This window comes from Melospiza melodia, chromosome 9 (genome assembly GCF_035770615.1).
Source record: "Melospiza melodia melodia isolate bMelMel2 chromosome 9, bMelMel2.pri, whole genome shotgun sequence".
NCBI lineage: Eukaryota > Metazoa > Chordata > Aves > Passeriformes > Passerellidae > Melospiza > Melospiza melodia.
The window spans coordinates 29,084,236-29,228,414 of NC_086202.1; the positions used below are offsets into that span (position 1 = coordinate 29,084,236).

Below are 144,179 nucleotides of genomic sequence, written 5' to 3' on the forward strand. Positions count from 1 at the left end.
AGAATGTTGTAAACCAGTGCAGTGAAGTAATTACAAAAGGCAGTAACATCAGCAGTGCCTGTGTCTCACCCCTGCAGGTTTCTGTAGGTTTCCACAGGAGCTGTTGGTCCAGGACTGCCAGTGCTGATGATCAATTGGTGCTAGAGTGGGTCAGCAGCACCACAGATCCACCGCGGAGCTGTCCTGCAGGGGAAGGACTTGTAAAACTAGAAACACATGACTTGGTTAATTTATTTAGCATTTCAGTTTCTCAGTAACAAAATTTGTTTGGAGTAGTATTTTCCCAGTATTTTTTTGTTAACTGGTGTACTGTAGCACCACTTTCCTGGGTACCGGTGGAGGATGGCTGCAGCTGGCAGAGTGCTTGCTGAGCAGGGCCCACAGGTGCCTCTCTAATTTCATCCCCAACCTTTCTTTCAGAAGCTGGGATAGCACAGCAACTAATCTTTCTTAATCTGGGAGGAGGCATGCAGAACTTTAATTTCCTTCAGACACACATCCCAGCTTCTGGGGAATTAAGTTACCCAATGACCTCTCATTAAGGCATATGCCTTAAAAACAGCTCCCAAGGCCATAGCAGCTCTGCCCAGATCAGTGCCCATGCAGCCAGAAATAATGAATTTATGCTCTGCCTGGCCATGGCATCCAAATCTAACAGACTTGATTAAAAGCAGAAGCTGCAGCATCCAAATCTTAGGGACTAGATTAAAAGAAGACGCTGCAGCCAACGCCCAGCCTGGTCCAAACACGATTATACTCTCCAGACCATGCCAGCAGCCCAAAGGGTTATCCCAGTGGTACCCAAGGTCCCATGAAGAGATACAAAGTTGATCAAGCACTGGAGCATCTCTCTGTGGAGGAAAGGCTGAAGGAGCTAGGACTGTTCAGCCTGGAGACAGCTGAGAGGGAACACCGTCCCTGTGGGTCCCTCAGAGGGAACATCGTCCCTGCGTGTGTCCCTCAGAGGGAACACCGTCCCTGTGTGTGTCCCTTAGAGGGAACACCGTCCCTGTGCGTGTCCCTTAGAGGGAACATCGTCCCTGTGGGTCTCTCAGAGGGGACACCGTCCCTGTGTGGGTCCCTCAGAGGGAACACGGTCCCTGTGTGTGTCCCTCAGAGGGGACACCGTCCCTGTGGGTGTCCCTTAGAGGGAACACCGTCCCTGTGGGTCTCTCAGAGGGAACACCGTCCCTCTGTGGGTCCCTCAGAGGGAACACCGTCCCCGCGTGGGTCCCTCAGAGGGGACACCGTCCCTGTGGGTCCCTCAGAGGGGACACCGTCCCCGTGTGTGTCCCTCAGAGGGGACACCGTCCCTGTGGGTGTCCCTTAGAGGGAACATCGTCCCTGTGGGTCCCTCAGAGGGGACACCGTCCCTGACTGCAGGGAGGGCTCAGAGCAGGGACCAAGCGCTGCTCCCTGGGACCAGCAATGGCACCAGAGGAATTGGCAGGAACGAATGCCCAGGAGTTCTACGAGGCAGAACTCTACCTGTGAGGTGAGCGAGCTCTGGGATAGACTGCCCACAGAGGACGTGGATTCTTACTCGCTGGAGATATCCCAGAACCGTCTGGACATGATCCTGTGCCATGTGCGCTGGAACGGCTCTGCATGAGCAGAGAGGTGGGACCAGGTGACCCACAGGTGTCCCTTGCAGCCTGACCCGTTCCGTGCCTCTGGGATCGTGCCCAGTCCGCCCAGCGGCGCGTCCCAGCGCCCCCGTGTCACCGGCTGAGGGCTACGCGGAACGACCCACCCGCCCTGCCAGACTGCCTCCGCTCGCGGTGACGGCAAACCAAGGAGACGTCCGGTGCACCCTTAAGCTTGCCGCGCCCGCCCGCGCAGCATTTCTCTATTTCCCCCTGGCGGAGCCGAAAGCCGCCCTTTGGGCCTCGCTTTGGCGCGGAGCGCGCTGATTGGCCACTTTGAACGGGCCCGGCGCGGCGCCATTGGCGGAGCGCGGCAGGCGGCCGGTTCGAATGCGCGGCGGCCCCGCCCCCGGTCCGCGCGGTGCTGCGGACGTGCCTGAGCGGCGGCGGCTCGTGCGGCGCGCGCGCGCGGCGGCTCCGCAGGTGAGGGGCGCGCGGCGGGGCCGTTGGCGCGCGCGGCCGGGGGCGGCCGGGGCGGAGGGATGCGCGCTCCCGAGCCCGCGCGGGGTCCCGCTCCCCAGCCCGGGGCACAGCGCGGCCGCCCGGACCGACCCGGCCCGGTGCGCGGCGGGGAACGCCCCGCAGAGACGGCCAGGGAGCGGGGGAGCGCCTCGGGGCGGCGGGAGCGCGACGGGGGCTGGGCTGCACCGAGCGCGGCCTGCCCGGAGCCAGCAGCCGCACGGAGCCGGAGGTAACCGGGCTCTGCCCGGTGTCCGTGACCCCCTCCTCCCCCCCCGGAGCCGGAGGTGACTCGGTGTCCGTGCACCCCCGGAGCCGGAGGTGACTCGGTGTCCGTGACCCCCGGAGCCGGAGGTGACTCGGTGTCCGTGACCCCCCGGAGCCGGAGGTGACTCGGTGTCCGTGACCCCCGGAGCCGGAGGTGACTCGGTGTCCGTGGCCCCCCGGAGCCGGAGGTGACTCGGTGTCCGTGCACCCCCGGAGCCGGAGGTGACTCGGTGTCCGTGACCCCCGGAGCCGGAGGTGACTCGGTGTCCGTGCACCGCCGGAGCTGGTGCCGGTCCGGAGCAGCGGGGGAGGTGCGGAGTGCCGGTCCCGGCTGTCGCCTCCCGCCGTGCGGTGACACCCTGGGCCCGTCTCCCCTGGCGTGGCTCACACCCGGTTCCGCAGTTTTGCATAGGAGCATTCCTGTCCGTTTCTAGCTAATTTTTTATCCGTTTCTAGCTCGTTCCTCTTAAGCGAGTAGTTAGGTAAAAATTATGAGTAGGGTGCACGTTTTTCAGTCCCCTGGAAAAGTTTTCTCCGAAGATTTTTAAAAATTTTTTTTTCTGCTTGGAGTTATTGCCTTTTCGTACCTTGGGGTGTAGTTTTTCTAGCTGGAATTTGCAATAACTATATTCAGTGTTCCTGTAGATGAGAACAGTAAGTGTTTCACATTACATCTTAATTTCGTGGGGCACTACTCGCTTCTAAAGACTTGGCACAGGTTCAATGACTTGTCTGTGTTCAGGACAGCAACTGTTCACCCTCATTTTCTGTTTCTTTTTTTCCGTCCATTTCAGAGATAACCGCAGCAATGGACGATTACACGAAAATAGAGAAGATTGGGGAAGGTAAGTATGGGGAGCAGTGAGCTTTGAAATGCTCCACGGTTTGAGCTATGAAGTGTCCCAGAAGATCTGTGCACTCTGCCTGTTACAGGAAACGCTGAGATTCACCAAGTGGCTAAATAAGCCTGTGGCTTAATTACTGTGGTAGCTATGTATATCTGTAAAAACTTTCAGCCTGCCCCTTTTTTTGAAAGTGACATGGTCTTTTTAAAAACAACTGGCCAGTGTTGAAAAGTGTCTGCCTTCATTTTGATGGCTAATGCTGTAACATTTCTCCAAATGGAAGAAAAAATATGTTCTGAGTCCTGAAAGCAGCTTACAGCTTAGGAAGCTCCCCCATTTCTCTGACTATAAACTTACCAGTTGCCCCTGAAGTTGTATAATGTTATTTTGCTTGGAGCTCTGGTAGGGAGTAGTGTTTTCTGGATTGTTCTGCTCTGATTATATACAGGCAGGGCAGGTGTCAGAGGAAAGCAAGATAGCAAAGCTCCGTGGAGAAGTGAGTTTTTAACAATTGCCTCACATTGAGGCACTAAGAAGATGGCTTCAATGCAGGTGCTGGTCACAACCTTCCTGTTATTGGAAATCCAGTCTGTGATCACTGTAGAATTCAGTTTTTTATAAATTGAGAGTTTTAAAGTACATTGCTCTGAGATTGCCCACTCTGAGGCAATAGCAAAAGGTGTGCTTGGATCTTGTAACAAAGCTTTGTAACCAAAGCCTTGTGCCTGAATCTTTCTGAAATAAACTAGTTTGGGCTTCATGTGAGGGATTAACGCTTCAAGAAAGGTAAAAAGAGAAGGCTTATGATGTCTTGGTTTGAGGGTTCTACTTCTGTGAGCACTGATAATTAAGATGGATTGATTTGAGATTTACTCTTGGTTCCAGTTTCAGCTTCTGCTGAGACCCACAGCACTAGGCTCTCTCCTGCACTGAGTGTTGAGCCAGAGGTATTTCTACAGCTCACACCCGTGGATGGCTGGATCTCAGACTGCAGAAGGAGCACTACTTCCCTGTACAGCTAAACCTTTAGCATTTTAGTATGATGTATCAATGGCAAAATCATAATCCTTTCTAATGATCTTGCCTGAAAGTTAATCAACTTGAAACTGGAATAGTACCTGATTGTATAACTACATCTTCCAAATATTCACCTTTCACACTTAGGCTTCTAAGTACCTGTCCTACACACTACATGCTACACTTCATGGGTGGCCTTCTTTAAACAAAGAAAAATATTGCTCAGTTTAACTCTACAGCTAAGTAGTACTTTGTAATCTAAATAAATACTCCATTTTTAAGGATTTTACCTATGTTAGCACCTCCAGTTTGCAATAACTTATTTGTACCTGAAGCTGGTACTTCTATATTTGTTTCACTGTCTTTTTGTTCAGGTACCTATGGTGTTGTGTATAAAGGTCGTCACAAAACCACAGGCCAGGTGGTTGCAATGAAGAAAATACGCCTAGAAAGTGAGGAGGAAGGTGTTCCAAGCACTGCTATCCGAGAAATTTCTTTATTAAAAGAGCTGAATCATCCCAATATAGTCTGGTATGCATATACTGCTATTTAGCTAAACTCTTGGAGGGGCACTAGCTCCCATCAGATCATAAATTATTTTTCCACTCCTCTAGTGAGATGAGAACCTCTCTGCTTAATACAGTATCTGCTTTGCAGCAAATATTTTAAACTACATATTTATGCCAGCTTTCTAATTAAGCCTTCCTCATGCTGCCTCTTTCTGTTCTAGGACTCTAACTACTTTTTGTTAATTTACAAATTTATGTAAATTCTTTTCAGAGAGGTTATTGTGAGAATGGAGGCAGCATACCTCATGAAAACTGGCTGTAGCTCTTACTTAAGGCAGACTCACACATTTTTTTACCACCTTGGAATACTGTTTGACTTAAGTGTTCTGATGTTCTCCCTGCTGTTCTGTAGCAGAAATTTAGATGTGTTTTGATGCTGTCATAGCTGGCACACCTGAGCTATGGGTGAAACTTCCATCAGTGACTGTCTGACATGTAAAAATGATTGCAGCCTTTGTCTTCCCACAGCATATTTGCTTGCTCTTTGATGCAGCAAAATACTTGATTTTTAATGTGCTTTAAAACTGGCCAGGTTCCAGCCAGGTAGTGTCTCAATGTGTGCATGTTTGGGTTTAGGAACCCTTCCACTCCAATAAGGATGATGGGGATACTTAAAAATGTGTGCAAATCCTGTTGTGTCTGTTGGATTCCTATTAAATATTCCCTTAAGTTCCCAATAATTCAGGCTCTGCTGTGACAGGCCAGCCTCTAAGAGAAGCTAGGCACCAACACCCACAGGTGGGGTTTTTTAATGGCAAAAGTATTTTTTCTTCAGACTTCTGTGTCTGATTTGAGAGAACATAAGTTAAAGAGGAAGCTTATAGGCTTTTATCTTAGTTTGATGCTATTTCAGCTATACTTGATTATCCAGGTGACAGTATAACTCAGTTGTTTGAAGACTTTTAAGACTTCCACAATAGAAACCTGGAAATAGCTTGTATCCCTGTTGAGAAAGGAAATGGGAGTTCATGTATTTTGCAGTGGAAGTAATTGTATACTCAATTTTTAGTCTTCAGGATGTTCTCATGCAGGATTCGAGACTGTACCTTGTCTTTGAATTCCTTTCCATGGATCTCAAGAAATATTTGGATAGTATTCCATCTGGCCAGTATCTGGAGCGTTCACGTGTCAAGGTAATGCGGGCAATTTCTTAACCCAAGAGGGAATTTAATGATGACCTACTGAGCCATAAGCAGCTCTTACTTTCAGTATAATTAACTCCTTGAGCGGAAATGAAAGGTTAAATAAGTAACAGTAGATAATAAGAGGAATGTGAGTTTTGCTTTCCAATGCCACTTTAAAATCTTTTAATTACTGAGATTAAACTGCCTTAAACTAATCTTAATTTGTGTAGCTTTTTGATTGATATTAACTTAGTATCTGCAATGCTTTGGATCTCCATTTCCTGCTGCTGTGGGGAGAGCTAATGAAGGGAACACCTTTGTGTTGCAGGACACTGACATGTACTAAAGGTAACTCCTTTCTTTCTTTCCTGCCACCTCATCCTTTCTAGAGTTATCTGTACCAAATTTTGCAAGGCATTGTCTTCTGCCACTCAAGAAGAGTTCTGCACAGAGACTTGAAACCTCAGAACCTCCTGATAGATGACAAGGGAGTGATTAAACTGGCAGACTTTGGATTGGCCCGAGCCTTTGGAATCCCAGTGCGGGTCTACACCCATGAAGTGAGTTGGGACCTACCTCTGGTGGTTTGGATAGTGTGCATGTGCTCTCTGCTAAGAACTCATTCTGGAACAGCTAAAAAGAAACAGTTTTTTCAAGCCATAAGCTAACAAAACTATAAAAAAGTTAGGTTTTGTTTTCCAAAACAATTTTCCAGTTCTTTGACTGTGGTTTCATGCTAAGGTTCCAAAACATTTTATAAATCCCACTCAGAGTGAGTCAGATGGACTCAAACTTGTTGCTTGCTGTGTAATAAAGGCATTTTTGCTTTGCACAGCACTTGGGTTTGAGGGGTTTTGTGACTGGGTGCCAAAGGATTCCTGCTCTTAGGGAAGTTGTGCAGGCAGCTGCTTTTCTTGAAGTAGAAGCTACTGCAGTGGAGTTGGTTTGTCTACAAATGAAGTTTGAAACTATTGTTACACTTCCACTAAAACTTATAGTACTGGCTATTTTTGGCAAAAAACTGCATGCTGCTTAATAACAAATGAACCATTGATCTTGCAGTCAATTAAAGGAGCTGATTCCACAAACTTAACCTTCCCTTGTTCCACAGGTAGTGACACTGTGGTACAGATCTCCAGAAGTGCTGCTGGGATCTGCTCGTTACTCTACTCCTGTAGATATCTGGAGCATAGGAACCATATTTGCTGAGCTGGCAACTAAAAAGCCACTTTTCCATGGGGATTCAGAGATTGACCAGATCTTCAGAATCTTCAGGTATGTAAGGCTGACCCTTTGCTTGCTGCCTGTGTGGCACCACACAACAGTTGTGTGTAATTAAAAGTGTAATAGCACATAGATTTCAGACTAAATTGCTTAATGTTTTGCTTATGCTTGCACAGAGCTTTAGGGACCCCCAACAACGAGGTATGGCCTGAGGTGGAATCCCTGCAAGACTATAAAAACACATTCCCAAAATGGAAACCTGTCAGTCTTGAAACACATGTCAAAAACTTGGATAAAGATGGACTTGATCTGCTGGCTGTAAGTAGTCTGTCCTAAAGTGCTGATTAAAACCTGAGTGGGCTGTTTGAAATACTCCAGAATACACAAAGCTGTACTTATCAGTCATAGCTGGGAGGAAAATATGGACATCTTCAAGCTATCAGCAGTGGTATCAGCCTTCCTTCTTGTACAACTCACACCTTGTGTGACATTAATTCCTTTCACAAGTGATACCAGACTGTTTATCACTTGAAGCAATTATGCCTCAGCTTTTTTATAATAATAAGCCACGTATAACTTGAAAGTGAGGATGAGTCTTTACAAAGAGGTTTAAGTGAAGGCTTCTGCCCATAAAGTGGCTGTCACCTTTCTTCCAGCACCAGTTGTGATGTGGCTGTGTGACTGCTGAACCAGTTGGAATTGTTTGTTTTGTGGTAGCGTGTGAATTAAGCTTGGTGGGCTCATCTTGGTTAAACTTTCATGATGGTTTTAACTGAATACAAGGATAGAAATAGCTGAATGTATTGATTAGCTGAGACAAGAAACTTAGGTGAAGTCTGTCTGTAGTGTCTGTCTCAATTGCCCTTAAATTTGGAGCTAAATATTTTTGCCTGTGGTGTATTAACTTTTAATTGGTATCTTTTGTGTCTGTGTGGGTTTCCTTTAGTTCTGTGGCCAGGCAGTTAAACCACCACACCATGCTTTTAATTGGCAAGCTCTTCATCAGTCTTTTCCATTTAGTGCTCTCCAGCTCATGTGCTGCCACTGAGGGCTAATTTAGGTCACATCTTAGGTGTACTTACATGTCCTGAGGTATAATAATGTACCTTAGCTGTTCTAAAGCTACATTTGTACAGTGCAGACCTACAGATGGGGCTGTGGGTTGGGTGCTCTGTGTGTCTCAAGGCAAGCTGACACTTCAGAACCCCCTTGCACAGCAGTAGCTGTGTACCTGGCTCATGGCTGTGAGCAGTCACAGAGCAGTTCATCACCCATTTTGGTAATATGGCAGAATGCTCTGAATGAAGCAGTGTTACCCAAAAAGCTCAAATGATCACAATTTCTCAGTTTTTCTTGGGGGACAGCCCAAGACAGTTCACGCTGACAGCCTGAGCATTTGTTGAACATGCAGTGGTCCTGGATAGCTCTGAACCTTGTAGCACAGCTGTCTTAAAGAGATACAACCCCTGACAGCATCTTTATTAAATCAGTTTGAAATAGAATTATTTCTGACTGTATTTACAAACTAAAATAAAAGGAACAGGCAGGAGAATCTTGTTGAAATAACTGCATGAAAAGGACCTGCCAAGGGCTCATCTGAGCTTAGGTGGGGCTTCACTCTGAAACCAATGGCTGGGCTGCTACTAATAAAGGCAAAAAAAAAAAGAGGACTAGTTCTTCATGGTGTTAACATAATTCTACTCTCAAAGCATATTACATTCTCTAAGTCTTGTACAGTTCTGCCTTAATCAATGTTCACATTTTAGTTTCCTATTAGTGTGTGGTGACAGTGGTATTCCTGACTGGAATACCTTTAAGTTTCATATGGCGCTTTAAAGTCTTTTAAACCCATAATATAACTTTAAAGGCAACAAAACCAAATAGTTTGTTCTAGAGCACAAGCTCAGATTTATCAATGAAAATGTTTCAATGTTTAATTTTTTTTCAATAGACTATTGCAGATGTATGTAAAGGAGCTGTCTTTGACAATGTCTTAACACAAACATGTGTAATTCAGATTGCATGAGTGAGGTTGTGAGTTTAAGACCTTCATAAGCTAAATGACTTCTATGGCCAGCATTTCAAAGCACTTGATGGCTGTCCTCAAAAACTTTGAATTATCAGGACAGTAGGTACCAGGGAAAACTAATGTTCCAGACTGCTCAGAGAGGTTTCCTTCACTTGCTCTATCAGTTGTGGTGCTGTAGTCTCAGTGTCACAGCATCTCTTCAGAGAAATTCCCCTCTTTGAGTCAATTTTGAGAGAAACTTTGATATCAGAATTAACTACAGGACACTGTTCTAGCTATAGGTAATGGTAACCTGCCACAAAGTAAAATTGGGCATGCAAGGTTAAATCTAGAGGCAGCATTGTATTTGGCAGAAGTTCAGAGAATATAAATGCAAATTCAGTGGTTTAAATCAACCTGGAAGACTCCCTGTAGAATGAAGTGTAAAGATAATTAAATGTCAAGACTGAATACTGGGCAGAGTAAGACCGGTTAAGTTTTGTTCTGGAAAACAAATTTGTTGTGCAGACAGGGGAGAGGCAGCTGGTGGAATTCTGATTACTTGAATTTGAAATGGTCTGTCTGTCCTTTAGTAAGGAGAAATAAAAAGGCTTTGCTCATGTTGGGTCTAGTAAAAAACTGCTTCATTCCTGTTTTGACCCCTTATATAAGCTACAGATACTTGTTTTTAATGGCTAGGAAAACAAATTTCCTCCTGTTTTAGAAACTTCTGAGGGTTATTTTAATGGCTGTGACACCCCCTCTTTTTGCTCTCATCACCTTTGAGGTATTCAACTGAAATATTTTATTGCAAAGAGACTCAAGTGTTAACTGTTTTCTTCAGTTCTACCTGTTAGTCATTTACTTTCCAATTTGGATTTTGAAACTGAGTGAGCATTCTCTTATTTTAAATTGTAAAGTCACCAACCTGAGCAGAAGCCATTTGACATCACTTTGCTCAATGTCAGCAACAAACAAGTGTCTGACCACTTGTCCTTGTAAACGTTTAGGGCTTTACCAGCCTAAAGCTTATTAATTTCCCTCAGTAAGAAGCTGAGACAATTATTGCTGCTTGGTTGCCTGGTTCTGGATTTAGTTCTGTGGATGTGGTACTTGGTTATTGAACAGGGGATTCTTCATCTTCTGAGGTACTACACACTGCTACTGACTTGTAGGGGAAATAACCTCTCCAACTAGGAGAGCACAGAACAAAGGGGGAACTGTCTTTGTAGTAGTTGTTGTTGTTGTTATTATTATTATATGTATTTAACATGATTTTAGCTCATATTTCATGAGGAAGTAAATGTGATTTTTTTTTTTTCTTCCAGAAAATGTTAATTTATGATCCTGCAAAAAGGATTTCTGGCAAAATGGCCTTGAACCATCCATATTTTGATGATTTGGACAAATCCACTCTTCCTGCTAATCTGATTAAGAAATAGGCCTTCAGACTAAATCATCCAGAGTGAAATAACTGTGATTACTTTTACTCTTCAGTCTGTCATTTGTATGTCTGTCTTTCTGCTCTTAAGATTGGCTGTATTCTGTTTGTTTTGGTTTAAGTGTTACCTAAATGTAAATATTAACCTGTTAGTGCTGAGTTCAAATCCAATGCAAATATCGCTGCAATTAATGCAGTCACCTTTCTATAAATAAAGCTTTAACCCCAGTGAAGGACTGAACTTATTTCCAGGCCACAGCTGCTCTGCAGAAGGACACTTGTTTTCTTTGGAATGCACTGGAAAGATACCACTTGGCTAAAAAAGGTGCTAACCCAAACTTGTAAATGGTTGTTCCTGACATGATAGGAAATTTTCGAGTTTGAGTTGTTTCAGTGTTGTGTCGGTTACAGTTTTACTTGAGCATGGCAACTGATGTGCCAAAGGACACTGAGATATGCTGAAGAACAGCAACTTAAAAAGTGTGGATGGCCAAACTGATTGAGTTTTTCAAGGCAGCTGCAAATCATTATTTGAGATAATTCCCTTGCTCTATGTTTTTGTTATTGTCTTGGAGGCCCAAGAATTTACCAAGATGTTGGCTGTTGTGAACTCCTAGTAATTGTAATCATAAACTGAGATGCCACATGGCTCCAGACTTTTTCATAATTAAAGCAGAAGCTTTTTTAAGCTCCCTGGCATTTAATTGAACAGGTGAGAATATTGTTAAAAGTTCAAATAAAGTTTAAAGGTGTGTACTAATACTGGATTGTGTGTTAGTTTCCAATTCCTACCTTCATTGTTGGCCTTCAGACACATCAGGAGGGATGGGGTTTACATCTTAGGCACTGTTGTGCTCCTTTCTTTGCTGGCTGGGGCCAAGGCTTGCAGCACAGTGGGCAATAGTATTGAAAGTATTTACATTTCTAAATCAGGTGTCTGAAAGCTCTGATATGAACTCTATAAGCAATGAGGTTTGTAGGAGCTCTCCTACAGCTGCAGGACACTAAAAGCAGTGGAGGTGATGACATCCATCCAGTTCATCACGTTTGTTGTGTCCATGAGTAGCTGAAAGTGTTAACCTAACTTTTGTAAACAAGCAGCATGGTGAGAGATAAATACACTTGGGCTGTTAGCACTGTTCTCTGCAAAGTGCTTCTTAATCTCCAGAAATACTGGAAACTTGGCTTAATGGGATCATTTGATAGCAGAGCACTGAGGAGGAGGGGAGTTTTGAAGTCATACAGGTAAGTTACTTAATTGAAGGCAGTGGGGGAGAAGATTGTGATGGCTGGTTCCTTTCTATTAACACCAGTGAAAGGATGCAATTTCAAGACAAAGTGGGACCTAATTTGTCTCCATTTGCATGCAGTAACTTGACACAGGCTTTAGAGGCCAAGAGGTTTGTAATTGTTGCTGCTAATTGGTTACCTTGGTGTAGAAAAAGGGGAACCTGCCAGTAACTGCATTAAAAATCAGAAGCTAGGGGATAGACCCGACTCTGTGTGGAAAAAAACTTCAGCAGGGCAAACTAAATATTTTGTGGCAGTACTGGTAAAGCCTTATTTTTTTGTAAGTAACTGGTGTCTGTCTCAGCTTAATGTGATACAGGGAATGCTTTAGCCTATCTTAACTAACAACTTAAGTACTGAAATTTCCAAAGTGAGCTTTTCAAACAATAACTTCAAGTCTGCAATCTTTCTTGTTTATCCAGGCACTGTAACAGCTGCTGTAAAATGAAGTTCTATAATGTGATGTACCAATATTGCCTCTGGTACTATGGCTGCTCAGTATCTTGTTTTCTACTAGAGCACAAGTAAACCCCAGCTGAAAGTGATAAACTTAACTTGGTGTTTGACTTCACTTGCTTGTCCTTCATACCATTAAAAAGTAATGTAGGTGAAAAACTTTTGTGTATACAATAATAGGATTTTACACAGGATCAAATGGGTTTTGGCAGTGGGTTGGGTTTTTTTAAGTTGCTGAGTGCTAGCAGGCTGAAGTGTGGGGTAGGTGTAAATTTTATATTGGTCCAGAGGGCATGGGTAATACACCTGCTGACTCAGAAAAAAGACACCTACTCAGTCCAATTGCATTTGGTACACTTAAAATTACCTTAAAGCAGCAAATGTCTGGGAACTTCCCAGCGTTCCCATGTTGGTATCTGGGTTACTTCTGAACAGCCAGGTTTGACCAGCATTATTTCCTTCTTGGTGCCCACAGGCCTGCATAAAGGCACAGCACTACCACTGCCTCTGTTTGATTTTATTTTATATTGGGTTTCTAAAGACTGAGTGGGAATAAGGAAACACTGATCTACAGGCCCTACTTTCATTAAGCCTGACTATTTCTTCTCCACCAAGCTCCTTGCCTTATTTCTGACAAGCTGCATCAATTTATGGAGCAATCTCAGAATTTCCCATTGCTTTGACCACCAGCTGCTCTGCTTTACATCTGCTGCATCAATGGCTCATTCCAAGTAATGGCTTTTGATTTTGTTCCACTATATTCCTCTATAAAGCATTGTCTCCTCATGTGTAAATGTCAGCAGGGTACTGGGTGTTCTCCTCTGTTGTTGGGCATATTTTACTTCTGCCTGGCTATTTCAATAAATTCTTGTTGTGTTTGAATCAATAGCAGGCTATTGATGCTGCTGCTAACAGATTAATTGAGTGATCTCAAACATGTATCTCCAGTACAGGTGGCTGGCTGCCTTTAATGGAAGAATTGGCGGTGAGAGCTGGTCTCTCCAAATTGCTGAAGTGACAGGCATTATGCCCTGGGGAATAATTAGTGGCTTTATAGCAATAGTAATATTCAGTTCCTTGAATTTAATGAAAACTTTTCTACTGACCTCTGAAGGGTTTAGATTAGACTGTTGGGAGGGGACTTTTAAAAAAAATATTTTCCCCAACTATTTTAAGTGACAACCAATTGAATTATTAAAAAAGCCTGCATGCAACTTACAAAATACCTGGCCAAATGCAAGGCCAAGTGTTTGACTGAGAGCCAAACCCAGGGATCTGGGTAATTTCCAGCATGGACCCTTGGGCCCGAGGAATGTGATTTTTCCATGACAGCTTGGACTTGCTGAGCAAGGCCCATGGGCCCTGCTAACCCAGTAGTGCTAAAACACCTTCCCTCCTTTTCATTTGCTCTCCATCTTCTGCTTTTCTTTGCACAAGACACATTACCCATCACTTTTCCTGCCAATTGCTGGTCTTTCAGAAGCAGGTGGGGTTTTTTGTGTAAAAAAGGAGAGATTTTGTGCCTTTATCCTCAACAGTCCTCATGGCCATTTCCATTTACCCTTTAGTGCTATTTTTCTCCTCTCTCATCTCATCTATTACCATAAGAGGCATCACAGATGAACTTTTTTAAGGCCATTCCCCTTGCCAGTGGTTAGAGGAAGAACATCACAGCCCAGCCAAGGGCTGGCTCTGCATGTCTTGCATTCCAGGAGGATGATCTAACACCTGAGGGGGTCCCATCCTGACTCCTTCACACAAGAGCAGGGCTCTGAGATGCTCCCAGTCGCAGGCATGCTGGGATGGCAGGAGAGCTCAGCCCTTTCCCCCTCAGTGGATGTGCTGTGAGCAGCTCCCTGCTGGGCCTGGCACTCCTCAGACCCCTGAGGGGATCAGGCAGGATTTAACTGGTTAAACTAGGCAGGGAAAGGACTGGGACTCTTGGTGTCCCTCCTGGTGGGACATCTTTGGTAGCTCCCCACAGGATCTCAGCCTTTCCTGTGTGATCTCAGAACTCACTCAGAGCAAGCCAGTCCTTGACTTTCTGTGCTTCACTTCAGCCCTCTGCCATGTAAACTGTGGACAGGAGTGTAAATATTTCACAGCTGTTTGCTGGACTGTGTTTGATTTGAGCAAACTGTGTTTGATATGCTCTGAGCATATATAACATTTTGTATTACAAATGTGCCTGAGACATATCAATTTTTCTCCCCCCAATCCAGATATGTTTCTGAAATATCCATTAACTCACTGGCTCCAAGAAAGAGGGGGCTCTCTTCTCTTAGATTTTTCTTGATCTTTTTTTTTTTTATTTTAAAACTATCATCTGAGGATGAGGAATTACAACTGCTATTAATTACCTCACCCAGCTCAGAATCTTCCTGAGGTGTACTGGGACTACTGAATTCCTGGAAAACTACTCAGCATCCTTTGGTGACAGGCAAAAGGATAAAAAGATGAACCCAAAGAGTGTAGAACACATAAAATTGGCAGATGGATAAAAAAGCTTAAATTATTTTGTGTTTCTATAAGGAAAAAAGTATTTCTTAAAAGTTGTCAGAGAAACTATCATGAATACTATAATAATATGTAAAAGACTTTAGAAAAGCGTATTTTTTTTTAAATTTAAAATCTCATGGTATAAATCTGGTACTTTCCCCTAAATCAGTAATTAAACAAATTTTATTTTCTTTCTTAGTATTTGGGGCTTAACATATAGATGTAGGAAAATAAAAACAATGGAACTGTAGCAAAGATTATTTCTGAAGAGCTGCAACAAGATATGTAAAGTCCTGATGTGTGTTTGGGGTAAAAGTTACATTTTCTTGTTATCCCTGAAGTTTGTGTCGCCTCTCCCTTGGCCACGCGGTGTCACTCTGGCACCTCGGTACCGGCAGCCAGGCAGGGGGCAGGGAAGAGCAGGAAAACTGCCTCAGACTCTCCTGGCTCCATGAAAAATTGAAGGGTATTTATTTTCTGGTAGGCAGCCAGGCTGAAAATAATATCTGAATTGAAAGCCTTTCATGAAACATCTGGGCAGTTAAATTTTGCAAACTTCAAAGATGTCCAGTACCGTACTGACATACTGATTTCTCTCTTTAGTGAAGAATCACTTAGGCTAATGCACAAAAGCCTCTGTAAAAACCATTTCATGCTGAAATTAATGATCAAAATGACAATGCTTAATAAAGCAACTACCACAGGAGTGCCAGTCAATATAGTTAAACTACAACAGGCTCATAATCAGTCTCTCAAATCGCTATCAATTGTCCACAGTGGCCAGTTTTGCAGTGATTTTTTTGAGGTCTGCATGCTTAATCTCCAGATTTTCCATTTTGGATTTGATACGTGTGTGCAAAATTGCGCCTGTGGTTTTCTTCTGCAGGCTGTCAATTTTAAGTACCTTTCATAAGCTTGAGTAGATTCTCTGCTGGTAAATAATAGTAATAATAATAATAAAATCACATTTATAGCAGTTGAGAAGCTGGTCCTCAACACTGATTTCAAATATAAGGTCTTATTTTTACTTGTTGATATGTGTTCCCCTAAATGCAAAAGCTAAAAGCAGAACTATGTCAAATACTTCCTAGATGACTTGATCTGCTCTTAGAGCCATGGGATTATACAGTCACATGCCTGGTAAAATTCACCCCAGTGCTGGTACATGAAGCATTAGGATTTTCTTCTCTCCTCTCAATGCACAGAGTGATGTACAGCTAAATAACCACCATAAGTTTATACTAATAATTCTGTTCACTGAGCTGCTTGAGGCAGAAATGCAAGTGCTAATGTGTAGGAGCTGTACTTTGATAGTTATTTTTGGGAATGAAAAAACACACTAATAATTTCCCAGTTCTCATTCAAGCGCTTATGATATGGTCTAGGTAAAATGGCATTTTTACACATAGTAAAAGATGATAAATAAATGTAAATACACAGCAGGTGCCCCTCTGCTATGCCATGTGGACCTGTCAGAGTACTTGTTCTGGTAAGTAGGGAAAAAATACTAAAGCAGCTGTTTTATACTACAGCATTTTCAAAGAGAAGTAAAAATCACACATAGCATACCCATTTCCATAAGTAACATTAATTTTGTAGACAGAGATTGAGCACAAAGTAAAAGAAAGTCTTTAGAAGAATCTGTCATTGACTTAACTCTGAGAGTCCCCATACATCATTGTTCCACTCCTGCAAAGCCCAGCCAGGGACTGACTGTGGTTTAACTCTTCCTGCACACCTCCAGCACCCCAGACTGTGCCCCTGTGCACCAGGAATGCCAAAGCTCATGGTCAGGAGGTTCAGCATGCCTTGCAGTGCAGCACACACACTGGGGGCTGCAGGAGAGGCACCAGCAAGCACTGCAGTGCTTCAATCACCTGTGCTGGGGGAGCTTGACACAGCACTCAGCTTCCTCCTGAAAAGCTACAGGAAAGAAATCCATGGAAGATGCTATTTTTTTCCCTTAAAAATAATTAATTTTTAATTATTAATGTATTAGTAATTTTTCCTTAAAAATTATTAAATGTATCCTAACTAGAGTCATAAGATGGCTATTGCCATGTGCAATTAAAACTAAACCCGTCCCCTTGAAGAAAAAGACTAGAGAAATAAGGTAGAGTTTAATTTGCTCTCATGTCAGTAAAAATAAGAAAAAAATAGCTCTAACATTACAGTTTGCTGCAATGAAAGAATTATACATAACATTTTATTCATCTATGTAAAATAATTTTTTCATGTAATGTTTTCTTAGTCAAGAATAACCCTGACTTAGGAAAAGACAAGTTTATGGATAACAAAAAGCGGTGCTTGTCCAGGTTTTCCCTTCTTCAAGCTTTGAACAAGTATCAACTGTTTTAATTAGCTCTCAACACCTTTATATTGTCACATGAACTGGGAGTACTCTGCACACATGGAACAGTTACTTTAAACAGGGACCATTTGCAAAGCAAATGATTGTGCTTGACAATCTCTCTGCAGCCAAGCAGCATTAAAAATGGTTTTGCTTTGGTTCCATTACTTGTTTGATTTGATTTCTTTAATTTCTTAGGATAGGAGTAAATGGCCTTAAAATCCATTTGGTATTTTGCAATATGGAGAGTATCTCCCAGCTGATGAAGCCAAAAGGCTCAGCAGATTGCCTTTGTGTCTAGGGAGGATGGACATGGCTGGGAATTTGAACTTTGGTGTTTCCAGCCCCATTTCTGCAATGAGTTTTGTGGGAATGTGGCTGTTTGCCTGGGAGAAGCTAAAGCAAAGTTGCAGGTTCTGGGCCTTCCATTTGTAGATCTCAGATACCAATTTTCCTCCTGAATGCGATTATTACATTTGCAACACAACACTCGGCTGAAACTTCAAGAAAACTGGAAACAAGTGTTGTCTCCAGCAGAGAGCAAAATAAACACATTCCTGCAGTGTGTTTTTCCATGGCCAGACTCAAATTTCACATCAAACAAATCTAGCAAGTGACAGGTCACAACACATGCCTTTAAAATACCAGAGGAAGGAAAGCTTCTTCAGCAGCAACCAGATAAACAAAACCAAACCCCCAGAAATTTGAACAGCCTCAGAGCATGTTAAAGGCATACCCCAGGCAGTTTTCACTTCAGTAGCCAGCCCACAACCAGCACTAGTTATTCTGCAGTCATTCCTTGTGTTAGGACAGGGATTGTCCTGCTGTCTGGATCTTAAGCCCTGCACTGAAAGTATTCTGTTACTTCAGGCCTCCTGGGGGAAAAAACAACCAAACAAAGCAGAACTAACATGCCACTGCATTACAATTGTGGCTTGCTAAGACTGAGGAGGAGCACACACAAGGAATAGGCTCACAGGCTTCCTTGATTTACCAAAGGCATGGCCAAAATGGAAAGGTTATTCTGGGACATGACATTACCTCAAGCAGCTGGCCTATACCAGGTGATATGTGCTGTTAGCCTATGACAAATGAGGGGTAATCCAAATTTAGGTCTTACAGAAAACATACTTAAAAAAACACCCCAAAACCAGTCATGTCTAAGTAACTGAGCATTCAGAAAGTTCTCTGACCAGCAGAAAAAATTCTCACCATCTGGCCCTACAATTTCAAAGTGACAGGCTTGATTTTGACAGTGCTTGACTTTGCCATTTTAATAAACTGGCTTCCAAAGGAAAGATTTTTCTGTTCAGTGAATTCTCTTATAAGGGCCCAGAAAGACTTTCACCTATTAAGGAGTTCAAGTATCTATTCAGATTTTACCCTTGGGACTGTGGAACAAGAGCATGGGACTCACACAGAAGAGTTTCAGGCCATGGGAGTTATCTGCAAGCTGGAGGAATTGGCAGTCATAAAGATTTGTCATTAAAGTAAGTGAAGGTTTATTATTATTACCTTATTGTTATTATTTTAATAATTTCTGGCTATAAAATAATGAGCTATGTGATCTCAATTGGCCCCATAAGACTTTCTGACCAGATAAATGAGTCAAAGTGAGACATCAATACTGGAGGTTTAATGTCCTGTGGCTATGTGGGATTATCAGTGTCTGCTCTCATTTAAAAGGCTTCTTGTTTCAGAGAAGTGGCTGCTGCACCAAGCCTGACAGAGCTCAAGAAGCATTTGGATAATATTCTTGGGCACTTTGTGTGGTTCTTTGGGGATGGTGCTGTGCAGGGCCAGCACCTGGGCTTGATGACCCTTGTGCATCCCTTCCAACTCTGCATATTCTGTGATCTGTGATTATAAAGTCTCTAAGCCTCACAGAGGGACTGCAAGATAAATAGCCCCACTGTTATAGGGACTAGCTGTACTTGACTGTGGCTTGTCAGCCTGCATCTGCTGGAAGAACACAACCACTGCCTTGTGCAAAGCACCCCAAAAAATTCCACATCCCCACACCAGCCTCCTGCAAGGCCCCAGAGGGGAGGGTGTGAGGCTTGGCTCAGCTGTCCCCCCCTGTGTGCAGGGACTGGTGCCCCAGAGCTCTCTGTTGATGGGAGCAGGTCCATCCCAGGGCCCACCTGGGCCTGTCCCATGTCCAACAACCACACTGGGCTCAGGAGGTCACTGCCCCAAGCAGCAGTAGCAGGGCTGGCAGGAGCAGGTGAAGGGAACACACCCACATCTCTTCTATAAAGCACCCGTCACTTTCCTGGCAGGAGGAATCTCCCCTACAGCAGGCAAAATTGCAGCACTAGGAGTGTTTACCTGAAGAGATTGGCAGAGCATCCCCAAGAGCTTCATCATGCTGAAGAACACACACTAATACACTGAGAAAAACATACTAAAAACATCTGAGAGATCCAGAGACTCTCTGGTGGACACATCCAAAGCATGTGAGTATCCCCGGTAATTTCTTCATACATTTAGTCACATGCACCTGTTCCCTGCAAACCCCCAGGCTGTCACCAAATGCAGGGTGTGTGACATGGGCAGGTACAGCATCAAAGAAAGGCTGCTCCAAGGGAGGGGTGAACCTCTCACTCCTGTGGGGGGTCAGGGAGCAGACACAGAGGAGTGTTTGCCTTCTGCTGTGCAAAGGACAACAACACTGAAACACTGAAATCCTTCCTCAGGCCTTGCTGCCTGATGGAGCCGAGGAAGAAAGGTTACATGTGAATCATTTCAGGAAAATTTCAGCTGCAGACTGAAAGTGAAGCAACAGCACACACAAAAGCATTAAACACCACTATCTTTCTCTCTGCATCAGCAGAATTCTCTAACCTTTCTTCCTCAAGATCCTCTGAGGAGATGCCCTCTTTGAGATCCAAGCTCCAGATTTCAGGCAGGGCTGTGGCAGATGACTCCACAACAGAAGAACACGTCAAAGTGCATGAGTAGGTTTACACTATGATGTAAAAATATTTCTCATTAAAAATCTTGTCCTTCCAAAACAAAAGCAAGAAGGCATTATTGCACTTCATAGAACACATTTTCAGCAGGAAAAGATGGATATAACAATTAAAACCTGTGCTGAACTTTGTAGGTTAAAGCCCAGGGGAGGAGGAAGAGGAGAGGAGGGGCTGCAAAGGCTTCTGGGGAACAGGAGGGCTATAAAAACTGAAGGTGCTCATTCAGAGTTTGTTGCTGGTGGGCAAGAGAAGAGTGCTTAGAGCTAAAGGAAGGAGAAGGTAAATGTTTCACACTTCTTGGGCTTAAATGGATCTTTTTATTCTATTATATATGAAGTGTAAACTGGAAAAGGAGATTTTTATATTCCAAAACCTATAGAAACCCTTTGCATGAAACCTCTCATCCCATGGCACTTCAATGGTTGCCTGCTCTCTGCAGTATAGGTCTGTTTGTTTAACCTGTATGTTTGCTTCTAGACTGAAGTAAGGGCTCCTTACAGCTTCCTCTGTCTAGTTCTGGCATCCAGGACCTCAGCTGGCTATGAGCCTTCTTCTGCTGGTTTCACTGGAGTTGGCTTGTGCTAGTTCATGACACTGCTGGATGCCTCTGGTAAGAAAACAGTTGTAAATTCCCATCATCTTTGGACTTCAGTCACTGCTCCCTGCTGCTACACTACACTACTGTGCTAAAGAAAGAGGTGTTTAATTAAGGAATAAGTAGTAAAACATCTAATAACTGTAGGGATGAGCTGCCATGTGGGAGATCTTGACCACAAATCCCAGCTGGTCACTAATAGCAGGGCAAATGCTTTGCTCCAAACTAAGAGGGAATTGTTGTTGTAGCTTTATACAAGTATAAAGCTACAAGTAGGTGTGGGGCTCTGTGCAGCTGATGTACTTCCAATTAACTTCCAGAGTACTTTTTCTATTACTCTCTCCCTATTCAGGGAGGTAATCCACCTACTTAAAAGAGGTGTTGTGGTGCTAAATTAAGTCATCTTAGTAATATGCTTTTATAGCACTGCCTGCTCTACCAAGGAAAAGTTAATGATCAGCTACTGCTATTGCTTGAGTTAAGCTCCCAGCAGCCCATTCAGATTTTAACTTACCTTCTTCGGATGATGTAATGCATTTTGTGTTTGATGTGATTTCCTCTTCTCCTGGCAATCCTCAAAACCCTTACAACAAGCAGGTAAGGGAGCCTCCTGTTTCTGAGGGAATATGATGCTCTTCACAACCAGCCACACAGCTCTGCTCTAGCTAGCAATGCAAAGGCAAAGTTGATGTGAGGCAGGCTCCAGCACCTACAATTCAGCAGAAAGCAGGGCCAAGAGGAAGCCATCTGTGCAGGTGGCACTCATCCAAAGGGAAGGGTGGGAAGGTTGTCCTGAGGACTCACCTGTGGCCCTGCCTGATGAGTTGCTCCAGTGCTTCCCTGCAGCTGGAGGTCAGAGGGTGATAGACAAGGGGGAGCACCTGGAGCTGAGTATGTGCATGAGGCTTGCAAAGATGATTCTGCATCTACTAGCAAGGCCTCGTTTCTTCTCCTGTTCCCTACTGTGGACACTTCAGCCTCCTCTAAATATTCTTTTCCCTTTTCTTCCTACCAGTCCAAAATGCCAATAAGTGTCACAGTACTGCCCAGCAGGATGCCAGTGAAGCAGGGCAAGGTCAGAAGGTGCTATCCTCCCTGAACTTTAAATCCTTTGAATTTGTCTTTAGGAAAAGCTGTGGGTTTTGTTAACCAGATTAGTTTAATGACAATAGGCTCCATATATACTCCATTGACAAATATAGGTGTTCTCTCTAAGGTTTGGGTCTCTGTTTAAAAATCCTGGTCCTAAGCCCCAACATGGCTCTAAGCTGAACCTGGGCACTTCCCAAAAGGCATTTATGGCAGATCAAGTCATGTGCTGTGACTGAAATGTGTTTATCAGCATATCTGGGAGCAGTGTGTTGCCTCTTCATCCTTTCACAAAAAATAGTGAGGATGGGCAGTGTCTGATGGCTCTCACTGTGCCTTGTTCTGTCCTACCTGAGGTGCTGCACAAGCTCTCAGCCACTGATGGCATTTGCACAAAAACAAGTGTAACTTTAGCTCTGTTGTGAGCACACCCACAGCTTGTTGCCCACACCTTACAGTTTACAAAAACCTTGAGTTCCAAGAGGGAGAAGAATGTCTACTTTTGCCTTTAAAACTGAAGTGGTTCTTTCCTATCCATACAGAGCCTAAACTTTTGAATCTCTATGTAAGAAATACATGGAATAACATATGTAACTTAAACTAAGGGCACAAGGCCAGAAAACCCAAGGACAGCACCTCAGAGGGACAGCTGCAATTTGCTGTTTAAAGGATCCCCAGCCACTCTGGACAATAGTGAGAAGCTCCCACTACAGGGAAGGTGCCAGGCTCTACTGTGTCTGCTGGAGTTGAGAATTGAACTGGTGTGAAGTGGCAGAAGTCAGCAGGTCTGGAGTCTCATTTTTAGGTGAAAAATTGCACTGTGAAAGCAGAAAGCTACAGTAAAAAAAAACCCCACAGCACTGATCCACTAGCCAGGAAAGAACTCATCAGAGACACATAAATACAACTTCACACACTTCAATGTGTAAACCACTCAACAAAATAAATTATGCTATGCTGGCAAAGTAGTAAAAGGCCTTAAGAAAATTGAAAAAGCTTATAGCAATGAAGGATTATTCCCAGTGCAATAGAAGGAATGTGTATCACACTAAGTGATGGTGCTTTGTCTGTGAAAATCAGCCAAGTGAGGGAGCAGCAAGGCTGAGGGCAGGCTGGACACATATTTACCTTGGCTCTCTGCAGTCAGCAACAGGCTCAGGGCCATACTTAAGGCAAGACGTATCTCCCTCTTTCCCTACTATCACTGCTCACAGCAGGGATTTCTTTTGTTAATATGCTACTGTGCAACTCTAGAGTTGGAAACTGATTAATTCCCAACAGGCAGAAGGGATTCCTAGAGAGCAGGGCAGTGTAGGTGAGCCCAGGGATCACAAGAGCTGAATCTATAGCATCACTTAGGGTGCTTGGTTAGGGCAAAATGATTCCAGATTATTTAAAATCCCTGGCAGACACTATTTGTGCTGTGGATCCTCATATGATTTAGCATCAAAAACCAGCATTCACTGAAGGTGAGAGCAGATTTCATTATTAGGAATATTGGGCAGGACCAGAACATGTCACTCCCAGGAGGTGGTGTAGCTCCTGTGCCCAGAGGGGTGTCTGCTTTGCAGTCCTTCACCCCACAGTCACTTCATGGATCTGACCTCCTCTTTGGCACAAAACATTGCAGGAACACTACAACATTCCAGGAATGGATAGAAGGATAAATCCCTTTGCTTTCCCTCCTCCCCTTTCATGGACTGAACCTGTACTTGCCATGTGACAAGTGATGAGCTCCTGAACTGACACCCAGTAGAAGCCCAACCTGTACAAGCACAAGGGACTCTGCTGCAGCACAGGGAGGGGAACAGCAGGTTTGGCTCTTTGTAGTGAGGCAGGGGAGTCCTTAATCCCAATCTCAGCAACAGCCACAAGCAGATGACCAAAGGTCTGCTCTGCCCTGGTTCCTGCTTCTGACAGTGGCCAACAGCAGATGCTCCAGGAAATATAAAAAAAAGCTAGGCACAAAATTACATTTGGTAGTATATTCCAAACTTGCAATGCCTTGGCCTCAAGTTCTGAAGTAGAGGTGGTGATCTGTATTTGATAGGTTTCTTCCCTAAAGGTTTCTTTTGGGAGCTGTGTAAGCTTCCAGCCTGTGATCTCTGACAAGAAATTTTGCAGCTCAGCTAACACTGGTGTGAAGAAGAGCTCTTGGTTGTGAATCTGCCTCATGCTAGTTTCATTTGATGCCATCCAACTTTCATGTTAATGGAATGCTTAGTTACTCCCTGAGAGCCTTTCCACCTTCCATAGGTTTGGGGTTCTCTGGTTTCCAGCTCAGGCTGCAGACAGCCCTCCATGCACTACAGATGCCTGGTTTCTTGGCTGGCTGGAAGGGCTAACTCTTCCCTGGGAGACTGCTGGCTTCCTACAGCGTGCCAGTGCACAGAGACCTCAGAACTAATACAGACATGGTGCCAGTCTGCCCTCCCTGTGCCCACCTAAAGCCTTGTCAAGGAATGAGGATGCTCAGGAAATGCCAAGGGCCCGTGTCAAATGGTTTTGACTTGGTTAGTGCTTCACTCAGCTGATGCTAAACCAGAGGATGATGGTGTAGCTGAGTGCTGAAGGGACAAGGGGAAAATGTGGTGGCTGGGTTTTATTCACTAGCTATTGCAATTGAGGCAAAAAGGGAATCTAAAGAGATCTGTCTTATGCTTATGTGTCCTTGAAAGAAAACAGCTGATGCAGCAGTTACAGAGAGAGCATTGAGCCTGTAGCTTACACCTGACAGTCCACTGAGCATTGATTATGATCAGTTGTGCACCTAAAGGAGAGGAGAGACTCCCCTCTCCTCGCCAAGACCAGGGGCAGGTCTGGATCATTTGCATGACCCTGGCCAAACCATTTCTGTTTCAATTGTGCTGAACAATAGAGATACAAACCCTGAGAGCAGCCTGGTACAAATTTTGGATAAACCTCCAGGTGGTGCAAAGTTTGTGGGTGCTTGTGGATTCTGGCCAGCCTGCCAAGGTGTGGCTTAGTGGATGGGCAGTAATTCCATTCAGTGCAGGTGGTGCAGTGAAAGCACACTGCAGTGCTGTGTGTTAACCTGCTGCCATCAGTGTCACCTGGATTTACTATTAGCAGTTACAACAATAGCATTAGAGGATCATGAGAACTTTCAATAGTGGAAGGTGATCAGCCAAAGGGCATGGAAAGAACCCTGCTGGATAGGGTTCTTAGGTAGGCTCCTTGCAAAGCAGCACATGGTTAGGTGGGAAGAGCCTCCTTCTTGCATTGAATTCTTCATCCCAGCACTTCTGGAGCAAAGAGATGAGCACTACTGGGTCACACCAAGGATTTGTCTGTCCCTTACACTGAGTCTGACAGTGGCCAAAACCTGATGTCCAGAGAAACAAAGAACAGCATGACCAGGTAGCAACAGCTCTTCTGCAGACCCCCAGCTATTTGTTCAGCTTTGGAAATTGCTCAGTCAGGCATGCTTTTCTATACATTTATTAACTCCCAGTAAAGTTCTCATCCATGAACCTTTCCAGGTTACCTGGGAACTCAAAGCTCTTCACATCCCCAGTGTCATGAGGCAAGTTCTGCAGCTTGACTGCTCTGCATGGGAAGTCTGACAGGGACTGAAAAACAGCTTAGAAGGGCTGAAAGCACAGTAGGTAAGATTTCTGGATTTCTGTTCAGTGTCTGGGTACCAGATTTAAGGAAACAACTTTTTGAAGCCCAAGGGTAGAACGTGGTTCTAGGATGACGTTCTCTGGCCCAAGTCTCTGAGTTAATGGGCTGGGCAGGTGTGCAATGTCAAAACAAAGCCATGGATCCAGAAGAGCACAGCAAGGCCACTAAATCCTACCCCTACAGCTGCAGCAAGTGTCTGCCTTTTACAGATGTGTGGCACATGTGCTCCCTGTACCCCCACTCCGTGCAGGGCACAGAACACTTCCTGGAGCCCTACAGCACCTACTGTAGTGCCTTGCCAATTAGGTAGCAGAAAAAATTAAAGGTGAATAATTTCTTGGATTCTAACAAACTCCCAGGCACCAGCCTCCTTGCCCCTCTGTTCAGCTAGAGGAGCAATCTCTTCTATTAACAGGAAAATTCTGCCCAGCAATGCCTGCTCTGACCTTCAGTCACCTCCTCACCTTCAGACATACTGGAGGCCTAAGCAGAAAGGAAAGCAAGTCTTTAACCTAATTACCCAATTATCTTGAGGTAATCACCCAATAATCTTTGGATACAGTAATTTTTTATTTCTTATTCCTCCTATCTTCCTAACAAACAGCTTCCAGAAACCAAACCAAACAAAGAAACAGACCCACACAGCAGATAAAACACCCATTAAGGGCAGACATCAGTCTACAGCTCGTTACCTTTCCTACCCCAGGGAGCTGGGCAGGGCTGTGCAGCTGTGGGAGCTGCCAGAGCTGCACTGTGCTCAGCAGGCCAAAAATCACCTCTGCATGCTCAGACCTTGCTGTCCTTGGCAGCCAAAAGGAAGGGGGAGCAAAGCTGGGGAGGACGTGCCTCAAGAGAACAGCCTGAGGGAGTCCTTGTGGGATGAGCAGCAAATGTGTGAGTGCTCGCACCTGGCTGAGGCTGTTCCAGAGTGCTGTGGGATGGCTTACAGACTGCAGGACTGCTGACACTTGATCACATCCCCTGCAAGATGATGCAGCTCTTCCTGTGGCAGGGAGAGCTGTCCTGTTCCTGCAAGAGCAGGAGGGACTCACAGAGATTTCCCACCCCAGAGAGTCCCCAGGGACTCCTCAGAAACCCCCTGTCTTTAGACTGCTTGTGGGAAAAGGCACCATCATCTGATTTTCAACACATGATGAGATCTGCCAATTATTTAGAAACTCACCCTACACACTCCATAACTGAAAAATGTAAATGTGATACAAAGAGCACAGGGATCCACAAAATTTTACAAGTAGCTGTAATTAAGGACCCAAGAGAAATATGTAAGGAACTTTCTTTGTAATACATAGTGCATAACTAATATTTAAAATACTGAGTGGTGGAGGCAATCACATCTGATCATGAAGTCAGAATGACCAGCTTATATTTAATAACTAAGATGGAAATTTAATCATATACTCATAAACTGCTAATTATAGGGGGTTTTTTATAGCCTGTGAGGATAATTTGAATACTCAGTACTAATACCTGGAATGCAATGTAATCCTTATTATAGAGCCATAAATTAAAAAAATATTAATCCCAGTGGGGACTAAAGAATCTCTTCTTTTTTAATGTCAAAGGTAAGAAAATTTCTTATGAAAATCTTTACATGAAGTGTCATCGCTTGGCTGCTTATCTAAAACTTCAGATGAGGGTGGAGGGTGAGGGAGCCCTCCATGGCCTCAGACCTGTGCAATACAGAGGGATGGCACCCAGCTTGCTAATTCTGTCTAAAGGTGAAGCTGCTTTTCTTTAAAGCTGAAAATCAGAGCTGCTATCTCCAGGGCATATCCCCCTCCCAGTTTAGCATCTTCTGATGGTACCTGAAATACTCCATGCAGGCACACAGCTCATGCCTCTGTTCAGTCACTCAGTCTCTGACTTTGGGTGTTTTGCAAATTTGTTAATTTATATTACTCTTATCTTGAAATCCCTAGACAGGCCAATGCCTGGCTGCCACAGAGCTTGATTGCAGTATCTGCTGCCACTTGGGAGGAAACTGGCTGGAGATCCTTCCTGTGTTGGGGTAAGGTCCTTGTTGCTCTGGAATAACCTTCAAGATGTTACAAAAACATACACAGACACAACATATACAAAACAGATCTATGATGTCCAGGACATCTCTGCAGGCCAAAGGACACACTGTGAGGTACCCGAGTACAGGAAAGGACTTGATATGAGTTAGCAATGTACTGTAATGTTTTCACTGTAACCTGGGCCCCCCTGTGGGGGTGGGATGCAGGACCTGCCTCTTGGGAATGTTTGCTGCTGCAGAACATCCCAGTGATAGATGCTGTAGATATGGCCTGCTTACAAACCAGCTGGTGAGGCTGAACAATTATAAAGGAGCCATCACACAAGTCTGTTGTCCCATGCCAGGCTCGCCCTGAATCACAGCTATAGCTTTTCAGTTTGATCTTCTCTAGAGCTGGGATACATTAGCATAACCATTCTTGCATCTTCTAATGTTCAAATTTCCATCTTAGCCTCCTGCAGCCTTGATTCAAAAGCTTTTCATACTTATACCAGAAATGAAGGTTTTTATGTAAGCAGCAGTGAGGGATTTGGTTTGCATATATAAATATACAACAGTCTCACTACTCTGGCTGCTAGTGCAAAGTGAATCCATGACATGGGTTGTGTTCTCTTAGCTAAAGGCAAAGGCATAAGTTAACTGACAATGAATTATCCTATTGTAGAGCCTTCAGGATGGGGATTATCACTGCTAACACACTGTCTTATCCTGCATGCAGTACACAGAGCTGACTTCTTTGGGAGATTTGGAACACAGGCAAATGATAATGTGGAAATTCATTAGGCAGCACCTCAAAGCCCCAAGTGTGTGTGTAGTATCTCATCCATTTCAATGGGAATCTTGCCTGCAGGAGAAGTAAACTCATGCAAATGCTGTTAGATCATTTTAATAGACCAAAAATCTAAGGGGATTCAGGAGTGGCAAGCATCCCCCTTAAAGACATCTCACTGCATAGTACGTACTTTGGAATCCAACCCAGAGTAAATTAATGTTGGCCTATCCAGTGACAAGAGTAGCAAGACTGTGATTTAAAAAAAGGGGACAGAATAGGGACAAAACTGTAGTTTCATCTGACAAAGCAAATCTCTTCACCAGACTTTAGGATTAAAGTCTGTTAAGAATTGAAATATGTCACCATCCCGGAGTTTGCGTACCAAAATTAATCCTATTTAGTACATTAGATCTTTATCTAAACCTCTTTGTCCAGAGGATGAGAGACCTGACCCTGAGAGAAGGATTTCCAAATGCCTTCAGTTGCTCTATCAGTGCTTGTTATTTGAACATGGAAGAAAGAAATCCCCCAGTTTTACAAATCAAACACTTCTAGGCATAAGCTGTTCTTGAGGGCTATCTGTAGGCAAGCTGCTGAAGAATTAGGGCAATAAATCACTGTGCTGCTTTTCCTTACTCCCTCTGTTAGAACCACGCTTTCAGTGCTCAGAAGGGATTTCCAGACTACTCTTTTCTACTAGGCAACCCTTCTTAACATAACAAATGTTATGTTAGCACATTTTTAGTGTCGTCTAGCTTACCTTTGCTTTGTTAACACATTTTTAGTGTTGTCTAGCTTACCTCTGCTCACTTTGAGGCCTGATCTGACTAAAGGACTGTGAAGATCTTCAGTGAATGAAATCAGGGGTTGTGGCTGAAGTCTGGCCACTCCCACACTCCCATCTTACACAACACCTGGCTATTTCTGGCTTTGGTGGGCTACTTGCAGGTAGGAAGCCACAGAAACTTTTCTGTTGTGGTGCAGAAAAACTTGCTGGCAGAAATTCTGTCTTAAAGAACAAATAGGAAAACATTGTTTCTAAGAGGTAAGATGAATGAGACTCCCCAGAAGCAAAGACTTCTTAATATTGGTCTTAATATTTCAAACAGAATACCCTGGAGAGCAATGCTTCTGATTTGCTCCTTCCTCCTATGCTACTGCTTTTATCATAAACAAGAGAAACATTTTTACACCTGACATCACCACTCTCTCTTTTGAGCCCATTACCTTTTTTTACTAATGGTAAGTTCAAAGAAATAAAATTTTGCTTCCAAAAGTAAATGAAATATGTAACATTTTCATAAATTAGCACTTGAAAAGCAAACACTGTACTGAATGTACTTACTTTCAATGTCATTGCCATTGCTTTGTGATTTTTTTCAAAGCTCTTAACATGGCATTCTTTGCATGATATCTTGCAAAAATTGTCTAGAAAAGTACCAGCTTTACACATCTATCAATTAAATAAGCTGTATTCAGGAAGCTGAGGGTTTGCTAATAGGTAATGAGGAATTCTGTAAGATGGTTGACAACTAAGGCAGTGAGAAAGTGGGGAAAACAGTGTTTATACATATTTTAGAGCACACTGAAAACCTTACAGACATCCTGCTGTTTACCTACATTTTTCCTCCCTGTGTCTGTCATGACCAATTAGTTTCATGTCCCTTGGGTAATATCATGCTAATTAAATATTAGAAACCATGGGGAAAAGTGGCAAGAGGTTTGTTTTTCTTTTGCTGTGCAGTTTAACAGTAACTGACAAGCACCAACCTTCCAATATCATATGCAAACTGTAGGATTTCCTTGTGACATTCCCAACCATAAATCCTAATGTGCTATGCAAATATGCAAAATTTCAGTAAAATTCAATGAATGGCAGCACAACTGAATGCTTACAAGCAGCATTAAAAAGGGAAGGATGCAAGGCAAAATTAAGGAAGTTTCTTCAAAGAGCTAGGAGACAATTTGTAACTAAACAGTTTTATTTACTTTTTTTTCCAAAATAAAAAACACAAAATAACCACCAAGATTAAAGGCCATAGACAGCATTAACCAAATGAACCAGCCACTTGGTTATAGTAGCTGATAACTAGAATAACTGGATATTATTGCATATACCTCAGGTTCATTTATATATCCATTACAGTTTGGCAAGATTACAATCATACAGTAGCTTTGGTTGTGTAAAACCTAGTAGCAATACTTACTTAAAATGTGACTGCTTAACATTTTATGACAACAGCTATTATTCTGTCTTGACATACCTTCTCTCACTCCACGTTCTTGTCCACTTTGCCACTGACCCAGAATTGAGGAGACATATTTGCAACCATCGTTTATAGCCCTTCTTTATCACCACGTGGTGATGGATCTCAGAGGGGCAGGAATCTCTCCCTTGCTCTCCTCATGCAGGTTTGTAGAGCAGCCTCTCCTCCATGCTGGTGGCTCCCACCACCCAGCTGTGGCAGCCTCAGCCTGGCCATGAGTCCGTGCAGAATGCAAATATGTTGAGGTGTTTATGGCTTTCAGGCCAAAGCCTTCCTGACCTACAGTGCTGGGGGGTGGCTGTACTGCCTTGCCTTTGGATACAGAGAAAAAACCACAAACAAACAGACAGCTTTTCACATTGGTGTGCTGAGCTGCCAGCACTGAACAGTATTAAGAAACCTAATACACGTTACTACCTTGGTTACACAGTTGTGCCTGAGACACTGCACAGGATTGCATGTGTATGTTCTACAGTCTATGTATTTTAGTTTTGGTCTTTTAAAAAAATGCTCTCATCCTTATGTAATCTAGTGTAACACTGCAGCTTTAGAGTAATGGTTGATAAAAAGTCATAAACACACAGGCTATTTGGAAACACTGGAAGCTTTTGCTTGTCCTGCACCACTTGTGCAGAATTCCTGCCTTTCTGTCATCAGTCTGCCCCCAGCATTCTGGGAACATTTGCTTCCACAGGAAATACATCACCTACTTAAAAATAACCTAAAATTCTCAGTTCTACCTGGGAAAGCTATAAAATAATTTGGATCAAACTGAAGTAATCTTGTTTGTGAAGACGCTTCTTCACTTACAAAATGCTGGAACACCAGATAACTAGATCTACTTGTTTGTGCAGCCCTTTCATTTGCTTGCACTGAAGCAAAAAGGAATTCAGCATGAGGAACGGCTGCATGGTGAAGATCCTGCAGAACAAGGTAACTGCCACGCAGTAATTCAAATGCAAGCAGTGTGACTGCTTTTTGCATTCAGATCCATACTTGTATAAGGATATAAATTAATAAGCCCTTCTAAATGATTTTAGAAATATCCTCTTTGATCTAGACATATAAAACCTCTGAATACTTAGAATCACTAGATTTCACATGGCCCACATATTCATAATTATTTGCACTTACATGGCAAATATTAGAAATACATTTGCCTGCAGTTGAACAGGTAATTATACTGTCTATTATTCAGCTGAGCAAAGATCAAGCACTCTATATCTTGCAGTTATTGGATCTTATTCTAACCCTTTGCTTTAGAAAGAGGAAATAACCATCTAATTATATTACCAGTGCACAGTACTTAGTTTGAAAAAGACAACCTATAGTAGACAGCTAGATTTTTTTCCTAAGATGACTTTTTATGAGATACTCTAAAAGCAGTCTCTTATGACTGAAGATTGTCTATTTCACTGTACTCGCATAGTAAAAATAGTTAAAATCTAATTACAAAGCTGCTACATGGTTATTTTGTGGTCTGTAAAACAAAACAGTATCCAGAATTTTATCTGAACAAAATACACCAGACAGTATAAAAATATTTCCCAACTGGAGATTGACATATTAATGCTGGATTTGGTTTTTTTGTATAAAAAGTAATGTAATAATGGTTGACATTTATCTGCTTACCAGTCAAAAATATACATATGACTTCAAGGAGCTGTTCCAGGCTCATTTTCAGTGAGCTTGTGCTTTTGACCCTAGAAGTAATAAATGCACAAGTGGAACACAGTTTCCTGAAAACCTGAACTTTATCTTATTTCTAACAATAAGAGTAACTTCTGGCTATGGATTTCCACTTATTTGCTTTGTTCAGGCAACTACAGCAGAGGAATTCCAGAAGCACCACTTCCGCTTTGAATGATGTTTGTTCAGTGCAACATCTTCCTTTTCCCTCTCCTTTTTAACTCGCTGGTAGTGATCTTCTTCCTTCAAATACCACACGGGCGGCCACCGATGCCTCTCAAAATATTCTTGATTATCTGATGGAAAAAAACCAATTAAAAATCCCCAAAGATGTCAGTAAGATACACAAATGCCAGAAATGTCTTGCAAAAAGCTATGCAGGTAATCATTGATACATTTTCTACGCTGGCTTGCTTATCAAGGATTCACCCAGTTTCCTCAAATGCCTTATGTGTGAAAAGACTTTGAAAGCGGTTACACACAAGAGGCATTGGTTCACCAAAGCTATAAAAAAGCAAGGCCTTTATAGAGTGTATTTTTCATTGCAGAGCCTGAAAAGAGCTCTGTTCCTTTTAGCATCACTGAATTAGGTAAAGAACATGATGCTTGCCCAGCAATCAGGCTAATGATTATGACCTTTCTTTGCAGATAAGAATTTATGAATGCTGTTCAAGATAGCACAGAGGTTCAGTCTCATGGCTTAGCTACGTGAGTTCATTTTGTCTTTATGTTTAATCAACTGGGTGGGGAGAAAGAAGGGGAAACCTGATGAAAACTGGCAGGGAAGTTGCCCATACCTGAAGATTTAGCTTTGATTTCCTTGCGGAACTTGGAGCAAACGCTGTTGTAATTGGTGCAGATGTAGTGCAAGCACCAAGCTGCCAGCTGGTTAGCATTGTGAAACTGTGAAGAAAAACAAAGAGCTTATTCCATTTCCTGGGGTTATCATTCATTTTGCAGCCCCTATTAACAACTAAAGCTAGAATGGTCCCAGCAGATGGTACCTGGCTGTACTGTCCCAGGTGATCATTCTGACTGCCAGCTCTGATCTCAGAGTATAAACATGAGCGAGGTGCTGGCCACAGAGGATATTCTAACAGCATAAGATATATTGCTTCTGTCTCCAACCAGGAGAAGGAAATACAAGAAAGATTTCTCTTCTTAAGATAAAAATGAAATGAAGTGAGCTGCTTTCTCTTGGGAGGGGCTCAGTTCTGGTTTTGCAACAAGATTACAGGTATTGTACAGAGGGTCTCAAAAACAGCTGCAGGGTATCTTGCATGGTGGCCAGTGTTTTAGTGCTACTTTTGTGCAGTGTTTTAGTGGTACTTCAAGCTAAGCTGCAGCTGACTCATTGTTAGTGTGAAATCAGGAATAATAAAATTTAAACAATATTTCAGCTTGTTCCACTGTAGCTGAGAGTCTGCTGCATTTTGGGAAACAGTTGTGCAGTTTAGCTGTAAGAGCTCTCTCTTTTAATTATTTATAGGACTCAAGAAATACTGAAATGCACTTGAACATAAAGAAGATTTGCACATACACTGAACTATCAGGTGATTGACTTTAAGTAGCCAGTTTAAGGATTCAAGAAATGTTTTCTTTGCAGTACAGGTCTAAATATATCTCCAAGAACTGAATTGAAAGGAATGCAAGAATCAATCCCCATTACAAAGCTGACCAGCTTAATTACATTGCTTTTCATGTTAGTTAGTGCACCATGGTCATGAGAACACGGAGCTTGGAAGTTCCACAATCAACACAAAGTAAAATATATATTTGGATGACAACTCCTCTGAGGTTACTTAAAGGGATATTTTTCCTTTGAGCTAATGAAAAAAAAAACCTCCTTTAAAATAGACTACAGAGCTAAGTTTTATTGTCAGTCAGTCTCAGAAGTGCAGGCTTTGAGCCACTTGGAAGCAATGCTCAGAACCAGTAGGGAGCTAAAAGCAAGTCCAGCAGCTGACCAGAATCTCTCCAGAAGGCTGTGAACACTGACCTGTGCCAGTTCCAAATAGGAGAGGACTTCTCCATCTATTGCAACGCCACTCATGGAGGCCTTTGTCAGCTCTTGCACGGCATGCTGCTCTGTTAGGGGAGAAAGCTCATCACTCACAGGGCAAGCAGCCACACTGCAAGGTCACACCATGGCCACAAGGAACCCAGGCAGCATGTGCTCCCTCCTCCTGGTGGCAACCAGCATTATGCAGGGGCCATGTTCACACAGGTATCCTTAGCAAGCTGAGGTCTGGGCAAGCCAAATCCTGACCTTTAGAGCTGTGGCTGAAATGTGGCTCATAACCACTTATGGAAGCACAAAGTTCAGCAGCCACTGGTCTTTCTCTGGCATGGGTGCAATATTCAATTTAAATTAGAAATATGGATCAGCTGTCTCCTTTCAGTCATACAAAGTTTTTAATCAACAGTGCCACTGAATTATTTATTAATGAGTATTCACACAGCACAGATAGAGAAAAGGTCACTTCAAGCCCTCTTTAAGTTTTCAGATTGGCTGTTCCTAAGGATTCAGATGAAGGCTGACCAGCCCCCCTCAACAATCACCTCAGTTCAAGATTCTCCTTAACCCCTTCCTAGAATCTTAAAAGTGTGAGTGTTTTTTGGGAAACATTGGCAGTTGGTTTGATTCTGCTGGGTTTAGTTGTTGGCAGTAGCCTTTGGACTCAAAATTATTTCACCAAGAATTACATGGAATGAAATATTCGTAATAATGAATGTATGTTTATACTGCAGTTACCTTAAAAACTACCCAAAACTTAAGCCAAAGTGTGCAAATAAAATCTGGCAATAAAGATTTGGTCTATCAGAAGCAGTAAAGAAAACAGACACAGTCCTGATGCACAGCTGAAGGACAGCCAGGGTTTGGTATGTGATTAAATTTTGCCTAAATGTAGTCCTGTAGGTAGGTGTAGCTTTGTTTCAGCTTTCTCTGAGTTTTGGTCTTGGTCATGTCTCCAGAACAATGCCAAATTACTGACACAAAGAGAGACAAATTAAACACAACACTACCCAAACAATCCCAGAGGATGGGGTTGTGTATGGATTTATTTTTAAAACTTAAGTGGTATTCTAACCTGTATTTTTTCTTTAAATATGGGATTGAAAAGGTTTTCTTCCTGAAATGAGGGTTGAATCCCCATGGATATACCAAAATAGCCAATCCTCATCTAGTGAAAAGGGACCTAGACAGCATTTCTAAAAACATGATCATCTAGGTAAGTTTTGAATTGGCTCAGTTACTCTCCTTGAACACAAATATGAAGTGGAGCACTTCATTCATTACTTAATGGAAAACCCAACATCCTTCCTGGTTTTAGGTAAATTATCAACAACAGAATGGATATTACAATCCACAGACATTATCCTCAATGCTAAAGAGAAGGTTTACTCTTTCTGTTTTTAAAGCACAGAAAACTTCAGTGTTCTGAGCTGGATTATCACGAAACTAAAAAAGGCAAGAGAGAGGCAAATACATTTCTCTGTGTGAAAATATCAATTTGCATTACAATACCCCGCTCAGAAAAAAAAAATTCTCTGACATTTGAGAAAATGTGATGTGTTCCAAAAACCATTACAGCAAATTTCAGCTGTTGCAGAAGATACTGGCCAAAAAATTGTTACCTGCTAGAGCAATCAGGTGAGGAAGGCAAAACCTATTTGCCAATGCAATTAACTCAAGGGTGTCCAGTTCCTGACTGGAGGACAGTTGCTTGGTATACAAGTAATCTAAAACTGCTTGCATGGAGGTCTTGTTTATGTTGGGCAGAGCTACCTGGAAAAGATATTTAAGAAGAGAATTAGTAATTATTAAGGGATTTTCAGATAGCAGCTACATTTCACTTCTCTCACTTTGCCTGTCTCCTTTTTCTCTTCAAGGCATTTCAGAAATGCAGAGAAAACATTTTTCAAAGCAGAAATTTCCCATTCAAGTTCAAGACTGCCAACAGGTAAGCACTGCTCCAGAGTCAGATCCTTTGCCAGGTTATATCCAAGCTGGAATTGGATCCACATCAAACAGTGACTCTGTTCAATGCTCTCCAGCCTGCAAATTGACAGCTACACATAACAGCCACTGAGCACTTCCCATGCCAAACCTCCCTTGGTGGACTCCTTGAGGAATGCAATCTATCTGCTCCTGGCAAGGGATTGCCTGTGGATTTTGAGAATAACAGAAAACAAAGGATAACAGTAAAACCACCCCTCTGTCTTTTGGTAAATAACCAAATTGTCCAGGTAAACAAGGTTGAGAAGGAACTGAGAACTGAAGAAATGAGGAAAAAAAAAGTAAGCCCTTTCTGCCCCACACATGTAGTGAGTGTAACCAGCATGGAATGAAGCTGCCAGGACTAGGATAAAAACTGTCTAATTTCTCATGCTAAAGCATAAACCTTTCATGCACATCAGCCACTCTGGGAAACAGCTCAGTTCTCCAAGTGAGAGCAGCTAGCTGTGAAACTCATCCATTATTGATATATTTTTGTTAATGCAGAGAACTGTAAATTTAATGAATGAGTTTATAAAATTTGCCCCAAATACATAAAAGGTAGTATGTAAAAATAGATGGGTTTTATTATTTCTAAACCATTCAATTCATATCTACCTATATTTTAAAACTTCCAAAAGGATTACTGAATGCTTTAAACGCTACAAAATGGAAGCTAAATATTTTAAATTGGAATGATGAGCTAAGACTGTGAAGCTAATAATTAAAAATAGGCTGGTAGAAAATAAATGCATATTCTTCATTGCCAAATGCTGCATACTAGAATCAAATGATTTATTTTTATTGAACCACTTGTTGAGTGTGCCTCTGGGAAAGGAATTATGTTTACAGCTGTATTAGAAGAAGCCAGAAAAATCTAAGTAGAAAAATATCTATCAGGATATTAAAAACAAAAAACTTTAACACTTCATATGAGCATAACTGGAAAGTAACAAGAAAAACAAACAAAAACAACTGGGTATGGCACAAGAAAAAATATTAGCAACGTGTCTGGAATTTGAAAAACAGACCATGAAGGCATGAAATGACCATGAAAATACAGGGCTTCTTCTGCAAAATCTTATTCAAAGCATTGAGATCTTTTGAACTGTATTGCATACCTGCTTTAGTCCAGAGGACATGATGATGCATTATGGAATCTAGGCTGAGTTTCTACTAAAGTTAGTAGAATTTCTCCTAAAGTTAGCTCAGTTTCTACTGTGAAAACAGCTTCCTTTTCTAGTTTAACACTCATATGTCTTTAACCCTTTTTATCTTTAATTTCTTTATCAATGTCCCTACCCCAAGTATTCTTTGTAGTGATTTTGATTTTATAAATATATATTCACAAAATCTAAAAAATTATTTTAAAGAAATTCACAAATTCCTACTTAATTTCCTTCCCCACATTTAATATTTGATAGGACTTTGTGTTTAAACACAGTCCAGTGCTGGAGGAAGACTTGTGCATTGGAGAAAGTATGTTGTGTCCTGGGCAGCCTTACTTAATGCCTTAAGAAGAAAAGAACCCCAGGTTTGCAAAGAAGCATAAATCCCTGATTTTAAGGATTGTTGCAACCTTTCAAATAAATGATGCTTCCATCATCCTAAATCCATCAGGCATTGTAAACAAAAGAGACAAAAATAGACAAATACCTCACTGTTGGAGCTTTCAATGAATGATCCTCCAAACATAGCAGACATCCACTCACAGCTGCAGATCAGCAGTGGCTTGTGGGCCTTGATGCTTCCATCGTCCAATTTAAATGTCACATCTGCCATGGGAACAAAGGCACAGCAGTGCTGCAAGTCTGTGCTTAGGGTGCAACCTGTTCTCAAGAATGTGTTTCACCTTCATGCTGTTAACCAAGGACTTCCTTCATGTCCCATGACCTCCACCTCAAAAATAACTCTTACATTTTAAATAGTTAATAAAAAGCTTTAATTGTAAAGGGGGATATTGAATGTTCAACATTTCTGGTAATTGGGTGTCTTATTTAAAAGCTGTGAGTAGATTTTGAGAAATGAGACTACAGAATCCCAGGCTGGAACAGTTGGCCTGGGTAACACCACAATTTTGGGGTCATCCCTCCTCTCAGAACAATGTAAGCTGTCACACTGTTTGAAGTCTATGAAGTGACAGTAACATGGATGAGAAAAAAAAATAGTTCTCTTCCTGCTTAAGCATGTATTTACTTACCAGAAAATGTGCCTTTGCAAAGGCACTCTTTTATCCGATTAGCTTTCCTGACATGAAATGCTTTAGTAATCTCTTGATTCATGAAGGCTTCTTTATTCATAATATTCTCCACCATCATTCTCAAGTCAAAGACTTCCAAGATTTCAGCAATCTGAGCCAGTCTGGTGAGGTCTTTTTCATTTTCATCCAGTTGGCCTGTGTATAAAAACTGCAAAACAGTTTTAAAAGGTGCAGCCTGCACAGAGGAATCCATTTTTACCACAGTTACAGGACACGTCCTCTTTGAGACAGGATTCACTTGCATTTCCTTGTGCACACTAACAAACCCCTTACCCCAGCAGGACAGAGATCTTGCTGCAGAGTTTGTTTCACCACATTCAGATTCAAGCACGTTTAAAGACTCGCTACTTTCTGGTGGGGGGATTTTAACATCAAGAGATTTCAGGGATGCCTCGTCACTGTCACTGTTTGTCTCAAGGTGACTTGTCAGAACATCCTTACTTGTATTTTCTTTATTACACTGTGTTTCATCCAAGTATGGACTTTCCTCACATTCCATTAAGAAAAGGTCATAAAACTTTGAAGAGGAGGTAGCTAGGTAAATCTTGTGAGCAAAAATGCAGTCCTGCTCCTGAAGAACAAACATGACATCTGCACACAGCGGGCTGTCCAATAAATATCCAGCTTCATTCATGCTCAGCGTGGGACACTCAGGAATTTTGATAACTGGAGGAGGGGCTTTTGGAGGTAGGAATGGAGCCTGAAGCAAAGGTTTTTGGACCTTCTTCAAATGAGATTTCCAGAATTGCAGGTGTCTTCTGGAGATCAGGGCAGCTCTAATTGCATTGTCAAACACATCTTTAATTCCAAACTGGTCAAATACACTGGTTTCATAGTAGGGTATCCCGAGTTCCTTGGCAACCTCTCTCCCTCTCTCTGGTGGCAAAATGTCTCCCCTTTTTATTGGCCTAGGGTAAACAAAAAATGAACCTTGTCACACAAAGTTACGCTAGAAAGCGTGGAATTTTACCAAATATTTTTTTAAAATTCAGCACTAAATCTGACATAACTATCATTCAAATGAAACAAAATATAAAACTAAGTGTACAAAGCCCTTCAAAAATCTACAATCATGACTCCACAAGGTTTTACAATAGCACATACTTCTATTTTCATTTCAGTTTGGTGGTGTCTTTGCAATGTTACTAAACATATGCAGAAATCATTTAGGCAAAATGGAGCTGCCTCTTACTTAAAGTGAAATTTAAAATAAAAAAATTTGATAGGATACTCGAGAGCTTTCATTATTTAAAATCCTTCTACCACCCCTTACTACTCAGATATTCTGTCACAACCATCATTTAAACAGAAATGGAAATTCTCATGACATAAAAAATGCCAGAAATACAGCTAAATATGAAATGGAAATATTCCTTAAGCTCATGCTTTTTAAAGAAAATCATAGTATCCTACAACAAAAGAGTAACAACACCCACTGCAAGAGATAGGCTTGTTTTGGCTGCAGGAGTATTATGTGGGAACTCATGAATTTCCAGAGCAGCTCTAGTACATGATACAGGGTAAACAAACCAGTAAAAAGTCTGGGCTAGGATCCATTTTCCCAGCAAAAAAAAAAAAAAAACATCTCCCCAGAAGACACGACCCAAGAGTGTGTTCTGTGAGCCCACCATATTGGGCAGACAGGAGCTGGCACAGATGGAACACGCCCCAGACAACAGCTTGCTGAGTGCCAGCTAACAAATAACCAGTTCAGGAGGCAGGAGCCTGTGCCAGACACACAGAGCTCTGACTCAAACTTACTAATGGTGAAATCAGGGAGCAGGATTAGGGCAGAAGAGGAGTTTTGGAAAAACACAATTTCCTTTTAAAGAGTCAATCAAAAAGCTCACCCCACCCTCACAACAAAGAAATGTTTAATGAACAAACAGACCTATAAAAATCATATTGCTAAGTCAAGAGTTTGACTGCAATGCAATGCAAAGTTTTCTAAGGGCCCACAAAATATTAATTCAATCTCTTTACGGAAATTTGTTACAATACAGTCATTAATTACACAATCATGGATATTATTTCCGTGAATCTGGTCTCATTCAAATTCCCATAAAAGGAATAAATTAGAAGCAAGCCAGTTATTGTGGGACTGTTGTTGCCAAATATGTGAATGGTTGTATTTTGTATCTGGGAGAGACAAAGCTTCTCTAGAACAACCACCAAACTCTCTTTTAATCTCAGAACTTTTAGAAGTTTAATTTGCAACCATTTCATTTTCTGCTATGATCTAGGATTACATTTAGCAAAAAAAAAAACCCTGAGAATCAAGAAAATTTGAGTAGAATCTGCCAGTTTAAAATAGTACCTGACAATAGTGAGAGGGTAGGACAGGATACATATGTTCATGAGAAAAATACCTAAGAAAACATTCAATAATCATTACCATCTCTACCTTACCGTAGTGTTCTGCCGCCCAAACATGTTTAGACAGCCAATGTGCAAAACTTTTTTGGGAAACTTAATAACTGTGTGTGTTAAAGAAATAACCAACTCAGACAACAGAATTTAAAAAAGAAGAAAGCACGTATATTCTCATTGCCAAAAAAAAGGAAACTAGGCTCTCCAGTTTCTCTTGTGCAAGTGTTGTACCTGACTACCAAGGTGATTTTTTTTTAAATTCTCATTTTTGTTTAAACTTTACCTTGCCAGAGGCCGTCTGGCTCTGTTAACAGCCTCGAGGTCGGCGTAGCGGAGATCCAGCTGGCAGCCCACCAGGATGACAGGCGTGCGAGGACAGAAGTGCTTGATTTCTTGATACCACATTGTTTTCACATGATTCAGGGAATTAGGATTAGCAATTGAAAAGCACAGAACAACAACATCAGACCTAGAAGGGAACAAGAAAATACCTGATTAAAAACCCACAAATGATTTTTGCTGCAGTTTCACCTATTTCCATTACTCTGCTCTGCTCTTTGACAAACGTGTTGACACCCAGATGTCAGAGTAGATGTTGTTGGTGCAAAGGTGTGAGAGAAGCTACACATTTCACCACAAAAGCATGGGAGCACAAAGCCACATACCCAGGAAGCACTGCCCCTCCATGCTGAGATGATCCCAGCACGTGGGAGCGGAGCACTAAGAAGAGAGGTAGGGCTTTCCATTCTCTACTTTTACACAGCAGTTACTCACAGGCTGCCACTGCTCCAGAAACAATTCTGCTGACTGGACACCTAAATTGCAGTTCAAAGATCATTGGTGCTTAGGAATTAGAGAGGAGCTGTGCAAAACTTCAGAAGAGCCACGCAGGCAGACAGATCACTTGTGAACTTGGCATGGAGAAATACCTTTACTGCACTGTTTGAAGTACTGAGGTGGTTGCTTTTGCAATGTGCTTTGCACAGCAATTCCGCAATGTCTTTAATAAATAACCTGTTAGAAGGGCAAACTACTGCAGAACGACCACTTCTACAATATCAGCAAAAATAAACATTACAGTGAAAATAAGGTCAGTAAACTGTAGAATAGGACAGTGGCTTAAATTAGACTAAGCATGGCAATATTTGCAGGCTTTTAAAGGTTTCTGAAAACAGAAACTACTTCACTAAATGAACTTGCTATATAAATTATAAGGATTAAGGTTGACAGTTCATCCACTGAACCACAGCCTAACTCTTGTCAGAGCTGGCACCCAAAGGCAGAGAAATGATTGAATGCTTGTCTCAGGGCATATCTAACTAGGGGCAATTTCATTATTTATAAACAAGCAGTTCTCAAGCTCTTGGGTCTTATGGGGAAAAAAACAGAAAGAAACGAAAGAAAAAAAAAAGTTGAATTTAAACTCATAAGAAGAATTGGGGAGAAGGGACATTTTGAGGAAGCAACTTATTGCTACAGAATTGTCAGCAGGATAAGCTCAGCAATGCCATCTCTATCTCAGTTCTGTTATTCTTTAATTTAGCACCAATATGTTGTATCTGCAGTTTGTGTCATGTACAGAGCATCAGCAGCAGTGAATTTTAACATTCACCTTTTAAATAATGAAATACCTCCTCAGTAGTGCTGCTTTCTACATTTCACTGAGGGCATAGATATATCCAGCTATTTCTAAAGATAGCTGCACACAATATGGAGGCTGCTGTGAGCATCAATTTAATGCAAGAGAAATGCTCCTGCTCCAAATTTCTGTCTTATATAAACTGCAACACATCTGTCATATCCAGGAACAAGGCCTTTTCAAACTGGAAAGTTCTCTAGTAAATAGGGAAGGGCTAAGCAGCCAACACAATGGTCTGCTGCACAGCTGAGGCAAACATACTTTAAACTCAAACTTGCTCTATTCAAGGTCAGGTAGGAGTAAAACCTAAACTCCAGCAGACATTTGCTCAGATCCCAGACAGAGAAATCAATGTACAGCTAAAGTACAAAAAACTCTGTGTTACATGTACTCTAATAGGGTCAATTGTTGTTTAATTCAAGGCCATCATAACTGCTGGAGTGGCAAGCATTGGCTGCCTGGCTGCTCCTAACTACAGCTAAGCATCTTACAGAGACAGCCTGTCAGCATCCTGCAGAAATTAATACCTAAGCCCAGTAATTGCAGTCACGAGGACCCAGCCCTCCTGACCTTACAAGCCACAAGACACACACACATCACATCTCCCAGCAAACCGAAAGGAAACAACTCCAGCAGGTGTTCACAGGCAGGACACACCAGTCCCCAGGTGCACAGGGCTGGGCACAGCCTGTGCTCAGGAGGGAGCCAGGAGTGAGCTGTGTCCCTGGGCAGAGCAGGCTGCCCCAGCACAGCCCTGCATGTCTTACAGCCCTTGCCAAGGCAGTATCATGTTTTTGCCACCGTGGTCCTTGAGCAGCTCTTGCCTCTGACCTTTGCTGGGAAACTGTAAAACAGAGAGGAGCAAAGCTGGGTTCTTCCAAAACTCACTGCACTGCACTAACAGGACACTGTCACCTTACTGCTTTCCACATGGAAAGAATAACAGAGTAAAGAGGTAAAAAAAAGTGACTTGCAAATTATTTAACTTGTATTTATCCTATTATTTATCCAGTATTTATCCTATTATTTATCCTTGCCCCATAAAACAAAGATTCCTGAGAGTTCTGCTCTGGACAGAGAGAAATTAATGGTTCTGTGCCAGGAACAGGACGGATGGGAAAGCACTGGGTAGTGGCAGAGTTCACACGCTGAACCAGCACCACAGCTGCCTCTGCTAGCTCACAAAATACAGCCACTCCATCATCATAAATTAAGTTTTCATTCAAGTCATAAGCACAATTTGCACTCAGTACCAACTGGAGACAGAAATGGATGAGGAAGATTAACCAGCTACATAGAACTGTGAGCATTTCAGGAAAGGTGTCCTTTGGAAACTTTAATTAAAGTACCTACAATTCCTATTAATGTCAAAGGCACATTTACAACTTGCTAACACTGCAGTATAAAGTTTGGTTCGACATTTGTTCATAAAAAAGCAGACCCTGTCAGGTTAAAATATGCATGAATATTTCCTAAACATTAAAAATTTACCAATGTTATTTTAATATTCTCAGGGAATGTAAAAGAGTATGATTTTTTAAAATGCCTATTCTACTGCTGGTTTTGTGCAGTTACTTTTTGTGTTGGTTACCCAGAGAATGAGAAAGAAGAAAAAAGAAGTAAACCTGATTTGTCCTTTCTCTCTGCGGCAACATATTCACAAATACAAGCTGCACTTATTCTAAAAACAAATTTCATAGCCATTTCCCAGTAAAATTCAGGAATAATTCAAGAAACATTTTTAGAAACCTGAACACCAAGAAGTGCTTTATAGAATCATTGAACAGTTTGGGTTGGAACAGACCTTAAAGACCAACATTTTCCATCCCCCTGCCATGGAAAACCAGGAAACCCAGACTGAGATCCTGAGACCCTGGGAGTGGAAAACAGCACAAGAAATCCACCTAATACCTATTCACAAAGAAATAATTCACTAAGATCAAGATTTTGACAAAAAGTAGCTTCCCACACTTATCATTTCCAAAAGATTTTGATGTTGCCTTGCAGCCTTTCAGTGTAGAGCCCAAATGCCACCTTTCCACCCAGTCTCTGACTTAGGAAGGCAAGGCAAAATATGAAATTATGCAATACCACAAATAACAACTGCCACTTACTTTTTTACTCCTTAAGGAAGGATTAAAGCATTGGAAGTGTCCTTCTATTATAGATAAATTATGTATACATCAAGTTGAGCCTCAGGCTCACTAACAGCCCCATTTGGCACACACCTTTCTAAAGAAGGAAGGATTCCTAACAGAAATTCCATAGCAACCTCTTTCTACTCACAGTATGGAACCATGGTGGGATGCAGAGGAGAGAAGCAGGTCTGCATTAATTTCAGTGGCCCAAGTATATAAAGCCTTTACTTCCCTATCAGCTGAATGAAAGAACCTCAAATGTTCACACAGGTAACAGAAGAAGAAAAAAAACAGTGCATACACATAGCCTATCAAAATAAAGTTATTGCAGAAAGCTGTCTATGTGACCCTCTCTCATTATCACAGTCTTTCTTGGGCCTAAGTCAAACTCAAAAGAGAAAAAAATCATGACAAATACATGTATATGTTGTAAAAATGGTTTTTCACAGTTCTTCATGATCATATGATGAACCTAAATGGTTATAAACCACTGTAAAGTAGAAGGTGTGGGCTCACAAATTTGGGTAGCTGAAGATGATTTGAAGATACTGCCTATTGCTTTTTTGTGGCAGAAAATGTGACAAGAGGAAGCAGCAGAGCTGAAGACACCTGAAACAACTGGATTCCCCATCAGCTGAGCCTCTGCTAGTGAGCAAGAGACTGCCCTGTGTCTGTTCAGTACCTCTGCTCTAGAGAGACATCTCTGAGGACCACTTCCATCCCAGGCCAGCAATGGCTTGAGAGGCACAAGGAATGTGTGAGCTTTCATTCACAAGGCACTTCTGAAACCCCAGACCTTCTCTGGAGAAAGGAGGGGAGCTGCTGGCCCAGCCTCAGTTCAGGCACCAGCTGCTCCATGACAGAGGGCACTGATCTAACTAAAGGCAGACCAACTCTGTGAAGCCACAAACCTCACCCTAATCTCACTGAATTTGATGAATGCAAGTACCATTTTACATCAAAGCTACCTTGGTTTTGTTCTTACAGAAACAGGATCATCGTTGTCCCTTGAGGAAAAAAAAATTAGACAGAGGTTGGTGGAAGTCTTCAGATATCAGTGTTAAAGCTCTGTTCTCATGGACTCCTTTCAGCAGCATTCCAAAGCTATATTTTTAGGGATTCAATTACATTGGAGTAACTGGTAAAGGGAATTGTAATCACACAGAAAGCTGAATGCATGTGTTCCTCTGCATGCATACAATACCCACAAGGCTAACAAAATCCATTCACAACAGAGGAAATATTCTAAACCTATTTTAAGAGACTCTCTCAGCAGTCTAACAGCAAGACTCATTCACATTTGTAAGTCATGAGGAAAAAGCTGTTTTCTGTCCATGCTGCATGAACAGATTTTGTTTGGTCTACAGCTCATATTTAAGTTGCAAGTAAATAAGTCATCCTGGCTGAATTAGCTAACAACCCCCATTCACGGTATTGAGAATAAATATTTGATTGAATTAACTCTTTGCAGGTTTGTACTTATGTTTACACATACTAGAGCTGCATGTTAAAAACCCCCAGGATACAGAGGCTATTTATCAAATTAGCCAAACATGTTCACCTGAGGGAGGAAAACAAAAACAAAAAAAAAAAAAAAAAGAAAGGATGCAAAAAGGGAGAAAAATAACTACAAGCCAGCTTCTAGGATTAGCTTGAACATGATGATATGTTGACAGTCTCATTCAAAACCAGATTGGACAAGAGAATGGGAGATAGTGAATCCTGACAAGTTGAAATGTAAATTAAGATGTTTTGTCTTTACACTTGCCTCCCAGAGAAACTGCTACAGAATAACAACTCGGGCTTTAAATGAAGTTCACACCTCATCTGCAGACTTAGAGAATACAATAGCACCCAGGGTAGGTTGTTATTAAACACAGAGGTGGCTGGGAGCTGGAAATCAATACACTAAATCATAACCAAGGCATTATCATTTTACAGCATTTTGGGATGATTGTGCACCAGATGAAACCCTACAGGAGATTATTAATAATTGGCTGTTTGGCATCACATACTCCTTAAGCTGAACTGAACAGGATATTTCCAAAACTAAAGCACACACTTTAGTCTAAGGGGGTGAAAAATGTCATTCTGCAAACTGCAGCAAATATTTCCACAAGTCTCTGCAGCCACATCCCCCTCACTCCCTTAAGCTGTCAGGAACTGTTTCCCAAAGCTCCCAGAGGAGTGTGATTATTAAACTAAACACCACAGAGCAGAATGCAAGCTGATCTCACTCTCCATACTCCCATTAAGGGATGGCAGAGAAACATTAACTATTCCATCCCCAGTGGCATTCAAATGTTTCTCTAGTCCTGTCACACAAAAATAGTGGAAAATAGATTCCTTTTCCCCTCCTTTCATGTTTCTATCTGTGAAAAATAAAGTTAAGAAGGATTTATCTGTGCTACAAGCCTGATTAACTGTTCACCCAGTCATCTATAGCATAATCTATTTATGTAACATTTTCTAGAACTGTATGGAGCAAACTTTTCCAAGGAGCAGCAGGCGAGTTAATGACTTGCTGGTTCTTGTTACACAGGTTTAGGACAATTAGAGGTCTTGGCTGAATGTTTGCTGGAGTAAGCCTTCCCCTGCATGAGGTGCAGATGCACAGAATTTTTTTAAGAGAACCAAAGGATTATATTATTATATGATTCTTCAGACAATCAAAACACAGGGCACTTGCAGGTGTAACCTTGAACAGTTTTCCATGAAATTGGCCTTTCACTGAATTGCAAGACTTGACACAGCTGACTAGACTACAGCTCAATGTACAGACATGATTTAAAATAAATTCCTAGAAATATGAACATTCAGCATTGAAAAACTAGTTTTAAAATGCCAGCCCAGATGAAATACTAAACAGCCTGCTTTGACTGCAGCATTAACATTCTTAAAACAAGCAAGTACCTAAGTGCTTACAATCACAACATTTTAAAACTGAAATTCTATTTATAAAGTATTTCTGTAGAGCTTCCAGTTACTTTCTTCATTAATAGACTTGCAGAAAAACCACTAACAGGAGAGCAGGCTTCCAGAACAGCCTTTTAAAGCTAATTAGGATACAGCAAACCTCATTCTACACAAGTTCAGTTCTGCAAACCTCACAAATGAATCACTGTGTTCATATGCTTAATCCTCGAGATCTCAAGTTATTCACGTCCTCCTTGGCGTTTGCAGGATTAGAATCTAAGTATGTTGTTTCCTCCCTCTCCCATCCTGTCAGTAAATGTGGGATCAGGGTTCAGAACATGCCTGATTCTGCTCTCCTAATCTCCAGTAATCTTCTCAGTGACACAGTATCTGTTGCAGAATATCGGGAGGCCACATCAAAGCAGAGCAGTGAGTGGAAACATGAAGTTACATCCAAATTTATCAATGTAGGCTCCACGTGCTGCCAAAAGGTAAAACAGTATCCATGGACATCTTCCAGTAGCACTAAATATGAAGGTAAATATTACCTTAAAGTCTGTAACTTCTCTCACAGAGATTATTTACAAATGGTACAGGTTGTGCAGCCCAGATGTGTTGTTGTTTCCCGACAGAAAATTCCAGGTAATTCATGACTGTGAAAACTCAACTAACAGTGCTGTACACAAAGGAGTGTTGTACAAACATACAGAGTTCTGAAACCTGAAAATTTAATGGGTGGATTCAACCAGCAGAACCCTCTCCAGTATTTCTAAGAGGTAGAGAATAGAAAAGACCATCCTCCTTCAAAGTCACTTGTGTCATCAGGCAGCACAGAGAGAAGAAAAACAGCAAGACAGTAAGTACAGTTTGGCCACATGCAATAGAAAGCTGGGGCTGACACTCTACAAAGGGCATTCATTCCCAGCTGGAAAAAAAAATGTGTCTGTCTGTGAAGGTCTGATCAACTGCAGTGACTGAAGCAGATATGAAAAGGTTATGAAAAAGTTCAACAAGGTGAAAAAAATGTGTGAGGACTGAGACCTCTCAAAAGTGAGTTATGAAAATACATGTCCAAAACCCACCTTCAGCTCAGTATTTGCCTAATACAGCTGTTCTGCTGTCTGTACTGCCACAAGGTCAGATCTAATTAAACAAACCAGAAAGACTATCACTGGCTTCAGTCCTTGCTGAAACTATGCTGAACTTTTACAAACATATGTTTATACACACACATATATAATACACACTGGAAAAATCTAGATCACATTCATATAAATATATATTTATTATACATGTATTTTTGGAATTTCCAGGGTTAACTGATTCACTAAGAGACATTTTATATTCATAGAAGGAAAACCTCAGCTTTAATTAAGGATATACAGAAGAGCCTCATCTTTCATGAATCTAGCTCTGCTCTCAAGAGGTTAGCTGCCCATTCAACATCACAGGTTTTAATAAAATAAATATTTCATTGAGTGAGAGTGATATTTCCCAACATCTCTCCTTGTTTGTTGCTTGTTAGGCAATTATATCAAACACTGCTTATACAGGCAGAGAATGCTCATGTTCAATTTTCTGAAGCTACGATCTTATTTTGGAGAACGTACTTTAAAATTCAAAATAGGACAACAGTTGTTGACAGAGCTTAGCAGGCTGTTCAAGGAAATGTAGCATAGTAAAACTATGCTGCTTTTTAAATATTTATATCTTTTTAATCCTTCCAGCAGATAATCCTCTTTGCAGTGGGCAGGAGCATGAATACCCGTGATTGCTAAGTCCTTGCTTTCAAAAATTTAGATTTGCAATTTATTTCCACCAAGTTTGAATGCAAGTATTTCTTAAAATTTTACTTGGATCAATTTACCTTCCATAAGCAAAGCGCCTGTCTTTGTGGTGGTCCCCAAAAGTATCCCACAGCCTGAGAGAAACACTCACTTCATCCACAACATCTCTTGAGCGTTCAAGGACCTAGAAGAGAACACACAAAACATTCTCTTTCCCTCCATCAGACAGTTACTTTGTAATTCACCCCATCAAAAGGCCCAAAACATACTAGGTCAAGGGTCTATCTCATGCAGTTTTTACCAAAAGATGTATCTTATAAATCAGGCAGAATATTTATATCCCTAAAAACAGGTTTGATAAAGAAATTACTTTAGAACGAGAGGTGTATCAGAGCATGGCTGCAGTAGAGGTCACTCATAAAATACTTGTGAGCTCATTGCTGCATCCTGGCAGGGTGGGGCTTGCCAAGAAACAGCAGCAGCACCTCGCAGCATGTGCTGCACACCTTGCACACCTGCAGCCCTTACCTCCTGGCAGACACGGTACTGATCGATGGCCCAGACGGTCGGGACGTGCGTGGCCAGCAGCTGATACTGAGTCAAGGTTGTGTTGCAGGCTCTGGCACAGATCAGACGAGTCTTTCCCACTGCGTTATCTCCAACCACCACACACTTGATAGTTTCAACGTTGGGTCTTTCGTAGTCCATGTCAATGTCCATTTACCAAAAACTGGAACAAGAGAGTTAAAGTCGTTTTCTACTTCTGTGTGAAAACAGTGCTGTTTAGAATCAGAGCCTTTTACTTCCTCTTCTTGAGAGATGCCTGGAGACAACAAACTCTTAAGGAAAAGTGTGTGGTGAACTGTCCCAAAGTAGGCCAGCCAGTCCTTTAAATACTGCTCAGTTATGCAAATACACAACTATTTGGACCGCAGTGCCTTTATGCTGCTCACATGCTATTTTCACTTTGGTTTCTGTAAACACAAGCCTGTTTGCAGAAGATAGATCTTGGTGAAACAAGGACAGCTAGCATAAACTTACCTCTTGCTAATACTTTTTATGCCAGGAGGAAAAAAAGCCTGGGCATCAGTGGGTTTAACCTGAAGGATACCAGTACAAACCTGCCTTCTGCAGTCCTGCCCATTCAGGATTTGATTTAGGGCTGCCCAGACAATATTGCTAACAGCAACTCACACAGATGGCTTTAGCACACAATAAAACTTGTATGACAACTCCAGAGACTGTTCACTACAAAACCACAATTCCCATTACACCCTGCATGTATCACACATTCTTCATTGTCCAAGGAAAAGTTTTTACAGATCATGGACTAACATGAAACCAAAGAGCCAAGCAGGAACTTGCAAATATACTTCTCTATACCTAGAAATTCTTTTTGATGTAAAATGGAAAGTGAAGAGAAGAAGTTTTTTGAAGATACTGTCCTCATGGAAAGATATTATTGAAAGTATTTCCTTAAATATTCTATGGCAATGTATTGAACAAATGCCTGGATACAAAGGCAAGCTGGAAAAAATGGATATTTGAAAGACTAAAACCAACTCAAGCATGTTTGCTACAGTCTGTCATTTTCATATGTGGGATCATAGTTTGATATATCTGAATTTGATTTTCTAATGTCTAGCAGTCTGCTGAGCAATCTGGACTCTGCCAGGGAATTGTAATTAAGGAGGGAGTACAGGGAAAATGCAAGTCACAAACCTTTTCAGGAAGGCTTGCCTAATAATTATTTCAGCAAGGAACCTACAGCAATTTAATTGACAAAACACAGGTCATCATCTGGAGTGGTGGTGTCCTCTTTTCTGAGAAGAAAGCACTACAGATAAAGAAATCCAATGACTTGTTTTAATGCCTTTTTTAATATTCACATCTCATTCACACTTAGATATAGACTATATATTAGCTGTCAGGCTGTTTAAAATAACAGATTCAAGCTATTTTGGTGCCCATTTTTCACTGTCAGAGGCACTATGTTCTTATTTAAGTAAAAATCATGTTTAGTAACTACTAGTCAAACACTGATTTTAACCGTATTCTTTTTCATTATTTAAACTGATGTACACCAAGAAAGAAAAGTCTTTGTAAGAACTCAAGGTTACCCATTTAGATAAAATTTTGACTATGGGCTATGTGCTAATAACTATAACGGCTAAGGCACATTTGTAATCTTCATTTATGTGTGGAGGGAGGAGTTAGGGACGACACAGATAAGGTGCAAGAGTGATTTTTGCCACTACTGTGTCACACCGATGTTTCTACAGACACTGAATGCTTCTGGAAATGCTGCAGCACAGACCCTCAAAATAAGAATACATTTTGAAGTTATCCTACCCGGGACTGAAACAGCCCAGACACTTGGCACCCTGGCCCAAGTGCATGGTTGCACAAGCAGAGCTCTGCAATGTGCCAGACGCAGAGCAGAGAACACTCTTTGGACACACACAAACACACAAAGAGCGTTGGGCACACGTGAGCCCTCAGCACCTCATGACTCCAGCACCGAGGTTTGGGCTGGTGAGGACACAAACATGTTAGAGACAGCCTCCATCCATTCACCTGGCCTGTAACCTGCATCCTGAGAGGTTCCTGCCCTGGAGGTAGAGCACTCCAGAGGCTCCCAGTTCCCTCCTGTGATCCAGCCCCAGCTGCCTGCTGGATGGAAGCTCCCATGGGGCTGGTACCTGGGATGGCCACGGGCTCTGTCCCCTCTCTGTGATTCCAAACACAGCAGGAGAACCCAGAGCTAACTCCTTGTTCCTCCTCAGTCACAATATGAGTAAAAGTACAAAAAACCCCTCTTTTTTGTCTCCACACTACAGAGAACATGGCACGTTCATACACCACAGCCTCACAGGCAGGGCCCCAAATGAGTAGCAAAACCCCGAGAGCTTTCAGCACGTGATCTTAAAAAGTTTCAAGTCTGAGAATAAACAGCAACCCCCTTGACATATTATGTGGGGGTATTAAATTACTTCATATTTTATTCATGCATGGACTAGACATCACAGATGGAATGTGGAAATGTTTACAAGGCTAGAAAGCAAAATGAAGGAGCATGGCTAGCCAGTGTGTCTGGTTGGTTTTAAACTACCAAGCAGAGATGCCAAATCAATTTTTCTTCCAACCCAATATTCCATTAAAAAGCTGTTACACAGATTAGCTGTCGTATTATATAACAATTTGATTTTAAAATTCTTCCAAAGTTCTTAAATGGTAGTTCTGTATAAAATGTTCTGCTTCAGTCAGTCACAAAATATGTATTAAGTACAAAGTCTGGAATCTTAAAAAATTTCCAAGAGGATAACAAAGGCAGCTTAAAATTAACAGGCAAATCTAAAGAAAAGTAACTAGATAAATCAATGCAAGTATCTGAGAATCCTAGAAAAGGAACATATGAAAAAAAAAATAAAATTACTAGAGTTTTAATTTTCCAATATACTTAATAACTTAATTAAAGCAAAGTTATCACAGGACTCAGTCACAGCATGCCTGAATGCCCTGCCATAGATCAATGGCAATCTAATGAAGATATTTTTAGCATGACTCAATACTGCACAGGACAGAGATTAAAATAAACTGGCAATAAAAACAAAAGTAGAGCTCTGTGGCTATGTTAAGGAAAGTTCTTAAATATCCTCCTAAATATCCTTAACTATGTGTTAAAAATCCAGACCATTTTAATATTCTTCACTAGTTTCCAGGAAGGGATTAAAGCAGAAATAGCTCCTGAAGAGACTGACAGACAGAAGCCCGGACAGATATTTAGACACCTTAGACACCTCAAGTAAAACCAGATGCTAACAACAAATTCCAGTATAAACAATTAGCAAAACAAGTTGATTAAATGCTTACAAATGTAGCCAGATGCCTTCTGGCTACTGGAATGATTAAAGCCAGGAATACATGCAAGATCTAAAGAACACAGCCACAGTTAGTTTTTTTAAGGTAGCCTCTAGGTTAAGCTGGTGCTAAACCTATTATATAATCACACTGATTAAAAATGCTGAACATGTATTTACAAAACTAGAATTAAAAAAAAAAAAAAGACAACTAGATTTGAGCTCTGAAAGTCTGGTAATATCCAGGAAGACCAACGAGAACTGAAACTGAACTGGTTAGACAAGAACAAAGCAGCATATATGAAGATTTAGATAAAGGCATAACATTCTAAGATCAACGAAAAACTTGCTAAAACCAACCTACAACCAGAAACAGCTCAGTTTACTAGAAAAACATAGCAGGGTAAAACTATGAGGAAAGTTACTGGAAGTGTGACCAGTCTCAGAAAGGGCACTGGCAAAAAAGCTAGAAAATGACAGAAAGGCCAGCAAAGAACCTACCAGAGAAGTCTGATCAGAAATCACCGTTTCCAAAAGAAAGGAGCACAAAATTCAGCTGCTTAAACCAGTTCTAAAGAAAGATGAGCAGATGGATGGAAATGGAAAAAAGATACCCGTAAGAATAACACAGGATCTCAAAAATCTCTTAGGATGTTCTATTTTTACATTGTCACCTGTGATTGTTTGCAGATGAAGAGAAGACAGAGGCAGCCAAAAAAGCAGGAGATGTGAGCAGACTCAAGATCTAACATAAAGCCATTTAATTCATTCACTTGATTAGCAGTTAAATATTCCAAATAAAGCTGATTTATTTCCAAAGAAATATAAGGCTACTGTTCTGAACCACAGCTTTCAGATGGTTATAGTTGCCAATTTCTTTTTTTCTTGCCTCACCTCCAATTGCCATGGGGTGCTTGGTTTTTCATTTAGTTTTTCCTCATGGCTAAATGAGTTGTTACTATAATCACCATAAAACAGTTGTGGTTGCCATAGCATGTGAGTTGGTCAGCCTCAATAATGAAACACTCCCTTTCTGGAGAAATTTTCCAAAAGATCTGCAGAAGCACATCACCTGATTATCAAGTCCACTGGTACACAAATTAAACACAACAGACACACACAATCCCTCTAACTCTCTGTATCAGTGTAGATGTATCAATATACAATAGATAACCAGATCATAACCATGAACTTGTTTTAAGAATGCAGCTTATATATAAAGTTATGATTACATTTTTCTCTGCTAGAAACAAGGTGGATGAAGATCCAAACCCAATAGCGAGTTGCCTGTGGAGAATCAGGAATCCACCCCTGTGGATCTCTAAATGTCCACTTGAAATGTCCAGATGTCTAAAATCCTCACTTGGCATATACAAAACATAACCAAGATTTTTTTTTCAAAGAACAGTAGCTAATTATCCAACCCTTTTCTCTTCAGCACAAACAAATCACAAAGAGTGTCTACATTAATCAGTGATTATGGGGTGATCCTGGAGCCATTCACTTCTTAGCTGTGTACTTACAGGACCTCTCAAAGCAAGCATTTTACTTAGCTCTTGTGCTAAGAGCAAACTCTTCAGATGACAGCTCAGAATGACAGCATATAAGAACCTTGCCTGCTCAGTGGAGTTTTACTTCAAGCTATTCCATGAAAAAAAAAAAATTAATAATTTCAACCTGTGTCAAGTAATCTGACCAAACATGCAAACCAGGAACTCCTTCAAACAAAGGGGGTGCCAACCACAATTAAAATGTCACCATTTTACTAAAGAAATATAATGGAAAGAGACACCAAAGTCTAACATGACTTAATATGAATGGTGGGCATTGGAATTATCTGAAAAACTAAGGCTACCAGTAAGGCAATAAGATAATCAACAATTATCCCCAAAAAACACACTTCCCTGAAACTATATGAAGTGCATTTGTAGCTCCTCCATATTTCAATCTATTCTGGAGATGTATTTTTTAGTATAGCTTTGCAGTGACTCTTTCAGAGAGCTATTAGGCAATAACATGTCAAAAAGAATATAAAAAAATTTACAAGACCGTGCAACACTTTTGCCTCCATCCCCAAGTTGCAAAATTACTGCTTGCAACCATGGAAACTGGAAAAGGAGATACAAAATGCCAAGTCCTTCAGGCACTGCAATCACTACCTTGCAGTGCAGAATCCCAAGGCACCAGCACGCTGGCAGGGACCAATGTGCACATGAGCCAGAAGAAGTGTGTGAAATGTTCCTTCTCAATATAAAACCCACCATGTGGTGTTTCAGAATCTTCGGTGGATTAACACAGATATGCCAGGGGACAAAGCAGGGGGAACTCAGTGTTCACCTGTGCAAGAGTGTAGAATTCACAGACAGCTCTGATTTGGGGAAAGGTTAAGGGCCAGAAGGCTGTTTTGTGGTTTGCCTCAATTTAATCAATGCATTTAGGGCCCCACCAAGTATATTTGGGAAATTAATCACAACATGGGATCAAGCAACAGATAAACTACCAGCAGTTGAAAGAGCATCACAACACATTTTTTACAAGGTGTACATTAATATTAGTATTTTACTAAATCATAGGAGGCCTGTCGGGGACACTAGTTTCAAAAGGAAAACTATTCCTGGTCAGCATCAAAGAACTAGCTGGGCACAAAGGGTAGTAAGACTCAAGGTGGGATCAGATCACTAGGCCACCAGGGGACAAAGGTGGGCATGATGCATATCAGGCTGGATTCCTGTCCAGGATGAAGCAGCATTACCCTTTTGCCATTATTTAAAGTTCTGGCAGTTTACATGGAAAGACTGAAGAGACAACCTCAGAAGGAAGAAATTCAGGATTAACTCTGGAATTTATCACCTAGTTGCCCTACCTGGCCCATCAGCAGAAGAAAACAGATATACCAATGACTGGGGAAGGAGAAAAACCCTTACATTGTAAAGCTGACCTGATTGCAAATGTGAGACCCTGGGTGGGAAGAGAAGGGCAGCTGATGGAAACGTTTCACTGCACAAGGTGATAAATGAGACAACCCTGGCTGTTGCTGCCACAAGAGTGCAGCTCAACAGAACCACCTCTATCTTCCACATTGGCAGAACCTGGTTCTACCCTCTTTCTTCTGTCCTGGGATAGCTTAGGGCCAGTGTCAACAAAGAAATAAATCCCTCAAAATGCTGCTAAAATTTGATACAGCTGGAGAAGTTAAACACTGACGCTGTCATCAAGAGAGACTCTATGTGGCTTGCCTGAACCAACTTCTTTCATGTCAGCTTTTGATCAATAAGCATCAGATTCATTTCTGGATGCTGCCTCTTACTTTGTAAAGACAGAAGTTTTCAGAAGCTTCCATTCAGCTGTCATAATCCCCAAGTTCTATCCCTCAAGTTTTGAAGGGAGGAAAAATTGACCATGGCTTCACACAGAAATAAAAGGAGCAGCCCCTAATGTCGATGTAAAGTTGAAGACAGAACAGATGTCTCTAAGTTTGCTAGGGAACTTCTCAATAAAATGATCACCACAACCCTCACAGAAATTGCAGAGACAGGGAATAATAATTCCTGGTTTGCTGCGTCAGATGCCTGTCATTCTGCTCTTTCTCTGCCTGCATGACTCCAGATTTGTTTACATCTGTTAATTATTAGGATCCTCTGTCAAGTCCAACTTACCACTGTGATGAGACAAAAACTTCTGATCAGTAAGAATGAGCATTTCCTCAGATGCCCAAAAATCAGAGATACTAGTAAAACACAAATTCTTCCCCCATAACAATGTGTAAAACAGACTGCCCTCTGCTGAGGGCAGACAGCTCAATAGCTGAGAATGAAAACATTCAATTTTAGGTACAATAACAGATTCTTCTGAGCATCCTCAAAAAAAAAAAAAAAATTGCACCTCACAAGGACCAATTTTTGTGTTATACACACTCAGTCTATCAGACCAAACAGAGACCCAAATGAGAGTTCAGCATTAGACTTGAGCTACGTCAAGTATCTGATAAGTTCTTCAGGAAGACCTGAAGGGCAGAAATCAACAAGCTGATTACACTGAGCAGCTTACATATTATTTTGACCTGTGACATACCTTGGGATATCCTCTGAGATGAGATCAGTGCCCTAGAAATTAACCCACATGACAGGTGAAGGACATTTAACCATTTCAGAAACCTCATGTGTGGGAATCTGGGATGAGATTTTTACACGGTGGCAGAGCCTGCAGCACTGCCACTCCTCCCTTCACCAATTTTCCAGAGACTACTACACAAGGCAGTCCCTTGTGCCTCCTTTTGCTTCTCCTTTCTTGGTGTGCACAGAGATGTGGAAAACAGTGCCCATAGAGGACCTACTCCTGGAAAGGGGGAACATCCCTACAGCTGGCACATCACCAGTTTAAGGCTGGCACTTCAGCTTTGCCTGTGCATCTTGTGAGGATTCCAGATATACCTGGCTACAATTGACTGTTCATTCCACTCACCAGAGATAATCCCAGCAGACACAAGGGACTAGGCAGTGACCAAGATCTGGCATTGCTGTGGGTCATAATCTGTCACATCATCACAAACTGAAATTAACTGTGGTTGATATGAATAAAAGTGGCTGAGAACCAAGTACCTGAAGAATGGACAATACCCATTGATGGTGATAACCATCACCAAACAGCTAGCACTTTTTAAAGCAGCCATCCATAAAACGCAAAATCCTCAGATCAGTCCTCCTTCTGCAACAGAAAATTATGCCGTAAGAGCTGAAAAAGGGTACACTGCTAACAGCATGTTAATTCAGCTCAAGAATACATTTTGGAAGCAAATATTCCATGGTTTGGTTCACATCAGGTGCAGCCAGAGTGCATAAACTGAATTTTGACAGGGAATGTGTGCCACCCACCAGTGACAAGCATTCGGTCCATGGGACCAGATTAAAGGCAGTCTGAAGTACTGCCCTCCGTCCCTGAGCAGTGTGCAGTGTGGACACTGGGTCCTCAGCACCAATATTTTCATTCACAAATCCCCTGCTACTGCACCACATGATGCATCAGTGTAGCTAGAGCATCAGGTGCTCTGATTCCTTCTTTGGTACTTGGATTAACATAACTGGGTAAAGCTGCAGCTGAATCCTTAATGACTGTCGTGCCCAAGAGTACCTGGGATAACATATAAAACTCAAAGCTTAAAGGGAGATGGGTCCCTGGAAAAGTCTCACTCCGTACCAGGTTTCATCATAATAAACTCCATGAAATGCCTGATTTTGCTCTTATGTAATGAAGATGCTTGTGCAGTATTAAACTACTGCTACTTTAGCAGAAGTTGTTAGTGACTGAACACACACATGAAAGAGGTGCTGACACTGTAGCTGTTCCCAAGCAGAGCTCCCAACAGTACTGAAAGAATAACAACAATCACCACCAAATAAGGCATTCTCACAACTTTTGTTCATTTCTGTAGGGAAAATGTTTATCAGGCTTCACTAGAGCTACAAACACAGAATATTCCAGAGACACTGGTGACCTTCTAGCACAGAGAGCTGTTGAATTCACTTTCTGTACTTGTTCTCGTTCCAAAAGATAGAATCAGGCTCTTGCTTTTTGAACTTTATGTAACATTTCTCATGCATTCTCTTCTTTGTTAATCAGTGATCTTAGAAAGACATTATATGTGCTTTTATTCATTCCCAGACAATATTACCACTAGGAAACTACCAAAGGAGAGTGAGACCTCACAATGACAGCAGGAAAAACCCACCCAAGGACCTAAACACTCATTGGAACACCAAACATTTCAGGATGGCAGACTTCAGGTAAATGCTATTTTCAGATCATGGGTCAAGTTCTGCACTTATGTCTCAAATGCAAATCCAGCAACATTAATGGAGTAGTGCAGGAGACACAGAGATGGAGGGTTTACTTGTGATGTCTAGTGCCACACAGAGCAAAGACAAAAATAATTTAAAAAGACAAAAGAAATTGCTGTCTTGTGTTTCAAGTGAGACAGAAAGGAGAGGAAAACAGAAAAGTAGAATAGTGTTGGATGGGAGGCAGAGGGAATCCATATTTTTATTTCATGACCTGTCTGTAATGCCAAAGAGCCCCAGCTATGACCACACACACTGCAGGTGACAAATTATAGCTCATGCACCACCCACTCCTTCAGCACAAAGTTTTGAGCTCTTTTATGGAAACCCAATCAGTGATCCAAGGATACAATCACCCAGTCTCTTAGCTGCTCTGCAAGTCAGCTGCATGCAGCAAGGACACCTGAGCATTTCCTTTTCCCCTCCCCAAGCACATACTTTGCTCTACAATGTTTGTACACTTTTCTGGCAGGAAGGAAGGGAGCAAGGGAGGAACATGTCAAACACCTGTTGCTCCTTTGCTTCTCCTCTTCTGTCCTTTCATCCCCTTCAGCACAGGGTAACATATGGATAAAGGACTTAGGTATTTTTCCAGCAAATAAAATGTATTAACAAAGAATCAAACATCAGGATTTACTGGTCAAGTGATCAGTTCTTCCTCTCAGCCTAATGCTTTACAGTATTTATGAAGCTTGGAGTTTTAAAAGGGCAGGAGTTTTAGAAAGCTTCCCAGAGCTAAAACTGATGTTTATTTCTTCTTGGATAAAAATACTTCTGTGTATCTGAGCCTGTCCCAGATCTTATGCTCATTAAGTATTATGTCACTTAGATAAAGAATCCTAGTAGAAATACTGAAATCACTTTTTTTTTCTTTAATAGTGTGTAGATGCACTGTATATCTGAGACATAGAATCAGGTGTGCAAATGCAACATACACAGAAAGAAAAGCATAACCTAATGGAAGAGGACCTCAGAAAAATACTGAAAAGAAATGAAGCCATTCTGTTTCCATGAGGTGTGACTCCTGTTTCTGAAATACAGCCTGTACTGAAATATTACTACTTACACTGAGCAGTCATGACAACTCTTCAGCATGATCCTATTGATGGTGGGTTTCTCCCCACATGCACTATTTTTGCCTAGAAAGACCAGCAGCTGAAGGACTCCCCTTAAGCACACTGGAAAAGCTAATTTCCACCTCAGCTTCCAGTAGAGCTCAAGCTATTACAGCTCAAGCTGAACATTTGGCTTCAAGTCAGCTGTGTGTCCTGAAATAGTACACAAACTGAGGATGAACAAAGTCATTGAGACTATTCTGGCATCACTTCCTTGCTCTTGCTGTGACCATATGCAGAACCTCAAGGGCTTTCTTTTATTATTATAATTTTTTAAACAAGTATATTGTTGCCTTCAGAGTAGTGTCTTGACCAATGGACGGCAACTCCTCCACCTAGTCTGCCTCGGTACATCCAGTGACTGATTTCTCTTTGCTCTAGATGTCAGATGCCACAATACCTACTAAAGGTAGACTACACAGACTAAAAGTCTACTACTGTTTGTCTCTACAGCCCCTTTCTATGGCCCACAGAAAGGTCCCGACATAAACACCTGATAATCTGTGCCACAAGAGCCCTCAACAGCCTCCTGCTGTTGTCACAGCAACTCACAGTAGCCTCCACAGACAAAGCAGGGGAAAGAATGGGGAGGGGAAAAAGATATCCCTCGGGTTTTCACTAAGTGACACTCAGAGGTACCAAGCGCCAGGAGGTTTGTGCTTCCCGTGCACATCACACCCGTCTATTTTTGCCTTGCACCTCGTGGCCTCGCTGCAAAAGGAAGCCAGGCAGATTTGCTTCACCAAGGACTCAGCCCTCTCTGTCCTCGGAGGAGGGGAGGATGCCACCACCTCCTGCTCTCTCCCGACGAGCCGGGAGAGCACCTGCGGGCAAACGGGACGCGCGGGCGCCGCCCCCCGCCCCCTGCGGACCCGCCGGCGGCCCCTGCCCGCACACCGGCACTCGGAGCACGATCGCGCCCGGGCGACGCGGCACCTACCCGGGAGGGCGGGCTGGCTACGGCGGGGCTGCCCGGCCCCGCGGGGGTGGCGCCGCCGCCGCGCCCCCTTCCCGCTGCTCCTCACGGCGGCGGGGCCGCGCCCGGAGCCGCCGCGCCTCGGCGGGGAGGCGGCATCGCCCCCGGTGCTGCTCCGCCCGACCCGCCCGGCCCGGCCCGCGGCGCTGCCTGGGGCGGCGGAGCCGTGACGTGCCAGCCCCCGGTCTATCTTTAGCGCGGCGATTGGATTTCATTCATGAAACCGCGGCCGCGCGTAAAGGGGCGGAGGATGGAGCCGCCCCCGCATCCCGCCCGACGGAGCGACCCACGGCCCGCAGCGGGGATGGCGGGGAGCATCCTGCCCCACGGCCCGCAGCGGGGATGGCGGGGAGCATCCCACCCCTGCCCCACCGGCCGCAGCCGGGATCACCGGGAGCATCCCACCCCTGCCCCATGGCCCGCAGCCGGGATCACCGGGAGCATCCCACCCCTGCCCCACGGCCCGCAGCCGGGATCACCGGGAGCATCCCACCCCTGCCCCACGGCCCGCAGCCGGGATCACCGGGAACATCCCGCTCCTGCCCCACGGCCCGCAGCGGGGATCACCGGGAGCATCCCGCCCCTGCCCCACGGCCCGCAGCCGGGATCACCGGGAGGATCCCGCTCCTGCCCCACGGCCCGCAGCCGGGATCACCGGGCGCATCCCGTCCCTGCCCCACGGGCCGCAGCCGGGATCACCGGGAGCATCCTGCCCCACGGCCCGCAACCGGGAGCATCCCGCCCCTGCCCCACGGCCCGCAGCCGGGATCACCGAGCGCATCCCGCTCCTGCCCCACGGCCCGCAGCCGGGATCACCGGGAGGATCCCGCTCCTGCCCCACGGCCCGCAGCCGGGATCACCGAGCGCATCCCGCTCCTTCCCCACGGCCCGCAGCCGGGATCACCGGGAGCATCCAGTCCCTGTCCCACGGGCCGTAGCCGGGATCACCGGGAGCATCCCGGTCCTGCCCCACGGCCCGCAGCCGGGATCACCGGGAGCATCCCGTCCCTGCCCCACGGGCCGTAGCCGGGATCACCGGGCGCATCCTGCCCCACGGCCCGCAGCCGGGGATCACCGGGCGCATCCCGCTCCTGCCCCACGGCCCGCAGCGGGGATCACCGAGCGCATCCCACCCCTGCCCCACGGCCCGCAGCCGGGATCACCGAGCGCATCCCACCCCTGCCCCAAGGCCCGCAGCCGGGATCACCGGGAGCATCCCGCCCCTGCCCCACGGCCCGCAGCGGGGATCACCGAGCGCATCCCACCCCTGCCCCACGGGCCGCAGCCGGGATCACCGGGAGCATCCCGTCCCTGCCCCACCGGCCGCAGCCGGGATCACCGGGAGCATCCCGCCCCTGCCCCACGGCCCGCAGCGGGGATCACCGGGAGCATCCCGCTCCTGCCCTGCCCGCAGCCGGGATCACCGGGAGCATCCCGTCCCTGCCCCACGGCCCGCAGCCGGGATCACCGGGAGCATCCCGCCCCTGCCCCACGGCCCGCAGCGGGGATCACCGGGAGCATCCCACCCCTGCCCCACGGGCCGCAGCCGGGATCACCGGGAGCATCCCGGTCCTGCCCCACGGCCCGCAGCCGGGATCACCGGGAGCATCCCACCCCTGCCACACGGGCCGCAGCCGGGATCACCGGGAGCATCCCGCTCCTGCCCCACGGCCCGCAGCCGGGATCACCGGGCGCATCCCGCCCCTGCCCGCAGCTCAGGCTTTCTGCCATGGCCTCGTACGGTAAAGCTCGGACACGAAACAACTTGAAATCAAAGCAACACCCCGCACAAGCAGACGTCTTTATACGTATACACTGTAAATACTGTTAATACAGTCACAGTGCAAAGGTCCTGAAAGCCTCCCTGGATGATGCCCAAAGTTGGGTATGTGATTTCTTACTGCAGGTGCTGCTGATAGCTTTTGAAATCACTTCTCTCTAGTCTCACTAGTTTTTGAAGCCTTCATGTAAAATACATACATCACAACTAAACCACAACCTCCCTTTGTCTTACAGTGACAATCTAGACTTGAAAGCAGCAGTGAAAGCAGCTCCAAGGCCCTGTGTGTTACAACCCACACCTGGCCCCCTGCTAAAATTGCAGTCTCTGGCTCTGTGTTTACCACTTGACATCAACAAATCTGTCACTAACCAGTAAGAGGCATGGGCACAATTGCACAGATAAGGACAGTTTTTGACATAGCTGTGACTATTCAAAAAGTAGTCACTATTCAAAAAATACTCTCTTACAGCAACCTAGTCTCACACATTGCACAGTCTCGTAGCATTAAAACCATAATTTGTTAGAAAACATTATAAAGTTGTTTAAAACCCCACTTACAAGAATACTTATCTGTACCAGTAACAGGTTAACAGTATCCAAATGCATTTGGTTATACTCAATTACTTACATTTTTCAAATACCCAGAAGCCAAACTTACATTAACCAGGTCAGACTGCAACAATTTTCAGTTGAGTACATCTATGTCAGGACAAATTACAGTTTGCAACTTCCTATAAAAGGAGGCTATTAGGGGCAGGAGAACAACAGGAATCACGGCAAATATTATTTTCCTAGCTTTGCACAGTTTGGATGGATGAAAACAAATGCACCAGAAAGTAAAAGAACTCTCACTCAGACATCTACTTACAAGCAAAGAAATATCAAGTTGATAATGCAGGCAACAAAAAGTAAAAATAAAAGTAAACAGATTTAAAATGTGTGGTTTGATTACCTTCTGGTTTTTAAGTTTCAAGTTCTATGGGATTTTTTTCTTCTCCACAAATGAGAGTTAAATTTTTCATTCTGTGCAAGAACAACAACCCCATGTATTCACTTGTCTCTCAGATACACAGTTTTTAGGAAAACACAAAAACTTCATGTTCATCCCACTCAATTCAGGAGGTTGGGCAAAGCATTGTTATACAAAAGGCATTCCTTTTACTAAACTGTTTCAGTATGTCAATTTTTAATACCTTATTGGTACCTTTTTCCTACAGTCTAAATGATCACTTCCTGGAGAAAAATCAGAGCTAGAACCCATGTCTCTATAAAAAATACCTAGACTATTACTGCTGCAAACAGTGATGCTAATGTGAGAACAGGTAAGTTAGCATCATGTCAGAGAAAACTGACACAAAGCAACCAGACTTGCCATGATACTGACTCAAGAAGTGTTGGACTGCAATTCAAAAAAAATTCCAAACCAAGCCAATAAAAAACCCACAAACCTTTAGATCTGATTCCCAGCTCTTTACAGAGCTTTTCTACAGAAAAAAAAAAAAAAAGGGGGGGGGGGAAGAGGACAGGAAGAAAGTGTTATTTTTAGTGCACAATAGTAAATTTAGCAAAATACAGCAATGACAAAGATTAGTCAGGTGGTTAAAATGGGAGAAAGAGAAAGAGGGCATTGCTTTTGATGGGGATAAAGAAACAGTCTCAAGTTTCTCTCTTTTTCCCTGTTTCATCAAAGGGTGATAAGGGCTTCTACTGCTGTGGAAATAGGTACATGCTACTATATAATTTCTATTTTAATGACCATCTACAGCAATTTTTACCACTCAGTGCTTTCCTACCACAAATGTAAAACTTCTTACATAATTCAGATTGCAGCTTTTCTAGTATAAAATAAACTATAAAATAAAACCCCAGGACAACCAGAAATTCTCTGTTCTCTGAGACATAATCCTGTAGGGAAGCATATTTACATTCTCCCCAACTTTTAAAACAAACAGTTTAGTTTTGACCATAAACTTGACTGACACATTGAGAAGTGGTTGGAATGCATCTCTAATAGGGTGTGGAGCAACTGACAGTTTCTAGGCTTTGGTACAAGAAAGCACAGTAATAAACCACAAATATTCCCACTGACTTTGCATAAGCATTAAAAATACATGAATGGTAAAGTTTTACTCATTTGGATGTTCAAGTATTCCAGGTAGCCAGCTTGGATTTTTCATTTTCATTTGTTTGTTTTCAGGGAGGAATAACAGCTAGAGGGAAAGGGAGAAGGGAATAAGCTCTGTCTTTGCAAGCAATCCTAAAGGACATGGCATTGGACCACGGCAGCATTTAACTAGAGTCTGCTTTTGCCAAGTCAATACAGCTTTCCAAAACATGTTTATGGGCTGCCAAGCGAGCTCCGTCACTGCAGCTCAGTTATGTGCCTTAAACACTATCTCACAACTGAGAGAACAACTGGATTAAAAAAAACCTAAAATAATAATTTAAAAATGTATTCACTCCCATGGAGAATTCTACTTAGAATTATCTTAGTTTTGCTAAATTATAAAATGCATTTGAAAGCACAAATGTAAATCCACATCCCCATATGCTCCAATGTATTATTTTTTACTCTGGGGCTAAACTAACCTTTTGGTTTTGAGACTATATTTCTCAGATGATTTAAAAACATCAGGAGAGAGCATCAGTTGTGCAGAGACTGTAACTGAGTTTACAAATAACCTTTCTACTCCTGCATCTTGAGAGTCAGTTTAATTCCAGACGCTGCTCCAACCTGCAGTGTTAGCAGAACTCCTTAAGGAACTTTCTACCAGCTCAGAAACACTGAAGCTCAGTGCCCACAGGCCCTTCCATCCTCTGCACTTCTGAGAAACGAGAGAAAGGCTCAGGAGGAGACAGGTTGAAAAAACACCACTCGAGGATAACAGGAAGTGCAGGAAGAAGGGACTACAAGCACTTGGTTTGGCTTCTTTGACAAACTCTTCTGGAAGGGGAACCTAGGCTTCTCACCATCCCATCATAATCTAAGTCTGCTGCATCTGCAGAGGATTGATAGTCTAAGCATGGTAACTCTGGGGTTTAGATTTTACATTTCTGTTTATCAGCATGCTGAGAAAGTCTACATCCCAGACCCAAGGGTCATGTGGAAGCAAGAGGCTCTTCCCTGTATTATACATCTAGGTACAGTCTGCTTAAAAGAAATGTAAAAATGTGGTGACGTGGCTCTTTGCTCCCTCTGAGGACCCACTCAAGCTTTTCATTCAGGACAACTGAGATTATTTCCCTTCTGCTTTAGGTTGCAACATCCAAGCACAAATGCAGTTTCCTATGACAAGCTACACCAACAACACTCAGTAGGGACAGTTACAGACCTGAGCTCGTTCACTGAAAGAGGGCAGGTATGACATTGCAGAGACTGCCTGGGACTGTCCAAACCCAAAACCAAATAGTATATATCAAATACTCCTAGAGTTTCTCTCTCTCCCTTACCCTTGAATGCAGGGCCTTTCATATTAGAAGACTTTAGGAGCATGTTTGGATTAAAAAAATGTTAGTGGAAATAATTTAAATGCACAAGGAATTAAGTAAAACAAAGTAAGTCAAATTGTCCTGTATGGGTTCCACATAGCATATGGCAATCCCACAGGGACAGAAGTGCTCTCTTCAGTCCATGAAATTTGCTTTCAACAATACAAAGAGAACACGAGTAAATGTTGTACAACCAAAATAAGGAAATGTGGTACTTCAGTTATGGACTTCTCCATCCACCCATTGCATGTGGTATGTGTAGTCTCAGCCAGCTGGCAGCATGTGAATTAAAACATCAGAATTACCCAGCTCCTGTCATTGTAGTCTACTTTTCTCCCACAATTAGGCTTAGAGACTTCAATGACGTGGGTAGATCAAAATAATTTCTAACTACTTTTGTAATGGTTTAGAATATATTTCATTAGATTTTATCCATAAAAAGTTCATAAAGAGAACAAATGGCTTGAATAAAACTATGTAAGAATATACTCTGTAAACATTAAAATAAAATTCAACTCATTTCCTGTCAATACAATTTTTGTATTAAAAGGTTTGCATTCAGGGCTGCAATGTACCCTTGCCAAATGCTCATGCATTCCTAATTAGCTTTCTTTTCAAAACTATTGCACATTGTACCCAGTCTGTTCTTCTCTTTGCTTTGCATTTGACGTAAGGTGTCTCTATTTAGTGACATCAACATCTGCTCTCAGCCAGCTATGCAAATTGATTAGGCCAGTTGCATCCCTTTTTCTACAATCCCACATTTGTCTAAATTCTCAGAGATGGAAACATGTAACACACACAATGATACCTTCCTTCACTGTTTTCATCAGACACCAACATAGAGCACTATACATTTATTTGTTAGGGTTTTTTTCAGTTCTTCATTGACTGCTAAATATAGTGCAAGACCATCGTTGCTTAAGAAGCCCGCAGTGCACCAGATTTTGTTAGAGCATTCTGTGAATGATATATAGCACCAGTGGTTTGCCTTATGAATTATATTTCCCCATTCTTTTTCACTAGAAAAGGGATATAGAAGGCTTAATATCAGCATGCATTTTGAACAGCCAAGTAAACAGGAAAGAAACCATCTACAGAAGGAAAATGCCAATACTTATAATTTGGAATAAAAATTAAATATCTACCTTTTTCTCAGAGGGTTATATTTCGACAATGCTTTAGTTTTCAATCTAATTATGTGTAGGATATTGGCTTTTGCATTTCCCTGCTTCCATATTTAATCTTGTTAATTACAAGACCCTAATTTTCTCCACCTCACTCCAAAACAGAATAGCAATTTAGGTGGGAAGAGTCCTCCAGAGGTCATCTAGTCCAACCTCCTCCTCAATGCACAGCTAACTTCAAAGTTTGATCTGGTTAAGGACAATCACTCCACAACCTCCAATCCATGTGTTTCATTGCTTAGCCACTCGCTATGCAAATGCCTTTTTTTACAACAGTGAGAAAATTTTTTCTTTACACCCTCCCTGCTGCTACTTGTGACTGCTGCCTTTTGTCCTTTTGTTGCACAGAGAAGACCTGGTTTCCCCATAACCCCTTGTGACTACCTGAGGTAGTAATGAGATTCCCTCTTAACCTTCTCTTCGCCAGGTTAGATAAGCAGCTCGCTCAGTGTGTCTGTGCGTATCTCATGTTTCATATTGCCCTTGGTTCAGGGCACTATTATCATTAGCAGCACTGTCTTCAGTTGGTCAATCTCTCTTTGGAAGGGTGAAGCCCAAAACTGAGCAGAGTTTCTCAGCAGCCACCCCACAAGTGCCCAGCAGAGGGGAAGGAGCCCTGCCCTCGCCCTCCTCGCTGCTCTCAGCCTCAGGCATCTCCAGATGTGGCTGTCCCGCTGATGGAAAGGCACTCAGCTGAGCCAGGTATGTCCCAGCCTGTTCACCTGTGCTGTTACAGTCTCTCTGATGGTCCCTTAAACTCTGATAAACTGCCTTTGCTGCCATCCTTCTCTTTCTACAGACTGTGGGGTCTGGTCTTAAAAGGGAGTGGATCCACTTTGAACAGTTCCAGTCTGCAAAGTTAGGTGTACCAGGACACAATTAAGCAAAACAAAATTTTGGCTTAATAAGAAGAACAGCAAGAGAAACAGCTGAGCAGTTATATAAGAGTCTCCCAAGGGAAGAAGTGGCAGGGTTATGGCTCACTGCACTCCCAGCCCAGAGAGGATGAGGCTGTTTTAAGAATTGGTTCTATGGCAGAGTTTTGTATCACATGTGTAATGTCTTCTAATGGGAGCAATTTTGCAACAGCTTGTATTTGTTATATTCCACACTTCTCACTCCTCAGGACTACAACATGGATACAAAAGATTTAATCAACTTATAAAAACACATTAAAAAAAACCCACCTTAAATAGAAAAAACTGACTAGTAGGAGGATTTCTTCTTGACTGTGTCATTTTGCTGTTTGGCAAGGGAATCAATCTGGAAGTAATAGTGCTGGCATCTGCATAACTGTTCAGAGCTTCTTAAAATGTTTCTGCCATCTAATCAGATGTTAATGGAATGGAAAGAACTCCTTTGTGGAATGAAATAAGAGTCATAGCAAACAGTCAGCTGGGGAAGATTTTCTGTCTGTCTGTCTGACCTTGTGGCTAGCTGTCAGTCTCCATCTCTCCTCTATATAGATCAGTCAAAATTCACTTGTCTCTGAGAACTGAGTTTCCAAGAGACTTGAAACGTCTTTATACTACAACTACAGGAGGTTTTCAATGACATACACAGTCTTTGCTTCTTACTCTTGATCTAAGCTATTGAGCTTTAAAAACCATATATAAATGGATCAGCCCTTTTTCTTCCAAGCATTATAAATGCTCTCCCTGCCTTTAGAGGATTGCATAAATCACCTACTAAATGCCTAGTAGATTTATACACAGGAGGATACAAAATGCAGACCAAATTTTAGAAGCTAAAATAGTCATCAAAGATTTCAGAAATTCTACAGGAGCAATAAAAAAGTAGACATCTCTGCAACAATGTGCCACCCCTGCTTGGAATTCCTTCTGTTGGTGGTACAAAGAGATGATGAGGACAAGTCTTGAACACAGATCTCTAGTTACAGGAACTGTAAAACATGGGGTAGGGTGAGGGGAAGAGAAACAAAATGGATTTTGTTGCCTTTTTCACAGTTGCCAAAGCCTAATGTTCCTGGTCTCTGAATCACTGCTTATATACAAGAACAGCAGCCACCAGCCATACTCTGATCTTTATAGGCTGTCAAACCAACAGAGCAGGATTAAGTAGAAGAATCAAAGGCAGCTTAATCTCATCACCACTGATCTTAGAGAAACAGCCTTATTAGCTACAATTTACTCCTCTCTACCTCTGTCCCGTAGTGAGCTAGACATGAAAGTAAGACTCAGTTATGGTTTTAAGAGCCTGATATAAATCCTTCTGAAAGAGTAGAGGAAAACTTCCAGGGACTCCTCTGGGCTTCAGTTCGGGGAGTAATTCAAGAAGAAAAAGTTCACAGAATCAGTTGCTACATGCCTGTCTTAGAAAGATGATAAAGCAGCTGAAAAAAACCAGAAATGAATGATGCACCTGTAACTTCAGTATTTTTTCACTAGGTTGTTCAAAGAGTGTGCTTATGTGGATTACAATCCCTCCCAAGATTACAGTACAATTCTACATTTATTTTGAACAGTGTGATTCCACACAGTAGCAACACTGTGGGATTTTATGAATTCAAGACCAAAATTCAAACTTTGTTATATTCTGTGTGTTTTATACCTTGGAACCACTCATTTTTTTGAAAGAGGAAGCTTTGCCAGGAAGGTAAGACCTTGTGCCTCTTACCACCACCTTACACCAGTTAACTGACATTATTTAGTCACACTAGCAAAGACTGCCTTGCAAAGCCTGCATTTTTGCAACACAACAAATTCAGTAGGTGAAACTGGATTATATCAACACAAGGTTCCTACTTGTGCATTTCTTCCAAATACCACTCATGTATTTTAGAGGTTTACTTCAATATGCCTGAACAAATTTAATTCCTTTTTTTTTTGTTTCCCCAATGAGTTAAGACCATAAACCATATGCAAAAAGAATATTACCAGGGTTGGTTCTGATGGATATCTTTCACTCCCTGAAACACTTTCTATAAATTCTAGCAAAATGGTGTAGCTGAAGGATAATGGTAATTGCAGAAATTGCAGAAGAATGCACACAAGTGATCCATAGAAGAAATCACACACGAGTGATTCCAAGTCTAAGCAGCAGGCAATAAAGACAGTTTGCATGTTTCACCACAGGCTGCTTGATGAAACTTCCGTAATTATGTTTATTAGGAATAGCTTCCAAGAAGGATTTTGTTCTTTTAAATGCTACCACTCAAAAGCTATCAACCATGAAATCACATACTTCTTGCATATATTTGCAGTTTTCACAGAGGGTGTAGGACTACTTCCAGGATCTGCCTGAAAAGTATCACTGTTACGCGTTTGAACTACAGATTAGGCACAAATCAGAGAACTTAAAGGAGTGTGTGTATACTGTGTAATTTGCAAAGTACTGAGTAAAAGACATCACCTTCCAATTACACTTACAACTGCAGCATTTAAATGTGTCAGGAACAGAATACACCTTTGTAAAATTAAAAACAAGCTAGAACCAGCAATAGCAGTGGTTTTGAAGCTAATCAGGCATTCAGGGAGCTTTAACAAAATCAAAGATATTCTACTGCCTTGAAATTTCTCATCCACTCATTGCCTGAAAGTCATTGCCAAAGAAACATGAATTCTACTAGAAGGGGCTTTTTCTCTTTCAACCAAGCAGCAAGACATGTAGCTTTCTATTTTTAAACTTTTTAAAAGTCTTTTGTGAGTCAGGCAATAGATCTTTTCGTGGGTAATGGTAGAAGAGAAGAACTAAAAAGGTATTAATCTTATTTACCCCCATATATACATCCATCTCAAGTGTAAACTGTACCTGTTGCTCAGGACAATTACTGGGACACCTGCCCATGCTGAGCACATCTAGGAGCCCATGCAGAAGCAAATATTACCACTGAGAAAGCAGCTGAAAACAAAAAGCAGCTAAAGCTCAGGTACTGGTACCATACCATGTTTTTGTTACTGCAAATCCTCATTTTGAGGGTGCTAGGCCCTTGCTTCCAGAGGTGTGAGAGACAGGTAATTCCAGCTGGCAAGAGAATGTTCTGATGGAACAGCACTGATTTTATATCCCAGCTTTGATCTCTTATGTTGGGTACCTTGATGCTTAATCTCCCTGAATTAATGGACATTTCAGAACCGCATCATTTCTTTCTTCCTTTCCCACCTAACTGTAACAAATTGTTCCTGATTCTACATAGGTGTTGTGAAAAACAGTCATTCTTCTTAATGTAAAGCACAGCAAATCCCATGAAAAAGTCAGAAACATGGATTTCAACAGTATGATAAATAGTGCTAGAGAACATAAATTTAATTACAAAGATCAAAAGCAACAAACAGCAACACTGCCCTTCCTCTCACACCTGAACCACCCACACAAGGCAGTCCTTGTTTTCTAATCTAGTCATAAGCAGCCATAAGTCTGAGAAGAACTAGTTCAAGCAGCTTTAAAATTTAAAATTTCCTCCGACAAATTTAATTCTGCTGAAGGTTACTGTTGCACACACACCCCTCTGCTGGCTTTGCACAGTCCAGAACTTTGTATTTACCATTCTGAATTGTCAGATACATTCAAGTGCCAGATTGCACTGTAGAGGCAGTAGCTATTTTATTCCACTGACTGTGAAGACACTAATCTCTGAGAGAGCAGTAGCTTCTTTACCCAGACAGCTAAATTTACTACTACTTGTCTCATAATACCTCAAGTGACACAGAAGCCCAAAAGCAAATAAGCTTTGACTGGGATATTAAGGAGTAAATAACACCTCTACAAATACACACCTTTCAGAGAGGCAGCATTTTCTGATTCAAGCAAATACCCATCTACAAGTTAGCTTTTTTTCAGACCTGCAGATATATTCACTTTGAGAAGTGAGACCAAATAAGAGAAATAACAGGAACTGGTGTGGAAACAGCAAGTTTCTGAGAATATTGTTCTGTAATTTACCTACGTGAGCTATACATCTTACTCAGAAATTCATTTTAAAACAGACTGGGAAGCAAGGCTTGACACTGGGAGCAGAGGAGAAAAGAGAAATTTGGATTCTTGGGTGTGTCATTTCCCTCAATAGGTACTTTTTGATGGTGAGATCAATCAATGCATATTAAATAATTCATAGCATCACTGTCCTGGATTCAGCTGGACTAGAGTTAATTTTCCTCCTGGTTGCTGGTCAGAGCTGTGTTTCGGACTCACTGTGAGAGCGCTGATGACACACGGGTGCTGTGGGTGTTGCTTGGTGGTGCTCACTCCAAACTGAGACATTTCAGTGAGCAGGTACACCAGAAGCTGAGGGGGAGCAGGGCAGGACAGGTGACCCAAACTGCCCAAAGGGACATTCCATACCCTAAAAGGTCATGCCCAGTGTAGAAATTGGGTGAATCAACTGGGAGCTACCAATTGCTGCTCAGGGTTGGGCTGGGCCTCAGCCAGCACATGTGCACCACTTGTTTTTCTGGGGTTTTATTTCTCTCCCTTTCTTTTCTCTCCCTTCCAATTCAAATGATTATTCTATTTAATTTCAATTATTAAACAGTCCTTAGCCCACAGGTTTTACCTTTTTGTTCACAAGCAAGCAGCTGCATGGTACTTAGCTTCTGTCTGGGGTTAAACCATGACAATCACAACTTGCATATGTGTAATACTGTATATTGGCTTTCAGGAACTGCATTACCTGTAAAATGACTTCTATTTTTATTCACAAAGTATATGTCTGTCTTTGATGATGTCCTGAAAGGGGCTCATTAAATTACTAATGTAACTATTAAAGCTATTAAATTACCAATTTTGAGGGATCAATTCAAAGCACATAGAGATAAGCATAAATCCAAAGTAAACCAAGTGTCTCTTCACTTCATTGACCCTCCAATGAGGCTCTGAATGCTAAAATGTCTTTCTCCTGACAAGATTAACCCCTTCATTGTATAATCCTCCCTGGCCAAAACAGTGGAAGTAGCTACTCCTAGGGCTCACAGAATGTTCTGCTTGGTAGTACACAATGATGGAGGGAGGAGAGATGCTTGGTTTGTGTTTACTTTTAGAGCCCAGGGGGGAGATTGCTCCTTAAGCTTCCTGACAAGATGTTTATTTTTATTCACATTGTCACTATGTTTTCCCATGAAAAAATATTTATACTTCAGAGGAAATGTTTCAGTAACATGTTTCAGACAGGATAAGCAGTGTTCACTTCCCTTCCTTTTATTATGAGAAAGCAATTTTGCTTACAGGAGGAAGTAAATAAATCAATTCCCCAGAGATGCCTGGGAAGGGGTAATTCCTGCAGGGAACCCATCTTGAAAATACTGGCAGCATGACATTAGGTCAGTGTTAGTGGAGGTTTCATTTGCAATTGCAAGAAAACAACACATCAGAGATTTATTGTTTCCTTTGTTTAGAGAAATAGACCATTCCTGTGCAATCCTGTCTTAATTAAAACATTATCCCTTCTGGCAAATTTTAGTAGGATCTTATGTCCCTATCTGCACTATTATAATGTACATTTAATACATATGGAAAGCTATAAATCCATCTTTTGTTAATACTTCTGACTTACAACAGACTGAGAAGGCCAGTGGATGAAAATGACCTACTTTCATTGACTACTCCAAACTGTGAGCAGAGGGTTTGACTCTATGATCTCCAGAGGTTCCTTAAAACCTGAATTTTCCCATGATCCAACATCAAGAACATGTATTTGGTTTAACTAACTTACATACTTACTGCAGGAACTGTGAAGATCTGGCTGTGATACTTGACAAAAGCAATATAAATATACATCTGTAACTCAGGCTGGCAAAAGCCCCACTTTTCCCTAGGCTGCCTAGAGCAGGAACTGAGAAAGCTGCCTGGATGCATGGAAAAGTACCTACATGTTTGTGGTGCAAACTCTTCCTTCATCCCAGGATCTCACTCATTTCCTGCACCTGCAGTTAGTCTGTGTGAGAATTCACTCTTGAAAATCAGACTTTGCAGCTTCTGTTTCTTTGATGCTTGGAAAAAAGGCTGACATTGGGTCAAAAGCTACTCTGTGAAGAAGCTGCTCATTAGCAACCCTGCAACACCAACATTTGTTTTTATCTGCTGGAATATCAGAACAAAGCTGACTAATCCTGTAAATGAAACTGTTATTTGTAGGATTTTTCAGTTAAGACTTTTGGTAAAAAGTTTGCCAAGACACAGATGTTATAACTCTAAAATACTTGACCAAAAGCTGCTGGTCAGAAGAGCAGTGGTGACAGGCAACACTAAGTGAAACAACTCAGGGTTTTTTTTATTTCTCCCTGTCAATACTTACCTCACAGGAGAAAATGTTCACATCCATTTTTAGCAGCTTGATCAAAAGCAGAATTTCATTAAAAATACTTCATGTCTTTCTCTTAACGTGGCACTCCTAAGGAGGAAAGAAGGGAAAAAAAGAGAATAAACTTTACTATTTTCAACCTAAAATTACAATGCATGCAATAGCAACAACATCTTTTATGATGCATTTTATATTATAAAACAGGCCTGCTTGGTCAATAAAAGAGTCTTCTGAAGTTACAAACAGGTAAACTGTGTATCTTCACTAAAACACTCTTTGCTCCAATGCAGTGAAGAAATCATGGGTAGCTTGATGAGCTTTTGGGTATAATTGGAGATTGACACAACTCTGTCAAATGAAGCTTTTTCATGAATAATTTGCTTATGGATTTAAATTTAAAAAAACTCAAACCACCTTAGGTGTCAGAAGCTAACACTGCTGTATCCCAGTTAACCAGCTCCTCTCTCTTAGGCAACAGACTCTGAGGAGGGATTTTTTTGGCTACCTTCAAGGTGACAAGACTCTAAAATACGAGCTGACAGCCTGATGACACATGAACTGGGAATTCTGTGTTGCTTCCCCCCTTTGGTAACAAATGAAATTAACTATAAAAGTCCTTAATTGGGTTTGGTAAATGCCTACTTTATTGTGGCTTGGTTCCCATCCAGGAGCAAGGTGGAGGTTTTCCAAGAACCAGAGGTGGGAATAACATTGATTTCACCTCAGATGCTGCCCTAAAAGCAAAGCTTGGGGGCACAAGTAGGTTTCAGAGGTTCAGGCCAACTTAAATAGCAGCAGTGAAATGCAGAGTCTTCAAATGAACAGAGCAGTGGCCCACCGGGCACTTCTCCCTTCTTATCAGGATCATTTCAGAACTGAATTTAGGACTGAAGTTAATTTCTCACAGAAGTTACAACCTTCTGTAGATACCCAGCACCAACACAAGGGAGAGAGAGAGCAAACAGAAAATGAAGTAACACTTTATTCCACCTTTGTGGAATAGACAAGCCACAAGAATTGACACTAGAGCTAGAGGGATGATGTTTATGTCCTCTAGGAGTCCTGTCCTTCCTTTTGCTACTTATCAAAGAGCATTTTAGTGGCAAAGACATATCAGTCTTCCTGAACTGCCATGTTTCATGCAGCTATTACTGTGGAGAATCTTCTCACCATCTTTTCTGCTGTGCTCACCCTTATTTCCTCCAAGGCAGGCCCACACAGCTCCCTTTGTAAGCCCTACAATAACAGCCTTAACCCACAATTAAACAGCTCCCCAAATTATTAATTATTAATTAATACTCAGGGCTCTAAAACTGTTTAAAAAGATACTTTATGTGATACTGTACCACTTGTAACTGTTTACTTGTTTCTTGAGTATTAATGGCAGATTTGAAGTTACTTGCAGCTTCTTTCAGAAAATTTCTTTTAAAAAACATCAAACTAAAAAAAGGGCATCTGGTTTATCTGATCATAAACCCAGAGCTTTCTATGTTTTTACATTACTGAGATCTCATTTGCTTTTAACAGCCTTTCTCTGCTTCACCCTCATTAAAATCTACAGACATGACCTCCAAGGATATATCAAGATCCTTCTTAATCTCAAACAGACATGCAAAGCCCTTCCACAAGCTCATTCACAATTCTTCTTCATCAGTCATTAATCATTTACATTATTCTCCTATTAAAGGCCACATTAAGACTCTCTTGCTTGCTGGGATATTTTTTAAATTGTTATGCTGTAAAATGAGACCAGTTGTTTGAAGAATGTAAGCAGACAGAAATGTAGCTAAACCTGATTTTCATCATTACTAAAGCATAAGCCTAAAAGTTCCACTTCACAGATAAAAGTTTATGGCCTTTATCCCCCTGCCCTTCAGTCTTCCACTTTCTGGTTTTGAAGACAGCTGAGTTCTTAATTAGCACTGCTCTACCCTATTACAACTCAAAATACAAACAGCTCTCATACCATGGTAGTGGAGGCAGATGTCTCTCTGTGATGATGAGCTGCGCTCAGAGGAACAGAGCAGCTGAACCTCACATGCACCTTCCTTCCCAGAGTCTGGAGGAGCCCACAGCTCAGGAGGGAGCTGCCTTGCTGCGACCCTCACCCTGTGTGCCTGCAGAGAAAGCATCAGCTCTGGCAGTGGCAGTGCCCTTCCCTCTCTCTCCCATCTCTCTGCACCCAGGCAGTACCCAGGCTAATGCTCACCCACAGCTACGAGCACGCCGTGTGTGCAGGACACAGCAAGGTCACCGTGGGCTGAGGGAAAATAAAACCTGCTGGAACACACAGTAATTCACTGAGGGATGTACTTGCATGGTGTAATTCTCCAAAGTGGGGGATTTCTTTTAAATAGGCAGGTGAGGAACAGGAACACCTGCTGCAGGTTGGCAAGTGGAGCATTTCCAGTGCAAACCAGACCCAGAAGGATCACAAGGGAGGCCAGGTGGAACACTGGGCTCCCTGGATGACTCCTTGTGGCCAAGTCACGTCTAATCTGGTTTAGAAGCCTCTTATGTGATGGACAAGACACTCCTCTTACACACTGACACTACAGAAAACTCAAGAAAACAGCCCAGTTTTTCCCTCAAATCCACCTCAGCTTCACCTTTGTGTTGTTCAGAAGCCTTAGCTGATCCAGTGTTCGCCCCACTCCTGTTTTGTTTGGTTTGTTGGGGATTTCTATTATTATTATTATTATGAAACTAACAATATTGCAGAACTTTATCCTCTCAAGTTTTTTTACAAGCTTCCTTTAACTGGCCCATCACCTCTGTGCATTGGTTTCAGTTTCTGTAACACCACAAATTCACAGTACATCTGCCCCAAGCCTCTTCAACAAACTGTAAGGGATTACATGGAAGAAAAGTGCTTTTAAGCCTTATGTTTCTGACTTGCTTAACGTGGTCTCACTTCAAACTTTTGCCTTTAAAAGTTCAAATACTGGGAGAAATTTAAGTAGAAGAAAGAGCAGAACCTTAGTTCACTGTTGTAATCTTTACTATGACACACCTCACTTGCTCTACATTACATGGTTGAACAGACAGTAGAAATGTTACTTCCCATTGATACCTAAACCAACATTTCCTTTCAACATACATTCAAACCCTAAATGTTGGACACACAGCAAATGCAAGTGTTTTGCCTTTTCTATTTCAGTTTTGGTAACTATGTTTTTTTTTTCTGGGATCTCTAAGAGAAACAGGAACTTTTTCCTGCATTGATTACACAGACAACAACATGATGAATGTGATACAAATATTTCTATTTGACTAAGTACAAATGACAACATTGGGTGTGAAGTTGACAATCAGGTTCTAAAAGAGGATGGGATATTATGACTGCCACTAGCCTTATCTTAAGAGCACCCCCAACAACTCAGTCAAACAGCTGCTAAATGAAAGTGCAAGTAACTAAAGCTCAGCTTTCCTATGCTCCCCAAATAGGGAAAAGGTTTTCCCTTTTGTCATTTCTTTTCCCCAAGAGCTACAGAAGAGTTGGGATAGTATGGCCTTCTGCTTCTCCTCAGAGGTGCTCAACAACTGTAAGCAAGGAAGGGAAAGAGCTCTTGAATGTCATTCTCATGCAAGGCTTTTTAGGGAGGCACATCCTTTTTTATAACCAGCTCCTCTTGTATCCAGCTCTCTACATGCATTTGCACTCTGTACCAATTACAAATTTCATTCTTCCTATGCACAGAACCATTAATAATTTAAGATTAAAAAGGAACCTAAGGGCAGGAATATTCCATTTTTGCTCACGAGATAGATGGTACGCTGCTAGTATGTCAACTCAAGTTATCTTTGTGCATGCTACGTTAATTCAGCAAATTGCTTTTCAAACAAAGTGCATGCAGAAAGTGCCTGGAGATTCTACACGAGAAGAAAGTTTCATTTCTATGGCAAAGGTGCCAAACCCATACCCAGAAAGTGAAATACAAACAGAATTTAGTTTTGTCCATCTAGTTTTCACAAACAGGAGTTAGCCAAGATGAACGTTGTAAAGAAGCCCTCTGCAAGAGCACGTAAAAGTCAAGCCAGGTGTAGTGATAAATACCCAGCGCCCTGCGTGCACCGTGGGAAACCAGGGAATGAGCGCACACGTCTAACGGTATGGAACGGCTCGGGAGCGATGCAGCAGGACCGCCTGACACCCGAGCGAGCCGTCAGCATTTCTGACCTTACCGCGGAAGGGAACGGGACATCGGGGCGAGGGAACGGGACATCACGGCGAGGCGGGCAGGTGCGGAGTCCGTCCTGGAGCGGGAGCTGGGGGCTGCTCCTGTCAGGAGCCGGCCCGGAACGGGGAGCGCCCGCGGCCCGCCGGTCCCAGCCCCGCGGTGCCCAGCCGCCCGCCGCTCCTTCCTCCGCCGCAGCTCCCACGGCCCCGGCCCCGCTGGGTCACCGACAGCGACCGGCGGCAGCGACCGGCGGCAGCGGCGTCTGCCCGTCCCGCGCCTGCCCCGGGGCCGCAGCGTCTCACTCACCTGAGGGCGGAGCGGGACTGCCTGGGGACAGGACACAAGTGACGCTCGGCGGGGTGCGGAGGGCGGTGCGGTGTCTCGGGTGCGGTGCCGTCCCGCCCTGCTGTGCCGTACCGTACCGTGCCGTTCTGTTCTGCGCTGCTCTCTGCCGTGCCGTGCTGTTTTGTGCCGTGCCGTTCCGTGCCGTGCCCAGCGCGGAGCGGGCGCGCGCGTCCCAGCCAACCAGCGCCGTCACGTGAGCGCGCCCCGGCACGCGGCGCTGCTGCCGCGGCCGTTGCAGCGGCGCGCGCGCGGCGGCGGCGGGAAGGGCGCGCGCCGCTCCGCTCCGCTCCGCTCTGAGGGGCCGGGGATCGCCGCGCCCCTCACGGGGCTCTGGGGCTGCCGGCGGCGGCGGCGCGCTCGCCCTTCCTGCTCTCGGGAGAGAGCGCTTCCAGGAATTGAGGGGCTGCGGAGGCAGGAAATCCTGCGGGGCCCCGTGCGGGGAGCGGCCGCAATGGCATCACCTCCGTGCGCGAGAGGGTGGGGTCCCCAGCCGCCTCCTCCCTGCTCCGTGTGAGCATCCGCACCATGAGATGTGGATCAAGGTGTGTGCGCCTCCCTGAACTGTGAATACTCCTGTGTTTAACATTGCTGACGAGTAAATCCCACCGCACTGCTCGCCTCAGATTCCCCTCACAGAACTTTCGTGCTGAATCGTAGATTAAAAAAAACGTTAAGCCTGTTTTCCGCTCAGGATGCTTTCCCTTACACTGCCCTCAGGGTGTCTGACCTCTCTATCAATAATACGCTAAGAGAAGTCTTTAAAAAGAACAATAGCGGGACACCGTAAATAATCCAGCTCCATCAGGCATTTAAAACGGTTGTAGAACGTATTGCTGAAATACTTAGGTAAATTTGACGAACGGCCCATAGCCTGGTGTTAAAGGAATTTTCTGCTTACTCAGGGTCTTGGACTCAATGTTCCACCCTGGGTCATCCTGTGCTGTTGGGGAGGATTTGGGAGGACTGTGGGGCCCAGGCACTCGGCCCTTGTGCCGGTGCTTCTCGTCGGTGATGTTTGATGGTGGTCACGGGGAGTTCCTGACAGCGCAGCCCCTCTGGAAGGGGAAGGGCTGAGACACGGGGCCTAAGGACAGCAGGAGCCGGCAGCAATGCAGGTAGAGAGGCAGGCTGGGCTGGCCGCCAAGCTGCTCTCCTATCTCAATGGCAGAGATCAGGCAGTCTGTGCAGAACTAATGAACCTAGCCCCCATATCACAAAAAAACATAAGAGAAGCAGGGTTCGTCGAATCTTCTCACTTCTTTTGATGATTTTCGTTTCATGTGCTTCCCTGTGGAGTCATGAAGGCTTGAAATATACCTGCTGTATACTGTATGAATAGTGAAATATACATGCATGCTGTATCAGGATGCTGAGCTGTGCAGCAGGGGGAACTAGCTTGTATAGAGCTCTGTGATGCCAGGGACAGACTGCTTTCAGCACATAAATCAGCTTTAGTCTACTGTCAAACACTAGCACACCCTGTGTTTTACATTTGCAAAAGAAATGTGGGAGAATGATCATAGGATTTCAGGAGCTGAGCCTTTAAAACAAATGGCACTGGAATTCTGAAGCCCTCATTAAGTGGACAGAAACTGTTAGAAACCTGGCTAAATGTAAAGTTTAGAATAAATGACTGAAAGATAATGACCTTTGTTGCATATGTGGTACCAAGCACAAAGAAAGATTGCTAGGCCATAGTTACTCCCCAGAATTGGAAGGATTGTTTTATTTGGGAAGAATTTATACAGAGTCCTGGTAACTCATATTTAGAGCCCCAACGAGGAAGCCTCCACCATGCTTCCACAGTATTTGCGTGCAGAATTGTATAGTTGTGCAATTTCACTCTGTACAAACAAACTGTCTAAATTCCTGTAATTTGTGCTGGAAACACACTATCATTTGCAAGGCAATTGGAGCAGACAGCTGAGCTCACAAGGGTTATCATCTGCATCTGTTCAGAGGACAACCTCCAACCTTGTATTGGCTAATATTTTTAGCTTTGCTAACTAAACCGACATGAGATAAAAGTCCACCCACACAACAGGTTATACAGTTTGCTTTAAATCAGCTGTTTTGTGAACACTGAATGGCTTGATTCTGTTTAATGCATTTCCTTCAGCACTTCAAAATGGATTTAGGTTGTTTGAAAGGTTCTTGACTGACAATTTTAGAAATTGAGCTCTCGTGTTTAATCCCAGACTGAGTCCAATGCAAGGCAGCTTCTCAGCTGTATCAGAGAGGAAACATTGCTAGTCTGAGGGTAGTCTCACTTATTTACTTTCTCATGCCAGCAAAAGCAGGATTTCCTGTTTTATCACTGATCTATAGTGACTGGGTGTAGGATATTTTCATTACATTAAAATTATGCCTTCAATGCTAAGACTGTATGTTTCATTCAGGGAAAAATAAGCAAGTATTTAGTAAATCACCTCCCCTTTAAGGTATGATAATTCCATTTCAGCCTTAAATTAATTAGGCAGTAGTATGGAAAGCTAATGATCTTACAGAACACTTGCTCCCTTTCCACCAACTTTCATTTATAGTCCATATTGATTTCTGAAAAATTATTTTATGCTTTTAATATTGTGCTTGTTTTTGTGCAAAATTACAGATGTTGCATCTATAAGCAGAGATGGAGTGCCATTATCCTTCAAAGTGCACATGGAATAGATGAGGAGAAGCTGTGTAAATTCTAGGCTTCCTGAAATAGAAGAAAAACAATTTATGAAATTTGCCGCTAAGAATAATTGTTGGCTGACAGTTGTGTAACTTTTATGACTTTATCTCTTGAACTTTTATGACTTTATCTCTTGAACCCAGACATAAGACAGACTGATACCAGTCATAATGTCAAGATGTGATTTCTCCTCATTCACAGGAGATACTGAGGTGACAAAAATGCTTATGATTGTGAGTCTTTTCATTGCTACACCATTACCAAGCTGCAGTTACATTAGTCTGACTAGAGTAGCTCAGGTGACTCATGGCTTTCATTATGTCTGGGTTCTTAAAGGGTAAAAGATTTGGGAGAGGTAATTTTTTTCTGCAGAAAAATGAAACAAAATCTGTTTTGTGATAGTAAGTGCATTTGTACTCTTCAGCACTCACTACATAGGATGGAGGTAGATTGTGAGCTTTCTGGAAGTCTCCTCAGCTGTTTCCAACCAGTGCCTTGGAGCAATAGGAGTGACTGGCAGTGAATGGAGCACAGACCTTTGTGCCATGGGAGAGCAGGGAGTGTTCATGTGTTCAGTTCTGCCACGTGAACTGTGGTGACACAGGAGGTCATATGGGACATGGGGCTGAGCAAGTCCCAGGCTTTCCAGACAGGCTGGGAAGCCAATGGCTCATTATGCTACAATTTATTGGGATGTTTTTAATGTTTTATCCTCTATTGTCTTAGGGTTATGACTGTATTTACTGTATCCCTTTACTGCCACATTGGTCTGGAACAGACTTCTGACAGTGGCATCCTCTTGCTAAATATTCTCCTGCTCTGCCCAGAGTCCCCAGTCCGGCTTCCATTCCTATTCCCTCTCATTTGGTGTTAGGACAGGTGGAGTTCCTGTTCTCCTCATCTGTGTGTGGCAAAGATTGTACTGGCTTAGAAGTCTGCTTGTTTTTCCTAAGAGCCATCACAATCACTGTCAGGAGCCTTCCTGAGGGCTTTCAGAGCCTTTCTTAGAAGGCCTTATGACAGCTTCAATACAACAAATCAGAGGAGTGAGAGGTTTTAGTTCTTCCCTATGAGGATTTGGCAAGTCCAAACCTAAAACATTATAAATAGTTCAGTGAGAGCTGTGAGCAGAACAAGAGTCAAATAAAACGTCAGGAGGTATGCTAGAACCTTCTGGTGGAAGTTTATCTCGTCCTTATAGAGTGTTATAAAAATAATCTTATAAACACTGAAGCAGTCACCACCATGAATCACATTGTGTTCATGCTAGACAAACCTACGTAAGACTGGCAGAGGTTTATCTGGGTAAAGATGCTGACTTGGAAACTGTGAGAGAAAAAAGATTTCACTGGCAGACTGTTGTAATAGTGAAATATTTTGTCCTGAGGAGAAATAGGTTGTGGAAATGTCGAATCTGTTTTTTACAAAAGTAATGCAGAGGGAATCCATTCCTGATTTTGGAAAACCTGAATCTCCCATTGCTTTGTGCTCATAAATATGTGCACAAGTGACACATATTTATGAGCACAAAGCATAAGTGACATCAGAGCTCCTGAGTTCTAGTGGTTCAAAGAAATAAACATTTATTAACTCTGGTTTGATGGACAGTTCCTGTTTATCCAGCATTGCTCAAAATCATGTCTTAATACAGTTCATTCTTTTTAAATAAAAAATGCTTATAACTAGCTTGGACAAGCCTTTGAGGAGTACACTCCAAAGAACACTGGAAAGAACAGTGATGCCATGGAGGGAGGATAAAGACAAGCCTTTCCGCTAATTTATTTTCACAGTTTTATTAAATGTAGTGAATATGTTTAACCACACTGAACTAGTCTTTGGTAAAGAATAAAATTCATCAAGAAAAGCTTGCATGACTTCATAACTACACAAAATTGATCCAGGAAAAAGAGATCATGAACTGATGTAGAGTGTTAAACTGTTTGAAGCTTACCCATTGTTATGGTCAGATGTAAAGCTGAGGCAGTACAAGAAGAGAGCAAAATATTCCTACCCCATCCCCTCCCCTCCCCTCCTTTTTCTACACGTGTTACTGCAGAGCTCATGGATGAATGTGCTGTAGAGAAGAAGTGGCTCAGTCCCTCCATTTGCGTGTGCTCCTGCAAGGTAAGGGTTTGTGGCTATATAGTTCCCCTGTCTAGCCTGGGCTGCAGAATTTAATCCCCACTTGAAACCCAGATGGATTGCAACACTGCATAGTGTGTGTGGTTGTTTGCTCTGCCAATACAGAGGATTTGCACCAATGTAGCTGCTTTCCTAACAAATCCTCTGTACAACGAGCCAAGACCTGTGATACCATGTAGGCTTAGTTCTCAAGAGCCTTTCACCATAACCTTTCACTGTGCAGCAAATGTGAAATGCTACCAAACTAGAACAGCACAGTTTTACCCTGCTTGGAAAGCATTTGTGATCAGCTGTAACTCAAGGAGAGCAGGCCCATTGTGAATTAAACACTGTTTTGCTGAAAATCTGTATTGGATTTAATCCAATTACTTGTTTGCTGGCACAAATTCTTTTGGTGACCATGAGTTTCCAAGAAAAAAAGATACAATTTTATCTCCCTTCCTATTCAAATGTCAAATTGTTTTGTGTGTTTCCACTCCTTATCTTGAAGTCTGCACCAGTGTGGAAGATAGAATGAGCACACCAGCTCCAAATCCCTATCATCCAGGCCCAAACTCCTCTTGTGCAGTGTGTGTGGGAGTCTCTCACAAGCATCACAGTCAAAAAGCATATGTTTTTGTGATGATTTATGCATCAGTTCAAACACTGGTTGCTGTAAAAGAATTCCTTGTTTCTATCCTCACAAACACCACTTACAGTACCAAGGAACTTTGGCCAAAACTAGCCAGTCTGTATAACTATAGGAAAATCAGTGCCTTCTGATAGCTCAGATTATGATATGCCTGCAAAAATTTATGCACTCTTATATCTGAAATGTAAACATTGGCAATTTTGATAGTTCTCAAGCTGGTCCAATGTGTTACAGTAATATGCTTTGTTGTTGGGAGTTTGAACCTCAATGTGAACATTTTTCTAGACCTGGTAATAGGCTGCCATCCATGAAAGGATATTTAAGTGTAAGTAGTGTTTTTCATGCTGTTTAATCGACTTACTCTCTGTTTTCAATTCTTTGTGAAGGGAAACACTCTGTGTCACTTTCTTTTGTCTCCCATTTATCAGCTAAAACAAAATGTAGGTGCTTATATAAAACATTTCGGCAAAAGTTTTTGCTGCTAAAAAGGCCCAAACTCAAACCTCAGGTTTATTTGCTACCCTCTGCTGTGGGCTGTAAGTGCCATGGCTCCTCAGAAGCCAAAATCAACACAGCACAAAACCATTTCTGAGACCACAGAGGACCTGAGTGCAAAGTAGAAATTCTCCTTTGTTCCATGTGCACTTGGAATCCTTATTTTGCTGTCAGCTTTTGAGAGAAGTTAAGAATCATCACCTTGCAGTGTATCCACTAGTGGAGACCAGAGTTGTCTCACTGAAAATAAGAGAGGTCTGCTACAATGGCAGTCAGTAAGTAATCCTTGTGTCTGGATTCAGATTCTTGTAGGGGGATAGATTATAAGAAAATAAAGGTAGTATGGAAAGTAATCTTACCCCTAAGGAGTTGCAGCTGAGGCAATTATTAGAGATTAGGAACAAGCTGGACTTTAACAGACCACAGCTGTAGTCAATGAGAAGAAGAGTGGTATAAAAGAGTGGGGTGGTTGGTTGAGGGGGAACTGGTGTCAGTAGGCTGCTGTGACAAGAAGGGGTGTCAGTGCTTAGAGGAGATGCCTATGAGAAGCACCAAAGAGGTATGAAACTCTTGCAACAAGGAAACAACAATATGTAATGTTTGTAATATAATGATAACAGATTCTGACTTCTTTGTTCTAGCAAGATGTTGGATCTGATGGTTTGGATTTAATTGTTTGTGGAACTGGAGAGTTAAAGAAGGTCAAGAGAGAGAATTATGATTTTTTTTATTGCCTCTATGTTTAAAGATTGTGGTATACTGCATGAAAAAACTTTCTCTGTGTTTTCCAAAAGAGACATTGAAAATATGCCAGACGCACTTAAATGAACCTATTAAAAAGTTTAGAGAATTAGGAAATACGAGGAAAAAATAAAGGGAATTCTGATTATTGCTTTCAAATCTTCAGATTTACATATTAATGAAAATAATTAAATTATGCAAAACTAGTACTTCATCTGCAGATCTTCACTTGGGCTTAAGATCTATGTGTCTTGATAACCACAGAAAAGCTTTCTTCTGGATATGTAACTAGCTCCTGTAGCTCAAAAAAAGAAAAACGTGAAGACAATTTTAGTACATACAGGAAATTTTGGCAATGTCCTGTGCTTTGTTACTGATTACTTACTCTTTTCAGACTGAGTGCATATGGCACTAAACTCAAGCAAATTTTTCATTGTCTCTAACAAGATCACTGTCAGTGATCTATCACGCTTTCTAGATACTGATTGCTCTTTTGCTAGAATTTTCAGAAAACACCAGAGCATTTGAAGAATCATAGTTTAAAATATTTCAGGGAAATCCAAATGTCTTGAAACCTGAGAAAGGAGTTGACCAGTTGGTGTAGGCATTGTTACTTGAACTACTTGCTCTTTAACAGGTTCTTTCACCAGTTTATAAAAAGTTGATAGACATTTTTACTAGTATTTGATAGTTTGTTTAAGCCTTTACAGGATAATACTTCTTTGTCCATGACATGTTTAGAACATATGTAAATCATTCAAAGAACTTTTAAGTGTTGTACTGGAATTTCTATATAGTTCATAGACTATGAACTTTTTTTTTTTCCATTAAGGGAATTCTATAAATTTAGTGATAATGTTGAAGTATCTTTTTTAGTTTGCCCATTCAATTAGAGTCTATTAGGAAGAATGTGAGTTTTGAAAATTTGACAACTTCCATAAAGAGTTCTTGGTTGTATTTTCATGTTCTGAAGATCCTGAACACTGTCTGTGATGTGACTCACTCTTTGTAGCCTGGCATTTGTCAGTGTTTAGGGTTAACCCAATCCACTGGCATAAAAACCATAAATGGACATTTGTGTCTCTCAATACAAGAGTGCATCATATCACTTATGGAGTTGGGAGTGTACACTAACCAATCCACAGAAGATACAGGGGAAAAGAAACAATTAGATCTGGTCAGAAATGCTGAAACAGCAAAGTAATAATAGAATCATAGAATAGTTTGTGTTAGAAATGACCTTTAAAGTTGTGACCCACCTGCGGTGTGCTGGGACATCTTCAAGTAGATTAGGGTGTTCAGAGCCCTGTCCAGCCTGACCATGAATGTTTCCAGGGATGACGCATCCATCACCTGTGGCAGTGTTTGGCCCTCCTCATTGTAAAAATATCTACCTTATCTAGTTCCCTCTTTCAGTTTAAAAACAATAACCCTTGTCCTATTGTACAAACCCTACTAAAATGTTTCTCCCCATTTTTCTTATAGGTCCCATTTAAGTTTTCAAAGGCTACAATAGGGTCTCCTCAAAGCCATTTCTTCTCCAGACCAAACAACAACTCCCTCAGCTTTTTCTCATAGGAGAGGTGTTCCATCCTTCTGATTACTTTTGTGGCCCTCTTCTGGACCCACTCTAGCATGTCCACTTCTTTCTTGTTTTGAGAAACCTAAAGAAGCATCCTGCCTACCAGTTTAGATGGCAGCACCTAGAGCTGCTAAGAGAAACTGTTACAAGTTATCTGCATCGATGTCAGTTATCCTAATGGTCCTAAATAAACTGAGTCACAGAGCCAAAGGGCTTTTAAAGCTGCCAGTGAATCTTCAACACACAGTCAGATTCCAAGCTGCAAGGACCAGGCATCTCTGGTGCTGCAATCACCAGCAGCACCTACAGGGCATCAAGATTCAGTTCTATGGAATGGGATTTGAACTTACAGTGATATGCACTTTCCTTATCTAGTACAGACCAGCAGCACTTCTGCAGAGTCTCATGTTGAGGCTCCTCATCTCATCAGCAGGTCAGAGACGCTGGTACTGGTAGCAAATCAGCTGCAAAGTCCTAGCCTGGCAAGTAAGGCAGAAATAAGAAATCAGTGTCAATACTTCAGACTGTAGAAATTTCCTTTCTTTCTAACCCTGAATCTGTTTTTGCTCTTAAAAGATAACATGGTAATCTATCCTGTCATCTGTTTATCACAGCACTTGTACTGTTACATATTGTGGCTCCCAAGAACAGAATAGAAAGTGGAAAAACTTGACAAAGTCTATAGTTAAAAGCCAGGTTATTTTTAAATTCGATATTTGTTTTGTGGAAAATAGATGACTTCATCTTTGTCCAAAGTTGATCTGTGAGGCAAAAAAACCCCAAACAATGTAGCCTTAGTGACATGACTGACTTTCTGAATTACCTAGCAAGGGTATTTTTATTTTGGTATTAGTCTGGGTCATTAGAGGAGTAAGCAGCAGTTGGTGATTGGTGACTGCAAAATTTGATTCACAGAGTTCATGCATTCATCTGAAAATATTTTAGTTCTTAGGCTGTATTTCTATTTCTGAGCTTTCAAGCACTCAGTATTTTTTCATTGTTCTTTGATCCCGTCAGGAAATAAAAGCAAAGACACTGCTGCCCAGATAGTGAGAATAAAAGGGATTCATATCTACTTTTTAGTGGCAGAATCAAGCAATGAAAGTGAAAAGTCCCATAGCACAAATTATTGTAAATCTGATAAATTCTGGAGTGTGGGGATTTTTTGTCCGGAATGACTCTCATTGATAAACTCAATGTCTTCAGAAGTTGCTGCATCTAGCAGCTGGAGAAGAGAATTGCATTTTTGAAACTAGAAGGCTGCCAAGGGAGAAAGTCAGTGCGAATTTTGGTGGATCTGCCAGGATGCCTTGTCTAGTTTGTCTCTTGGATTACAAGTAGATCTGTGAGTAGCAGAGCTAAGGAAGATACAATTTCATGTTTACATCTTCTGGGGATCTAATAGTGTCTGCACCATGGCTAAACTTTACTCAACAGTTGGCATAGGCTGAAATGGTGAGATATTTGGGTGGGACTAGGTATGTGCATATAAAGAAATTGTCATGCCATAAGAGTGATTGTTTATTAAGGAGTTATTTTCTTACTAGCCTGGTTTTCTGTGAAATACACTGTGTCTTACTTCTCTGCTGCATAATAGATTTGGGCGTCTGGGATAAAGATTTTTATTTCTTCTGTCCCCTCTTAGAATGCAGCAGCAGCCTGCCAAGTAATTTAGGTATCAATAAGGGTACTGCCATAGGCTCCATTTGCCATTAGTTCAAATGCAGTCCTGGGCCAGTGGATTTACATAGCTTTTGGTACTGGAACAGTGTAGCCTTCCTGGAAATATGTGGTGCTGATTTCCCATAGAACCTGGACAGGAAAAACTGGCCTGTTCTTAAGGCTTTTTTTTTTCAGCTGATGCACAATTGTAGGCATTGTCTCAGCCCTAAAAGATTTAGCAGGACAACTTTCTTAAGGAAAGATTTACCAGTATGAATAAATGAAATACATTAGCTTGGTGAGAATTTATGCCCAGAATTTACAAATGAAGTGTGATAAAGTCACTGTGGGTTGAAGGTAAAATAAGGTGTATCATAAACAAGGACTTTACTGTTTAGCAATGCCTACATATATGAAACATTTCATTTCAGCTCATTTAAAGCCCTGCACTTTGCTGTCTCAGTGTTCACTTTGACCTGTAAATCATAGGGTGAGTGTTTGAAGGAGATCATGTATCTCAGAGCATGCAAGTGAATGGAAGGTTAAACATTGTGACTGGCATTCAGGTGACTCTTGTGCAATCAATCCCAGTGATATGATACTCAGTCAAAAGAAATGACAGTCATGAGGAGAAAAAAAGGGAGGAGGAAGATAAAGAAGAGGCTCTTGAATATGTTTTCAAACATTGCATTGAAAGAAAAAAAAAAATAGCTGGTCTTTAATTCTTGGCTGCCCCTGAGTCTCTGGCAGGTATGAGGATGTGCTGAGTGCTTACCCAAATGTTCAGGAACACAGGGAAAGGGCTGCAGTCCAGGATCCCCCTGTTCCCATTCTTCCTGAGGTGGAAGGCTGAGGGGGAGGGAGCCAGGAGAATGGCTGTATCCCATCAAACAGTGGCTGTTTCTTTGCATGGTCACAGAAGAGCCAAATGTATTTTATGCACATTGTGCTATCTGGCAAAGCAAGGCAGTATAACAAGAAGGAAAATGTGGTATTTTTTTTCTGATGCATCAAAGATTTTGATTTTCATAAATACATAAGGAAGGCAATGCTTAGATAGTCCAAGGAAGATTCTAAGGAGGATTTATAAATTCAGTTCAGCATGGAGCTTAGGGTTTAATGGGCCAGTTTTAGCAATGGTATCCACACAGGTATCTTTGCACAGTAGCTAAAATAAATTGGTTTAGACCTTAACCTGAGATACAGAAAATCCCCGTACATTCTTTTCCAGTTACTGTTTCACTGACGTGCTCTCAGCATATTGGTAGCTTCCTAATGGTTAGCACAGATTTCATATTCTTGCCATTATGTTCACAAATATATGCTTGATTGGGAAAAAGTCTTTCTGAGGGAGAAGAGGTAGTGGAGTGTGTTAGTAGAGAGGCATGAAACTTCATATTTCCACAGGCCTTTGGAGGGATACCAAGAGGCATTTAAAATCTGAGGAAAGGTAGGGCACAGAGTCAGAGGCAGCTGGGGATGACAATGCACTCCTAAGCAGTTTCACAGTTCTGTTCAAGAAGTAAGAGGTACAGAAATAAAGCCATGGACCCAAAGTGATGGATCATCAAGTATATTATCCTCTTAAAAGTGAAGGATGGCCTATGCCCTCCTTTGGTTTCTATCTTGCTGCAGCAGTGAGTGCAGCTATCTGAGTACCTCTGCTGTCACACCTGACACAGTTACTGTGAGAACAGTCAGGCTTCAAGGTCACTGCACACCAGACACCGGGGAAATGTAAATACAGTTTATCTTAGGAAGATGGTAGAGTGACTGTACCCCTCAGCCTGCCCTGCCCATCCCCACCCTCCAGTAATCCACTTACTTTTTTAGTACCATCACAGAGAAAGTCTTTGATTGCATTTATTGTATTTAGTTAAGCATGATAGCTAGGCACAGCAGAAAGGACACATTAACTAGGGAATGACAGTATTCTCCTCTGTGTAGGTCTTGTGACATCTACTGTAGCTGTTGCTATATTGTGATTTTAAGGCAGCTTTATGAAAAGTTGTGTTTACTTCAATGGACACAGCAAGGGAGAGTGTCCTCTAAATACAGAAGTTTCCACCTATTAATAAAGGTATTTTATGTAAAATTTACTTTAGGATTTCATAGCTGTCAGTTTCCTTACAGCTGCCTCTTCTCATACAATCATTAAAGCATATAAGCTTTGCAAATGCTGGCAGGGTTTTTAAGTGCCTAATGCAAAATGGAAAAAGGATATTTGTCCTTAAAAACTTATTCTTCTTGGAATAAAGCATTTATTTTCCAAGATTTACTGGCTCATTGCTTTTGGTGGCACTCAAGCTACCTTCTTTCTGAAAACAGTGGGTCTCTTGTCCTTTGAAACCCCAAGTTTTTATGATGTGTCTTATTTGATATCCCAAAATAAGGCTACTCTACGTAATCCTGGCTGTTATCTTTACTCAGCCCAGGTGACCTCACATTGCACCATGGGGAATTTCCTTATAATGAATTTCTACTTAAGTCTTGAATCTCTCTTAGGCAGAGATGCTACATTATTGTTTTATTCTATATTAAAATACAAAACCACATTAACCAAACCTAAGGCAATGCTTATGAATTCAGAATGAACATGGCAAGTTGACTCCATAAGCTTAAAATTATATATCAAATCAAATTTTTCCAAGTGGTGCTCTATAAAACAGCATTTAATTTTCTCTCTTACACATTTGATACTTTGTGAGCTTGGACAGAAATAACATTACCTGTTATAACATGAGGAATCTAGTTCAAAGTAATGAGGAAGGGAACTCTTGCAGTAGTAGGTCAGAAAGCAGTTGTGGCTGTGGGGATCTCTCATCAACCTGATTTTTTTCTCAGCATTATTAATGTGGATGAAGATAATTAAATATCTTTGGTGCACTGGGGATACATAGAACATATACATGTACTGGAGATATATAAAGCACATCCAAACCACATGTTTTGTACCTGTAGTAGCCTTCTTGTCACTTGCCTAATTACTGATACTCAGGTATAGTTGTTCAGACTCACAAAGGCCATTTTTATGCAAAATAGCGAATTACTTTGAGCCCAGGGGCAGAACAAGTGATGTATAGTCCTATTCCAATGGCCTTTGGGATCCACTGGAAACAGGAATGTCAGACTAAGAACATAGCTTATACTTTCCTTGAGATGCAGACCTTACATCTAATTCTGTTAGAAGTCAAGATGACCATTTCTACCTCTGCCATAGTGAACAGGGCATTTCAAAGAAGAAATTGAATGTGGTCATATGGTGTTCCTCCACCACAAAGCCTGGCTGATGGTGATCCCTTGATGCTGATACAATCACTAATTCCTGGCTGTGATTCTCAGGGCTTGTCTTCTATGCCTGGTTCTGCCATTTGGGTATGTACACACATGTTCTATGTATGCCTGTATGGAATCTCCTCCTGTACTCATTTGAGGTTCTACTACCTACAGTGTTATGTAGAAATAGATGTACTGTGGGCTCACAAGTGCATTAAGCCTTTAAGAAAAATGATATGGAAAGACATAGTTCAGTGAACAGGCAGTGGAAAATTGAGCAAAATTATCAGATCAGAATGTGGATTTTGTGAAATAGTGTGTAGCTGCAGTATGTAGCAACTTCTTCCAAAAAAACTACATTTGAAGTAATTATATAAAAGAAAAATAGATGCATACACAGAGACTCTGGATCTTGCTGGAAAAAAACACCTGCAAAGCCACCTTTTTGTGTGATAGTTTCAGTCACTGTACTCTGGCTGTGCAGGTGTGCCATAAGTCATTCCTGACAATCCCACCTGCAACAATTAATATTGACCGAGTATGAAGGCAAACTGGCTGTTTGGCAGCCTGCACAAACGTTGCAGCAGGGCAGTGCAGAGTTGGCTGCAGCTGGCAGAAAGCTCCACTCTGTGGCTGCAGAGCTGTGCCTGTCCCAGTGTCACCAACACACGTGGTAACAGCCATGGCCCTTGGGATCTGTGCCAGCAGGGAGTGTGCACTCTCTGCTCCCAGCTGTGCCTCTTGCTAGAAAAGAGGCCCAATGGAGGAGATGGTGAAAGAAGCTGCTCTGGCAGCTCCTTGCCTTCTCAGAATTCCGTCTCTACAACAGAGACCACTCAGTCAAATCAGCAGACTTCAGGATGTTTTGAGCATCCCAGAGAACAAATGGATCAGGAACCCTCTTCTTACAGGCCATCTGATTGCATTATTGAGCTGTGATTCCTGATACCAAAGGGATCCCTGGGGTCTAATAAATTTGGTGTGGAAAGAGATGTTTGAATTAAGCACTTCATTGATGAAGAGGGCACAACAGATCTATTTAGAAACTGCAGTAATACTTAGAATCTGCTTGCAGGTTTTAAATGGAAGGATAGCCTTTCTCTGCTGTAGTGTAACATTTAATGCATTATGTATTGTAGGCATATAATGCAGTTACGGTACTGTTATGTGTAATTCACCTTTGTAAGCAAAGATATAGAAAAAAGGCTCCTACTTCTGCCATGTTTGTAATTCAAAGTGTATGAAAAACCTAGCAGCAAAAAAAATTTGCAGGCCTATGAGTGAAAATGGCTGTAGGAGTGTGTCCTCCACCTGTGGGAGGGAATGTGAGATTTTCAGTACTTTTAAAGGAAGTAACTGATAGAGCTTTGCACTTTTATTAGTGGTACCCATATTTGCTGAATTGTGTGTTTACTGGTGTTATTTGTGATAGCAAACACTTGTGTCTTGCAATCATATTCCTCAAGTGGAATCATTCTCCCTCAGTTCGTAAACAACCCTCTATTCAGAGGCCCTCTGACACAACTCCTGCAATGGGGAAATTTTGTTTTTCTTTTGTCTACTTCTATTTGTACTGTTCCCATACACTAAACTTCATGAAGTGTAGACTGTTGCTGGTATGCTTAGGAAGTAGCTGCAGTATTATGAATGTCATTGCAAACTACTGGTTTCAATGAAATCTTCAATCATCCAAATGTGTTAGCAACCTTACATATGTAAGAGTAGTCCCAGTTGAGTGAGAATAAGATAAGTCTAATGAGATCATTCACTCATATAAAGTGATGGTGATCATGATTATGCAGAATGCCAGCTTTGTCAGAAATTCATTGTTCTGCCATCAAAAGATATTAATACTTTCATAGTAATTTTCTACAGCAAGCGCTAACAAGAAAGCAGTTTGGAAAAAAATGGTCGAAAGGCCCATTTTACAACTTGGGGATGTGAGAGATTACATCTGTCTGGAGGTTTCTGATGATTACACATAGCAGTTGAAAACCCAAAATGTGAAGGTTAATACCAAGTCATTAACAAATCACAAATGCTCATTGTTGCCAGGCTTTCCTGTGTATTGCTTACAGCTTCTTCTAATTCTTCAGGACTTACTCATGGATGACTTATAACTCACGTTGGAATGAATACTGTGTACAGTAAATTATGTAAGAAGATTGCACAAGGTGCCTCTCCCATGATGTAACTAACATTAAATTGTTAATCATAAACCTAGGGCTTCTCAGCTTTCAGGGAAATGCAGCTGTTATACAGCCAGGTGAAACGCTCTCTGAGGAGCCTGGTGAAGTTGTTCTGTTCTTGCTGACATTTATTGAAAGCATATGGCTGTACATAAACCAACAAGACAGCACAGCCTTGCTACAAAAAATAAAACCTTTGTGTATGGAAAGAATGCTGAATTTTGAAAAACTGCTTTATTTTAGCAAGGACATGTTTTTATTTGGTCTTTTCCGGACACATGGCAAAACCAAACCCTAAGGGAAATCATTTGCTACAGCTTAGTGGTGTGTTGTATTATTCTCTGACAAGATTTGTTTGTCAGTTTTAAAAGCAGTTTATAAACCAGTCATGTAGATCAAATATAGAAAGCTGAAACATTCTTAAACATTCATTGTGCAAGAGGTTTTTTCCCTTAAAACAAATCCTCTTTCCTTTTTGCTAGCTTGACTAACATAAACTTTTACTCTAATGATGACTGGGAAAAAAAAGGTAATCTTTTAAGCTGGAGTTGTGCGTGTCAGCTGGAGTGTACCATTCCTGGAGTGTTATTAATCATAAGCCAGTCTATAAAACAATGTTTCTCTGCATGGGGTATGCTAACTAGCTTGCAATGTCACTGGGTTTAGCCTAGCTTTATTCTCTAGTGATCAAAATCTACAAGTAATGCCTATTTCACCTTGAGAGGTGTTTTTCACATCCCATCTTCCATTTTATTGCATCTGTTTTTGGTGCTCTGCCATTCTTGTCCTTCTGTAGATATCTTATATCACGTTTATGGAAGACAAATGCAGAAGCTGGGAAAGTACCAGCATGTTGCAAATTATCAAACAATAGCACAGCACCTTACACTATAGGGAATCATGAGAAATATGTTGGAGTGGTCTGGATCAGTTGCTAACAACCTGAATGTTCTGATAAGAAACTCATTAGATTGTAACTGTCTCTATTTCCTGTACAGTCACTGGATTAAAAAAATACTGTTCAATTAAATCTGTAGACCCAAGGTTTTAGGGCTTGACAGGGGAAATGAAATGAAGTATAAAATAGTTACTTGTTATGGTAACAGTTTCTTGTTGTGGTACTCATAACTCTGAACAAGCCACTTTCATAATTCATGCACTGAATTATACTGAAGGCAGCAAGGGTCATGTATCTCAGTGATTAGCATGACACCTTAAGAAAGGAAGAAGATAATCATTACACTGCAAAATGGAATTATTTCTGACTGCCATGTCATCTTTGAGTTACAAATAGTAAAAGAATCCTCCTATGGAATTCACTTTGTATAGAGTCCAGGTTCTCCAGTCCAGATGCCTCATAATGCTTCAGGGTCAGAAAATTTGTTCTTTACTCCAGTGAATTTTCTAAATTTCACTTCTATTTCCATAGCAGGTCTTCCCAAGATGTGCTGTTTACCCCACAGTATTAGAGGAAAGAATATGAAGTAGTCCATGAACCAAATATTTCTGGCTGTATTTCATTGAAAGACACTGACAATACTTGATGAAGCAGTAGATTTTTCATGTCTCCTCCTGTGTTTTACAAGGCCTGGTAGAGAGTTTGGAATTCTGCTTTCAGGATGAGGAGTGGGATAAATCACCTCCTCCTCTGTGCTCACATAACCTGGCAGAAAGTTGAGCACAGTTCTCTTTCTACTCTGGCAGTACCCTAACTACCTAAATTGAGAAATGCAGGTTTTTAGAGAATAATTAAAATCTCTCATGCAATATATGTGTTTTAAGACTCCATTACCAAAGGGAGGATTTTACACAAGTTCCTATCAACAGTATACTATGGTTGAAATTTGCTGTTTCTCCTTTCTGTGTCCTGCTGGGTGTTGAGTTTTCTTTGCTAGCACATCCTTAGCTGTCAGTCACTTGCCCAGGCAGAGCTGAGTCAGACCTCAGCTCACAAGTCCACGTTTAGAGTTGCCCCCAGTGTCCCAGTCCTCTTTGTCTGGCACTAGCACTGGCACATTCTGCCTGAGGCTGCTGGTGGCTGACCTCTGTACTTGATGACATGGTGGAAAGAGGCTTAAAATATTGCCGTGGGTGCAAAAGGCAATGTGTCACTGTGGCTGCCTGTAATGGCCTTACGTCAGCGCAGTGTTATGACATGCCACACTGTTTTCTTCCACTGCAGCCCATATATAGCCTGTTACACTTTGATCTGCTCAGCAAAACAGAGTGGATTCCTTTTGTCTGTAAACAGCAGCTGGGTGAAAGGAAAGGGTAATGGAGCCTGAAGGTATTTGATAGATTGGGATTAACTTTGAATAGATTTGCTGACCAGATAACAATCCATATTGCCAGTGCCGGTTTGTAGTTGTGCTTCTAGAGCACGGTTGTGGTGTAAGACAATCTGCTCTGATTTCACCTTGGGAAGTGTGATTCTGGAGGAAAAATGTGGCCTGGCTAAACTGGTGTGCTGTGCCTTCCTGTGACCCTCTTGTCACTTGAGCTATTTCAAATAAGACTCTCCTTGTTCTTGGCAAAAAGGACATATTCTTTGGTGGGTGGCTTGCATGTCCTGTTACTGCTCAATATGGATTTTCACATTTTAGACGTTTCAGCTACGCAAATGCAGTGTCTGTACTGCTCATCAGATGCAAAGCTAACTTAAAATGAGCATATGGAGGCATATGAAAGGTTTGCACTGCAGTTAAATCTGTCTGAGGATCAAGGGGAAACAAATAATTTAGAACAAATACTTGTATTTGAAAACATCTATTCTTAATCTGTGGCAAACGTGCCTGAATCTTTACAGATAGCATCATCTTATCCTACCTCTTCTCACATTTTCTAAGCAAGTGTTCATGGTTCACATCTGCTTTATTTGCTGTTAGATTTAATGCATTCCTATACATTAGAAAACGAATATATCTTCAGATAAACATGGTTTAAAAATGGGATTGTAATCCCAGGGGCCTCAAACACTCATGTTTCAGTGAGTAAAAACAGACTTTTCTGATAGAGTTGAAGGAGAAATGCTTATTATATGGCTCATACTGTGTAAAATGATATAAAGCAGTTCTCTCTTGCAGTATTAAATCACATACTTCACAACAAGCATGGATTTTGAGGGCAGAATTTGTTAACTCTTACAGTAAAGTGTAGAATGTGAGACATATGAAAATTCTTAGCATACCAAAGGGTGTGAACCAGATTTGGAAATAGGACAGTGGTTTTTTAACACCTCTTTTAAAATGAGGCAGCTGCAGAATAATCTAATCAAGATGTGTATCCAAAGTATGAAATGAAATGTCTTCTGAACCCAGCTTCCTGCAGTCATGAAGTACACATCCATGAAACTCTCAAATAAAGCAATGTGTAACCCATGCTTCTTCCTCTTAGAGAAGATGTGAACTATTTATTATTCAACAGTACTCCTTTTTGTGTGCTGTGTACACAATCCTTTGTTTTTTGCAAAATCCTGCTCTATAAGTAAACCTTGAAAGCAATTGCAAGTGCAGAGGCAAATGTGCCATCTCATGTGCATTGGCATCAGGTCAGCTGATTACATGTGATTATAAACGGGCTGTTGATTGTGGTGGAGGGGCCAGGCCCCATGAAGGCTTCCTGTGGAATTGTGGATTTGCAAATGCAAACTGTCTGAAACCATTTGCAGTGGCAGTGAGACTGCTGCAGGACGCAAACACCAATTTTGTCCTACTCCTGTGAAATGACAGGCATTCCTGTTTGCCTTGGCCCTGGTTAAAGCAGGTTGAAACAAGGAAAGTTCTTTCCTTAGCATCCAAAGTAGGGAGTGCTGGGATGGAAGGCAGGTTTAAGCCTAGAAGTGGTAGGGGAAAAAGGCCTTTTGCCTTGGCAGAAGGAGAAGGAGCCACCTTCTTTATTGCTTTCTATGCTTTTCTCTGTCTCATCTTTACATCATCTTCAGGTAATTACCTGAAGATCTTTTAACATTACTAAGCTCACTAATTTTTCCTGTGGCTCAAAATTTTATTTAATTAAGCTGCTTTTAGTTAGGTATCTGTAGCAGTAATCAATTGCCTAAACAGAGACACGTAAATGCCATTTGAAATGCTCAAAGGTCCTGCCATAGGACTGGCAGGTATGACACAGGATCTAAGGCAAATTGTTGCCCTTCTGGGGCAGCAGTGGCGATATTGAAGCATCTCACATGGGACCAGACCCTTGCATTTAGTCCGCAGCCTACACAATTTTCTTGGCTTCTTGTGTGGCCACAGAAGAGAGAGGCTCTTTCAACAGATGGTTGTGAGAGCCTGCCTTAGGCATGGAGACAAGTCAGTCATCCCTGTAAATTATTTGTCCATTCTTTTACCAGGGAGTCTAGGCAGTGAGGTAACTTTAGGGTTTCTAATTTGTGGAAGACAGACAGAAGTTGGTTATGGTGAATCTTGTCCTTTGAGAACAAAAAAATATAGAAATTGTGGGCTTTTAAAATTGAGAGTTTGATTTCATAGTATTACTAAGTTTTATTGCTGTAGATGAACTGTGGGAAGTCCCAAGGATGAAACTAGCTAAATCTCATGGTTAATTAAAGGTGTATCTGAAATCTGAATTGCTATTTTTTTCCTAGAATTAGCTGGTATTTAAAGAATTATGGAAAGGCTTTTATTTGTTTAACCAACCAGAGGAATTTAACTCTGCAGTGTAACTGGAAGATAAAGATATCTCTTTATTTTAAGCCATTTCTCTGTTTTAAACTGGCTTCTCATCTGCCACCTTTCTAAAGTAAATTATTTTGCAGCTGCAGTGATTTGGGGATACAAATGAAGCATACTTTGTGAGTGGTAACATTATATTATCTTTTTATTAGACTGCTACTGTAGCAGGAAAAAACAAAGGAGCATTCAGCACACAACCCACTCCTTTAGGGTCTACAAGCTTCTCTATTTTCTTCCATTATTTCAGTACAGCTATTAAAAGATACTACTCTCCTTCCAAGACTAGCCTCATTTGTTACTGTCTTAAGGAATACAAATCTATTAATAGTGGAAACGAGGTAAGGAGGTCAGGATCGTGAACAGAACACAAGATATAACCTTTAGAGTTCTCCCCGTCTCATTTCAATTAGACACAAAATGATAAAAAGATTCCTTTGACATTCTAAAGCAGCACAGGAAACACAGCAGAGCAGTTTAGTGAGATATGGCTTTCAGTGCCATTTGAATGCCAACAGCAGGATTCTGAGGTTCAGCCAAGTTATTCAGCACAAAGCTCCAAGAGGTAGGAAAGGACTGGTTATGCCACTGTCATTTATCACAACAGGCTCACACAGGGTGGACAGACACATCCTGTACCAGAGAAAAGTCCCTTCCATGTCTTATGGTGCAAGTGAAAGGCCTGTGGAGTGCAAAGCATAATGAAGTCCAAAACTGGAGCTTTCTCAGTGGTATAAATATAACTCTTAGCTTTATTTCATATCACCTTGGTTTACCCTTTGAAATAGACATCATTACTTATACAGAGCCCCTCACTGTAGATTTAGGGTATTCTGGAATTTTGAAACAAAACAAGAGTGGAAGGAATTTATTTCTTGGTTTTGATTTTAAAAGCTTAGGGACCCTTTGAAAAACAAATTTTACAGTGACCAGCTTTTGAGTTAGCTCTGCCAACAAAGAATTTACAGCTAAGGAGACTGAAGGCATTACCTGGTGAAGCTCATCCTGCAACACTCAGAAAAGCCTGTACAAAGCCATCTGTAGGATATTAGACATTAAAATGAGATTTTAATCAGCATGTAATGGCTTAATAACTGTCTTTTGGGCTTGGGAACTGAAGTGATTTTCTGCCCCTTGGCTGTTTTGACAATGGTATTTTGATGCTGGTATTTTAAATGTGTGCAATAACATTATTCTCTTCATACTGGAAAATCTTCTGTATAATGGCCAACTTGCTGAACTGTGAATATTTATGATGTTTTTTCTTCCCTGTGCTTCTTTGTTTGCTTCCTTGCACATGTAAGAATATGTATGTATAGTTTTTTTGCCTTCTCTTCATAGACTACTTTAGGACAGGTTCTGGTATGCCAGTGATTTCTGGCCCACAGGGTGAAGAAGATTTTGAACAGTGAATAAATACTGTCTTGTATGTACTGTGGAAGTTCTGAGAAATGTAACTTTTTATTGGTTTAAGTGAATTTAAAAGGTTATTTGTTGTTCAAAAAATAATTTCAACTAACAATAGTATGGCATGTTAAATAAATATATCTTCCCTAAAATGTGCCACATAATAAAACATCATTTATTATTTTTAGCTGGCTCATATATGGCTATTTATATTTATTTATATTGCTGTTTCTTCTCTAGAAGAGAGTTTGTCACCATATCTTGATTTTCTTCAAGTACAACCCTTAGATGATAATGTTTGCTGTGGAAACAATTTGAGAAAAGTGACATATCTTTTAAGTGTAACCTTTTCAGCTGAGATCAGTGCTGTGCATCTGGAATATCTTAAAGATTTATTGATAACAGTAATGTAAAAAAAAGTTTAGGTACAATAATATGTAGCATTATGAATAATATAATAATGCTGTAATCATTCTGTTGTTCTTTGCTTCCTTGCTTTCTCAAGGAGGAACATCTGAACGATTTGATTTCTTAAAGAATGTTGCCTTTCTGGAGAAGTCTTTTCTTGACCATTGTGGAGCTTCAAGATGCCATTAGGAACTGTATCAGGGCACGAGAGTTCATATACAGCCAGTCTAAAAGGCCACTTCAGGAAAATCTCTCTCACATGGGGTCAATATAGAAGAGACTTGCTGTGGCAGGAAGAGTTCAAACCACTGAGTAGTGATTGTGCTCATACATTTTCTCTTATAAAAGTCAGGAAGTTTTGATCTAAGGATGGTAGGACTATTTGCCTTATGTGTGTGTATATACATATAATTTTTTTGGGGTGTGTATATATATTTATGTAGGTATGTAATAATCCTGGTAAATCTGCTACTTGTATTTGAATGTGCTAAACAAGCAGTTCAAGCCAACTATAAATAATCAGAATAACAGGTTTGCATTGCATGTCTATATGAAAACTTTCATCAGATTTTTTGAGCTCACTCAGATGATACAGTGAAATCTGAAGAAATATTGATGTTGGTTGTGTATTGCTTATGTTAACTTAATATATTGTCTTTTGGAGAAATGTCTAATCAATATGTCACCAATGGCCAAATGATCCCAACACATAATTTGCTCAAAACTCCTGAAGAGTTAAATGGGCACTTGCCTAAGGCACTTACCTTCTAATCCATGATCAGTGATAAAATTGAGCAGAAAGTTTGTCTCTGCAGAGTCAGTAAACTGATATAAATATAGTGGCTATTAGTACTTCTTGTGTCAAAAATATTGGCACAAATAAAATCTTCCTTTATTATTGCAATTTCTTGTTAGCAAATGTATCAATTAAAGCTTAGAAATCTTCAACAAAAGTCAGCTCCTGGATGATAACACATTTCTCTGATCTAATAGCAGTAGAAAACAGCTCAGCAGTGACATTGAAGTTATCCCATGTCTTCATCCAGATCTGCTGAGGAAAGGTAGAACAATCAATGACTTGGTGAGCTGGAAACTTTAAAAATTAAAGTGAGCCAAATACAGTAAAATACTGAGTGAAGTGATGGATTCTCTGTATCTTGGTAAATTTAATCAAGTCTGAATGCCTTCTGGGATGTATTTGGGCAAACACCAGTGTTGATAGCAACCTAGAGGTAGGGGGGAACTGTATGATTATTTCAGTTCATTTCAGTTATGTATTAACTGATCTTTGACACCGCAGTCATGAACATTATGTACGTCAGAAAAAAGAAAACCTCAGCTGCTTCTGGAAATCCATCTGCAAAGTGCACAGTTGTACAGCAGATATCTCAGTATGGGGCACCTTGTTCTCATTCACAATTGACTGTTCCCATGTATCATCCTCAAAATCTCATGGGCATAATAGAAATAGCAGGAGTCAGAGCTTATCATGGCATAAAACCATGGTCTTGTGGTCATGACTAATAAACTACCTGTGTGAGAGCATTGAATCATATCCTCTGCAAGGCTCTGCAAGACAAGAGGTTGTTTGCATCATGGCAACTGCCATGTAGCCAGCACAAAACAGAACAACACACTTGTCATCTTAACTGCCACCAGAATAACTTTTTTTGATGTGCTGAAGGTGTCAGCAGAGCTGTGTTTAGGTGAACAGTAATAGATTGTGTCATGGAAGACAAGACTGGATGTAATTACTTTATTTAAAACTCATGAAAATATGAAAGGTAGCATCAAAGCTGTTCATTTCTTACAAAGAGAAAACACAGTCTGCTCTCATCAAAACTTTCATAGGCTCAGTGACAACTGCTTGGCTACTGAGCTGATTCTAGCAAAAGCTTTGTCTTTTTCTTTAATGTATGATCCTTACAGATCCAGGAGTTTTTCTAGGGAATTCATGGTGGCACGGGTGGTTTAGTGGCTCTTGACCTTTGTGGCATTGCCAATGAGATAAACACTGCTTAGACAGACTTCAGATAGAGCTTTGTGTGCCATTTTTGGGCATTTTAGTCTCCAATTGTTATGTATTTTTTGTTTTGTGTTCCTTGCCACTGGCTGTGGAACCTGAATTCCTCCAGTGACAGGCTGTTGGCTACACCTGCTGAGATACTTGCATAGAGGGGCGGGAGCTCAGCCTTGTGTCAAAATCTCATCAGTACTTTAGGAGAACTACCTCTATCTGAAAAATCAGGTGTTTACCCCAATTTTGTGTGCTCCAAGAGAGTCCCTGGAGAGGGAATGAAAGTCTGCAGGATTGCAGCAGTACTTTATTTGCTTTCATTATCTACAGGAGTGCAGACTTTTTCAGAACAACCAAATGCCACTACATAACTGCCAATGGTGCAGGTTCTTAGGGCATCCCCTGAATTATTACTTATCCTGTAACAGTACCCAATCTCCTTCCACAGCACTGTTCTTTTGATCAAAGGAATCACATACTAGTAGAGAAACAGTTCCAGGAGCTTACTAGAAGTGCCACGTTTTTGATGGCTTTAATAGAATGTTCATGTGTTACATATCTATGCTATGCTGTACTCAGAGGTTTTTCTTGATGCAGCTTGCAGAAGTAATGATTGTTTAAAACTGTGCCAAATGTGTTTGAATTAAACACTTCTCTAAGGAAGCCGCTCTGTAGTTATACAAAAGAACTGAACTTTCCCATAATACCTCAATGAGAAAAAATGCTATTTCTCTACTTATTACCCATCTGTAAGTTGCTAAAGAGGTTATTTGCAAGTTTGTGTATAGCTCTTGCCTTTAGGAAAATTTTCCCTTCTTTCTTGTATTACACAGCTGAGAAGCATGGAAAGAAAGGAATACATTTGGTATCCATTCACTGCTACTCAGATATTAATTTTGTAACATACTATATTACTTCTCAAAGTTTAGCATACATTGAACTAGCAAGAGTGGTTATAAATATGCTTTACTGAGTATTTATGATCTCATGGATGGATTTCATATGCATAGGTGCATATGCTATATGCCTACTTATAAATTATGACTGAAATATAGATGCTCTGGTATTTGTTCAGATACTTAAAAAGCCAAGAAAATTCATATATTCCTGTTAATATTGTTTCATCTGTTTCTATACCTTACAGTAGATTGTTCTATTGATGTTGTTCCACATTGTGAGAACAGCACATATTGCCTAGGCAGCTGCTGCAGGAATCATCTAAATGTGGATCCAACAATGACTGCCCTATGTAAGTGCTAAATAGAAAATTATTATTCACACGCAGCCTAGCATGTGAGGTTGACCCAGGCTGGATGCCAGGAGCCCACCAAAGTTGCTCCATCCTCCCCTCAGAAAAAGTAATGAAACACACATGGGTCAAGATCTGGGGAGAGATCACTCACCAGTTACTGTCACAGGCAAAACAGACTTGACTTGGGGAAATAATTTTAATTGATTACCAATCAAACCAGAGCAGGATAATGATAAATAAAACCTGAATCCTATATAGCCTTTTCCCCATCCCTCATCCTGACCTTCATCCTGAGGTCAACTTCACCTCTGAATTCTCTAACTACTGCTGCCTCCGTGGAAGAGTGGGATAGGTAATGGGGGCTGTGGTCAACTCATTACACTCTCAAATTGCTTCTGCTGCTTCTTCCTTCTCAGGGGGACAACTCCTTACACTCTTCCCCTGCTCCAGCATGGAGTCCCTCAAATTGGAGACGCTCCTTCAGGGGCAGCCTGCTCCAGCATGGATCCCCCATGGGTTAACAGGACTAGCAGCAAACCTACCCCAGGATCAGCTCCTTTCTCCATGGAGCCACAGGTCCTGCCTGGAACCTCCTCCAGCATGGGCTTCCTATTGGGAAGCCTCTTTTGGGGCATCCCCTTGCTCTGATCTGGAGTCCTCAAAGGGTTGCTTCTCCATGGACCACCATGGACTGCAGGGGGACAGCTGTCACCACAGGCTGCAGGAGAATCTCAGCTCTGACACCTGGAGCATCTCCTCCACCTCCTTTTCCACTGACCTTGGTGTCAAGGTTGTTTCTCTCACATATTCTCACTCCTCTCTCTGCCTGCTGTTGCTCATGCAGGTTTTCTGCTCCTACTTAAATCTGTTACCCCAGAGGTGCTACCACCATGGCTGATGGGCTTGGCCTTGGCCAGCAGTGGGTCCATCTTGAAGCTGGCTGGCATGGCAGATAAGGGAGAAGCTCCCAGCAGCTCCTCATGGAGCCACCCCTGCAGACTCTGTCACTGGTAGCCACTGCTACCAAAACCTTGACACACAAACCCAAGACACTGAGTTAAGCTGTATTTTGATAGAAGACAATTTTAGTGTTGACCTCTGGTCTTTAATTTATTTATTCTTGTTTTTCCAAGACATTACACATCAGAGAGGTTCCCTCCATGTGCCATCTGTTTCCTTGCAATTGGGAATGGTAGAATAATTTTCTGAAGAATTGCTGACAAGATGTGGCACGGGAACAGTAATCCATAAGAGTGAGATTTCTCATTAAAGTCACTCAGCTCATCTGTGATACAGTAAGCTCTTGATTTACACTGGTCACCTCTGGAGCAGGGAGGACAGTGACTGCTAAGTTACATTTTTTATTGCACAGGCTTATGGTGAGGTTCTTGACAGTAACTGGGACTGCTGTCAGATCAGTTTTCATGGCACAGACACTTATCTAAGTGAGATTATTCTAGTTAGACAGTTTCTCATGATAACAGATGTCATCATAAATGCCTCTTGACCTTAGTCACTTCATGATGTCTTAATGTTGGCTGGCTGTTGTCATATCATTCCTTAGGCTTCTGCTAGGAAGAGCAGGTGGACGGCGCAAGATCCATCATGAATTATAGCAGACCTTTTTTTTGGCCTCTTAAACTTCTTTCCTGTGTGTGCCACCTGGTCTTCTCTCATGAACAGAACCTTAGTGCAGATCACTGCTGCTACTCTTGCTGAGTAGCCAGTTTATGGCATGCTGGACATGTCAGACAGATGATAATACTTGCAAGCAGACAAAGGAAATTGCTCTAGGAAGCTTGGGTGGGGTGAAGAGGGTAAGGAATAAGATAGAAATGAGAGGCAAGGTCACAGAGCTGATGGTCAGAAGGGGTGTTGCAGGACACTTAGTCTGGCTTCTTGCTTAAAGCAGCACCCTGGAGGCCTCAGACCACAGGGGAGCACACATGGATAGGAAGTATACTTGGACTTAAACAGGAAACAGAGATGTCCTCCTCCAATTTCAGAAACAGGCCTTTCCACAGTACAATGAAATCTACTTTTAAGTAATGATCAGCTCTTCCCCACCCCTGTATTTCTATACATTATTTCATAATGAATGCCATCTGCCTTTTCACGAGGGTTCTCAAAGCATTTGAGAATACAGAGAAAGTTAAGCCTCTATATAATGTGAAAAAAGAAAACTCCTATACAATGTGAAAACAAGAAAGAACAATCCATTATTACTGTGTAAACCGTCAGCTGGACTAAAGAATTTAATTTTCTGATAAATGGCAGCTCCTATGCTAATTTTTTTATTCTTAGTGAATAAGGAGCCTTGGGGTAAAGATCTTTTCCTATCTTACACAAATCTGAGTGAAGAAGTGTAGAAGCTCATCAGCTTTCAAGCAGAATCATGTTTAGTCTTGAGCTGCCAGTTTTGTCAGGTGAATTTCAGAATGTAGGTCTGTGTGCCTCCTGGCTTAGCCACTGTTAACAAGGGAAAAATGAAAAGTCTAAAGTTGGACTTCTATCCCAAGCCCTGAAGAGACTAAGAGATGAGCTTAGTTTCATATAGAAATGTAGTTAAATGATCTCAGGACATTATTTCAGCAGAATTCGTGTGTTTGGAGTAGCTCTTCCCTAATTATCCATGCCAAGGTTTGGTAATGGGGTGCTACACAGGTTTTAACAAGAGTGACTGTTTAAGGTAAGATAGTCTGTCTTACCCAGAAGATCTGAAAACCATTTTTTTTCCTAATGTTTCACTCCAAATTTTGCCTTCAAAGTTGGTTATATTACCCCTTCCTTCTTGCAAGTGCTTCAAGGAAAAAGTGAAAATACATCTGGAGGCTATTAAGCAAATGAAGATCACAGCACATGGTAGAATGTCTGATCAGAGTTGCTGTTAGGTAGATAAAAGGTGCACACCTTAAAGCAGTGAGAGCTCCAGCTCTGCCGTGAGGTGGTGGATGTACTGACCTGTATTAGGGTGTTCTGCTTTGCCTCCTGGCACGCAGATTTGCTTTGCTTTTGTTGCAAACCCTCTAGTTGGGATCCTCTGGAAACAGGAGCCTAGAGGAACAGCATGATTGGCTTCAAAGATTATTTTGTTGTGATTGCTAAACCGGCTGCATTTTTCCACTAGCTCACTATGTCAGATTCACATAAGCATGCTCCAGTGCCTAAGCACTCTTGTAAGATGCTAAGTTCAGCCAACCATCTCTTCACTCCTTAGGGGCTGAAAGAGGAGTGTGAATGGCAGACTGTGGAGGAAGAGACTAGCAGATCACCCAGAGCCAGACTGACTGCTGAGTTCCAGTCACTTAGTCAGAACCCCTTAGAACCACCTTAATAATTCAATAAGGCAGATAATATTTTGAACTAGGTGAATAGTGATGAAAGATTCTATAGTAGACACCTCATTAGCCTTTTTTCACAAGTATAAGCATTACAGCAAACTGTGGTTTTGTAACTCCAAGTAACTCCCAATGAAGCAACTTGAGAGAATGCTCCCAGAGAAAGTTCTATGGTCCACCTATGCAGCATGGTCTTGCTGCTGGTTAATAACTTCTTGCTGGCTCTTCCTCTAAGCAAAGTACCCATATGTGTGACCTCAGACTGAAGCTATGCTCTGTTTTCCAGTATACAAGTGCCTTGAATCGAGATCCATAACTCTCTCAAAATATAATAATACAAAAATCTGAGTCAGCCCAATAACTTCACTTGGATAACACCATGTAAACAGAAAAATCCTTTTTTGTTGGCTGAAATGCCTAGAATCATTAGAGTCAGTGCACAACACTTGAATATGTTGATAACATGTGGCTTTGAAAGACTAGTAATTTTTTGAACAAAAAATATGCAAAACATTTAAGATATTGCATATAAAGATGAAAGATGTGTGGTTTAACTTGAAAGCTATGGGAGTAACACTGGAATGAAGGTACTGTGTCTAAAAAATGAATTAATCAAATGATTTTTGCCAACTGTTGATTTTTTTCAGAAATAAAAAGCAAAACTATCTACTTGCAAATAGACAATTCTAACTCATCCATAAACGCTGTGTAAATTACATCTGGGTTGTTCAAAACCTAGTTCTTCTTGTGTCTTTGTTCATTTGCTCTTGCAATCCTTAGTATTTCCAATGAGACTGCCAAGGAAGCCTCCAGTCTGAAAGAATGAGTTTTAACTCATAATTGGGAAATAAGAATAAATTAAAAACTTTCTTCAGGTTTTTTTCATCACGAACGTAATGTGAAAATTTGCTATTTCTTATGTGATCACAGCTATGTGGATATTTGCAAGTTACATGAGGTCTCAGCAGCCTTGAAATCAACATACATGTGAAATTTTAAGAACAAAACAGTGGTCGTTGACAATATATTTATCACCATAGATCCTTTTGATATATCTCACTTGTCTTGCATAGGCAATGGCAAGGCTGAGAAGAGCAGTTGGTGATTTCTCTTCATCTCTGTACTTGGGCCTCTCATCATGACAGGATCCTTTTCTACACAGGAAGAGGGAAAGCTACTGCTGTTACAAATGTGCTCATTAAATCAGAATTATACTTTCATTCAAAAAATATTTGCATTTATTTGGATGTTTTTCTTCATGTATTTTTTCTGTCTGCATTGGTGTATGCATACACTTCAATTCATGCAGAGCTTAAATGCACTGAGTGGAAGCCCTCAAAACGCAAATCTTACACTTTTTGAAGCTAGATGTTAGACTCATATTTGACAGTGAATATTTAGATACATACCCAAAAGGAACACATTCATATTACCTTTTGTCTTACTAAACATGGTCATTCTTATCCTATGATTTGTGATGATTATAAAATGATAAGACAAATGTCTGCATTCTGAGAACATGCTGAATAACTGATGCAAGAAAAAGCAGTTTTGAAGAGATTTGCAACTGAAAGGTCACCTGGCAGTATGGCAACATGTTTAATGAACCAAGAGTAAGCTCGTTTAATGTGCTTTTCAAGGGTTCAGAAAAAAGGCCTAGAGTTCCTCTGTGGCTGGTTTCATGGCACTGTGTTTGGAGGCCTTTTAAAATAGACAAAGCCCAGGCATTGTTAAAGCAAAACTGTCCCTTCCTGATGTTCTTCACAAAGATAACTTACAGGATTACAGCACAAATGGACATGGACTAGAACAAGCATTTAAGGTTTACGTAGAAAGCTTTACCTCATACCAAGCAGGTACAATGACAAATATTGTGGCGTCAGCATATTAGCATATCTAGGAGTTTGGACTCTGAGAGCTGCTGGAGAGAAGGACTCTGGCTTTTTATCTTCACAGCAGAAGGATTTTCAATGTTACCTTTGGCACCTACTAAAGCATTGGCTGCCTCCTGCTTTGCTAGCCTATGCAGGAGAGAAGGTGTTTGTCCCATGCTGCAGCTCCACTTAGATTCTTCCAGTCCTTCAGTTTACAGCTTGGGAGCTTAAAGGGAGTCTCTTTCCTTTTACCAGGACATGCCTGCAAGAGATTTATAATGCTTTTCTCAGGTGTTGGTATTTTTTTTTTTTTTGTTTGTTTGTTTGTTTTTCCTTAAATCTGTGGGGCAAAGAATGTCTTTCTAAAATAATATAATAGGAAAAGGCTTTGTCACAAGCAGAGGCTAAGTACATCTTATTCACTGAAGTTCTTGTCCCAAGGAGAGACTTTTATCTGAAATGCATGTCCTTAGGCTGATGTTGCTAGACATCCTTAATGAGCATTTCCTTATCAGACAGGCGCCCTGTGCTGGTCTGATTATTGGATATGGAGACTGGGATTGCTTGCACTTTGCATAATGCAACTACAGTTATTTGCTGAGACCAGTACTATTGTCTTTACTTATTGGCTTCTTGTTGTCAGCCTTAATTAAACTCTTGCAGAAATACTCTGTAGAAATTAATCTACTACCAATATTAAGAGAGAAGTAACATGGCTGAGGCAGAACATTTTAATTCATTGAGAACAAATCTTTCAGAAATCAAATCTTTATATAGCCATGAAGGGTACAGAAGAAAAGGTAAAGGGTCGCATCTCCTTAAAATCCTGCATTAAAGTGTGTTTTCTGTACTTAGCCAAATAAGTATCAGTAGCTTCTGATGAGTTTTCTGAAGAACAATAAATAAGAAGTTGAACTAACAACCATAGTCTAAATAATGCCATGGCAAGTATTTGCAGTTTGAGCACTGTAGAACTTTCTGTATTCAGTATTTTCTTCTTAGTTGTTCCACTGGGTGGCACAACTCCTACATTGCCTTTTTCAAAGATATCACTCAATATTTGAATATGTTAAATTATTTTACTGTATTATTTTGTGTTGACAGCTGCAGCCTTGAGTTGTGATCACATTGCCTAGCCAGAGGAAATAGGGAATTAAAGTAATTGGGAAGCAATTGCTACTGTACTGTCTTTAATCCACGACACAACCTACATCCCCCCATCCTCTCTCTCTCCCCTCATCCCTCTTCCTCCCTCTTCCAAATTGTGGTTATCTGACTTGGAACAAAATCTAATGCGTTAGGAAAACGCATAGATCAGACCTTAGGAGCAACTAAAGCTTTACACAAAGTGCATTGCTTTCCAGACAGAAAACAAAAAGTGTTTGCCCCTTAATGAGAACTGTTTGTCAACCTGCATTTTAACAATTTCTCCTGAGACTCTCATGCTTCCAGGGTGGAAGGATAAGGAAATTGTCCTGCGTTTTGGATGCATCCACCCACAGTCTTTTATTTAATCCTCACTAATGGCAAAGAAGAATTCTAGACTTCCAAATCCTGTCTGCTCAGAGAAATGGCACTTAGGACTCATGACAGCATTTCTCACCACGTGGTTGCCTTGCTGATGCAGATTATCTGGGTTTGGCCTTCAATGTTATAAAATGTTCTGACAGACTCACAAGACTGTTGCTTCACAGCTTCCCTGATTGTTATTTGCTCTCCAGTTCTTCATCTCCTTAAGGCTTTTCCTTAAAAATAACATTTAAAAAATCAGTGTATTCCTCACCAATGAGGCCACTGCAGTTCCCATTTCTAACCCCATGAAGGACTTCAAACCTTAAAACTGGATGACTCCTGACATGAGCAGGCTATTCTGTTACCTCAGCTTGTCCTCAGGCAGGGACATGCAGTGGCACCAGCAGCACAAGCAACTCCTTTGGAGTTACACATTTGCTGCCTCTCATTATGGGTGAGTATGATTAAGGACAGAAATCCTGCAGTGTTTAAATGAAGCATTTTGTTATAGTGACAGGGATTCTGAGGTATTTCCACATGTTATCTTCTTTATTTGTTTGTCACGTGCCCAAGGAAAACCATTGTGCAATGATTGTCTCTCTGTCAGTTCTGCCTCCACCTATATTGGGCCCAGGGGTTAATTTCCGTGAAAACTGAAAGAGGCATAGGTAGGACACAAAGATGTCTAAGTGAATAAAAAATCTGGGAGACTTGGCTGTGACTAGAAAAGAGCTTTCCAAAGAAAGATCACCCTGACAGAACTCACATTATGTATAACATTTGGCTATTGCTAATCAGTCAAAATGTACCTGACCATCCAATTAGCATTTCTGCACTGTCACATTAGCTATAACTCTGCTTTCTAGCTGTCTCTTGCAGGATGCAGCTGGAAATATTGCTGCAGGAACTGGGTCATGACAGTAGGGGACAAATCTATAAGAAAACCATTTCATTAGTTATGCTACTCATGCAGCAGCTAATTTTAAATGAAGAAAATGTCTTACTAGTGAGGTTCATGTAAATCTTTTGTGCAGGAGGTTTATGCTTTCATCTTTAAATACATGTTTTTAACGTTTCAAATAAATATGGTTGGGCTTTGTAGATTTTTCATTTGCTGAAATCCCACTACTAGGGTTAGCTCCTTTGTAACTATAAGACGAGCAAGGCTGTAAGGATGTTCTATATGGCAGGTGACAGCTTCAGAGCAGTAAATCAGGATTATATATTGAAGCTCATTAATTTATCCATTTAAGCAAACTTCTACAATTCATTTTTGTGTCTAGAGTGCTTTAAATTTTCTGCTTTCTTTTTAAGCTACAGCTGTGCCCCCAGATCTTTATACGCATGGGATAAATTCCTCTTGACTTCAGCGGAGTTCTACCAGCCAGAAAATTTGCTTCTGGCCTTCTTTGGGATTTAAATGGTGTGTGTTTGGAAGAAAATGTCAGATTAGACTCAGGAGAAAAAGAAATATGAAGAATGTCCACATGTCTAAGCTATGGACAAAAAGAAGGAATGTAGAAACTGGTGCTGAATTATTTTAAGTTACATTTTGTATTTGCTTGGAAATTCAAATGTGTCCTTAGCTTTCCCAGGTTAGATAACATGTCTGAAGCATTGTTTAGGACAGCAGATATTTATGGAAAAGCTGATTGGAATAGAAATTTTTAGCATCTTTTGTGGTATATGTGGTTTTTTCGTCCTAAAATAAAACATGGCACTTTTAGGAGAAATAAGGAGACTATTAAAAAAAAAAAAATCCAGTAACAAAGTCTCTTTCTTTCTTTTCAGTAAGAAGGTCTCAAAGGACAGTTTTGCTTTCCTTTTATGGAAAAATATTATTACAAATGTGAATTTTCTTGGCAAAGAACTTTGTTTTCTGAATTGTATTTAATATCTGTGTTGCTCTTGTAGTTCCACTCATACTGATGTGTCCTGATGCAATGTCTGTTAATCAATGTCCTTGCTAGCTCTTACGTTATTAGTTCCCAGTTCCTTATTAGTGTTATTCACAGTTCATTATTAGTGCTGCAGCTCTTGCTGAAGAGCTGAGGCTCTGGAGGGCTTGCACTTGGTTAGGTTGCCCTTGCAGATGCCAGGCAGAAATGTGGCTCTGTGAGGGCTCTGAGAAATGACAGAAATGAAGTTGTTAGGACGTGTGCGTGTGTGCAGAGGTGAGTGATTAAAGGGTGACCAAGGCGGGGAACAGATGGCACCCTAAGTCATAATGCATGTCTGTGAAACAGCAGTGTGGCAGGCTCGCCAAGGGATTGTGATAAGGAGAGGAGTATTTCCCCTGTGGGCACTCCAGGCCTGGGTATACGCTGGACAACCTTGTTCCTCTTTTGAAAACAAGACCTGTAACAGTGAGAAACAAGGATGTGTGTGTGAAAGGAGAGGTTCTGTATGAATGAGAACCTGCAGGAAACATGAGAGTTCCTCATGCTAGGCGCTCAGACAAAAACAGGAGATAAAGTTGTTCCACAGGTTTTCTTTGATCTATTCTGGTCTGGGTTTCTCTCTCTTATTCTTTTCTGAGAGAGAACAGAGCTTCTCATCCCCTTTGTTTTTCAAAATGCATTTTTGCTGCTGGCAGTACCAGCTGTAAGCATGTAGATTGTACCAGTAGAATCCCCTTTTAGTGATTTTTTTTTTGCTATATTTATGGAAAATATGAAAACTATGCTGGCCAAAACACTCTTTCCAAGGATAAATGTGTCTTTATTAACTGATCTTCTGAGCACTACCTACAGCTTAGTTTCTCCTTCAGAATCTTTGTTGGTTTGAAAAGGAGGATCAGGCTTTTGCTCAGTGCACACAGCAATTCCAATGGCTGTAACTTGGAACTTTTTTCTACTCCTGAGAAAATGAAACACTTTGCTCTATTTACTACACAAGACATTTTCTTTATGAACTATTATCCAGAAATAGCACATATCTTATCCAACAGAACAGCAATAAATGCTCATAAAACAAAGTGAGAGTTCATGATCATTTGTGGCTTCTCATTAGGGTGTGAATCAAATCCTTTAAACCCTAAATTGTTGATTTATTTCTTCAAGCTGTTTCTCTAGTTCTGATACTCACATGCCTAGCTAGATGCATCATTAGCTTCAGCATAAGGACTTCAAATAAGGCAGTGCTGTGAACTGGGTTGTCTGGTTCCTTCTAAGTGCTTGCTCACTGCAAAACACAGAAAGTGTGGGGGTTTTCCTTCAGGTTTTAACTTTACACTCTGAGTTGCACAGGTGCCTTTAGTATCAGTAGTAATAAAGAAAAGCAGTAGATGATCAAAAATTATTTTTAAAGAGAAAATTGCACAACATCAAACTCTGTTTAAGAATAGATATTGAAGTACTTCTGCTACCTAGTTCCAAGTATGCAATATTCAACAGCAGAATTTGTATCAGTTACAGAGGAAGGAGCAAGTAATGGAAATTTCATACAATTAAGAATAACTGTTTTTAGAGAACTTTCTGCATGGAACTGAGCCGTTGGCTTATGCTGTCCTGGGCTGTTCTAGTGTCATCTATATGGAAGGAGGTTTCAGGGTCCAAGAATGTCTGTCATGAAAACTGACAGTTTAGGGTTTGTTGGGTATGTTGTGTCTGTAGGTTATGTTTGGTTTGCAGTTAAATGTAGAAATTTCTGCTGTTTTCTCACTAATACTGTTGTTCTTCAGACCATCTATTTCAAAGTGAATTTTATCTACATCATTGCCATCTTTGATGGCAAACATTTCCTAGCAGAAAGTCTATTTCTCTGCAGCAATAGAAGGCACATAAGTAAATGAAACTATAAAAACAAAGATACAGAAGGCACATGGTAAACCTTGAAATAAATCCAGCCTCTGTTGCAGCAAACTGGTGGTATCTAGATGTCTTATCTGCTGCATTATCCTGTAGAAGGCTTTTAATGCCTACAGCTTCGCAAAGTACAAAGTGAAGACTGAAACTGGGCTGTGGCAAAAAGTCCAGCAAACAAAAGAGGTGTTAATGCCAGCCATAAATGATAAGGAATATGGAGGTTGTAGTGATTCAGGTCATGTAAGGACTTGCAGACAGAGATGCAGGGCGGAACTTCACAAATGTCAAGCATCAGAATGTACTGAAGAGAAAATAAGCTTTGATTGATTTTGAATGATGGATTTGATGTCAATGGCACCAGAAGAGCAGAAACATTTAGCTTTTCCTGTATTGGTGTTTTTACTATTTTTAATTAAAAAGATAAATAAAAGGAGTAGAGGTGTTGAGAAAAGCAACTGACATGGCAAGTTATCTGCTCGCTTACTGGAGAGGAGTTATGAAACCAGTATTTGAAGGAACAGGAGGCATCTTTGTTAAGTATATATAATTTTTTTTAAATGTGAATGGTACTTCCACAGTATTCACATTGGCTTGTGATTACTACCAGAGGTGAAAAATAACTCCAGGCTGCTAAAGGAAACAAGGATGACTGAAAGAAAAATACTAAACTGTAAACCAGTCTCTAAAGGAATAGGCAGTAAATTAAGTGGGACAAAACTAAAAAAAAGAAAATTGCTGGAGAAAACTCTTTTAGTCCTGCATTTAGTAATGTAATTGGTGCTGTATGTGGATTCTGTGTTTTTCCTGTACATATCTGCTTGAAAAACGGGGAAGAGAATGATCTAATACATGTCTTCTATTTCCATATTTTCACATCAGTTTAACTACCCCATAACTCGCAGAAACATTTTTTCCAGCACTGTTCCCCAGTGGCACAAGACACATGACTCTAAATGTACCAAGGACTATCTTTCTGTATCAGCATATTAGGTGAACCTGATACTTTATTTAAAGAAAAAAAAGTGTGGATGAAAGAACTATGAATTCAAGATGTTAAGGTTAATAGGTCACAATTTAACCTAAATAAAACTCTCAATGAGAATTTAGCCTGGGCAAGGACTGTGGGATTTAGCCTTAAGAGAATTAACAAGGTACATCAGGTCTCGTCACTGTTGTGGTTGCCAGAAGCCTGTCTGGACAGTGTCCAGAAATACATTCTCAATCACAGCAGATTAAAGCAGCTAATGCAGGAAATTATGTGTGCTGTTTTACATTGTCTGTTCTGTTATCTGGACAGGTACAGTAATAATCATACAGAGAAAATAGGAGAGAAATATCCTGAACTATTTTAATCAGCTGATGTTTTTCTCATATATTTCTTTTCTGAGAAAGTAATTATTTGCATGTAATTGTTAGCTGAGTTTTGAAAATCCCATTATAGTTCTTTCTTCACCTTGGGAATCCTTTTCAATTTTTTAAAGCTCTTGTGGATCCCTCCCACTTAAAAAAAAACCCTCATAAAATGTTTACAAGTCTTGTTTATATTCCCATAACATTTTTCATTATGCTGTGACAGCTTCACTGAAAAATTATTTTAATTATCTCAAAATGAATCGCACAAAGAGAGAATATGAAAATATAAATCTTACGTCTGACTGTACTTTAATTGCTTCAGCTAATGAAAGAGGGATGAGATATCTACACAATGCAAAAGCTAAATTGCATGAACAATATAACCGGTATTTGAAATGTGCTGAATTCATAGTACTCACTCTGCTTCAGTGGGAAGATATGGGGGCTGTACCTGGTTTGCAGTGCTTGTTTTCTGCTTCTGGTATGGCAAACTAATTTCAATGGGAAATGGTGCTGAAAACACCTAATAATCATCTCTTCTGCTCTCTAGGTCAGCAGCATGGAGACATTAATGAACAGAATGAAGTAAATTTATGTTCCAGAAGCTGTGAGTCTTCTCCTGCAACCTGTCCACAAGAGATCAGTAATGTGAATAGTTTTTATACAGCTGTAATGGGAGATGATACTTGTATATGGTATTAAACCACATCCATAAAATGTCCATTGATTATAGTAGGTAACCTAATTCTACCAAAAAATTGACAAAGCAAGATAAAATGGGCACCAGGAGGCAATAGAATGATTTAAAACATATACACACATAATGGGTCAAATCTGTAGGTCTAATTATTATTTGTTCCCATAGGAGAAATGTTTGCCTCGTCAGATCCTAACCTTGTGATCTTTGACAGAATCTTATCCAAGACATTGCACATAGGCATTTTATTTTTACAAACTTCTGAACTTTCAGCTATTAGAAGCTCTTGGTTGAAGGTGATGGATTTAACAAAGGACAAGAGTATGACAGAAAAGCAGTGTTTGAACTGTTACTTTGTCAGTGACTCTTCCACCAACATAATGCAGGAATGCTGCAAGGTTATTAGCCAACAAATCTCTCCTCTGTAGTCTAAAAATATCTCCCAATTGGGTGCCTCAGTGAAATGCCATGTGTTATAAATGGCAAAGCTGATTTCCAACTTACAGGAATAGTGAGGAAGGACTGCAGGAGCTTTGATATTTAGCAGAAAGGTAACGGACATGTTGCCACACACGTAGCCAGCCCTAAGTAATTGTTTGCCTCCCTTGGATTAGATGCTTCTTATCTTATGATAATGTCATAAATCAAAGTCCTGCCATTTCTCACCATTGTCTTTAAAGGGTTGTGGGGGTTTTTTTCTGGTGATTTTTTTAGTATTGGGATAATAGTCTTTAATAATCCTTCAATCTCAGAGGGTTTTCCTTTGGTTCACAAATATTGCACTGAGTTGTAAATCTGTGTGATTAGTGGCAGGCATTAATGGGACAGGCTGACTCAGGAAATTAGTAATGATTAGGAGAGGCTTTCTCTTAGGTCAAATCAGCAGTGACAGGACATTTTCCATCTGATGGCTGGTTTAGGTTCGTACAGCTGGGGATGCTTTGAATTCATGCAGCACATGGCCTCTGCCACTGGGAAGTTTTACCTGCTGTGTTTCCTACAGTAACAGTTTTAGCCAGTGTAGCAGGGGGCCAGATTTGTCAGTAGTGTAAATGAGAATAATACAGCACTCGCTTCTGCCAGCAGCTCTTCTGATTGCCTGTGTCTCTCATACCATGACACTGAGGCATTGAGCCAAAACTGGCAGACTTTTTCTGGAAAAACTAATTTATGTGTTGTTCATGGGGGAAAAGATGTGGACATTTGTAATAAATGCTCTCTCTCACATCCAATAAAAACATGCACGACAATATTAATTTCTCACAGTGTATAATCAAGCAAGATGCACTATGTAACCAGGATATAAAGTGTGTTAATACCCAGATATGTTATTTATAACTGTTAAATATTTTTCTCCCAAGAATGTCTTTTCTAGTTCAGATTTTTTTGTTTTGTCTCTACTTCCCGCCTTGTAGTCCAGCATTGCATCACTTTACTGTATTGCCTTGACCAGATTGATAATCTGGCTATTTGTCAGTATGAACCCCCTTCCTACAGGGAGCATCATTAGCTTCCTCTCTTCCATGGTGATGTGATCCCTTGGGAGTAACCTCTCGTGTGCTATTGAAGCAATACTTAGGCTGCTAATGGATCTTCCTGTTATTTTCTTAGTTTCATTTAAATATCAAGTATTATAAATACAGAGTTCATATGTAAGTCAAATGAACAGGCAGTAATTTCAGGAGTTAATGTTGCAGACATCAGTTACATATGCATGTCAGATTAACCAGCTGATTTCAGAATCTCATTGAATGAATATGAGTAGATTTTCTTCAATTGAACATCTACCTTGTAAATTTGTTTCAGTTGTTGATTCACCTAAGGAATGTCCCATGAGTGAGCAGCAACATCTGTATTCTTCTTTCTTTTTAAACTAGCTAGATACTGTTTTCTGTTCGTCAAGCCTTTCAGGGTTTTATAGTCTTTCTAGGCTGTAGCTTGGAACAAATAGTTTAGAATCTGTTATTGTGTGCTTTTGCTGCTAATTCTGTTTAACTATAATTGATGTGTTTACTTAGCTCCCTCCAGTGACTTGATGAGCAAATAAGTCCATGGTGTGCTATCATTCTAGATACTGCAAAACAAGTTACCAGAAAAGGCAAGATCTGTTCTTTAAGATGATATTATATGTAGCATTCTGCTACAGGATGACTAAATACTATCTGCTAAACCCATTTTAGAATATAATAAACAGACCATCTAAGATTTACCACATAATTCTACTATTATTTATTGTCAATACTTTTTTATCCTTGGCAGAATTAATGCATTAATTTCAACATCAAGTGGGAGTGGAGAAGCTCCACACTTCTGATAGAGGATTAGTATTTGTAGGAGAAAAAGGAGGGGGTTCAGACTCTGAATCCATTTTATGAGCTGGATTGAAGATGCTTCTTCAGTCTTTGTAATGATATGCAGAAAAACACTAGCTACGGAAACAAAAACTGTTAGGAACTGTATCCTGAGGAAAATCTGTCTGCTTTTACTAATGTTAGGCAGAATAAATTTTACTGAGCTGGGGTCCATTTGTGAAAATGGTACCATTATGAGAAATATATTGTAAGAACAACAAATGCAGTTGTTTATGAGCTAAATTGAATCAGGAATGCTCTTGGAGCTGAAAAGCTGTGGAGAAGTCTGAGCAGAGAAATTGCATCAGTGTTCATAATAGGAGCAGGAAAAAATGACAGTATAAAGAAAACTGATTAGATTCTCAGAGGGAACTTTTAGTCCCATTGAAGTAAATGGAAATTTTGCAGCTGATTTCTGCTGTACCACAATTTAAATATGTGAGGATGAAGCTTTGGGAGAGTTTCTTTAGGTTTGTGTCTCCCCCACTGAAAGTACATCCTTAAAGACTGTAATTTTAGAGGATTGTGCTTTCAGTGTGAAAATAGGTTTTGTGTTTTTTAAAAAGTTTCTTAATACCCCACCCCAATTCCTTAGGTGCATCAATAAAACCAAACCAAACTCAAACAAAAAGTAGCCAAATGGCTCATGCTGAGGCACATTCTCCAGAGTTATAATTTGTTATTTGATTTTCTTTAGAATCTAGGAGGTCTCCCTCAGGGCCAAAGTACCACCATATTAGGCCAAAACCCTCATAACATAGTGCCAGTCCAAAGAATTCAGAGAATATGAGAAGTTAGTGTAATGCTCCATGAACTGCAGTCAGTCTAAAGGCAGTGGCAGGAATTGAAATTCTGTCTAAGGCTGTTAGCATCTCATTTTCATGCAAAATAAAGGGAAAAAACCTGCAAAGCCAAGAAATTTTAATTTTCTTGCTTACTTCTCTGTTCTACACTTGGCTTTTCTCCTTTGCCTTACAATTTCCTGTATCTTCACTGGAAAAAAACAAAGAAAGCAGAAAAAAAAGAAAAAAAAAAAGAGGAAAGGAATGATATGAAAACAAATTTACATTATCTTGAAAGTATAAAAAGATGCCAAAATTGCTAAAAGGCAGAAATCATGCTTCCACAGGGATACAGCCTGTAGGAAACGAGTTTCAAACAACTCCAGGGCATGGAGGGTGATGTACACCTGATGTGAACCATTGTAGAGCTTGTACAATCATAGTTCAGAGTACAGTGACACAGGAGGCAGAACAAGGTCTATTCCCTGACTACTATTTTTTATAATTTACAAGTACTAAAGCCAATTTTAGAAAGTGGGAAAAAAGCTAGTGAAAATCTTTTACAAAATATATTAACTTTCTTGTGGAGATTTGGTAAATTAATTCAAACAAACAATTGTCAGGAAATAGAATGTCCTGAAGTCTTGGGACTGGATATTTGTTTTTTAAAGTGCTTAATGATAACATTTTACCAATTTTCCTTACTAGGAATTTTATAGCACAAATTATTTCCTTATGAGCCACACGATTTTTCAGTATGCGATAAAGTAATAGAAAATACATTGTATTCTTATTACAGCTGTCAGTGAAACAGTATGACCATTTCATGAACTTTAAACCAGTCAGTGGGAATTTTTGTCTGTTGCTGCATGGGGGAATTTGTGTGTCTGTGTCTATAAAGTGTAACATCTAGTTCTGCTGGAAATATTCATCATTTCACTGTAATTGCCATGGACCTGCATAATTTTACCCAAAGTGAAGCACTGTCTATCATTTCCATGCTTTTATGCAATCTGTAATAAATTAAGCAGGAAAAGCTGGGTCAGAAAGGTTGGCTTTGTGCTGTGCTGTGTTCAGTACAAGAGCACTGCTCACTTGTAACTCGGATTCCAGAGGGAATATTCTGTGTTTTGTGTCATTGTTCCCAGAGCTGGGGAGTCACTGCCATGCTCAGAATATCTTGCAGCTTCAAGCTCCCCACAGTTGCTACTGCTGCAGCTCAGTCCTTCTGACAGCTCTACAGGCCAAGGGCAGCCACCATCAGTGTGACCTGTCTGCTGTCCCTTGGGGGGATATTGGGGACCTCTTTCTCCTTTGCTCTCTGCTCCTGCTCTTCTCCTATCAATTTAATTGTTCAGGCAGGACAGGGCTGGTGCTGGGCGTTGCACCTGGGCACTGAATGCCAGGCCAGGGCCGCAGAGGGCTTGGGAGGCCAGAGTTTGAGAGCATGGCTCTAATCCATGAGACACAAGTCTGGAAATCAGATCAGTGATGAAGTAGCAGTACATCTTGTGCCTCAAGAAGGAAACTTGTCTTCTGTACTGGTTCACACTGAATCCCCAGGACAGGTGGTCTTGTCCTGTTAGAATGAGGAACTCCACAGCAAGCTTTGTGGGCAGGAGCACCCCGTTACATAAAGCCAGGTCTGTGATGAGTCAGATGATGCAAGAGCATAACCTTTTCATCAGCAAGTGAAGAAAAATAAAAATGGGCTTCCAGTTTGTAGACCAAACTACATCTGTGTAAAAACAGCATAAATGCTTTAGTTCATTTGGCCAGTGAGACAGAAGAATTGTTTATACTAGAGTTGTTAGAGATAAGAGTTTAGGTTTTGGTTTTTTAAGGCTGACAAATCAGAAATATCACCCATCTGGAGTATTACATTTTGATCACAGAGTCAGAATGCTGGAGTCCTTTTGCTAGGTCCTCTGAAATTAGAATATTGCTCTGTTGCTAGGCTAGGTCTCTCTGAATCGGAGTTTCTGCTTTTATGTTATAGTTTGCTCATGATTAATAAAATGTTGTCTCTCTTTCTGGGGAGAAATGAACAGATGGGGGAATCAACTGATCTGATTAACTCGGTGTGTACATATACTCTGTCAACAAATCATCACAAAAGTAGGAAGGTTCATGCTCAGATGTTACCTATTTTATTGCACAATCACTTACTATCTATGCTGCCAAAGGGTGGATTGACTAAGGAAAGTTTATTGTTGTATGCGTTATTTATCTGCTTTTTTATTCACAACAGGTTTAATTTAAAAAAATCCAGTTTTGATAAATATTTATTCAGGACGCTGTTATTAAATGTAAATGTGGCATTTTGCATAATGTCAGTGTTAACATTTTGGATTAAGATTTTAAAGAGAGGTAAACAAATCATGAGTATTTCTTAGGAGGCATTTATGTGCTTTTCATTTCAATAACACCAAGTCAGCTGGTAAAATTGTGTGGAAAATAAGTCTGTGACATGTAAGAAATGGCTCTGGAGCATATTCAGAGTGTCTTTGACGAGTTTAGGGTTGCAAAATCCAGCAAACACCTCACATAAAGTAGCCTGAACGCAACAAAAGATTAAAAGCAAAATAATCCTTGGCTGGTTAAGTAAACTGTATAATTATCTAGTTCACCCTATGCCATTGCTGGAGGGGAAATGTCTCACAGAGAGAGTCCAACACCTGGGGCTCGGCTGTCAGCCTTGGGGATAGGGAATGACCGAGGGCGGTGTGAGAAAACAGAGGCACTGGGGGGGCAGCAGTGACAGAGTCATTAATCCTGGGCAGGTCTCATGCAAGTCAGGGCACTTTAGGCTGCTGCCTCTGCTGAGAAAGCAGGCCCAGACAGGGTTCCTTGACGCAGGGCTGCATGCACAGAAAAGTACAAGGCAAGAAGAAGCCTAAAAGGAGGCACGGTGGCTCAGTGCTACAAAAATGCTTGCGAAAAGGGATGAGAAACCTGCTTGGCTGTTTCTCCTGTATGCAAGGAGGAAAAAACTGCACCTGAAAAGGTGTCTACTGATACATGGATATTTTTGAATTTCCCAAAAGATAGATATTTCATGATATCTCTTTGCCATAATTGCAGGGTCTGCAATCCTCATGGATTGCCAGCTCCTGTGGATACAGGAGGCTGTACAAGGTGACAGTGAGAGCAAACATCTATGACTGCTTTTGCTTGATCTTTGGAGATTTGAAACATTTGTGTGAGTGCCTGTGTATCTTGATGAAAAAATGCATTACTCAGCTTTGTTAGTTCTAAGGTGTTTGCAGCCCCCTTTGAGCTCACAGGAGTTTGGCAGGGTGCTCCTATCAATTTGGTAGTAGGGGTCTCAACACCCAGCTTTGCCAAAGTGCCCATATGCTGGCATGGGCACAAGGTCTAAAGCTTGACCTTGTGGGGGACTCAAGGACACAACAAGCACAGCCCTGTTGGGTATCCAGGAGCAGAAAAGGCACATGTCCAAAGGAAGATAATTCCTGGGCATCACTAGGTAAACTATGTTTGGAGGACCATGACTGAAAGAAGAAATGCTGTGTTCAGAGGGCAGTTCTGAAAATGGGATTTACACAGCCTAAACTATCCATTATATTGTTTCTAACCTTGAACAAGAACCACCCACAATTGATTTAACACTGAGCACAGCTGGAGTCATAAAAGACATTTTTCTTGTCTATTTCTAACTTCTTTGCATCAGCCCTGCAGAAAGGTGATTTCCCTATTGAATGACAATCAGGCTACATTGCTATTAATAGAATTGAAGAAGAACACATCTGCTCTACCCTCCCCTCTCGCTGTCAAGGCTATGCACCTAGGAGACAGCAAATGTTTCTGTTTACTAATGGAAAAGTACCTGGACAGACCTCACTTACCCTAGGAAGACTAAAAAGTGGGCCACAGGCTCTTTATAGATAAAAAAGAAAGCCTAGATAGAAGGCAAACAAAACCAGGTATGAATCAATACAGAGAAAATAAAGGAAAAATTTGTATTATCTCTACTCATTAATTCTAGAGAAGATGAACTTTCTAGACAGCTTTCCTTTGTTCCTCAAAAGGTCTGTGTAGAGGAAATGCACAGTTTCCCCCATGTTAAGCTTTCTAAGAGGACAAGAGTTTCTGGGGTTGAGAAGTTGCCTCTCCTGTCTAGCCTGTCTCTCTCCAGGTACTCTCTGTACTACACAATCCCGAATCATTGACAAAACAACTCCTTTTGTGTATGCAAGCAGACAGTAGCCATTTGGAAAAAACATGGTAATACACAAAATGAATTTCATTTCATGATAAATGTCTCTCAGTAGCTCTTTGCAGAAGCAGCCTTCAGAGCATGCAGTTGGTGAGACCATTGTCATTTAAAACAGGGAAACTGAGGCAGCACTTTGCAGTCCTTTCAGATAAAGTTGTAAACAAAATCACTAATAGTGATGAACAGAGCTCTGCTTGTGTCTGTGCAAACACTGTGATATTACAAACACATTTGAATGCACTAGGCACAATGATTTGGTTCAAGGACAATTTGAAGCTTTCACCAGCTTCTTCAGCAGGCTTGACTAAAGGTTCCCTGACCTCCCTGGGATAGGTAGGATTGCAAAGATGGTCAGAAATTATATGTAAAATAACAGTCTCATGTGCACAGTTTCCAAAGCCTTCTGTATAATGTCTCACTTGGATAGAATAGAGTTTGAATTCAATATGCTGCCAGTCTTTGAGAGGGCTCAGATTCATGCCCAAAATGTCTCTCCATGAAGAGGGACCTTGTGTAAATAGTAAAAAATATTTACCTTATACAGCAATTGTTGGACTTTCCCAAGAAAGAAAGTGTAAGAATATAAATATTTTAAAATACCTTCATAAAATGGCATCTCATATGCAACTGTATTCTTAGTACGTAAATATTTTATTAGAATATTGATAAAAGTTAGTAAAACCTCAGATCTCCTCTTTGTAAACTCTAATCTAGCTCTGGGAAGTTCTGTGCTTGAAAACTGCTCTAACTCTGAGGAAAAATGTGATCCAATGAATTTATGAGTATCTCTGTGGAACAGATCCAATACCACTTCACCTGGTGTCTCTTTATTTGGGATACCACAGTGTCATCATAGTCCTGTCTTTTGTAATAACTTTGGTAATTACAGTAGTCAGAAAATTTACTGAAATAGGAAGATTTCCTTTGATGGTGCACTCAAAGTAGTTTGTTCCCAGTCTTACTGCAGCTGGCTTTGTGGAGCCACCAAGTGTCCAGAGCTGTCTCACTTGCTGAACAAGCTGTGAAACATGGCTTGATAAAGAGTATGTGAGACCATACCTTGGAATACTTAAGCACAACTGAAACTGTGCTTGGAATGCTTAAGCACAACAGAAAACTGAAATGTGAGATAATACATGGTTGCTATTGTGTCTGGAGATGAGAACCGAACCTTCTGATGGAGAACCAGATGTGAAGGTTTTATTTCCTTATCAACTCCGTGAATTGCGCATGGCCAATCTTTTGGGCCAGGTATGATCAATGTGAACTGGTTTTGACTGGATTTCTGTTGGATAAAAACCATCAGACAGACGTGATTGCATCCAAGTATTATCAAATGCTTGGAAAGATCTTAGAGCATGGGAATGACTTCAGTCCTGTGAAGTTGTGCTTGTACTCTGAAAAGGCACCTCAGCATTTTCTGCACATTGCTGGGAACAGAACCCTTGAAATGGTTGGAATTGTGCCTGTGAGTTCAGTACAGGTCTCCTCCTCTAAATAGCATGTTTTATATTCTGGAAAAACTTAGCACTGTTGTAGTCAGCCTAGTGCATCCCAAAACAGGTCCCTGTAAATTACAGAGTATAAAAGCTGTAATTTCCCCTACTCTCCGTGGGCGAAGGGTAATTCATACATAACATTATTTTAATGGAATCTCCTGCTCTGTTCCTTGGTGTGGGGGAAATAGGTAGAAAGTATCAAAGTGGCTAAATATTTCTCCTAGGATATTCATATGGATGTTTAACTTGATTTTTCATTTGATTTAACACAAATACTTTACAATCCCAGGGGAAATTATTTTGCTTCATATTTTCAGTGTTCCTGTCTTTCAAGGACTAATTTGTTTTATGCAGCTGTTCCAAGGTGGAGGTAAAAAAGGAATGAAAGGAGAAGAAAAAAAACTAAATTTCAGTAACAGAGAAAAAACCCAAACAGCCCCAAACCCATGGAGTATCATAGGACTTAGCCAAGTCTTCTCTACTGCCCACTAGGCTAAGTTACAGCTGTTCTGCATGCTTGACTCATCTGGGAAACATTTGTATTTTGAATAATTTTCACAGTATTTATAAATCTTTCTCAGAAAAAAATCCCATTTGAGTTGCCTATGTCAAAATACCATTTCATAGCAGCATCCTCAGCTCTGTACAATTTCAAATGAGAGCAGAGTCTAACTTAGTGAGGATATTACACAGATCTTTATCAAACTTTTTGGGGTGAGAGTTGTTGCCATTAGGGATTACATCACTGTATTAGGCAAATTGTCCCAGATGTGCTGCTCATTAAGAGTGTGAATCTTTTTAGAAGAATAGAAGAAGGTATTCTTTAGAAATCATAGTGAACTGACAGACAATGATTATTTCTAAATGTAGGTTTCATGTAACTTGCAGCTCCTGAAGTGGAGTAAAGCAGGGAAATTAAAGGGAAAAGTGCCATTTTAGTAGGCAGGAAAAAGTTGAACAGAAATCACTTATTGCTTTCACTACAACTTGGGCTGAAGACCTTGCCTTTTCTCAGTGAAGGGGGAAAAATGTGTTTTAAAAAGGTTTCACTTATCCTTTTATATCACTAATTGGAATTTGTCTAATATATACATGTAATCATATTTTGCAAGGATAAAGCTGAACAGATGCTTAAGAAATGAGAATTTTCTCTGCATGACAGTGAAAGACAGTCCTTAAAATCACTGGTATGTATGAATGGTTTTGTTGGAGTTGAAATGTTGTGTAAGGGTATTGAAATTCAGAGGACTATACATGCGAGAACCCAATTCATTCAAGCCCTGCTATGGCTTGCAGTATTGTGCTTACAAGCACATTTTCCTTTCTCAGCATTTACCATCTGTTAGAAATGACCCAAGAATCCATAATGTGATGTATGCAAATTCATAAATAAAACACAAGACTCCCAAATCTGAACATAAATATTGTTCTCAATTTTGCACCAAGAAGAGCTGTTCTTCATGGAGACCCTTCAGTGACTGTGCTATGACTGTCCAGACTCTTCTTTATGCCAAAATCATAGATGACTTCTAGTTAACAAAAACTACTCATTTTTTCCCCAGATAATTATCTTACTCTAGTTACAGATCTTATGAGAGTAACAGCTTCCACAAACTGAGCACAACTAGTCCTTTTTAAAGAACATGAGACTTTTCTGATGAAGGACCACGTTAAGTAGTAGTCTTTTGTGTTAGGAAGAGAAGCTGTACAGAAATGGAAATCTTTGGTGTTACTGTGTTTTTAGATTCTCACAGCTATATTCCTAGAAAACATTTGTACTTCCAAGTATTTCAGAGTCAGCAGTGTGATAGTTCAGATAATATATTTCATGGAATGTATTTTAGCTGCCTAGTTACAGGCACATGCACTCAAGAGGTCTGGTCGATGTTTTTTAAACATGGGAAATTTTTCCTTATTTTTTTTCCCAGTGTTTTGACCAGCTTGAGATACTAATTAAGCTTTTAATGGATTAGAACAGAAAATAGGTAATTAAAAATTGTATGCTATAGAAATGTAGGACAACAGAGAAGAATGTAGGATCTACAAAAACTATGGTTTGTAGGTGGAAAAAGAGAGTGGGAGGGAAGGGGAAAAATGAAGAAAGGACAGATTTATCATGTGTGCTATTAACATTAAGAGAAGAAATAAATAATATAATCTGTCTGCAGAAGTTATGTGATTCATTGTGATTTTTTTGGCTATACATAATAATATTTCACTATCTTTGCTGAGTAGGTACAACTACACATAAATGCTAGTTCTAACTTTGACATGGCTTTAATAAAAACAAAATTAAATCCAGCCTTTTTGACAGCATTTGGTTTTGGAATCCTGGAGAGATGAATTTCATGGACTAAAATCATATTTTGAGAAGCAATGCGACCAAAATGAGTGAGGTGCCTTAGTACCATTGAATGTTTGTAACCTTCAGTACCGAGACATCTGGCCCTCATTATGCACAGGGCAATTAGCATAACTTGTTATTAGTGAAATCAGTGATGCCTGGGAGATTTACAGGGGTGTTTAACACGTTTCACAATCTGAGCATTCAATGTCATTTATCCTTAAGGTGCTTGAAGAGTAATGAAGAAATTAGTGCACTGTGTGGAGCTACACTTCTTTTGTACATTCTACATTTACAGCTATTAATTCCAGCTGAATTCCTGTCAGCAGATATAAAAGCAGATCTATCAGATAGCAAAAGAAATACCTCTGCAGCTATTTCAATTATGATATAGAACTCAGAGGATAATAGCCTTGATGTATTTCCTGCTTAATGAAGTAACATTCCTGTCAGATGGGTAATTGCTGCAGCAGGGCTCTGTTCAAAGAGATTTCTTCTATCTGCTCTCATTCTGCTCTCACTGCTGTGATACCTCACCTTCTTGAAGTTTAGGATGCTACTTTCCTTTTGTGAGCTGCAGCCTTAATGAGGGCAATTGCTGTGTGTTGGCCAGCATTGATTATTGGCAACAGATCCCATATTGCAGGTATGCTCTGTGTGATCCCACTGAAGACAATGGGGCTGCAGGCAGAGAGTTTGTTGAAAAGCACTCACAGTTAAATGAAGAGACTGATGTTGCATGAAGTGAGATTAAAGACAGAATCTCCACTGTATTTGGTGGGAGCAGGGCAAGAAAGAGTCAGTGGCATAAAATATGTCTTAAACCAGGAATCTGAGGTTCTGAGAGCGCTGGCCCAGCAGAATTTCTCTATGTTTGTACTTGTACTAAATAAATATCATTATTGCCAAGTGTATAATGGGAGCCCTCCTACTAGCAAAGTTCAGTGACCCCACCACTGGGGAACGGATATGGTTCCTCATTAGTCGAAGCTGTAATGAGAACCAGCATAAAGAAAACAGATTTTGGAAAAATAAAACCCAAAAAACAAGCAAAACCCCAAACTTATGCCAGTATGCCTACTTTTGTCAGTCTTCTGCTATCAGCCTTCAAGCTGCATAAACCTCTGGTCTGAACTGAGTCCCCTCACTGATGGTCATGGGAACTATGAAGAAAAATAGTGGCCAACATGAGCCATGGGTCTACTCAAAGGAACTGAGAAGCAGAGAAACATAGATTTTGATCTTTCCCTGATTTTCCTGGTTGCTTCTGTCAGCCTGTGAGCAACTAACACATCTTAGAGAATTGCTGCTGGCCCATGTTGCTGCTGCCTTTGTAATGAAAGAAACTGTGCAGGTGAATGCTTAGCCCATGTGTTATATTGTAGCAGTGCACACAGATGAATATTAAGAAAGCATTGGGGTTTTTTTGTAATTCAGAGTGATTTCCTATCAGCTTCCATAATGAAGTAAATGTGGGTGCCAGAGGCTATAAAGACCTCTGGGTTATAGTCTGCATTCATGTTAAAATATCATGATTAAACCAGCTGAACAGAGGATGTCTATATTATTTGAGCACCTACATATATATCTATATACATATCTGTATAGGTGATAAAGCACAGGGAACAGATTACAAACACTCTGCATTGCTGTCAGGCTTGGAAATCACATAATGCTTTGCCCAATATTGTTTGTTCACTTTCCTTTTACACACTTTCCCAGTATGTTCTGGGCAGCCACGTCTTTAGGCAAACACTGGCAGAATTTATTGAGCTGAATCAGCTCCGTAATAAAGGTATTTCTATGGAATATTTCCAATTGGATGTCAGAAATATAGAGGTCACTGGCATTTACATAAGCAAATCACATTCTTTCAACAGACAGGCGAGGGTTAACCTTTCTGTGCAGTTAGATTGAATCCAGTGGAGATTTTGCTCAGAACAGAGGAGAAAATTGAAGTGCATTCCAAGAAAATGAGTTCTCTTCTTTTCCTTTTTTTTTTTTTTTAATTCAAATTGGTTCATCTTGTAGAATGTGACGTTATAGCCAATTCCAATGACCTTTAATGGCATGAGGAGCTTTGTTTGATTACACATCTAAAGAGACAATGCCAATTTCCCTTTGTTTCAATTGCTCACTGAAGTAATACTTGGGCTTGTGAATCATGAGCTGGATCTCTGCAATTTACCATGGTTTTAGTAATTTCATTGATGATGAGGACAATGTGTTCTACAATTTGAAGAAAGAAAACCACTATGTGCTTTAATGCTGTGGGCATTTTAGATGATGTAGGGACCTGAGCTCATTTTTCCTCCAGGATCATCTGCCACAGCACACATCTCCAAAACAGCACTAGTTCACTGGAACCAGGAGGCTTGTCCTAGTGGAACTAGTGGGTTCCACAGAAATGGGCATCATGGCAATGTGAAAGAGTGATTTTCCTCCTTTTTTGGGCCTTTTCCTATTATCCGCACAAGAAAAAACAGAGGTCACCGCAGAATATAAACAAAAGTAAGGAACCCGTGTTTAAATGACCCTTAAAGAAACTGTGATTAGTAAACATGACTTTTCAGGATCAAATACTTACTGTAGAATGTCATTAAGAGAGACTGGATAGCAAAAAACAACAACAACAACAACAAAAAAAAGGCCATAAATGTGCAAGTAATTCAGTTTTCTCTTCATCTGCCCCTTGTTTAATTCTGTCAATCACTGCATGCTCTATATTTCCATTTCAATGCATTATTTAATGAATAAAGGGAGTTTGTGGGAAGGCAGGAAGATAATTTCATTTGGACAGACATTAGAATTTCTGTAAACATCTGGTTCTGTTTAAGAGGGTTTTAAAAGCATTTAATATGAGATAATATTAGAAGGTAGCAAATGAATGCTGAGTGTTCTCACTGTGCTAGAAGGGTAATTTTACCCTCCTGGAAGTTTGCATACAAGTGAACTTGAGTCAAGTTTGTAGATAGCTTTTGCAAAGATAACCTTGCATTATCTAGTGTGAGTGAGAGGATTTGCAAGAACAACAGTTAAAGTCATTAAAGACCTCACTGAAAAAGAAGTTCAAAAGATGATAAAGCCCAACTGGATGCATTTCAACCAGCTGGATTTCAGTAATTGAATGAACATAGTTGAACAAGTAGTTAGAGATGAAAAGAGTGTAGAGAATAAAAATGGAGACAATGAAAAATTCATGTCACAATGGTCTCATCTTTTTCTCATTTGGACAGGACTCAGTAGATAACTTGGAGGATTGCCTGTGTCTTTGATATTCTCATATTAAGTGATATGCTCATATGATAACAATGAAGAGTATTTTTTTAGCACAATTCATTATTAATGGCATGTTTTTTATTGTCTTGAAACACTTCAATCACATTTTTTATCCAGTAAAAAGAAATGCTCCAAAAGATATAAATAGGATTAGTATCACATCTGCAAGTAAATGCACTTGATTTAGAGATTATATTGAGTAATTGCAAGTTTAAAAGTGTTCATTTGGAGAGGAAATAACATAATTCAAGAATGAAAATGGTGGGTTTGGACCCTAGTGCTCAGGCCTTCCTCTTTTGCAGGTCAGCTGCTGTTGATGCATGCTGAGCAGGGTGTAGTCAAGGTTGTCCTTCCTAAAAGGGTTATCCTTGAGTCAGGTTTTCATTTTAGAACAGAAACTCTAAATATATCAAAATAGATTAAAGACAGCCAAATTCCTCTCATTTTCAAAGCAAGGACCTCAAAAAGGTACCTGAGGCCTGAGTAAGCATTTTGAGACAACTTTAGGTATGTGAAGTGTAGATAACATTCAGTGCAAATCTGAACAAAGCTCTAAAAGGAGTTGAATTTAGAGGGGGGACATTTTAAAATCTATTTCACCCTTAGGACTATTGTTAGCTTGCTGTGGCTTTTTCTGAAGAATCTCCCCTCAGACTTTCTGGTTTATGACTCTGCCTTATATTTCATGTATCTGGTTGAGCTCGACCCAGATCAAAGGACAGGATTTCAAACAAAGCAGCTTTGTTTAACATTTATATTTAATCAGCCACTCTAAATAAGATTTTTTATGAAAAGAATAATCAGAAAAAATGTTTAGATTTTTCTTCAAGTTTAGATGCACCTTCATCTTTTCTCTAAATGATCTACCAGTCTTCCTCTTTCACACAGACTTTCTGACACAGTTGCTTCTTTGACCAATTCCCCTCCTCCTGATATGTTTCATTTAGAATTAATTAAAATCTAAAAGTGCCCTAAATGAAGCTCCAGCTTTTGGATTTATTTATGCTGGTGAAATTGCACTTCAGGAATAAACAGCTGCTTCCTGCTTAGCTAGATGGGAAATGTAGAGCTAGGGTTTTGCTGTTGAGGTACAGTCTTCGTCATATGTACTTAGCACTTCCTCAAATATTTTAATTCAGGTTTTCTTTCATGGTTACTCAAAACCTGAAGTGCCAAATCATGACTTTGTCACACAATCCAGTAATTTGGCAAGAAAACACTGCAACAGCTGTTAGAATTCTGAACAGAAAAGAACTCACAAAATCAAAGCACAACGGTAAAAGACAAAAAGAGAACTTCTATTCCAAGCCTCAAAATGTAGATACATCACAACTCTCTTCCCTTTACAAGGACATCCTGTGTTCTCAGAGTGCTTGCACAATACAGCAACACCATCTTTCACTGGGGAGAAAAAGGATTCTGTATGCCACTGGCACTGAGAGCCCTGAGAGCAATACATTTGTAGCGCAAGAAACATTTGATAAGATAAATGACCTAGCTTGGTCTGTTTAAATTTTACAATCATGAATACTGGGAACAGCACTTTTTTACATTTAGAGGTAGGGCCAGAGGGAGAACAGTTTGCCTAATTCATAACATTAGACCCAGTTTGGCTCACAATGATAAATCTTCCAGGGACAGTTTAAGATATGTCTCTGTTCTCCACCTCACCTTCCGATGGAGGTTACTGAACTTGAAGCAGGAAAAGCAGTATGAGGATCATGTGTCTTAACTCCCAGTGCAAAACAAATTTCATGGTCTGGAAGGCAGAGATTCAGCCACATAGTCCCTTCTGCTGCCTTTGCACTGGGAACAGTAATGGTCATGAGCTCAGAAATGGTAGTCAGGAGCAGTGCCTTTTTAAATCAGCTCAGGAAGTTATGCTAAATTCAAGGGCATTGAAACTTCCTCTGGGAGCAGTATATTTAACTTGAGTGCCCTATTATACATGCTGTGTGAATGGTGAATACTAAATGGAATTAAAAAAGTGGAGTAAGAGGAGGGTTGAACATAAACTGCTGCCCATCCCCATCCAGTGCTCTTGACTGACACCACACTTGTGCTGGGTATATTGAGATGCTATGGTGCAGCACCTGTCTCAAAAATGCCACTCACAAACTTCAGCTTTGCCCAGGTAAGGAACTTGCATGACACCAGCTTGATTTATTAAGCCAGTAGTAAGTTGCTACTTTTATTGTGAGACACTGGGTACCAACCACCAAAGAAATTAATGTGAGTTTCTCTTTCCTTTCCTGAAAACGGCCTGAAGACCAAGCAGTGTGCAAAGAATCACTTTTCCCACCACTAATTTGTGAAAGGTCATTTGGGATAAAGTATTTCAATGTCTTGACGCTCCAATTATCTGCTAAGTTCTCCTTTAGCATAAGGAGTTTAAACAGACAGAAAATTTTGCTTTCATTACATGAAATCAAATGTTTTGTGATACTGCTTTGAATATAACTAGTGAGAGGAGCAGAGAATAAAATCAACCTAAAAGCAATGGCTTCATTTAAGTACAGTTTCATCTCAGCTTTCTAGGGTTTCTCTTCTTTCCACTTCAAAAGGAACACCAAAAAAAAAGAAAATAAAAAAAATATTGCCCATCTGTTAAATTGCAAGTGGGTTTTGTTTCTGTGCAAAACTTCTGTATTATATACTTGTAAGTACAGTACATGATTTCTAAATACAATTACACCTTCATTAGATGGTTTTGTTGGCATGAGTCCTGTGGGGAGTTCACAGAGCTCTGATCCATTCCTGAGATGAGTATACAGGTTTTCAGGAGACTGCATAATTTGTCCCTGGGAAGAAAAGTCATGCATTTTTGTCTGACGAGCAGTTCTGTTAGCTCGCTCTGTTGGTTGTGGAGTAGAGAGCAAATTCTGCTAAACTCTCCTCACATGTCAACTGATTTTCCCTCCTTTGATTTCAGTGAAGTCATATCCATTTTATACTACTGCAAGTCCAGAAAGAGGATATCTTGGTATTACACCTGCTATTCTATTATTATATTATATTAGTCTATTTACAGAATCCTCATGCAGTATGAATCATGTAATTGCATTGACATAGGAGATGGCACAGGCAGGTATGTAGCCCACAAATGACAGTGTGTTCTGGCCTTTCAGTGAGGGCTGATCTGGAGTGTAATGCCATGAGGACTGCATAAACCAGTGGCAATTCATGGCTATAACTGTTCCTTAGTTATTGTAGTAATACTTTCAGTCAAAGAACAGTTCTGCATCTGACCTCCAGTTAGCAAGGTGTACCCAGGTGGAACATGAAGGGAATGCAATCTTTGCAATTAATTCATCATAAGACACCCCATAGATTTCCTTGAAAAGAACATTTAGGAGGTAGGCAAGAGGACTGCACAATACATTGTGTGTGAAAAATTTAGTGTTTCTCATAAAACTATATCCTCCTTTGTCTATTGCTTACAAAGAGTAGATAATTTCCACTAAGGAGGTGCTGTACTGATACAAGTAGAAACTCTTTTCCATTTCTGGTTGTATGAATTCATAGTGGCAGGTATGTTATCCCTGCAGGAAAATACAGAAAAAAACCAATAATATCACTCATTTTCACAACTCTGTGCTGGAAAAATAACTGCTTAACCTGTAAGAACACAGAAGCATTTCATCTAAACCACACTGACAGTCCTACTGCAGCTGCATCTTCATCACCTGTGCTTGGCCCTTGGTGAGAGAAAAGCTCAGTATCTCTCCTCCTGAACATGTTGCATAACTTGTGTTTATCTTCTGGCTTACATGCCCTGATCCTTACTGGATCATAGGGAAAATTTAGAAGATAATACTTCCAAGCAGTTGTTAGTGTGTTACATGGATGTATAATCTGCTTGCCACATGCTTACAACTGTAAATATATAATTTAAAAAAAACTTAGAAGCATAAACAGTAAGGCAATGACAGTAGCTATTATAGTGGGAATAAGGGGTTTTGAGTTCTTTTGGTTGGTTGGTTGGTTGGTTGGTTGGTTGGTTGGTTGGTTGGTTGGTTTTATGAAAAAGACTTTCTTAGGATATATTTTAAATTCATAGTTTCATTCAACATGTTATGTTCAATAAACTTGGGTATCATGCACGGCTGGGATTGAGCAGGGAAAAAGGGCCTGACTTTTCCAGCACCCACTGCTGTTGGATGAGTGTATGAAAAGGAAATTATGAAAAAGAATTTCTTTTCTATTTCAGCCTTATCCCATAAAAATGTGGATGGTTCTTTTCAGTTTTTCCCTGCAGGTCATGTTTAACTAAGTCATGCTTAAGTCAATTTTCAATTTTCAAAAGGGCAAAGCACAATCGCTTGGAAATAAAATGCACAGGAAATATAGGTTTTGGAAGATGCCATAAATATGATTATTTTGCAACAAGTTAGTGTCCTCAATACACTGTGATTGAGAGATGTGTCTTTGAATTTTGGAAGATTTTGCAAACTGTTACCCCTCCAATTCTGAGTAGTGCATTTAAAGGGTGTTAAAAGACTCCATGCTACACATTTCAAAGCTGTACTGAGGAGCAAGGGCTTTACAAGTGCTTATGCTCCTCATCATGATCAGAATGTCCCCACAGCTGCCAGCCTTGTGACAGCCAACTTGGAAGCCTGACCTCCATGGCTGTCCTGGAGCCAGAAATCTTTTCTATCCCTGGCCAGTTGTTGTGGCCCTAGGGAGGATTTGTAGCAAGTCTCTATTGGATTCATTGGAAATTTGCAAATCATGGAATGTTTAGGGTGCAATAGTATGCATTTGCCTGGTTGACACCATTTCATGAATCTGTTTTGGTAATTTTCGTATTTTTTTCCCTGTAATTCCTAATATACCTTACAAGTTCAACAGGAGGACTGAGAAATGCCAGCAGCTCTCTTTCCTGCTTCCACCCAGAGGTGCCCCATGCTTTGCCAGCTGTGTGCAGATTGATGTCTGGTGTGATTAGGTTGTGGTTCTGCAGCATTTCCATTCCATTCCTGCACCTCCCCATAGTTTAACTCCTTAGTATTAATTCTCTAAAATAAGTAAGGAGGTGTTTTCAGTGATATTTTCCAGTTCTCTTCTTCCCAGGGGATCCCCTTATTTAAAGGTTCGGTGTAAGTCTTTGGAGGTTGAGGCACAAACTAAGGATATATTTCACAGCACTATATACATAGCAGTCAGAAAAAGTGACTTTATTTACCTTTTCTGAAAAGACAAATAAATTTCTGAGTAAATTGAACTCATGTCTTATTACAGTCTGACTAGCAGAAATAATCTTGGGCCTTTAAAAATGTCAAAGCATTGTCAGTCAGGCTTTAATGGCAGAATAATTTTTTTTTTTAGTTCAGATTCAGTTTCTGTTGAAACCACAAGAGGAGCTTTGATTTTATTTTTTTTTTTTTAATTATTCTCAGTTTGAAACTGCTTGCACTTTATTATACTGCTGATTTTTGAAATAATAGTTGATCATTAATCAGAAATCCTTGCAGCAACCAGTTTTGTGTAGCTTCTACAAACAGGGTTTTTTTTAAATTTTAGTAAGTTTCTAATCTAATTTCCACATCCTGTTTTTCTGTGGCACTTTCCTGCTCCAGTGAAATTGTTCAAGGAAATTTCATAATCATTAACTCTCTATCTGCATTTCCATGATGACTCTTCTTCCCTAGAAATTGAAAGAGGACCACAAAACCGGTTCAGTGCTGGAGAGTTCTCATTTTCTTTGGCTACAGAAAATTGTGTAGAAACAGAAATCCTGGCACTGGTATGTACACCCTGGAAAGAAAGGAACACTGTTAGCACATCCCCGGCTTATCCCTGATTTCATTGTCACCTGCTTTTGTATCTGCTACCAAAACGGAGTGAGACGCTCTTCAAGATTAGCTCAGGCTGATGTGACATGCCATTCATATCACATTGTCATGTCAGGGGTGGTATCTCATGTGATAATAAAATATCAGGTAATGATGCTTGGCAGCTGTAAGACTTCCTGCATTTAAGGGCTGTCATCCAAGTCTGTTTCACAAAAAGCAAAGTATTGCCTATTAAGCTTCCTCAAGCACTGGTATTCACAAGAGTCAGCAAAGCCATGGAAAATTTATTTTCACATCATCACCACTCTTTATTCGTTTTTATCTCTCACTTGCCTCCTTCATGCTTTTCATTGATTACTGCATGCTCTTGTTTCTGATTCAGGCATATTGGAAGCTCCTGTATGAAAAGGTTGCACTGCAAAACTTCATTACCTGTCCATAAAACTGATGTTGATCAAGAATTATGAAATTTTGCTTCTGATGTATTGCAGGAATTTCCCCTTTTAAGTTCTCCCCACAACGAAAATCCTGCATGTTTATTATGATGCTTATGTTATTTTCTGTTTGTGCTAAGGCTGTCTCTAAAGTTGTGTATAAAGATACATGTGGCATTTATGCTTTAGAGAGGCAGAAATTTTTGGTAATTCTTATGACTGACAAGAGAGTATTAGATCTTCAACAGTAATTGAAATAAATACATTAATATTTATTTTAACCTATGAAAGGGCACCTGGTTCCTGTTCCTGAAGTAATAGGAGCACTTAACTTGGATTACATTTTGACTTTTGTTTAAAAGGTTTGTAAACTAGGTAATGGAGATATTTTATGATTAGCTATCCTTACACAACATTTATGAAGTCAGACTTGTTTTCCAAGACAGTTTCAGTGTTAATCTTTAACAACTCTTGTAATTTGGGTAATATAGTAATAGAAACGCAATGTCAACCAATAGAATGAAAGTACTGAGGATATTTTGAAGTACCTAATGATATTTATAAATGAACTTTAGGAATTATCTAGTTTGAAATTATTTTCAGCTGAAATTTCTGTATATCACCCTATCTTATATCCAAATATTTAGGGAAAAAATAAAAAAAAGAAATAAAAAATTGTAAGTTCCAGAGTTGGAAAGGGTCTGGTTTTGCTTGAATCCTATGAAATAAATGGACCTTACAGGCCTTAAGCAGGTATATCTCATTGATTTTATTGTGAGTGATATTTTCTATAATACTTTCCATTTGATTCTTCAGAGGAGTAAACAAATTTTAAAAAAAGAGATTTGACTCTTTGCCCAAAAGTTTAAAGTTGAAGGATGGCTTTTGAAAGATTATATACCCTGCAATTAATACATTGGAAATTATGTCAAATTTATAAATTACAGTGAACCTCATGGTTCCAGTTTCTGAAGTGTTCTCATCAGAAAAAATATAAATCAGAAATTGTAATCATATCAGAAGTCAGTTTTAACAAATGAGACCTGCAGACTTTCAAGTAGCATTTTTCCAGTTTACTAGTCTGCCCATTCAAGGGTAAACACAAACAAAGGTGTTATTTAAAAGAGAATAATTTAGACAAATAATCAACAGCTTTGGATAGATATTTTTCACTTCATAAACTTCAAATTGGTGTATTTTAACAGATTTCTCTTTTATGCTTCTTACAATGAGTTTAAAGTTAATCTAACTAATAAAACAAAGAATGTCTCCTGAAAAAAGCATTGCCTGTGTTTCTTGCTGATCTAATAGCTATTGTTCAAATAACTAGTCTAAGTAGGCAGCACCTGGCAGTTTTTGCATAGAAGTGATTGCAGATCTTACAGTTTGTATTTTGTTCTAGGGATGAGTGGACTTTTTTGTACATTTCCTGCTAATCTGAGTGAAGTGCAAGGCTGGATTTGCAGTATTTAGTAGTGACCTGATTAGGAGGACAGCACATCTTAAAAATAGGACCTGTCATTCTTAACCTGCCATCCAGAAATTATCCCCTTTATTTGATCTAGACAAAATGTTTTCTACTTTTCCTGAGAGGACCTTGTATTTATCAGTTTTAGATACCTTACAGAGTCTTCCTTAATAATAATGCAAGAGGAACCATCAGGTATAACTAACATTTAACCAGGTTTGTTCTATGGAGAAATATGGTGCAGCTTCTATACAAAAGTGGCAGATGCTGGTAGAAGTGTGGGTCATTCCTGAGTTCCAAGTGATCATCTTTTTAGAGCTGGAAAAAATTTATGTGTGGTGTTACTATTCAAGAATGGCCAGGATTTGTCATTTGTGTCATCAAAGGCTTTTAAAGCGTTTTTTTGTTTGTTTGATTGTTTGTTTGTTTTTGTTTTTTGTTTTTTTGGGGTTTTTTTCCTGGCTTTTTTGTTTGGTTGATTTTGGTTGTCTTGGGGTTATTTTTCATTCAGATTTGCAGTGATTGAAACATCATTTGTAGCCAGAGATTCCTGGAAATGTCCCCAAGGATTTTGTGTGTGGACACTTCTCAGCTGCAAACAAGCTAGAGTGGTCTCTGTGGCCAAGGCTTGGAACCAATCTGTTTGTTTCAAAGAACCTAAGTTAGTTCTTTCCACAACTTTTGATACAGGTCAGTGATTCCATTAATGTCACCTGATAAGCAAACCACGGCCTTTATAAATTAATGATCACATGCCCTTGGAAACCTAGCCCTTGTTTTAATTTAAAACAGAAGTTCTTTAATTCTGGGAGTTTCCTCCCCCCCACTATTTGGAAGCATTTAAGTGTGTATTATCTTTCTGCCATGGCAGTTCCTGAGTATGCCCTGAAAAAAAATCAGTCGTGTTTTAATTCCTACATATGATACACTTATTAATTTTAGTGTGATTTGTTGGATGGAAATATGTGGTATATTATTCCAAGAACAAAAAAGCCAACACATAAGGAACTAGAGCATTAGAATCTCTTACTTTAAGAATAGCAATTCTGGTATTAAACAGTGAAATTTCCACTTCTTCCCTATTGTTCCCCAGGTTTTATCCTGAATATTGATAGAATTGAGAGACACAGAGAGAATGTAAATATGGAAATTTTTATTATTTCTGCATTATAGAAAAAAGCCAGTACAAATAATAATAATTGAAAGTAGCTTGATCCTTTCAGGGGAACCAGCAGCTTTTCTAACATCTCTCAAAGCATTAGTCTACCAGTGTGCTTGAGGCACACACCCAGGCATGCAGCTCCTGTGACTTTTGCCTGTACTTAAAAACATGTCAGCCTCATCTATTCTTAAAGAAGAAACACTATAAAGCTGCTTTAAAGCAGCTGAGTTATAATGTGTGAATTCATTTAGCAAATCTCCAACCTCAAATCCTCAGTGATTATGGCAAATTAATTTTCGTGAGATCTGTCTTCTGCATAAAGAGAAAGTTAAGACATCCAATACATTGGGGTGGGGAAAGTGAGGTTAATGTTCCCCACAGGAAAACCTAGGCACAGGGATTGTTCCATTCCTATCATGTAGGAATTCAGTCAGACTATTTCACACATACATGTAGTGTACAATGTACTATCCCAAACCCAAAATTTGGGCTGATTTGGATACAGCTTATGAATGAAGGGGTCAAATCCAGCTTTTTGATGCAAACCATAAGACTGTTGAACTCAAAAGGAGTCAAAGGTATCATGGATAAGTGCAATATAACATTGAGGCATATTGAGAAATCTGAGCTTACTCTTAAGTGAGACTCTCCTACTTACTCTAAGAGGCTCACCATCTCCCTGTGGGATTCCTAGTCCATTTTACACATCAACAAAAAGAATTTTCAAGATAAGAACCAGCACTTTAGCTGAGAAATTGCCAGGGACACTAAAATCCAGTACATTCAGATTAATCCCAACCTCTTAAGGAGGTAAATGTGCTGTTTTAAATCTTCCCTGAAGTGGGAGCTTTTGAGTTTGAAACTATTTTTCTTTCAGTTAGTGAGTGGGCTAGGAATATTTTTCTTGATTCTGACTTGGTACACAACTTTGAGACTGTTGGAAAGTCTGTAAAGCCCAACCCCTCTGTCCCTTTCTCTTCCTCTCAGCTGGGGCTTTTTTCCCAGGGCCTGTGGCTATTTTTTGAAATTCCTCATCTAGACCTTAGGGCTGTAAGAGATATGGTAGTGTGGCTTTTTGCTGGCTGTATGCTCTTCTGCTCAGCGTGAATTTCCCAAAAAGGAAAAGCATTGTGCAGTTATCATGAATCTGGTGGCTTTTTCTGGCTGTGACGTTTAATATCCTGAACAATTCTAAATGTGTATTCAATCTCATTCATTTTGCTGATTGTTTGTGAAAAATTAGCATTGCGGGAGCTGAACTTCCCAGCTTGAAGTAATAAGTAAAGTTCTATTATATGTTTACAGGCTCATAAAAAAAAAATCAACCCCCTGACTGCTCTGAGAATGGAACAAATCTGAGAATGAAATGGAGGAATTGAGCCTCATGATTTTCAGGGTAGCCCCATTTACTGAGAAGACTTTCTAATCCTTCATTATATCTATATTTATTTATGCTTGACTGCATTTTATTAAAAACTTGAAGGGTATTTAAGTCACACTCATGACAAAAATCTACTCTGTAGGCAAGGAAAACAGCTGTACCATAGAAGGCTAGCCTTGTAGCCTGGGTTGAATGGGCAGGGTAAAAAAGATGCACAACCAAGTGTGTATGAGGATCTCACAATTGCTGAACCTGACTGCAGAGTTAAAAATGGTCAAGTCTCATACCAAAGCCTTAAGGTGAAAAATATTCCCTCTTACCAAGCAAGTGGATCCTTATTACAGCCATGCTGCCCATCACTCCTAATCCTGTGGTGTCTTCCTAGATCTCACAGAAACTGAGCTCTGCATACCTCGTGCACTGAGGTCTGTACACAGATGCTTTCAGACTGTACAGGCAAGTTCAAAACAGAGCAATTTCCTGTGTAAGGCATTGATGAAACAATAGATCCCTTTATGAGGCTCTGTTTGACTACAGAAGTGAGCAATTGTTCACATTATATTTAATAAACCCCTTGGCACTCTGTTAAAAGGATCTATGTTTAGCTGAAGTCTTGGCATGAATGTACTTCCAGAGGTTTAATGACCTTTCACTTTTCGAGGTGTTCTTTATTTAAACTAATGAAAATGAGCTCCACTTAAAAGGCTTTTAAATGCTGATTAAAAATTAAATCAGCTGTTCATTATCCCCAGGTGGCCTTGTTCTAAGAACAGTAATTCAGAGTGAGTCAAAAAAGTAGTCTTTTTTTTATGTAGCTAGATCTTGATTTAGGAGAACTTTATTAGAGCTGTTTATGAATCATCACCAACCTTTCAACTTCCAATGAAAATGGATTTTCCCCTCCATTTCTGTCCCATTTGTTAGAAATAAGGAAGAAAACCAAGCACATTTCTAAAGATTCCATGTGACATGTCTAGCAGAAATGTAAATATCTGCAGTATTTTCAAACAAACCAAATACTGATGTAGTCAGTGCCATCACATAAATAACATAATAAATGGAATATTAATAACAATAATATATATATTTATATAAAATAAATACATAAACAATATTAATAACAATATAAATGTAAATATTAGCTATGGAATGTCTTACTTTACCTATTTGCTAAATTTTCTCCAGGGCTGGAAAAGTTTCAGAAACATTTGCACACAAATGAGCAATGATAAAACCTCAGTGGATTAGCTTTTTTTGGTTGAGTGGTGTTGTTGTTGTTTGATTTTTTTGGTTTTGGGGTTTTTTTCCATTATGGCTGCTGAGAGCACTGGTGTGGGATTTAAGTAGTTAAACATTATTTAAAATGCTGGGAGAACAAAGTTTTCAAGTTTATAAAGGATAACTTATCTGAGAAGCATGACACTCACTGCCTGAACACTAAGATAATTTTACAGAACTTTTCCTGTGTTTTTCAGTTACAAAATTTCACTTTAGATAAAGAACTTCCTGATCTTGGAATGTAAGTTTAACTAGTAAGAGATACCCTTGGACAGTGCAAAATATTTGTGATCACTTTGAGAAAAGATAAGGCGGCACATTTTTGAGAACAGTTAGAAACAATAAGAAAGAAAATACTGTTATTCCATGCAAACCTCTGTGTTCCACCACAGATAACACTTTCCTTGTTGTTTTTTATCGCCCATATGACTCTTTGCTCATTATTACCTGTAGCAAAATGACTGCCCAAAGTTTGGTGGGTGAAATATGTTGCAGAATATTAGGAGAGCAGGAAACATGGAAAAAACAAGCCCTTGTTGGCTCAAGTGTTTAAAATTACTTTTCTTGAACAGATTATGGCCTTGAATCCTGTACCTGTCTACAGTTATCTGTTAGCTCCTGTTACAGGGGCTGCTCTGGGGATGCTCCAGGAGCACATCCTCATGTTCACACATTGCTTGGAAAGCCTGGCAGAGCTGAACAGAGCTGTGTGTCCCAAAGAGCTGCAGGGAGAGCTGGCTCAGTGCTCGTAGCCAGCTGGTCCTTCTCTGACCCCCACTCGTGAGTGCTTTGTCCGGCAAATCTTGTAGGTGACCAGGACACTGCTGTCCCCAGGCTTATGAGCAGAGGCAGAGGAGACTGCTGAGGGATGTTATGAAGACAGGGCTGCAGGGACATGAAGGTGTCCTACCAGCTTGGGTGGGGGTTATGCAGTCACACTCACGCGCCTTTTACCTCGTGACTTTCTAATGGCTTCTGGAACTGGGCACATGACACCAGGGAATGCAGCGTGT

At 40.9% G+C, this 144,179-nt stretch overlaps 3 protein-coding genes across 5 annotated transcripts in view; 2 read left to right on the plus strand and 1 right to left on the minus strand.

Moving 5' to 3' along the window:
- The window catches only part of CDK1 (cyclin dependent kinase 1), a 16,366-nt gene extending 5,001 nt beyond the window's left edge, over positions 1 to 11,365 (plus strand). Inside the window, exons 3-9 of the mRNA XM_063164035.1 lie at positions 3,167 to 3,217; positions 4,609 to 4,765; positions 5,813 to 5,936; positions 6,317 to 6,487; positions 7,039 to 7,202; positions 7,328 to 7,469; positions 10,488 to 11,365. Coding sequence (XP_063020105.1) covers positions 3,167 to 3,217; positions 4,609 to 4,765; positions 5,813 to 5,936; positions 6,317 to 6,487; positions 7,039 to 7,202; positions 7,328 to 7,469; positions 10,488 to 10,601 — 923 coding nt within the window. The 3' untranslated portion in view covers positions 10,602 to 11,365. The remainder of the gene's footprint in view (positions 1 to 3,166; positions 3,218 to 4,608; positions 4,766 to 5,812; positions 5,937 to 6,316; positions 6,488 to 7,038; positions 7,203 to 7,327; positions 7,470 to 10,487) is intronic.
- Positions 11,366 to 30,276: 18,911 nt separating this feature from the next.
- RHOBTB1 (Rho related BTB domain containing 1) lies at positions 30,277 to 79,528 on the minus strand. Of its 3 annotated transcripts, none has more exons than XM_063164032.1 (11): positions 79,365 to 79,528; positions 74,872 to 74,967; positions 49,907 to 50,108; positions 49,459 to 49,562; positions 41,182 to 41,367; positions 38,469 to 39,436; positions 37,925 to 38,043; positions 35,908 to 36,058; positions 34,268 to 34,356; positions 33,066 to 33,171; positions 30,277 to 32,564 (listed from the first exon to the last, which is right to left on the minus strand). In XM_063164032.1, the coding sequence occupies exons 3-11, from the start codon at positions 50,096 to 50,098 to the stop codon at positions 32,395 to 32,397; spliced, it is 2,085 nt and encodes a 694-aa protein (XP_063020102.1). In that variant the 5' UTR covers positions 50,099 to 50,108; positions 74,872 to 74,967; positions 79,365 to 79,528; the 3' UTR covers positions 30,277 to 32,394. The 3 variants fall into 3 exon arrangements, with proteins under 3 accessions (XP_063020102.1, XP_063020103.1, XP_063020104.1); XM_063164033.1 differs by lacking the exon at positions 79,365 to 79,528 and adding an exon at positions 79,058 to 79,109; XM_063164034.1 differs by lacking the exons at positions 49,459 to 49,562; positions 49,907 to 50,108; positions 74,872 to 74,967; positions 79,365 to 79,528 and adding an exon at positions 48,674 to 48,736.
- LOC134422270 (basic proline-rich protein-like) lies at positions 61,414 to 62,994 on the plus strand. Its single transcript, XM_063164261.1, has one exon. The coding sequence runs from the start codon at positions 61,414 to 61,416 to the stop codon at positions 62,992 to 62,994; it is 1,581 nt and encodes a 526-aa protein (XP_063020331.1).
- Positions 79,529 to 144,179: the final 64,651 nt, after the last annotated feature.

Coding starts and splice junctions, on each gene's coding strand:
- RHOBTB1 (XM_063164032.1), bottom strand. CDS start 50,098: ATGGACATTGACATGGACTACGAAAGACCCAACGTTGAAACTATCAAG. Junction 39,437..41,181: donor GCCAGACGGCCTCTGGCAAG/GTAAAGTTTAAA, acceptor TGTTTACCCTAG/GCCAATAAAAAGGGGAGACA. Junction 36,059..37,924: donor TTGAAAGCTCCAACAGTGAG/GTATTTGTCTAT, acceptor TATCTTTTCCAG/GTAGCTCTGCCCAACATAAA.
- LOC134422270 (XM_063164261.1), top strand. CDS start 61,414: ATGGAGCCGCCCCCGCATCCCGCCCGACGGAGCGACCCACGGCCCGCA.